Here is a 102189-nt window from a genome sequence, read left to right on the forward strand (position 1 = left end):
TCAGTCAGTAGCTTCTGCTTATGTCGTCTATTCACAGCTCATGGAAGGTGATTTTGAGGATTTCTAACAAGTATCTTTGTTGAAAAACTGAGCAAATCCTAATATTTGCAGGCTTTTCTGAGTTTTACTGACAGAATTGGCTGCCAGTGGCGCCACCAGGGATGGCCACGGCCCCCGCTATAAATTTGTTGGCCACCCCGCTCTTGTTAAATACACACTTTTTGCTTAATATATACTAGAGCTGTCAAAATTATCGCGTTGACGGACGGTAATTAATTTTTTGAATTATTCACGTTAAAATGTTTAACGCATTTAACGCATGCGCGGAACGACCCACTCACCACCAGGACACCAGAGACAAAATTGTAGACTTGCACCAGACTGGGAAGACTGAATCTGCAATAAGTAAAACGCTTGGTGTAAAGGAATCAACTGTGGGAGCAATTATTAGAAAATGGAAGAAATACAAGACCACTGATAATCTCCCTCGATCTGGGGCTCCATGCAAGATCTCACCCCGTGGCGTCAAAATGATAAAAGGAATGGTGAGCAAAAATCCCAGAACCACACGGGGGGACCTAGTGAATGACCTACAGAGAGCTGGGACCACAGTAACAAAGGCTACTATCAGTAACACAATGCGCCGCCAGGGACTCAAATACTGACTGACTTGCCAGACTTGTCCCCCTGTTGAAGCCAGTACACATCCAGGCCCATCTGCGGTTCGCTAGAGAGCATTTGGATGAGCCAGAAGAGGACTGGGAGAATGTGTGATGGTCAGATGAAACCAAAATAGAACATTTTGGTAGAAACACAGGTTCTCGTGTTTGGAGGAGAAAGAATACTGAATTGCATCCGAAGAACACCATACCCACTGTGAAGCATGGGGGTGGAAACATCATGCTTTGGGGCTGTTTTTCTGCAAATGGACCAGGACGACTGATCTGTGTAAAGGAAAGAATGAATGGGGCCATGTATTGCGAGATTGTGAGTGAAAATCCCCTTCTATCAACAAGGGCATTGAAGATGAGACGTAGCTGGGACTTTCAGCATGACAATGATCCCTAACACACAGCCAGGGCAACAAAGGAGTGGCTTCGTAAGAAGGATTTCAAGGTCCTGGAGTGGCCAAGCCAGTCTCTAGATCTCAACCCCATAGAAAATCTGTGGAGGGAGTTGAAAGTCGGTGTTGCCCAACGAGACGACAGCCCCAAAACATCACTGCTCTAGAGGAGATCTGCATGGAGGAATGGGCCAAAATACCAGCAACAGTGTGTGAAAAGCTTGTGAAGAGTTACAGAAAACGTTTGACCTCCGTTATTGCCAACAAAGGGTACACAACAAAGTATTGAGATGAACTTTTGGTATTGACCAAATACTTATTTTCCACCATGATTTGCAAATAAATTCTTTAAAAATCATACAATGTGATTTTCTGTTGTTTTTTTTTTTCACATTCTGTCTCTCATGGTTGATGTTTACCCATGTTGACAATTACAGGCCTCTGTAATATTTTCAAGTGGGAGAACTTGCACAATTAGTGGTTGACTTAATACTTATTTACCCCACTGTATTATTGTGTGTACAAGTATTATGATAAATCATCATGCAACCATAAAATTAGTAATAATTCTTAGGTTAGCAAAGTAGGAATAAAGTGGGGTAACACTGCTATTTGAATTTAGTTGTCGGCATCAGCTGTTACACTGTTTTATGTTGATTATAATTCGCCAAAACTATGTGTCTTCCAATATTACTAAATGTTATTACAAGCCTCCGTGTCAGACTTTGTTCTGGCGTAAATGTTCCTCCTAGAATTTGAGCAAATGAGAGGAAAATCAAATGCAGGTGTTTGAAATCCTGGACCACTTGTTGAGGTTAAAAGTGCCCCTCATCTTGCCATGGTACTGATTTAAAGCCCCTTTGAACTCATTAACTGTGTCTTTAATGGACTGCAAAGGGTCCATCTGTGATCCAGCCAAGCCATGACGGCAACTTTAATGTAGAGCCATGGAACAGGGTCACTGCTAAAACCATCAAAAATATAAATTGTATGGAGAAAGCAGGATGTGTTGTGTATTTCAACCTGTTTTGTGGACCCTTTCATCTATATAGTGACATTATTGACACTGACCATGCTCAGAACGTGCCCTTTTAAGGCACCGCAACTACTGTGCGCTGTAAGGCGCACTGATGAATTTAAGTGGTGGATATGCATGTGTGGATTCAATTGGTGCGGAAAGTTTTTTTTTTCATAAGCAGAAAGATGTATTAGTGGATGTTAAAATTCGTAGAAATGCTCTTAGTGTGTTTTAAAAAAAAAAAAAAGTGGATTTGTTTGAGGCTACAGTGCTGATAGAATATTTGACCGTCAGTGCATATAAGCTTAATTATGCTTTGAAGGTGTACCGAAGTATAAATATGTTCTAAAGTTCTCCAAATAGCCTGACAGTAACTGGGAAATGTTTTTTTAATCCTGTGTGCCAACATCTGGTCCTCATAAGGAGCTAAACTTGGCAGTACATTCTTATGTCAACAATGGAAAACAGGATTTGAATTCTCAGAGAATCACCTTCACGACATTACAGAATTGAAAAGTGGATGTCTGTTTAAGATGATGTTTAACATTTGGAAATAATGGGACGTTTGGATAAAAGGGTTGCTGTTGATCGAGATCTGTAATTCCTCTCTTGACTTGTTAAAATGACTACTGGGTTGATCAAAGCTGTAATAAAACTGTTTGGTTTTTAAATAGTTCGACCTACAAAAGGCCGGAAGCCACAATCAGGTACTGTCATTGTGGTGGTTTCAGGCTCAAAGTCACCTCATTTGAGACGTAGAGTTGTTATGACTTTTTTTTTTTTTTTTGTCAGAGCATGTGCTCTTTGGATGGCCTGGCGGTCTTATCAACGACCGTGCAATTACTCATGTGATAATCATTAATAAACTGCTTTGTCAGGATGCTTACTGAACCAGCACCACTTGGATGTGATAATGCCACTATCAGATCTGGTTTATTCAGCTCCTTAGGAAAGATCTGGAATCCCTTGTGAGATTACATCATTGTTTTGAGAGTCAATCCAAACAAGCAAATCTTGAGTAATGACCAATTACAACACAAAATTTCACTATCCATTCCATTCGAATCAAGTCACTCTTTGTATTTAGGCATTGCTTTTGGGCTCTACTCTGCATAACTCCTCATTTTGCTCATGACCTTCTCATGGAGTGCAAAGTCATCTCAGATTCTTTGTTTCTGGATCACCTCTAAAACAAACTTTACCACAATTTCCCATGCATCTTCACTTCAGATCATTTCTGCACATCACATCTTTTGCCTATATGCATAGAAGCATGTCTTCACAAAGGACACGTGAGGATTCAAACACATGAGACTGCTCACTTGTGCTTGGCTACCCAATCTCAGGCTGCTCTGATGCATCTCAACTGAAGAGGCCAGGGGCAGGAGCTGGGGCTGCCGTGCATGATGCCTGTGATCGACCATGGGAAACGGACCAGGTTGTGAAGCCCCTGTGACCCATGAGTGTGGGAAGCGTACAAGTCATTGGGGGGTTTCACCCTTTGCAGACACATTCAAACTGTCATGAGTGTGAAGGGAGCACATTGAAGAGCAGGTGGTTACAGAAACAGAAACTGGAAGAGACACAGAAAGGCACAGAAGTCTATGCCTTTTGAAACATTATATTCAATCAATATCGTAGTTTAAAAATAACACTTGTTGATAATTTTGCTTTTCAGTTCCTGGTCAGAGTTTAAGGTCAAATGAAGTTCACCTCTAAAGTTTATAAATACAGTAGTGCGTGATACTCCATCTTAATAATAGCAGTGTAAATAACCAATTTCATTATGATACAATATAAATTCTTTTGACAATGATACGATACTTGCCAATATTTCAAAGTCTGCCACGATTTGTTTCTCTTATATTCAAGGACCTCCAATCAATTTCATATGATAATAAGTACACATTTAACACAATCAATAAAATTTCACTTAGCGCAATAATAATACAAAACTATTCAGATGATTTTGATTTTATTGCTGAAACATTCATTTTCAATGAAAACTATTATTTCCACATCAAAACGGCATATCTAGATGACTATATTGAGGGATGTTTTGTGTTATGATTGGTTTGTATTCGATTTTGCTACGTATCGATACAGCTCGATGAATTGTTTCAGACCTAATGTATTACTTATGTTAGTGTTGTTGTCCAGAGGTGTTAACGTGAGGGTGAATGGCTTGTTGTTTGTGTGTTGCAGTTGGGTGGCCATGAGGCCAGAAATTAGAGAGAAATACATAGTATACAGGAAATACACACTTTTATCTGGAGTTGTTCAGATGAGATTTTGGGCCTTTTTGAAAAGTGAGTGTTTTTTAGAACAATTGGAATAAAAACTGTTTTGTTTTTGATAAACATTTAGGCATACAACACTCCTGTACAGTAATGTTGCTCATTCAGTGGTATGAAAAAGTATCTGAACTTTTAGGAATTTCTCACATTTCTGCATAAAATCACCATCAAATGTGATCTGATCTTTGTCAAAATACGGATGGAAAAACAGCGTCTTCTTTAACTAAAACCCCCCAAACATTTATAGGTTTTCATGTTTTAATGAGAATAATATGCAAACAATGACAGAAGAAGAGGAAAATAAGTAAGTGAACCATCATATTTAATATTTTGTGGCCATCCACTTTGGCAGCATTAACTTCAACCAGACGCTTCCTGGAGCTGCAGATCAGTCTGGCACATCGATCAGGACTAATCTTGGCCCATTCTTCTCTACAAAACTGCTGTAGTTCAGTCAGATTCCTGGGATGTCTGGCATGAATCGCTGTCTTTAGGTCATGCCACAGCATCTCAATGTGGTGGAAGTCTGGACGTTGACTTGGCCACTTCAGAACGTGTATTTTGTTCTTCTGAAACCATTCTGGAGTTGATTTACTTCTGTGTTTGTGATCATTGTCTTGTTGCAGCATCAATCCTCTTTTTAGCTTCAACTGTCTGACGGACGGCCTCAGGTTTTCCTGAAAAACATCCTGATGAACCTTTGCATTCATTCTTCCATTAATTATTGCAAGTTGTCCAGGCCCTGAGTTAGCAAAACAGCCCCAAATCATGATTCTCCCTCCACCATGCTCCACGGTGGGGATGAGGTGTTGATGCTGGTGAGCTGTACCATTTTTCCTCCACACATAACGTTGTGTGGTACTCCCAAACAACTCAACTTTGCTTTCATCAGTCCACAAAATATTTTGCCAAAAACTTCTGTGGCGTGTCCAAGGGCCTTTTTGCAATCACTAAACGAGCAACAATATATTTTTTAGACAGCAGTGGCTTCCTCCATGGAGTCCTCCCATTAACACCATTCTTGGCCATAGTTTTAAATATAGTTGATGTGTGCACATAGATATTGGACTGTGCCAGTGATTTTTGTAAGTCTTTAGAAGCCACTCTAGGGTTCTTTTTAATCTCTCTGAGTATTCTGCGCTGATCTCTCGGCGTCATTTTTGGTGGACGGGCACTCCTTGGGAGAGAAGCAACAGTGCAAAACTGTCTCCAATTGTATAGACAAATTCTCTGACTGTCGATTGATGAACATTCAGACATTTACAGATAGTTTTGTATCATGTCCCAGCTTTATACAAATCAACAATCCTTGATCGCAGGTCTTCAGACAGCTCTTTTGACCGAGCCATGATGCATATCAGACAATGCTTCTCATCAAGACAATTCTTATCAGGTGTGTGTTTTATAGTAGGCAGGGCAGCTTTAAACCACTCATCAGGTATTGGGCACACACCTGGTTTAAATTATTTGGTAAAAATTGGTTTCAATTGCTCTTTAAGTCTCCTTAGGCAGAGGGTTCACTTACTTATTTTCCCCCTTCTGTCATTGTTTGCATGCTATACTCATTAAAATATGAAAACCTATAAATATTTGGGTGGTTTTAGTTAAATCAGACACTGTTTTTTTTTTATCAACTGTGTGATTTTGACATAGATCAGATCACATTTGATAGTGATTTAATGCTGAAATGTGAGAAATTCCAAAAAAGGTCATGTACTTTTTCATATCACTGTAATAGTGGTAGTTGGAGAGAAATGTATTCAGGTGGTGTAAAGAGTTTGAGAATCATTCTTCTCTGAAGAAGCAAATAATAGACTACAACTATTTATTTTGGTTTGTGTCCCAACTACAACAATTCTAAAAATGTGCGTTTTGCGTGTTGTGGTTTTCCGTCCCCCCTCGTGCGGCGCGTTCACAAGGTGCAGAGCGTCACGTGACTTCATCTCCATGACAACTGTTGTCGCGTGTAAATTTACCTGACACTGGTAAACTGAGATTTCTGAGGTTGAGTGAGAATTGACGAGGGTGAAATTGGTCTCATCTACACTACGTTGGCTCGTGCTGTCTTCAAAGTTGTAAAGGTCGCATTATAACGACATTTTGAAGTTGATGCATTGCGACATCAGGCTAACTTTTTTTTTTTTTTGCCGGTTTTGGAGAGAACGGATCCCTGATCTCTGCAGGTATGTTTCCATTTTCATATTCCATGCAGCGCCATAACGTACTGACGACGAATATTACATCATCTTACGTTTGGTTGTAGTAGGCTCCACATAATGGCGTTAATTTTAAATGATCCCTATATTTCAATAGATATAATTGTGATTAATTTATTATTTGCATTAAAATACTCGTACATTAAATTTGTCATCTTTTGGCAGTTTAAAGTTATTATATACACTATTTGGCGAGGCTGAATTTGCGAGTGACAAGCACAATAACATGCCCCCCCCCCCCCACCCCATTCTATTATTTGCAATTACCCGAGTAGTGTACTTCTGCATCTCGCGTCCTCTTTTATCTAGTCATAGATTACATCAATGGGTTCATCAAAGATGAACATTTTTCAATTTATTTATGGCTAAATGACGTATTTAGGAGCAACGTTATCAATGACAAAGCGCGTAATGCAAACCATTACGTAATCATCTATGACGTCGACTTGTCCAACCGCTAAATTAAAACATAAAATTAAAAATAAAAAAAAATGGAACTCCGTTTGAGTGGCCAAACAAAGCTGACGCTCTCAATAGGATATAGAAAAAATGTTCAAAAACAAATTAAAAAATATTGAGATAGTCATCTGCTTTTTTTGTTTTGCTAACTGTAGCCATTACCTCACTGAGCTGCCTACGTCAACACAAGTCGTGAACGTCAGCAAACGTTCTGTGTTATTCTGGAAAAACGCCAACATAAGGTATGTCAAAACCTCTCAACTCTACACTTGGACAAAGTAACAAACAATGAAATCATTCATGTTAGAGCGCTGCGTTGCCCTTCTAATGCTATTTTAATATAGCCCTATATATATATATATATATATATATATATAGACAATTTTATAATGCACGTAATCGTTTGGAAATTGCGTGAATAATTGATCTCTTACGTTTCAGGGACAGTGGTCACTGCAGCTGACAGCTAGGTTTTAATTTCATGCCTAGTTATAAAATTACTTGAGAAAAGAATCCTGATTTAGGTTAGCATAATTCATGCATGAAAGGGTCAATGAGATACAAACACACTGTGCATGTGTATTAACCAGAGGTGGGGAGAGTAGCCAAACATTGTACTCAAGAGTAGCGTTACTTCTAAACAATATTTCTCAAGTAGTCATCCAAAAAATGTACTCACGTACAAGTAAAAAAAGTATTTGGTGAAAAGGACACTCAAGTAATGAGTAACATTGTGATTAACTGCTTACAAATGTATTTATTTATTTCTCAGCACAGTTTTCTATATGAACTGTTGTTACAAAGATACTGCACAATAACTAGGGTTGTTCCGATCATGTTTTTTTGCTCCCGATCCGATCCCGATCGTTTTAGTTTGAGTATCTGCCGATCCCGATATTTCCCGATCAGATTGCTTTTTTTTTTTGCTCCCGATTCAATTCCAATCATTCCCAATATTTTTTCCGGATCATATACATTTTGGCAATGCATTAAGAAAAAAATGAATAAAACTCGGACGAATATATACATTCAACATACAGTACATAAGTACTGTATTTGTTTATTATGACAATAAATCCTCAAGATGGCATTTACATAATAACATTCTTTCTGTGAGAGGGATCCACAGATAGAAAGACTTGTAATTCTTAAAGGATAAATGTGACTTTTTATATTGTGACTAAACATTGCCATCTAGTGTATTTGTTGAGCTTTCAGTAAATGATACTGTAGCCATTTAACTTCTGCCCAAATGCATGATGGGAAGTGAAACCATGACTGTGCGTCGTGGTACCAATTGATATATCTTCTCTGCGTTGGAAAATAACATAGGGTGGTAAGAAAAAGATCAACTACTACCTTTCTTCCCCACATTGCTTCCCACGATTATTCTAATCGTTGGGAGAGGGTTTGTAAGGCTTAAGCCATTTAAAAAAGGCTTCAAAGGCTGCCAAAATTCACTCTACTCATTTTTCGCTGCCTTTTAGCTCTATATACTGTATGGGTAAAATGGCGCTATTATAGATTGAACGCGACAATGCGTGAGTCGGTTGTACAGCGCATGCGTTAATTGTGTTAAATATTGTAACGTGATAAATGTAAAAAATATTAATTTTCGCCGTTAACGCGATAAATTTGATAACCCTACCTTAAGCTTAAACTAAAGACTCTGGAAGAGTGTAACACATTATGTCTGTAACGTTAAATACAATTAGAAAATTTTAATTTTAATTAAAAAAAAAAAAAAAAAATATATATATATATATATATATATATATATATATATATATATATATATATATATATATTTAAAAAAGGCACATCCGATATTTTTTTGCCAATTCCGATACTTTGAAAATGACGTGATCGGACCGAATCTATTGATCGGGACATCTCTAACAAAAACCCATGACATAACCACATTAAGCTAAAGGGAAAAAAAAATAATAATAATTGAATTCTGGAGAGCATGAGTGCCCTCTAGTGGAGAAAATAGTTCCTAGTCTGAATGGTGAATAGTTCCTTCATAGTTACTATTATGAAATTAAAAGGATGTTGTAGTGGACCAAACATACACAAAGACACTGGTGTTTCAACCGAGGTGAAAATTCAATTTAATAAAAGTCACAAAAGAAACAGTATAACAAAATATCTTGGGTCCAACATAACAGAGGTCAACATAACAAAAGGCTTCAACCAAACTGACCTCCAGACCCATCTCTGGGGCTGCTTAAATAAGGCCAGACTCTGCTGATGACCACCTGAAGGAGGTATGACAAATTAAGCAAACATGGTCAACTTAATAAAAACAACAGATGGAAAAATTACATTAACTTCAAACAATAATTAACTAATGTGCATTTAAACAAACAGTGAAAACTTTACCGCAAACTGTCATAAAATCAACTTGAATACCTCCCCACCCCACCCTCCCTCCAAAATGGTAGGTGCCAGATTTTACACAGCTGTGGTCGTTACCTCAAATTAGAAAATGAAATCCAGTAAACATTCAGACAAATATTCACTAAAGTGTGTACCCATTAGAAAATACCTGTCCAATTGTCCCCCCAAAAATATCACATAAATAATTAACTACATCTTGAAACCACTAAATTGTGACTAAATTGTGGTGGTAGTGGGAGCCACCACAGATCTGATCTCTGGTTTTCCATTGTCAATCGGTGCAAAATAAAGACTGGGGGTGAGGTTAAAATCTGTGCGTTCGAGTCAGGTTGGGGGCAGCGCTTTATGTCAAATACTTCATTTTTTTATGGTGCTTTAAAGATGCCACGTGATTGAACAGGCTGGAGTCATCATAGAACTGAAAGCTTGCGTCTGACAGGTATAATGGAGCCATGTGATTATTGTTGGGACGTCTCATTGGTGAAACTGGTAGAGCTCCTCTTGGTATTGCCGGCAAAAAAAATCAAATATGAAGAATAAAGAGGAAAAATGTAATGACTCTTTTGTAGTCCGAAGCAAGAGTTTTTTTTCCACAAATCTACTCAAGTAACAGTAAAAACTATGGCTTAGTAAAACTACTCTTGGAAGTACATTTTTCTCTAAAAGTTACTCAAGTAAATGTAACGGAGAACATGTAACGGGTTACTATCGACTTCTGGTATTATTAACTATTGTGCGAATATTATTGAAACACTGATAGTTACATATGCGTATGATATTCATAAGTAGGGATGTTCCATTCCGATCACGTGATTGGAAATCGAGCCAATCGCGCCATTTTTTAGAGGATCGGAAGTGAGTGAAAAGGATTGGGTTTTTAATTTAAAAAAATATTCATGTTTTTCTGCTTCATGCTTGTACATCCTCTCACTCTCCCTCCTGCTGCTTTTTTTGGTCAGCAGTGTAGCTGGAATTTTTCCACTTAAAGTTAACGATGATTGACAGGTTTGTAGTTTTGATCTGGCGAGTAAAGACTCTGTAGCGCTACGATCAAAGGCACAAATGTGTTAATCATCGTTTAATCAATTTTCGTCGTCGAGAGGCTGTTCTCGGCAGCGTGAGCGTCAAAGTGTGAGTGAATTTGAGTGGACTCACTCATATGAATTATATGAATGTTTTGAAGAGTGATTAAAAGTAAGGCATTAAAGGTGATGCAATGAAAAATGGGTACGCGGCGTACGCCTACATTTTGTGCTGGTGCACCTTAAGAAAAAAGTTAGGTGCACCAGTGCAACCAATGCACAAAGTAAGTGAGGACCCTTGGCAATATACTGTATATCACAATTAGTGCTGCAACGATTAATCGCTTAAATCGAGTATTCGATTAGAAAAAAATATTCGAATTAAATTTTTTTGCTTCGAGTATTCGTTTAATTAAAATGGCATTGTAATGGTTTGTTTTGAAAGTGTTTGCATTAGTTTTATTGATTAGTGTGGATACACTGCCCTCTGGTCTGCCTCATTTCACACGGCTGAATCCAACTGCTCCCTGTTAAGACCAACGTGAACTAAGTTTTTGTTTGAGCTGATGTTTTTTAATGCATTCATAATTATTTTATAGGTATACTTAGCTGGTGTGTGGGAATATGTGTCTGAACCATTTGTTAAGAGCATTGCAAAAAAAAAAAACAGAAAAAACCGTTAGCATTTTTTAGCATTTAAGCTAGTGGACTTTTGCTATTTAAGTTAGCCAATTGTTCTTTTGTTGTATTTAGATCATTTATTTACCGTTTTTCATACAGTTTGAGGCTCAGCTCAGGTATTTTAAGTTTTCATGTTCCTTATCCGATTACTCGATTATTCGAACTAACTAGCTCATCGATTAATCGACTACTAAAATAATTGATAGCTGCACCCCTAATCACAATGTTAATTTTTCCAATATCATTCAGGCCCAATATATGTTTTTTTACTTTTTAAGGGCTAAAAAGTAACAAAATAATCCAGAAATACAATGGCATTGCCAAAAGATACAAAAATATATACGTTTTATACTCCGCAACACTCATGGAAACAGCGGAAGAGAAGGTACTGTAAACAGTGCAGTACTGTAACATGTTTGGAACTTTTGTTCAAATAAAAACCATTAAAAAAACAAAAGAAAGCCTTTTTTTCTGGTAACTGAGACTCGGATTCGGGTGCAAAAATATGCGATCAGGACATCCCTATTCAAAAGTTTATACAAAGTAAAATTAAGTCCACCTTGTATTAGGCGTGGGAACCTTTGTGTACCTCATGAGACTAGGTTGTCCCAATAACATATTTATACAAGTGAGTCCAAGTCACTTGATTTTAAGGATCTGCCGATACAGAGTCCCAATCTGATGCCTCAGAAATGTATTGAAGGGGAAAAAAAGCACATTCAAATGGCTTGTTTCCCCCCCAAATTAAACAAAGCTATACCGACATTATAGCCATTAAAGAAAGGTTATAACAGCGGTTTCAACAGGGGGGAAAAAATGACAAACCCCCTATTTAGCAACATAAAACAAGTTTGCAAGCTAATTACATTTAAATATTTTTGATTTACATAAATAAACTACGGTAAATAAGCTGGTGATCATATGTGATCAACTGATCTAATCTTAGTTGTGTTTTTCTTATCTTTCTTTTGGTGGCTCGGTGTTATACCTTTTTTTTTTTTTTTTTTTTTTTTTTTTTAATACAGTAAGTTACTTTAGTTAAGATTGAGATGGAGGGAAAACGGCTGCCTGGTTTTGGGACATTTGGCCCCCATTCATCCCAACCATCTTCGAGAGGCAAGCAGTCAGTCCAAAGTCACAGAAGCACGCTACCTCCTGTCAGGAAAGGTCGCAAGAATAAACAGAGGGGGCTCTACTCTGATGTTTTCACTACTTTAAGGTTTAAGGTAAAAATACCGACAAAATGCAATTGAAAGTGTCGTTTTTCTTGTTTTGTGTAATATTCTTGTGGTGTACATGTTAATTCCTAATTGCTGATTAGACCTCTGCAGAGGAAGAGGACCCCCAGCAGTGCATATTCACATCTGACTTAAGTGATGATGATGACGATTCAGAAGGTAAGAAAGCTTTTTTGTCAATTAACAGTTAATACCAAGGTCCAGAAAAGCAATATGTAAAGCCGAGCATTATATTTTAGTCCTAAATATTTTAGCCAATAATAAGTTTTACCTTTTACTGTATATGTGTGTTATCGCCTACTTGTACTCCTCTAACAAAATTCATGTTGACTTTTCACATGATAGAACTTAAAATTTATTTATTTATTTTTTTAAAATCAAATTAAGAATAAATAGATTCACCGTGTGGTGTCACATGTAAGAATTTCAATCCATGTGATTGTTCTTTGCATTTCCTGTGTCCCATAAAAATCAGAGTAGCTGCACAAGTTAGGAATAAGATAAGCAGAAAAAATGTTTTGCTTTTTGAATCAAAATTGTTTTTTAAAATAATCAAATGGGTCTGTATTGAATGTTCAATGATATGCTGTTTGATTTGATTTGCATGTCTCGTTTGTTTCCTTAGAGTCAAGCTCAAAGTCTCCATTTGCCCATTACAAATTTGATGACAAAGACTATTATGGCCCTTTGTCTAAGCAATTACTTACTTCTTACTTCAACCGTGGTGGGGATACACCCAAAGTCCAGATGCCCTTCAAAACCATTCCTGGTAGAAGCCCCCGTGATTTGACCAAAGAGAGGTACTTTATGTTTTGCTTTGTGTGAGCAAGAACTTTTTATTACTGTTCCTCTCCCATTTGGTAGTATTGCAGCTATTCACATGAAAAAAGTACTAAGGAATGGAACATATTCCGCCTTGGATATCTCCAGTGTTTATAATGAGAATTTACAGCGATCTCTCTTTTTTTTTTTTAGTTTAATGGGGACCAGAACCCGCTGCAATAAGTGAAAAAAGGAATCATTTTTTTAACAAGAATAAAGTAGAAAAATGCTTGTTCTTATTAAATGCTTAATTGAGTGAGTCCACTCAAATCCACTCAAGCTGCTCACTTACACACAATGAGCTGCAACTGCAACTGTTTAACAAGTTAAACGATGATTGACGTATGCGGCGCTTTGAAATTTGAAATTACTTGCATCTCTGTCAATAATCAAACCTTAACGTCTGTCAATCATCGTTAATTTTAATAGGCAACTCCAGTGCACTGCCTGACCAAGAGAAGTGACAGGAGCGAGAGTGAGGCTATGTCTACACTAGGACGGATAATGGCCTTAAACGTATAATTAGTTAGACTATACAGCATGTCGACTACACTAACTCAAACGTAGTGCGGACAGGTATAAAAAATGTCAGCAAAATACCCTGGAGAAAATTATGTGTCTTAGTGTAGAGGTAGCCTGAGAGACTATGTGATCATTTACTTATTTATTTTTTAACTGAAAAAAAATCTGTGATGGACTGAGGGCGCAAAGTTTGAAACGCAAAGTAGTGAGGGATCACTGTACTGTAATTGCAACCTTTTTGTGAAAATATTGCATCTTCTTCAAAGGTGTCGAAGAGAATATTTGAAGATTGATTTTGAAAAGCTCCTGAGAGAGAAAAATATAGACTCGAACCTTATAATGCCACGTTGTTCGGACAATAATGACTATCAACCCATTGTGTCACCCTATCTTCCGCTTGAGGTGAGTCTGGTATTCCAACACTGTGAGTTTCCCTTGTTTTCTTTTCAAACATTTTCCTCATTAGATATTTGACAATGTGGAGTTTGACTGCCGTACTGCAGAAGACTGGCTTGTCCTGGGTACAACTGAAGGATCACCTGACCGAAAACCAATTCCAGCAAAAGCGTTATTGCCTGCAGATGACCAAGTATCATTCGGTGTGAAAGAATAAACATTTGTATACAGATGGATAAAAAGGACTATTTTGTCAAATAATTTAATCTCTCATCAGAAAGTGGACGACCTCCTCCAACATTGGAGTATAGCTGGCATTTAGTTGGAGTTCTTGGCTACAATAGTGAGAAATGTCAATACCTGGTAGAAAAGGTTTTCCCAAACAGCAATCTAAAAGAAGGAGAAAAGAATTCTCCTGGTAATCTTCTTTGCTTTTACACATCCATTGCACAACTAGCCTTGTGTTTTACCGTAGAAACCTGTTTGTATGTTTTATTTACTGTTGTTCAGATGCAAAGTGCCTGCAAACAGGCAACAGACACTGGATTCCTAGAATCAGGCTCTTGTTCAGTGCCGAGGACCCACGTGTCTTTGTCCAGCGGATCCAGTTTGCTATGCGCCTAAGACAGAACTCAGAGGCCCTCATCCTCTATAACTTGACTGTGGACTGTATGCCTATCTGGGATGAAACACCATCTATTGATCCGCAATGTCTCCACCGTATAAAAAGCCGTGCACTCTCAGGCTCTGGCCTCAAATCATATATGTAAGTGAACCTTACTGGTTTCTCAATCTTTCTTGAGTTTATTTAATCGGTAAAGAGATTTTTTTCTCTTTCTGTAGTGTTAAAGAATGTGCAGAGAGACTGGCCAGGGAGGTCAAGTTGGAATATGATCGCACTATGAATCGCTTCATCTTGGACAAAAGTGTAATAAGTCACCCACAGGAGTTTTCACATATCATGGTGCCACTGAAGGAAAAGGAGCACGTGCCCCTTAAAGGTACAAGAGGATTGTGTACATTTTAATTCAGATTTTAGCTGCTGGTCATACTTGAATTTAACCTAACTTTTTCTTGTGCAGGTTGCGTAACACTTCCTCCTTTTGACTACAGGAAGAACAGAGCTGCATTCCTCACTAAGTCCATGCTGACAGAGCCAAAAGTGATCTGTACATTATCGGAAATAAGGTTTGAGTGCAACAAACTAGCAACTATGAAACTGTTCAATGTCTCTTTAACTAAACCGATGCGACTGGATGAGTTTGAAGCTAACCAGACCCAAATGCAAACTCAGGTATTGTAAACTGTCAACGTACCAGCGCAACAAATGCATTTTGTAATTGTTTCAACCATCCTTCAGATTAGCTTGTTTCTTCGAGAGGCATGGTTGCTCACTGTGACTTACAGCCTCCGACACAACCTCCAAACAATTGGCAAAGGCGCGTACAACATGAATGAGACTCAGTGGGATATGCACAACGTGTCTAAGCTGAACAAACTGTTGGCTGTGGTGCACTACAACCTTCAAGACACTCTGCGCAACCTTGTTGAAGACTCATTACTCTGCCTGAGCAAGCTGATTTTGGATGCTTGCTGCAGTGTGCTAACATGCTCTGATGACCTGGTGTGGGGGAATGACTACATCACTAGTCCCTACAAGTAAGGGAGCGTTCTTGCACCTGGTAATCTGAACTGGAATAGGAATGGACATACAGGTAGTCCCCGGGTCATGACGCACCCGAGTTATGTGATTCTAACTTTACGACGCTGGAGTCTTGTCGGCCACTCTGTCACCGGTCGCGTAAACAGTACCTACTCCTTGTCATGTCAGGATTCCCTCCTCCCCTAGAAGGGTCGCCGCCGTTCTGCAGTTCCTGATGGAGTCAGGTCCCACTTCCCTGTTCTCATGCTGCTGCTGCTGCTGCTTCCTCCCACCCCGGACTCCTCTTTCGAGTCCCGATCTGTTTTTTTGAGTTAGGATAGTGGTCTCAAGTTAAGAGAGAAGATGCTGCTGACCTGAGCGGCCATGTTATCTCCCTTCTCTCACCTCCCTATTCTTTCCACAGCGCCCTTTTCGCTCAGCCAGGTGACTCACTCACAAGTAGGGATGGGAATTGAGAATCAGTTCCATTAGAGAACCGGATCCCTGCGTTTCAATTCCATGGAATCATTTGGCAGTTTATCTGACGATTCGCTTATAAATTCCAACCAGCACGTATTACATCACGTGATTTACGTACGTTAGACACACTCGATTCAGCAAGTAAGAGTACATGATTAATCAAAAAGTTATTTTTCATCATGTGTAATCTGGAGCGCTGTCGCCGAGTGATGTTTGCATTGATTTTCACAGGCCAATTCATTATTCATGAAACTACTTAAAGAAATGGTAATATTTCCCAAAAAGTCTATTAATGGGTCTATCGTATTCCTCGTCGAATACTCTATAAGAAAAATATCACATATATGTATCTAAAAAAAATCCTAAACGATGTTATTAATCATTTTAATACTCATTTCGCTCGGTAGTCCACCAGTTTTTTTTTTTTTTTTTTTTTTTTCGGAATAATTTGAATTTGGTGGGTTGTCGGGCCAATCTGACTACTGATTTCACACAAAAGTATATACTGTACCTCCGCATCCGATGGTATTTTTGTGTTGCTACGACTAACGGAAGAGGATGTTCCAAATTACTTCCCGAAATGCACCTGACGACTACAGCCAATCAGAGTATTTTTGCCTGTAATTCAAGATAGGATGGTCCCATGGATCCCAAACCACCTTTATTTTACTCAGTATCAAAAGGCCTTTCCATAGAGTACCCCAACTATGTCTAGGAAGTTAACAAATCCAAGTTAACGTAGGATTGTGCTAAAATTCCTCTAATGTTGTATGAGATCCGACCGTCCTTATTTAATTACACCAACCTAATTATAAACTTGTTAATATTTACAACAAAAGAGATACTCTGTCCCTGCTGTCTGGAGGGCTATAATACATGTTTTTGGACAGTTATTTTGAGATTCAGGAGTTATCTTGGGTACTTAAAGGGTTAATTCCGACTGAAGCGGAAATTTGGGTTATATTGCCAGCCTAGGACTGGAACTCGTTCGTAATGTGGGGACTACCTGTATTTGTCTTTAACAACCTTATAATGTTGCCTAATTTGGAAATACTGAAACCTTTGCATATGAATCAGATCATAGGAGATCATAGTTTTCATTCGTCCCTTAGGACAATATTATTTATTTTTAAGGTGTGAAATGACAGCTTTTAATGGCGTAGTGTGTTATTTACGAGAGTTCAGCACAGGCAGATTCATGTACAGTAAATATCTTTATAAATTGTATGATTATTTTGTACATTTTTGCACAGGCCAAAGAACAAACCTCTGTTCCAGGTGGACTTGGTTTTGAATGAGACAGGTGTATCTTACAGTACACCTCTGGAGAATTTTGAGACCACTATTTCAAACCTGTTCAATGAGGGCATTCTGGTTACACACAATATACCAATGCTTGATAAGGTAAAGTTACACTACAAATTAACTGAAAGGTCAATGAATGAATTTAAAAACTGCTTATGGTAAATGTGTATATTTCTAATAGTGGAGAGATTTTAATGGCAATTATTATTCTGTTTGCTTTTAGAGTAATACACTCCTCAGAGCAAAAGTTTTTTTGTCCTGTGACAGTATATCAGTTTCAGATACACATAAGATAACACCCAGACCTATTTCTGCTTTTTAGCCGCTAGTTAGGACACCAAAAATGTGACATAAGTAATCTTTTCCACAAATCATTTTTTGAACGAGTCAACTTAAACATAGCCACATATACTGTATACTGTATGTTTATCGGTATACTGGGGGAAATATTTACCATTTTCATGAGAAAAACAGAGTAATTGTGTCCTAAGTTTGGCTTCATTAAAATTCCATAACGGGTAGATATGCTTGGTGTCAAATGTCGCTAACTCTTTTATCGATGTCATCAGGCTCGTACAACGAACGATTGAAGCTCCATACTTCTGCTTATTTCATGGAAATAAATCATTTATGTATATTAAAAAAAAAATCATTATCGTGGTGTCTAAAACAAAACATTTATTTATAGTTCATAGGGTGACCAAACATCCTCTTTTGCCCGGACATGTCCACTTTTCACATCCTGTCCGGGGCGTCCGACGGGGTTTTATAAATTTATGAAAATGTCCGGTTTTCATTATTTTTCACGGGACCAATTAGCATGTGTTGGAAATGACTGACGCTTTGCACAGAATACTACGGTACTGTGCTGCCTGTGAGTTCTTCTTAGAGAGCCTGCCCAGTTGTTAAGACTTTTATTAAGATCAATACATATATAATCAAATGCTCACGTAGCCAAAAGAGTAATTAAGACAAAATTACTTTTCTTCTACTTTGGATACAAATTTGTGCATGTGTACGCAGTCACAGAAAGGCTTTAACATGGCGTCAACTGTCAAATCTCATTCACAAACAAACCTTCGTCACAACAGGAGCTCACATGCTATCGGTATGTACACTTGCTAAACTTACTTTTCGGCATCTGTTGACTTTGGTCAGAGCTTTGTACTAGTGTGATCTGTAAAATCCTGTTTGGTGTCGCATCGTTGCGCTGCCGATAATTGTATTATTGTAATTGTTAAATTGTTACGTTACGCAACGTCTATTACGTCGAGTGGCTAACCGTGAGCACTAACACTGGGCATTCAACTCAGCTGTCATCCAACACATTTGCATGACAGCTTTCGGAGATCAGCACAACACTAATTTGTAAGGTAATGTTCATGAGAAATAACTGCACTTTGTGTGCCAAATTGTTGTGGACACCATGCAACATCCGTTACACCTACATAAAACCAGAGCTATGTTGTGATTCAGTTTTCAGAATCTCATCATCAATATGCTATCCTTACTTACGGTGTATGTTTTGTATTACTGTATGAGCTGTGATCTCTGAAAAGTTCTTGCCACTTGGCATTTTGAATCTGACTCCATTTGTAACATTCTTGTGTATCAGTATTGGAAACATGCAAATATATTTTTTAATATACTGTAACCAACTTCTCTCTTTCTCTATTTATTTTTCTAGTTATTAATGAAGAAGCTATTATTTGGTAATGATCCAGTGCTGGATTCCGTGCATCTTTGTGAACCAAAAGTAACGCAGTTGAGAGAAAAAATCTGCTTAGCTCTCAAGAAAGCAATCATCCCCCTCAAGGCTTACGCTGCAGAATACACAAAATTCATTGAGCTGTACAGCTTGGACATAGACAATCACTTCACGTAATTGTGTTTTCCTGTAGAAGAGTTTAACAGCATCCCCACAAGGCTATTAATCAGACCCAGACGTTCACCCTCTCTACAGGTGTGCTACTGATGATGAGAAGACATCCAAGGTAGTGAAGACAGAAGTGGAACAGCATCTCAAAGACAAGGAAGAGCTCAAAAGCTCCCTGCCAGCCTCCATTATTATTGGTGCTTTTATTGTACATGTCGAGGGAGTACGCAAGAATCTCGTCACCAAGAAAACGACATTAGCCATTGCAACACTGGAGCACCATGCTGAAAAGCTGAGGAAGAATATGGAAGATGTAGGTCATTTTGCAGAAATGTATGACACTTAAAGTGTTTTAACATGTTATATGTAGTGCTGCAATGATTAATCAAATAACTCGAGTAATTCGATTAGAAAACAGCTTCGAATCAAATTTAGCTGCTTAGAGTATTTGTTTAATTAGAGTGGCATTGTAACGGTTTTGAAAGTGTTTACATTTAGTTTTATTGTTTTGGGTGGACACACTGCCCTCTAGTGGTGACAGTGAATATAACAACTCATTTAACATGGCTGAATCCAGATGCTTAAGACCAACATAAGGTAAGTTTTTCTTTGAGCTAATATGTTTTTTTAAGCTTTCATAATTCAGTTTATAGGTGTATTTAGCTGTCTTTTGTGGGAATATGTGTTTTAGCGATTTGTTAAGAGCATTGTAAAAAAAAAAAAAAAACATTTTATAGCATTTATGCTAGCGACTAAGAACAGGTATTCTAATTTATTTTAATATGAAAGTGCAATTCTGCATAGTTTGAAGAAACACGTTTTATTTTATGTTCACATTTAATGCTCTTTTGAAAGTGCAATGGTAGCAAGCCTTTGTTTTACATCTCCTAAAATTCATCCTGCAACACATTAAATGTTCCAAATCCATTTACTCGATTATTCGAACTAACAAATTGATAAGTTAATCAACAACTAATATAATCGATAGCTGCAGCCCTAGATATGTATATATAACAATCGTCGCCTCGCCCACCTGGGCGGGATAGTCTCTCCTTTCAAACTCGGGTCCTCTAATAATATATACAGATATACTGTATATGTGTATATATATATGTTTGTGTATATATATATATATATTTATTCATTAGGGCTGTCAAATGATTAAAATTTTTAATCGAGTCAATCACAGCTTAAAAATTAATCGTAATTCATCGCAATTCAAACCATCTATAAAATATGCCACATTTTTCTGTAAATGATTGTTGGAATGGAAAGATAAGGCACAAGATGGATATATACATTCAACAAACGGTACATAAGGACTGTAGTGGGCATTTCACTCTACTGTCATTTAAATCTGTCTATGCTGTCCTCACTCCGAAGCATCTACTTTTTCCAAAGCTAGACAGCTAGTTAACGACGCCTTAATAATCAGACTTCTTCCTTTTTCATGTGATTTATTAATAAAATGGCCTCAAACCATTGTCCTCTTTAGACCGTCGTAAAATTACAAAAAAAAAGTACACAAGCATTGCATTAGCAACAACGTTAGCTTAGCACGCTATACAGGTTCACTAAACATAAACAAAAAGCGTCTCATACCAAAAACATAACATTTCGCTTACTAACGTAATATGTACATTCTTTACAACAACCATACTAATGGACAAATCTTGTCCAAGGATCATATAAGCACAACATTACAACGTAGGCGTCAGCCCGAGACGTCGTGCAGCCATATTGAACTGGCAAGAAAACAATAAACCATGTCGCAAAGCGACCACAAGAGTTCGCTGTTAAACAGCACAAAAAGCCTTGCTGTAAAACTTACCAAAAGGCAGAATACATGTCTGAGCGGGACATGTGTGTTAATTGCGTCAAATATTTTAACGTGATTAATTTAAAAAATTAATTACCGCGCGTTAACGCGATAATTTTGACAGCGTGTGTGTGTGTGTGTTTATATATATATATATATATATATATATATATATATATATATATATATATATATATATATATATATACACACATATACAGTTGTGGTCAAAAGTTTACATACACTTGTGAAGAACATAATGTCATGGCTCTCTTGAGTTTCCAGTTATTTCTACAACTCTGATTTTTCTCTGATAGCGTGATTAGAACAGATACTTCTTTGTCACAAAAAACATTCATGAAGTTTGGTTCTTTTATGACTTTATTATGGGTGAACAGAAAAAAGTGATAAAATCTGCTGGGTCAAAAATATACATACAGCAGCACTAACATTTGGTAACATGTCCCTTGGCCATTTTCACTTCAATTAGGCGCTTTTGGAAGCCATCCACAAGCTTCTGGCAAGCTTCTGGTTGAATCTTTGACCACTCCTCTTGACAGAATTGGTGCAGTTCAGTTAAATTTGATGGCTTTCTGACATGGACTTGTTTCTTCAGCATTGTCCACAAGTTCTCAATGGGGTTTAAGTCAGGACTTTGGGAAGGCCATTCGAAAACCTTGATTCTAGCCTGATTTAGCCATTCCATTACCACTTTTGATGTGTGTTTGGGGTCATTGTCCTGTTGGAACACCCACCTGCGCCCAAGACCCAATCTTCGGGCTGATGACGTTAGGTTATCTTGAAGAATTTGAAGGTAATCCTCCTTCTTCATTATCCCATTTACTCTCTGTAAAGCACCAGTTCCAATGGCAGTAAAATAGCCCCACAGCATAATACTACCACCACCGTGCTTGACGGTAGGCATGGTGTACTTGGGGTTAAAGGCCTCACCTTTTCTCCTCCAAACATATTGCTGGGCATTGTGGCCAAACAGCTCGATTTTTGTTTTGTCTGACCACAGAACTTTCCTCCAAAAGGTCTTATCTTTGTCCATGTAATCAGCAGCAAACTTCAGTCGAGCCTTAAGATGCCGCTTTTGGAGCAAGGGCTTCCTTCTTGCACGGCAGCCTCTCAGTCCATGGAGATAGATGCAAAACACGCTTGACTGTGGACACTGACACCTGTGTTCCAGCAGCTTCTAATTCTTGGCAGATCTGCTTTTTGGTGATTCTCGGTTGAATCTTCACCCTCCTGACCAATTTTCTCTCAGCAGCAGGTGATAGCTTGCATTTTCTTTCTGATCGTGGCAGTGACAAAACAGTGCCATGCACTTTATACTTACAAACAATTGTTTGCACTGTTGCTCTTGGGACCTGCAGTTGCTTTGAAATGGCTCCACTTTTTCTTTAACCCATAATAAAGTCATAAAAGAACCAAACTTCATGAATGTTTTTTGTGACAAAGAAGTATCTGTTCCAATCACTCTATCGGAGAAAAATCAGAGTTGTAGAATTAACTGGAAACTCAAGAGAGCCATGATATTATGTTCTTCACAAGTGTATGTAAACTTTTGACCACAACTGTATATGTATATATATATATATATATATATATATATATATATATATATATATATATATATATATATATATATATATATATATATATATATATATATATATATATATATATATATATGTATATATATATATTAGGGCTGTCAAAATTATCGCGTTAACGGGCGTTAAATAATTTTTAAAATTAATCACGTTAAAATATTTGACGCAATTAACGCACTAGGCCCGCTCAGACAGATTTAAATGTCAGTACAGTGAAAGGCCAACTTGTTAATTGTGTTTTATGGAGTTTTTCCGCCCTCTGCTGGCGCGTGGGTGTGACTTGCATATTTTATGTGGCGTAATGTCGCCCTCTGCTGGCGATTCAGTGCAGCTGATTATTTGGGTTTCGGCGCGCTTTTCTGATGTGATTATATGTCGACGCGAACTCACACTAATAGACAGTGCTATTCAGACCAGCTAACGTCCGCATCCAGTATTCAGTGGCAGTTCTCATAGCCCCATCACACTGTTTGTGTCTAATACGTGCATCGCTTGTGAGTTATATTCCTCCTTTGTTTATATTCATGAGCATGAGATAGTTATTGATGATGTGTATTTGAATTTGTTCACATATATGGTGAAATGCAGTTACATTGTTAGATGCTTGTGAGCTAATTGGCTAGTGCTACTGCTCAAATGGACACGTGTGTGTACATTTTATGTTCTTTTGTGATTTATGCAAGTTATTGACACATTGCTTTGTTATTTTCAGTTTTACAAAAATACAAGAAACGTGCTCCTGTCAAAAAGAGATGACTTCAGTAAAGCCCATGCAACTTTGCCACACCGTCTGATTTCTTTTTGGAACTTATGTTCGCTATCTGTCAATTTGTGTACTCACACACATTGAGGACAGAATAGGGCTACTAGTTTATTTTTTGATTGGAAATTTTACAAATTTTATTAAAACGAAAACATTAAGAGGCGTTTTAATATAACATTTCTATAACTTGTACTAATATTAATCTTTTAAGAACTACAAGTCTTTCTATCCATGGATCACTTTAACAGAATGTTAATAATGTTAATGCCATCTTGTTGATTTATTGTTATAATAAAGAAATACAGTACTTATGTACCGTATGTTGAATGTATATATCCATCTTGTCTTATCTTTCCATTCCAACAATAATTTACAGAAAAATATGGCATATTTTATAGATGGTTTGAATTGCGATTAATTGCGATTAATTGCGATTAATTCCGATTAATTAATTTTTAAGCTGTAATTAACTCGATTAAAAATTTTAATCGTTTGACAGCCCTAATATATATATATATATGTATATATATATATATATATATATATATATATATATATATATATATATATATATATATATATATATATATATATATATATACATACACAGTAAATGTTATATAGTTTAATCAACTTTTTCAACATGATCTTTTTCTGATTTGTCCAGGAATGTAATGAGTTCAGCACAATCGGTCACGCGCTAAGCGACAATCCCCACTGCATTGAAGATCTGACAGAGAAGAGGGACTGGATGAAACAAATTCCTGACCAGCTCAAGAGTATCAAGGTGCTCACTAAACGTGATAGGTTGGCTATTAACAGTATGTCATCCAACTTAAGTGTTACTTCATCCTAATCCTTTCATCCTCAGGACCGCATTTCAAAGATTATAGCGGAGTATGAGATGTTTGACGAATTTCACTTCTCATTATCAAATGAAGACTTTATCAACAAGTATGTATGTCTTTTACACAAGTAATAGAGGACACAATATTTCATACATGCACAACCTATTTACATCCAGTAAGTGGTTTTATTAACAAAATAAAAGAATTGGTGGCCAAAATATTGCTAGGAATGATCATTATAGGTTATTAAAACAAAAACTCCAACTGTGCTGTTGTGTGTTTTTGAAACAATCGTAATTATACTAAACCCATATCAATACACTGCTGGCCAAAAGTATTGGCACTGAAGATACACGATAATATCGGTCACCGATAATTATCGGCCAATAATGGCAATTATGACGTCACACAGATAATCCAGATAATAAAAAAATTCAACAGATAATGCAATCCGATAATTATATACTTGATTTTGCCTCCAAATGTGCTCAACCGAAGAATTCAGCACGCCGCCTCCTCAACCCCTCCCCTCTCTGAAGCCCCTGAGGGAGGAGGGGTTGAGGAGGCGGAGTTACAAGACAAGAAGTAGTTGAATATTATGGCGGCTGTTACTAAAAAAACGACGCTCTCGCCATCTGCGAAACATGTACCCTACAAGTTCCACGAGGCAGAAAGAACGCGTCCTCATTCAAAACCACTAACCCTGCAGCCATTTAAAACTGCATCACAAAGAATTTTGGAACATATACGAGGCTGCTGCTAGCAGGAATGCTAAAGCTATTGTAAACACTAAGCTAAACTACAGGGCTTGTGACGATACAGAGTCGGGCTGTTTGGGAATGGAGCCCAAGGCGGGTGGTAAATTCCGACGGAGCCCGCCGCTTTGGCCAGTCCGGCAGGCCGCCGCGGGGCGGGCCGAGCCCGGTTCCCCGGCCTCTGGACCTCCGGCAAACACCCCGGTTTCTCGAGCGTTCCCCCACGGCGTGCGAGCAGAGCCAGGACCCGAATACGCCGCGGCGAACCGGCCGGGGCGGGCGGGCGGATTATCCGGTACGAATGTAGCTGCCGCCGAGACGAGACACAGGTTTTTTTTTTTACCTTAATGACACGAGAACCAAAGCCCTGGATAAAAGAAATAATGCAGTTTATACGACCACCATTCTTCATGAAAAAGTGATGTCCGGTAAGCAAGCTTATCATGACGGCACAGTGGTTATAAGATAATTTAAACATGGAGAAAACGAAGTCAGCCAGTCAATAATGCATTCAGAATGTGAAATGACGAGCGGTCAGATGACTTTGTAACGCTGCCTTTATTTTCGGCTTAATAAAACTCAGGCACAAAACAACACGCACACGGATGCGAGCGCCAACTCCGTCCAAATAGTACTGCCGTGTAGCAGTTAAGCTGCTGTAACGCAAATGTCGTGAAAGCCGCAAATGTAAACAAAGCGCTGCAGAATGGGTACATGACATCTCGCTCTTTTGAGGTAATCATTTTCACAGTGTGCAACAAAGCATATAACATTAGCAATCACTTTTCAAATTATTTAACTTATTTCTTTGCTCAATTACAGTCACAGTAGATAATCAAATTCTTAAATCAATATTCTGTAGCCACAAATATTATTCAAAATCTTTCCTTCTTCCAGTTTTTTTTTTTTTTTAGGATTAAGTATAATAATGTATTGCTTAAAACAAGGCTGTTAAGATTATTTTCAGCTAGCTATTTTTCTTCCAAGAAATTTGAGAGAAATACACTTGAAGCGATCGCAGATAATTTCACTTATTGCCAATAGATTTACACTTAAAACTGACTAGTTTTAAGGAGGTGTGTTTTGCAGCAGATTAATGTTATATATGTTAGGAATGGCTTACTTTTAAACGCATTTTTGTGCAACTTAGGTATTTACTCTGTAAGTAATTGTTGCCAAAGGTTTACCATTACACAATGTCAGACAATCTGTCATTATTTAGATGTTTGAATTGACGACTTGTTCATACATTGTGTTGAAAAAAAGAGCAATAAATTATATTTTTGCACAGTAATATTTTCTTTTGTGTATACTTTAAAATTTTACATAAATCTTTTAATAGAATTATCGGCTTGACATTATCGGTTATCGGTTGGAATGAGGAGGAAATTATCGGTTATCGGTATCGGTTGAAAAATGCATTATCGTGCATCACTAATTGGCACCCCTGCAATTCTGTCGGACAATGCTCAATTTCTCCCAGAAAATGATTGCAATTACAAACGCCACACGCCGACGTATAGTACGGGTTGACACTGTTGTACACTCGGACTGCAGGACAGCTTGAACTTGTTTGGATGTTAGTCGAGGTTCGTTATCCACCATCCGCACAATACTTCGTTGAAATCTCTCGTCAATTTTTCTTTTCCGTTCACATCTAGGGAGGTTAGCCACAGTGCCATGGGCTTTACAATTATTGATTACACTGCGCACGGTAGACACAGGAACATTCAGGTCTTTGGAGATGGATGTGTAGCCTTGAGATTGCCCATACTTCCTCACAATTTTGCTTCTCAAGTCCTCAGACAGTTATTTGGTCTTCTTTCTTTTCTCCATGCTCAATGTGGTACACACAAGGACACAGGACAAAGGTCGAGTCCATTTTAATCCATTTTAACTGGCTGCAAGTGTGATTTAGTTATTGCCATCACTGTTATGTGGCACAGGTAAGTAACAGGTGCTGTTAATCAATTTTGTGTTTTTTCATTGAAAACAAAATAAATGAAGATATTACTACAAAAGCATTTGTAATTGCAATCATTTTATGGGATAAATTGGGCATTATCTGACAGAATTGCAGGTGTGCCAATATTTTTGGCCAGCAGTGTAGATAAGGACATTTCTTTGTGGAAAAAGCGCTTTTTATATACAGTAGTGCCTACAGTGATTTGTAGTGTGTATTCTTTTTTTCCCAGATGGCGAGCTATTGAGTGGCCCCAAAGGATCCTTAGACAAATCGAAGAAGTTACTGTCCATCTTGTTACAGAAGAAGACCGCTTCCAGAAGATCCAGATAATCGACCAGGACGTCTTTGAGCAGCGCATTGAAACTGTCCAGGTCTGCTAAGTGGTCTGATTTGTTTGATTATCTGAAATATCTTGAAGGGCACCTGTCATTATGTCTAATGATTTTTGTAATTCAAACGTAGATTTTCATCTCTAGGTTGATATTTTGCCTCACATGGAAACACTGATGTTATTGTCAATTTCATTTTTGTAAGGTCATGTTGAGGTTCAAATGACCTTTTCTGTTTTTTACAGAGAATGGTTGAAAAGTTCGTAGGTTTTGCAGATGTTGATCGTGCAACTGAGTTGGCAAACGAGGTTAGACGTGCAAGCAAGGAACTCAAAGAGTGCCAGGGTCTGGCTCAAACCTATAACACTAGAGAACGGTTGTTTGGTACTCCTGTCACAAATGTGAGTAAGGATTTCAAAATGAACTTACTTAACTTCATACATTGTAATAAATCTGTTCTGACTCAGTTTACCATGTTTGTCTCAGTATGACCGTCTGCACAAAATGGCGAAACAATTTCAGCCCTTCTATGACCTTTGGACCACCACATATGATTGGATTAATCGGCATGAGAGCTGGCTCAATGACCCACTAACCTCAATTGACCCGGAGCTGCTTGAGCGCAATGTTACAGGAGCCCAGGATACTATGAATAAATGTATCAAACAGTTCAAAGACAACCCTGGTGGGTCACCTTAATAACTATTTTAAGCTCTTACTTAACTTTTTTTTTTAAATGCATTTTTTTAACATGTTTCCTCTTCTTTAACCCTTTTCGTAGATTGCAAAAGTGTGGCTTCCCATATCCGTGCCAAGATTGAGGAATTCCGTCCTTACGTTCCTCTGGTTCAGGGCCTGAGGAACCCTGGAATGAGAATGCACCACTGGGAGTCTCTTTCAGAAACCATCGAGATAAAAGTTGTGCCCCAAGCTAAACTGACATTGTCCCGTTGCTTGGAACTTGGCCTACAGAACCACATGGATGCAATAGCTAAGGTGGCTGAGACTGCAGGGAAAGAGTACACCATTGAACAGGTAACATGGTTATCTGCTGGGATGCTTTTGAAACTCACATGTTCCGAGAGTAACCACTGTCAATCTGTCCCGACTCAGGCCCTAAACAAAATGAAGGTAGAGTGGTCGACGATTCTCTTTGATTTGATGCCCTACAAGGACACCGGCACTTACATCCTAAAGAGTCCAGATGAAGCGTTACAGCTGCTAGATGACCACATTGTCATGACACAAAGCATGTCGTTCTCCCCTTATAAGAAGGCATTTGAAGCTGACATTAACAAGTGGGAGGGCAAGCTCAGAACAACTCAAGTAAACACATTCATGTTAGGTTAAGTTGCTTGCTCTGTAGTACCGTATATGAATGTTCATGTTGTGCTACTGCCCTCCTCTGATGCTTGTAGGATGTGCTGGAGGAGTGGCTGCTATGCCAGGGCTCTTGGCTCTACTTGGAGCCCATCTTCAGCTCGGATGATATCAACGAACAACTGCCCGTGGAGGGTATGAGGTACCAACAAATGGAAGAAATATGGAAGAGAATCATGAAAGGTGCTTTTGATAACCCAAAGGTTAGTCTTAAATAAAAATGTTACAGGAATAATTCCATACCTCATTTCAAAGCTGAAACATCACTACATTTCTGTTGTTATTCATTTCCAGATAATTGAATTCTGCCCTGGTCCTCACCTGCTAGACAAACTAAAAAAGTGTAACGTTCTTCTAGAACAGGTGCAAAAAGGTCTCAGCGAATACTTGGAGATCAAGCGAAATGCCTTCCCCAGGTAAACCCTCTCAAAATGTGCCAGAATACCAATGAAAATACACTAGGCATTTCATCTGATTTGAGTGATTTAAGAAAATATTCTTAAAAAAATAATTATAATACAGACAAAATAAACCCGCCTGTAATGAATACTGAATGCTTTCCTGAGAATTTCTCCACACATGAATACTGCTCAACATAACATCCACAAAATATTTGTTTGTAGGTTCTACTTTCTGTCGGATGATGAGCTTCTGGAGATTCTGTCTCAGACCAAAGATGCCACTGCTGTCCAGCCACACTTGCGCAAATGCTTTGAGAATATTGCACGGGTTGGTTTTTCAATCATTGTTTTAAATCTATTCTATTGACTGCAAACACAGTTGAAACTGTTATTGTTACCTTCCAGCTTAAATTCCAGCCGGATCTACTTATCACACATATGTACTCTGGAGAGGGTGAGGAAGTGGAGTTGGCCAAGACCGTTATGCCAACTGGGAATGTGGAGGACTGGCTGAGGTTGGTGGAAAAGTCTATGACAGCCACAGTCAGGGACTACATCGAACGCTCACTCAAAGTTTACCCAGAGGTCTGTAACCTTTAAATTTAAAGCGGTTTAATCTATTCCTGTTCAGCATTTTAATGGTGCCCTTTTGGCATATCAGAAACCTCGTGAAGAGTGGGTTTTATCATGGCCTGGGCAAGTGGTGATAGCTGGTTGTCAGGTTTATTGGACTGCAGAGGTTTCAGAAGCTTTGGAGCAAGGGGACTTAGCTGACCGTCTCTTTCCACAACTACAGAAACAGGTACAGAACAGAACTGAAAGATTCTTCAATTTTAGGATACCGCAAGCACCAAAGGGATGTGCTTACATTTTTGTCATTCATCTTTCTGTACAGCTGGGTAACCTGGTGGCCTTGGTGAGAGGAGGTGTATCAAAAATGCAACGAGCTGTGCTGTCCGCTCTAATTGTCATTGAGGTGCATGCTAAAGATGTAGCAGCCAAACTGGTGGACCTGTCGGTGTCAAGCGTCAATGACTTTGAGTGGATTAGTCAGCTCAGGTTTAATTGGCTGTTTACTTCTTGTGCTCATTAACTCTCGTTCTGTTGTCAATATTCTGTCATAATAATACAATTCACACTTTGTTTTTAGGTATTACTGGGCCAGGGAGGACTTGTACATCCGCGCAGTGAATGCAGAGTTTTTGTACGGATATGAGTACCTTGGAAATTCAGGACGACTGGTCATCACTCCACTCACAGACAAGTAAGTTATTCTTATTTTTACAGGGATAAAGCCCAACAATTATTGTTTGGTTGGCTCTTCACATAAAGACCATGACGAATCCCATTGTAATAAGTTTAATGATTTTTTTTCTCTCAGATGCTACCTGACACTGACAGGTGCTCTCCACCTCAAGTTTGGAGGAGCTCCTGCAGGTCCAGCAGGCACAGGAAAGACGGAAACCACCAAAGATCTGGGAAAGGCTCTTGCCATCCAGACAGTTGTTTTCAACTGCTCTGACCAGCTTGATTTCATGGCAATGGGCAAGTTCCTTAAGGGCTTGGCCAGGTAAGTGTCTCCATGTGCCCTTTGTGTCAAAAAAAATTCCAGGGCTGTCCACAAAAGAACTATATTTCAAATGCTGATGACTTGGATGACACAATTGCTGTACGATCTCTTTTGAAAACGAGTAAAAACTTGTACAGGTAGTCCCTGGATTACGAACGAGTTCTATTCCTATGCTGGCGACGTAACCCGAATTTCTGCATAAATCAGAATTAACCCCTTAAATACCCCTAATTACCCCACGAATCTCAAAATAACTATCCAAAACATGTATTATATGTCATTGTACCGTCCTCACCAACACTTTGGAGCGAAGTCCTTGCTAGACAGGTAGCTAAGATCTGAAATGAAGATGACAGACATCTGTGTGGTTTACTGACTTTATTCAGCTGCTCATGACATCAACTCTTGCAGAATGAAACTATAATAAAAATGAAATTAAATCAGTTTCATCTTCAATAACAGCAATTCAAACTTGTGTTTATAACTAGCTGCTGATACAGCAATAACAATCCACACAAACGATTAGCATGTATCAGTTCGCGTCACCTCAAGTATTCGACCACAAATGAAACCGCACAATAAACAGTACAAAATGTGTAATATACAGGTGTTACCTCTGTGGATGCTTCACAACAAGCAACAAATGTACGTGCAGGCTTTCTTTCCCTCTCTCTTTCACTCGGCTACGTGACTTCTTCGTATGTGCAAATACCGTATTGGCAGTATTATAAGACGGTGTTTTTTGCATTGAAATAATACTGAAAAAGTGGGGGTCGTCTTATATTCGCGGTCTAGACATTATACCCATTCACGATGCTAGATGGCGCCAGATATCATTGAAGCGATGTTCTGTCATGACAGATCTCAGCTACTCTCAGGTTTAACCAGTTTGCATTATTTTATTGCAATGTTTTTCCTTATTCAGATTTGTTTCAAGACTACAGTTACAGTTAGACTTCACTTTGATGGTTAATGCAGTTATTGCAATTTTGTTGTTTTATCACAATAGATTGGTTGATTTACATTTCAAAAACCAAAAGCCATTTGTTTACAAATGTGATTTCTCTTTAGTTTACATATTTAAATGAGGCAAAATAACATGCTTTTTCTCTCACATATATTGTTATAATCATGTTTCAGATGTATTGTAATTATTATATTTATAAAAATTAATTTGGTGTTCTTTTTTCAAACTTGAGTCTTGAAAAAGAGGGGGTCAGCTTATAATCAGGGCCGTCTTATATTTCGGGCCAATACGGTACTACTTCTTCATATGCGCTCTTACTCATGTGTGGAAGTACTACCTGCTCTATGCTTACTGCGCAAAAATAAAAGCATGCATCACAAAACAAAAGTCAACATTATTTAAAAAAAAACAACTGGAGACAAAATAGCGGATGACACTCCGGCGTCGTAAAGTCAAAATCACGTAAGTCCGGGATGTCATAACCCGGGGACTAACTGTATTTTGCTTCGTATGTAAAGATGTCTTGTCTTTAAATATTAATTATTGTTATTTGCAGCTCTGGTGCCTGGGCGTGTTTTGATGAGTTTAATCGTATTGATGTGGAGGTGTTGTCTGTGGTGGCACAACAGATCACCACTATACAAAAGGCCCAACAACAAAGGGTAAGGTTCTGCTTCATTTTAAATAAACCAACTTCAAATGCATGTGTACACTGACCGCTGCAATGTTTTTATTAGTATGTATTTTGCTTTTATTAAGACTTTGAAAAAAAAACAAGTTTGTCTTCTTGAGCTATGCCTTTTTGCACCAAGAGCTGGGTTAGGTTTCCTCTTTTTTTTTTTTTTAATCATCGAAGAACTTCCTTAAGCACATTATCTTTCCAACACTTCCATGTCTTCTTTGAATTTTTTCTCTCTGACTGCAGATGCACAGCCTCCCTACCTGAGTGGCCTTCCTCCATCCTCAACACGTCTTTTACTCTTCATTCTTGTCTGTTTCCCAACCTTTGTTATATTTTACGTTTTGTGCTTATACAGTGTTCAGAAAGATATTACTGGTAATTGTTAGTCTTGTGTGTATTTAACTAATTTGTATTTTTTAGGCAGAGAGATTTGTTTTTGAGGGTTCTGAGATCCCGCTTGTCCCCTCATGTGCCGTATTCATCACCATGAATCCTGGTTACGCTGGCCGCACGGAGTTACCTGACAATCTTAAGGTGTGAATTTTCTATGATTACAGTAATGTATGTTAGGAGAAAGAAACTATTTTGAGCAAATGTAATGTTGTCTTCTCGCAGGCCCTATTTCGTCCAGTGGCCATGATGGTCCCCAACTTTGCCATGATTGCAGAGATCTCACTTTACTCATTTGGCTTCAGCGATGCTAAAGTCCTCTCTCAGAAAATCACCAGCACTTTCACACTCTCCTCGGAGCAGCTTAGTTCTCAGGTAAGGGTAAAAGAGAAAAAGCCCTGGATTTATTTAGACTGACTTTTTGCGATTTTGTCTAGGTTTAACAATGGATTTATTTTAGGTATGATAAACAGTGTCTCAAATTTCAGGATCATTATGACTTTGGAATGAGATCTGTGAAGTCTGTCATCTCAGCAGCTGGAAATCTAAAGCGAGAAAATCCTAATATGAATGAGGTTTGTTTTTGTTCTTTGAAGTTTCCATCCCTGTATAACGAAACAATGTGAAATACTTTTCAACAATCCTGCCATCTCACAGGAGTTGATCTGCTTGAGGGCCATCAGAGATGTCAATGTTCCCAAATTTTTACGAGATGACCTCAAGCTCTTCAATGGCATTGTGTCGGACCTTTTCCCAAAGACAAAACAGGAACCGATCGACTATGGCACGCTTGAGGAATCTATGCGTAATATTTGCAATAAGATGTTCCTCAAAGATGTAGATGGTTAGTATGCGGCTTATTTAGATATTGTCATCTGTCCTGGAGTGCGCTGATCGGTATTATCCGTGATTTCAGAATATATTGGAAAATGCATTCAACTGTACGAGACAACTGTGGTGAGACACGGCCTCATGTTAGTAGGACCGTCGGGATCAGGTAAAACCAAGGTAAGTTTTCATTTGAACGATACTGTTCAACCTTTATCAAAGTTTCTGTGTCGTGACATGTACTCTGAGTATAATTATGGCACGTCTTAGTGTTATGAGGTTCTTGGTGCAGCCATAACGGCTCTAAAAGGTCAGCCGTCTGTCAGCGGTGATTTGTATGAGGCAGTTCAGACATATGTCCTCAACCCTAAGTCGATCACCATGGGGCAGCTCTACGGGGAGTATGATTTGCTTACACATGAGTGGTAAGTGATACCGTGCACAACCTAATCTACAAATAACAAGACAGTTGACAAATGATACTTCACCCAATTTTTTTAGGACTGACGGCATCCTCTCTTCTTTAATCCGAATGGGTACATCAGTTATGGACAACGATAAAAAGTGGTACATGTTCGATGGTCCGGTAGATGCTGTCTGGATCGAGAACATGAACACTGTGCTGGATGACAACAAAAAACTTTGCCTGAGCTCTGGAGAAATCATTAAACTCACGGAGGTATGGTAATTAGGGTTGTGACAAAATATTGAAATGGTGATATTGTAAATCGTGGTACTTTGCATCCCAAAAGATTATCGATACGCTCATGCCAATAATCGAGATAACGTTTTAAAAAGGTGTCAATGGTTAAAAATAAAAGAAGAAGAAAAAAAAGAAACAACAACTTGCTACCAAAATCTTCCACCATAATAGTGTCTCAGCCATTGATGGCGCTCAGTGCCCAAACGATTAAGACTGGTAAGGGCGAATGAACGTTCGTTCATATCTTTCCGATTTTCGGAGCATTTACAGGTCACTTTCTGTTCATTTTAGGGCATTTACAGGTCACTTCTTGCTGAGTTTGAGTCACTGCCTATTCATTTGGGATATTCTGGGAGTCACTTCCTGTTAACCCAAAATCAACAGGAAGTGAGCCATAAAATGCCCCCATATCAACAGGAAATGACCCTGAAATGCCCCCAAATCAACAGGTAGTGGCTGAAAATCAACAGGACCTGAAATGAGTGGCTGACAATCAACACGACCTGAAATCGCCCAGAATTACCTCGTTTCCTGGCATTGGCTGCCACTGGCGGCCATAGAAGTGGGAGGGGCCCGTTTGAAGTGGGAGGGGTTCACTTGCTACCACCCTCCCAGTTCAAATGGACTGGACGCCTACTGGTGATAAACTTACAGCAGATGGACGAAGATAGCTTTTTTTCTGTTTACTACCGTATAGTCAAGCGCGGCTTATTTCTTCATTTGTTACGGTTAATGGGTAACACTTTATTTGACAGCAGCATCATAAGACTGCCATAAGACCGTCATAATTTTGACATGACAGTATCATGGGCTTTTATGAATGCGTATGACGGATGTCATTTAGTATCATCCGGCGAATTATGTCACTAACACCATTTACTGTATGTCCAGCTCGAATCTTTTACATCTATACAAAAGTGAAATTATTTGCTGGATGACACAAAGTGACATCTGTCGTAAGTATCAGAGCTCATGGCAGTGTCCTGTCATAATTTTGATGCTCTTATGACAGTCTTATGGCGCTACTGTCAATTACAGTGCTACTAAATAACATAACTAGCAATTAATGAAACAACTGAAACAGTAACTGAAGAAGTAATTATCACAGAACATGCATTTTGATTATTTACATCTGTAGCGGTGCAATGCATGCTAGGAGGCATGTTGGATGGCAACAGTGTTGACAGCAGGTAGCAGCAGAGGTTGACTGTCTCCCCAAGAGAACAGTGATGGCCAAATGATGCTTCTTGACGCAATGAAGCTTTGCAGCCAATTGGTTCAAAGCTTCACGGTGGTTCATTTGGTCTTATGACAGCCTCATGATGCTGCTGTCAAATAAAGTGTTACCGGTTAATATCTTCTGGTGTAAATATTCCATAATACGGTGAGGACATCTGTGGCTTATAGTCCAGTGCGGCTTATCTATGAACAAATGCCGTTTTCGTGTCAAATTTGGTGGGTGGCGGCTTATAGTCAGGTGTGCCTTATAGTGTGAAAATTACGGTAGTTGTTTTGTATAATATCCTAGAATGATTTCCTGACCAATCTATCGATAATCGTTGTATCGCCATATGGTGAGATCATTGTTATCGCGTATCGTATCGTGAGGTGACAAGAGTTTCCCACCTCTAATGGTAAAATAAGTCTCGAGTTTTCATTTCACATAATAACAATGGTATCTTTGCAGTACCAGGGTACTAGGCCTGCACAATATATCTTTTGAACATCGCCATCGCGATATGTGCATGCCCAATAGTCGTATCACAGAACGTGCAAATTGTTTTTTTTTGTTTTTTTTGGACATATTTTTTAACAAGTAAAATTCTGATTTGCTTCATAAACAGTGTTGTAAATAACGGCGTTAGAATATAAAGGCGTTACTAACGGCGTTATTTTTTTTCCAGTAGTGAGTAATCTAATGAATTACTTTTCTCATCTTGGCAGCGCCGTTACCGTTACTGAGGATGGAAAGGCGTGCGTTACTACGCGTTGCTATATTGGTTGAATGACGCGATAAAAGTCTGAGGGAGACAGACTCACTGAGACGACAGAGCAGACCAGTAGTGGGGAGGAGGAAAAAAGTTGTGACGCCGAGTTAACGCGATGCTAGGTGGCTCCAATAATAACTGACTGTAGCCGATAGCCTACAAACTACGCCCACATGATATGGTAGATATCACATATATAAAGAACTTGATGCGAAATGACAGACACGGGGGCGTTAGCAACATGTACAGTATAGGAACTAGATGCGTTAGTAAATAGCCGGCATCTTAAAGTAGTAGACTTAACAATTTTTAACGGTTGATTCAGGGTAAAGGGTAAATTAGCGTAAAGAATTGGGCTAGGGCCAATTGTCCCAAAAACCTTTTACACTTCACATAGTGTGACCTAAGTTTTTTTTTGTTTTGTTTTTTTGTTTTGTTTGTTTTTTGTTGTTTTTTTTTTGGAGGGGGGAAAAAAAAAAACATGAAAATTATCACCAGTTACTTTGCCATGTAACTAATTACTCTCACATTCAGGTAACTGAGTTACTAACGCAATTACTTTTTGGGAGAAGTAATTTGTAACTATAATTAATTACTTTTTTAAAGTACGATTAACAACACTGTTCATAAAGCTAGCAAGTATGAGGAGACATGGCCTTTTAGATCCCTTTATATACATTAACCCTCATAATTCACAGACCCTTAGCCTGGAGTAAACTGTATTATATGAATACAAAGTGGTCATGGTGAGTCAACCGAAGTCTTCCCAAACAAAGCTATTCAAGTCATCTGGTGAAAATTCTTCCAGTTTTAATATTGCAATATTTATCGTGATATATCGCAAACCCTCAAAAAGTCGCAATGTTTTTTCCAATATCGTTCAGCCCTACAGTGTACTGTATTAATATAACCACTAGCTCACTGTAGATTATACTGCATCATTTATCAGCACCACGTATCCTCACCAGGGTCCCAATTTTAATTTTTTTGGTTTTTGTTACAGCTAAATACGTATATCATAAAACCTTTCGGTGGAGTGAAATTAGGTTTGAGTGTACTGTTTTCGTTCGAATTGATATCAAATGCAATTCAGTTAAATTACAACTGTTTCACCATTTTCAGTGCATGACGATGATGTTCGAGGTGCAGGACCTAGCGGTGGCTTCGCCAGCGACGGTGTCTCGATGTGGTATGATCTACTTAGAGCCCAGTATTTTGGGGCTCGTCCCCTTCACAGAGTGTTGGCTTAGGCAAGTCCCCAAATTCATGAGACAGTTTACAGAACAGCTTACTTCCTTGTTTTCACGGTTTCTCCAGGTGAGAGTAAAGACAAAATGACACAAAGAGGCAGCATAGCCTTATGTACACTCAAGGCCTACCTTTTTTTTTTTGTCTTCACAGGACTCTATCGATTTTATTCGCGTATCAGTAAAGGAGGTCATCACATCACTGGACAGCAATCTCACCTGTAGTCTTCTAAAACTTATGGACTGCTTCTTTAGTCCATTCCACTTTAGTGAGGACGAAAAGCCACCTCCACGAAATAAATTAGACCGTGTGAATGAGCTGATTGAGCCGTGGTTCATTTTCTCCCTGGTGTGGAGTGTTGGTGCCACAGGGGATGGACCCAGTGGCCAGCGCTTTAGTGCCTGGCTCAAAGACAAGATGGCAGAGGAAAAGGTCACATCATATAGCTGCTTTTGCATCAGTTATCCTGTATTTAGCAGAATGATAGTGTGAAGAACTTTATTTGGAATTCATTTGAATGCATTTTCCTTTCAGATTAGTTTGTGTTTCCCAGAAGAAGGCCTTGTCTATGACTACAGGCTTGATGATGCAGGAATCACTTGCTGGACAGGAGAAGAGGACGACAAAAAGGACAAAACGGTAACATGTTATCGTGAATATAAAGACTGGAGACATTTCTTACTGTTCAACCATTCATGATCCAACAGGTGCATTGGGTCAACTGGGTGAATGATGCAAAGAATGTTGTGATCACCCCAGAAACAAGTTACTCTGACATTATTGTTCCCACTGCTGACACAGTGAGAATGACTTTCCTCATGGATATGCTTTTGTCCAACATGAAGCCTGTAAGTAAATCCTCTTCAATCACAAATACAAAACCTGCAACATTTACTCAAATTGTCATTGACATTTACAATGTTTCATTTTACTGATATCCCTCAATGTGTGTCTCACATTTGGAAACTAGTTGCTATGTATTGGGCCCACTGGGACAGGAAAAACTCTTGCCTTGTCTGACAAGCTGCTAAAAAACATGCACGCAAAATATGTCACACACTTCCTCATGTTCTCAGCCCGCACCTCAGCCAACCAAACTCAAGATTTTATAGACAGCAAATTGGACAAAAGGTTTGCTTTTGCTAATAACTTGTTCACATACAGTGTTTTTTTGTTTTTACTTGACAACCCTTTGTTTTTTCACAATCTTGTGGTTGTCTGTTAGGCGGAAAGGTGTATTTGCACCTCCGAAAGGCAAGTACTTCATTTTCTTTATTGATGACCTCAACATGCCATTGTTGGAAACCTATGGTGCCCAGCCACCCATTGAACTCCTGCGGCAGTGGATGGACCATGCTGGCTGGTATGACAGGAAGCAGATTGGTGAGTTGACCCTTAGTTTGGATCAACTCTTCACTTTCAGCTCTTTTCAGAACAGCCGAGCAGTGATTACCAGTAATTTCAAGGGCTTTTGTTACAGATTTTTCTAAACTCATAGAATATTGTCCTCTGATTACATACTACCTGAATTAGGCTCTTTCACCAGGAAAGTAGTTTGAGTCTACCTTTCCATTTTTAGTAATCAAATTCCTAAAAGAATTGGTTGGTTTTATACAGATTTTTCCCCCCTTTTCCAAGAAACCGCATATAAACTAAAGCTGCTGAAATGGTGCATTACTGCCATCTGCTGGCTGTTGACCATCAGTAAAATACTTTTCCATGGTGGATATTCATTGTGGATTCGCGTTGGCAGCTCCTCCATAATGTACCATAATTTCTGCATTAAAGAATGCACCTAATTATAAGCTTTTATTATATCATATATATTTTATTATAAAATATATAATTGTAAACTTTTCAAAATTTAAGGGAAAAAATCCATGTTTACACAGCACCTGACTTTAAGCCTCATGTGTCTTAATATGGAATATTCTCATAGGTATACAGAAACATTTGATTGAATATAAAAAATATATTTATTAACCATATTAAAATCAACATGCAGAGTTGTGTCCTACCCTGTTGGGGAGGGCAGACACCACAAGTCCTGCTCATGTTTTTTGAGGCAGTCTCAAACCATACAATACTAAACTTTACAAAACAGGACACCACATTTAAAGAAAATTAAAAATACATTTCACTTTATGCTTGCCGTGCACAAAGTATTTTTAAAAATCCTCACGGTAGGGTATTTGATTAACTCACGGCTATCAACGCTAGCACTAACACAGCAGCTTTGTTGAAGCCACTGTGGCTATCTGTCCGCTTTAAATTAGGCAAAACACCCACGACTAGCCTTAAACTGGTCTTTTGTGTTAGCCTCAACCATTGGAAGGGGACTGGTTGAAGGCTAATCAGCCCAAGCAGAACGTCCTCTCATTTTAGCAAAACAGTGGATATCTTATTCATTCATTCATTCATATTCTGTGCTGTTGATCCTTATGAGAGTCACGGGGATGGAGATGCCTATCCAAGCTAACTGTGGGAAATAGGCAGGGTACACCCTGCCCATATGAAATTTTGCCAGCCAATCGCTGTGCACAGTGGATATCCATCACTTTAAAATCATACTTTCGTAGTGGCACATAGCATCGGAGGGAGCTCTATTCATCTATAAAATCCCCAGAGTTTTTGATGAAGCCTGATGAAGCGGCCGGCAAGCTTTGTCGGCGCTAGTAACGGCAAAGATGTCTAACCATCCATGCTGCCGAGATGTCAAACTGCCATGGTTTGACTTAATGGTTCTTCTGTAATAGCACCAAAGGTCTTCTTTTGACATTTACATGGAACTAAGTTGTTTTTTCACAAAAAGAGTTTGGGGATTTGCGTTGGACCACATTAGAACTCAAGGGTTTTGCCGTAACAATTGAGAAAGTTATTAGCCACTATGAACAAGCAGTGGTGGATGAAATCCTCACTTTTTTACTGGTGCAAAACGAGTATCTAAGAAAGAAAAATACTCAAGTAAAAGCACAAAAGTACTTGCTTTAAATTTACAAGTAAAAATATTTTCTCCCAATGCAAAAATGTAATATACGTATGCATATATATATATATATATATATACAGTAAAGTAATTGACATACATACATAAATACAGAGCTTTGAGTCAATATTGAAAGAAAGAACCAGAAAATTTATTGACTGTTCAGTTTTATTTAAAAATGTGCAAAATGGGGGAAAAAAACAAGCAATAAAATTGACTGCACTGTTAACATAATCTTAACAAGCTCAAAATTGGGATTTTTTTTTTTTTCTCCCAATGCAAAAATGTAATATACGTATGTATATATATGTGTATATATATATATATATATATATATATATATATATATTTATATATATATATATATTTATATATATATTTATATATATATACAGTAAAGTAATTGACATACATACATAAATACAGAGCTTTGAGTCAGTATATTGAAAGAAAGAACCAGAAAATTTATTGACTGTTCAGTTTTATTTAAAAATGTGCAAAATGGGGGGAAAAAAAACAAGCAATAAAATTGACTGCACTGTAAACATAATCTTAACAAGCTCAAAATTAAACTTAATGGCGGCTTGCAGGCAAGTATCAGGTTCATACCGCCACCTACTGTACAAGACTGTGCAGCACACATCTGAAGGCGCCCTCCTACACTGTCGTTTTTTATTGGTTAATTATATCTTGTTCACCTGCCTAATCTTCCTTTTACTCGTGTTGCTGCCTTTCGTCCACAATTACAGTACACTTGCACGGGGCTTATCGATTGCGCCGGAGGCATGAAAACGAAACTATCAATTCACAATGAGAGAAAAAAACAAACAAACGTGACGTGTAACGCAGGTGACAATTTGAAAAGTAGTTGAGTGAAAAGTACAGATACATGCTGTAGAATGTAGTGAAGTAAAAAGTACCACTTCATATTTGTACTCGTGTAAAATACAGATGCACAAAAATGTAGTTAAGTACAGTAACAAAGTACTTTTACGTCGTTGCATTCTACCACTGATGACAAGTGGCAACGTCATCATAATTCACTGGGCCAAGGAGTGATTATAATGTATTTTTTACATTTTTAATGGGAAAACATGAAGCTTGTTTGTCCCACCCAAAATTCCACAAATAAGCCACTTCGTTACTAAAGCCACTGTGTTCGAATGGAGAATAAAAAATCCTCACGGTAGGCTATTTGATTAACTCACTGCTATCAATGCTAGCACTAGCACAGCAGCTTTGTTGAAGCCACTGTAGCCGTGGAGTGAAATTAAAATGTAATTTTTTACACATTTAATGAGAAAAAATGAAGCACGTTTGTCCCACCCAAAATTCCACAAATAAGCCGCTTGGTTACAAAAGCCACTGCGTTTGAATGGAGAATAAAAAATCCTCACGGTAGGCTATTTGATTAACTCACTGCTAAAAAAGTAGCTGTATATACTCTGAAAATTACGGTAACTCACATTCTAGCCCACTCTTGGCGCTGAAAGTTTAAATTCTCATTAGATAAGTTATCTCTTAGCTACAATTAATGTAAACAAATCACTCTTTAATACATTTTTTGTAATTTTATAGTGCTACACAATTCTGAAATGTTCAGTTTTCATGCAGTTATGTCAAATGTCAATAACTTTCATGCTTTTCCATCTTCCATTTTGTGTCTCCACTGTAGGGGCTTTCAGGCAAATAGTGGACATTAATTTTGCTTGTGCCATGGGACCTCCAGGTGGAGGCCGGAACCCTATCACACCGCGCTTCACACGTCACTTCAGTTTTCTATCTTTCACTGAACTGGAAGACGCCAGCATGAGAAAAATATTTTCTACAATTTTAGGCAGCTGGATGGGTGAGTCAGTGTTGTCACAGAGTTACAGATGTGGAGTTGCGTTTGATGGGGTGGCCTATAGTACAATGCACACGTCTGGATTCTGGAGTGCTATTAGATTTGTAGTTTTTTGAAAATAAATTCTCAATGGCTGAACAAAAGGTAGATCATAACAAGCATTCATTGGTTTTTTTTCTTCGCTTGTGATTTGTTCTGCTACAAAATTCTTTTTGTACACTGTAAAAGAAATCCCGTAAATTTTACGGAGAAAAACTGGCAGCTGTGGTTGCCAGAGAAATTCAGTAAAAAATGCAGTTCAACTGTAAATACCATTACAGAAAAATCTGTATAATTAACAGTTATAATCTGTAAAAAAAAAAAAAAAAAAAAGCATTTTTAACCAGTAGATCCAACAGCTTTTTGCTGCTAAATCAGCATGAATGTGCTCCTTTTAAAACAAAAAAGCTCAATAAAATTCGAATATATTTTATATTTTTTTTTACATCAAATCTCATTTAATTTCATTACAAATTATGATTTACTGTAATTCCAGCATTATAAAACTTTATAAAACTATAAAACTAAAAGATTTTTGCTCAGTTTTGAATTATCATTATCATTATCAAGTTTGCGTATCAAGCGATGTGTGGAAGAATATCACACAATTCGCTTTTACTTCATTCATGCTACACTGTGCCTTCAATATTGGTCGACCCCTAAGATATCCACAGTTGAATGAGCCGTACATATAACACGGACAGCCACCACTCACAGTCGTGGTTGCCTTACCTACCCATCATGCATTTCTGTCATTACCGGATCATGAAGGGTGTGTCATAACTACGCGAGAGCAAACGAAACCAGTCTAATATAACAGTCTAACATAGATAGAATAAATATATATATAATATATATATGGCGGAAAACACAGACAAGACTGAAAAAGCAGTTTCCGCTCTTGCACTCCTCTTTGTGCTATATAAATAAATTTGCCTTGCCTTGCCTTGCCTTTAAAAGAAACTGCTGTATTTTAAGCCAAAACAACTGTTGTTTTTAATTTGCCCATTTTACCCTGAAAACCCCCGTTTACAGACGTCGCGCGACCGCTTTTGTTTGAACCCCGCCATAAAACGAAGGTAATTAATTATATTTATTACTCAAAATGTCTGTCATTTTTAGCTTAGAATCATTAATTGATGTCTACTATTTCATTTAAAAAAAAAAACTTTAAAAAATTATTCACTCACATATTTTAAACTTTTAAACAAATGACGTCACAATGAAAAAAATTGTGTCTGTAAAAAAGTCACAGATATTTACCTCATAACTATCGCTTAATTGTATTTTTTTTTGTTTCTGTTGCATTTTTCCGATACGTTAGATGATAAATAATCGATCCAAACAAAGAAAAATTGGAAAAAAACGTTTAAAAAGTTAGCTATATGAAAAAGAAAATCTCGACCACTCCTTGATGTCTGCGATTTCTGTATCACGACCCTTGTTATATTACCATGTTTTACCCATAAAATCCCCAAAAATCCAGCTGTGGCCATTCACAGCTGTATCTTGACACTCAGTGATACATGCTACATACAATTTGGCCAAATTGGCCAAATTTCAAAATTGTCCGATATGCATGTGTGATACATCATTGGAAAGCTTAAAATCTCAATTTTCTGGGGGAAGAAAAATTTTGAACAGGAGGGCATTTTTGAAAAAAAAATTCTTTTAAACAGCAAAACCCTAACTGGAGGCGAGAGCAGAATTAAAGACGCCACGATTTTAACAAGATATTATCGCGTACTTACCTTGTTTCGATCCAAAAACTCCATGTAGCATGTATCACAGAGTGTCAAGACACAGCTGTGAATGGCCACAGCCAGCTTTTTGGGGGATTTTATGGGTGAAACATGGTGATATAACAAGGGTCGCGATGCAGAAATCGCAGACAACATGGAGTGGTTGAGATTTTCTTTTTCATATAGTTACCCTTTTAAACGTTATTTTTCAATTTCAATTTTTTGTTTGGATCGTTATTTATCATCTAACATATCAGGGAAAATGTGACAGTAACAAAAAAAAAATACAATTAAGCGATAGTTATGAGGTAGATATCCGTGACTTTTTACAGAAGCCAAATTTTTCATTGTAAAGTAATTTGTTTAAAATTTTAAAATATGCGAGTGAATAATTTTTTAAAGTCGTTTTCTTTTTTTAAACTAAATATTCGACATCAATTAATGATTCTAAGCTAAAAATGACTGACATTTTGAATTATAAATATAATTACTAACCTTCTTTTTATGGCTAGGGTGAAACAAAAGCGGTTGCGTGACGTCTGTAAATGGGGGTTTTCAGGGTAAAACGGACAAATTAAAAATAGTTCGGGGGCTTCATACGCCATGAATCTGCTATGGCAGCATATAGACATATTGTTCTATCAAACACAACATTTGTTTTGGCTTAAAATACTGCAGTTTCTTTTAAAGAGGAGTGCAAGAGCAGAAACTGCTTTTTCAGTCTTGTCTGTGTTTTCCGCCATATATATATATATCATCTGAAAATTGCAACATATTAATTTATTAAATCTAATACATTGATTGTTTTTTTTTTTCTTTTGGAAAGCCTATTGGAAAAATCTACGCCAAAAAAACATTTTCAGCACCTTTACATTGTAAATTTTACTGTATTGTATTGCTTATTTTATCATGCTTATTTTGCGTATAATTTACAGTCCACTGTACATTATACAAACAAGTGGAGTTATTTTTACATATAAATACCCTTGAATTAACAGTTGTGCCTGGTTCTGTATTTTGCAGAATATAACAAAGTTTGACAATGAAAAACATTTTTCCCATTTACATTGTTTTAATGTCATGAATTCACAGTATTTCCCTGTTAATTCTACGGACATTTTTTACAGTGTAATTTTGACTTTAACCCACTAACTGGTGCTGTCCTACTATTTACAGTTTTGCTTTATGACTATAACCTATGTGAAAAAGATTAAAACACTAAAGGTCACAGTAGACCTTCCCACTCTACATTTTTGTTCTTCTGTACTTGTTGATATGATCTGGCAGTTTCTAATTCAATGCATTTTTTCAGATGGAAAGATGAGTAAGAAGAATCCAGGCAGTAAGTCACTAATGATTTCTTCACATGTAAAGCCTAAAATTGAAAAGATTGTCGGTTTAAAAGATAAAACCTTGAATTGCATCTTTTTCTGTACTTCCCTTTCTTATCAGGATCAGTGCCAGAAATCGTGCCACTAAACAATGCAATCGTCAATGTCACCATCCGCGTGTACAGCACTATCTGCTCTCAGCTTCTCCCAACCCCTACAAAGTCTCACTACACGTTCAACCTTAGAGACCTGTCCAAAATCTTCCAGGGTATCCTCATGGCTGAGACTTGCATGATAGAGGTATTACAATCAGTCACCCAATAATGTGTCAGCAACCCACTTTTGTGTCTGAGCTAGCAGTTTGAGAATCTCTGTTTGAAATCACAATGTACAATATAATCTAAAATTCTGTGAACAATATTTCTGAGTAATTATGTGACTAACATTTACATTAACCACATATGAAGATGTTTCAAAAGAATGGATAAGTGTCAGATGTTAATAGATGACAATATTTTTCTTTGTTTTAGACCAAAGAGATGCTACTTCAGCTTTGGTACCACGAAAACTGCCGGGTTTTCCAGGACCGCTTGGTTTGTGCAGAAGACAGGGAATGGTTCAATTCCCTCCTGAAGACATTTATTGAGGAGTTTGGTTGCGACTTTGATGTGGTTGTGCCATGCCAGCCTATTTTATATGGGGATTTCATGGTTCCTGGGGCATTGCATAAAGTCTACACTTTCATAGACGACCCAGGAAAGGTGACCAGAGCCAATTTATTTGCTACTGTAAAATATATGTGTTTTATTCTCATAGTTTGCTACTTCACCATTATGTTCTATAGTTGGAAGAGGTTATGTTAGAGTACATGGAAGACTACAACCAGAATTGCACTCCCAAGATGAAGCTTGTGCTGTTTATGGACGCTATTGAACACGTTTGTCGAATCAGTCGTGTCCTGCGCCAGCCGCTCGGCAATGCACTACTTCTTGGAGTTGGTGGCAGTGGACGACAGTCCCTCACTAAGCTTGCATCATATATGTAAGAATCCTACATTTTACAAACCTCAGGAAACCTCACTCAGATCGTTCTTTCCTAAAGCAATTACCGTATTTTTCGGAATATAAGTCGCAGTTTTTTTCATAGTTTGGCTGGGGGTGCGACTTATACTCTAGACCAGAGCGACTTATTTGTGAAATTATTAACACATTATTCTATCATTTCACATGTTATTTTGGTGTTTTGGAGTGACACTGATGGTTTGGTAAACTTGTTAGCATGTTGTTTATGCTATAGTTATCTGACTAAAGGCCCAAGTACAATGCATGCGTGATCGTTGCGGTTCCGGTCCGGTTCAGTGTTGCCTGCGTGCCACGCAGTCCGTCAAAAACAGGCAAATCATACCGGCTGCTGCACGGCTGCGGTCCGCCAACCTCGTCGTCCCCCCCGTGAGCTCTCGCGTGATCGCGCGCGATAATGTGCCATTTAAAACAACGAAAAACACACGGAGTCTATACTCATCAGAGAAGCAGAGAGAGAGCACATATTTTCTTTGCATATTGATATTTTAGTTAATCTGGAATTAAGAGACAGACATGACTGCATCATGATGAGATCGGGACAGAAAAACATAATAGGACACCTTGCAGCTTCCTTTTTTATATTGTCCTTATAGAAAGGATCTGCTGCATCATAAATGCTTTTGTGGGTTTCCACCTCCACGATGAAGCGCTCATCATCCATCTTCGCTCGTGTTTAAACCGTGATTAGGCACCTGGGCTGTTACGTCCAGGCCCAGCTCCGCCCATTTTGCCGGATGCGTGTCCGGCAAAAATAGAAAATAGCCTATACCATCCGGCGGGCATGCGGCACGCCGGAGGTGGTTCGCAGTCAAGCCGGAGCACTGACGCGGCCGGTATATGTTGAACAATAGGATATAATGGGAACGGATTGGCTCCGGCGCTATTTTTTACCGGAGTCGGACCGGAAACGCAACGATCACGCATGCGGTGTACTTGGGCCTTAACTCTTAATAGCTATGTTACGTTAACATACCGGCCACGTTCGCATTTCGTTGTTCATGCATCATGTAACATTATCATAATGTACACTTATTCAGCATGTTGTTCTCTATTGTATTTTTATTTTAAATTGCCTTTCAAGATGACATATCTGTTCTATGTGTTGGATTTAACAAATAAATTTCCCCCCAAAAATGCGATTTATACTCCAGTACGACTTATGTTTTTTTCCTCTTTGTTGGGCATTTTATGGCTGGTGCGACTTATACTCAGGTGCGACTTATAGTCCGAAAAATACGGTAGTTATTTTCTAGCATTCACCCATTTGAATGTGTAGAATGTCAGAATCAGGCAATTATTCATGCAGAAAACATGAATTTAATAGGACATCTACATTGCGGTCTCAAAATGCTTTACACTCATCATTTTTACATTTAGATCGGAATACAAGTGTTTCCAGATCGAGCTTTCAAAGAACTATGGTCAGTTGGAGTGGCGGGAAGACATTAAAAGCATTATGATGAAGGCTGGTATTCATAACCAGCAGATCACCTTCCTCTTCGTGGACACGCAGGTTTTCAGCAGTCTCTTTAACCATCTTTGCATGTGCTGATAAGTTGAACTATGACATACAGTGGTACCTCTCCTTCCGAAATTAATTGTTTCTGGAAGTAGTTTCGTAAACTGAAAATTCCGTAAGTAGAACATTTCCCATGGAAATGCCCTAATCTGTTCAAAGGCCTCGAAAATAGACATACTGTAAATCTTTTATAAAGCACAAAAATGCATCAAGACATGTAGCAAATACATGTTACAATTAGATTATTGCACAATAAACATGAAATGAGAGTGTAAAAGTGGAGAGAAGGGTCCGTTGGGAAGTTGAATCTCGGATTCAGGAGGAGCAGTGTGGTTTTAGTACTGGCCGTGGAACAGTAGACCAGCTCTAGACCTTCGGCAGGGTCCTCGAGGGTGCATGGGAGTTCGCCCAACCAGTCTACATGGGTTTTGCAGATCTGGAGAAGGCGTTTGACCGTGTGCTTCGGGGAGTCCTGTGGGGGGTGCTCCGGGAGTACGGGGTACCGAGCCCCTCTGAAAGGGCTGTTCGGTCCTTGTACGACCGGTGTCAGAATTTGGTCCGCATTGCAGGCAGTAAATCGAATTAATTCCCAGTGACGGTTGGCCTCTGCCAAGGTTTCCCTTTGTCACCGATTCTGTTCATAATTTTTATGGACAGAATTTCTAGGCGCAGCCGAAGCGTTGAGGGGGTCCGGTTTGGTGGCTTCAGCATTGCATCTCTGCTTTTTGCAGATGATGTGGTGCTGTTGGCTTCATCAAGCCATGACCTCCAACTCTCACTGGGGCGGTTCGCAGTTGAGTTTGAAGTGGTTAGGATGAAGATCAGCACCCCCAAATCGGAGACCATGGTCCTCAGTCGGAAAAGGGTGGAGTGCCCTCTCCAGGTCGGGAATGAGATCCTGCCCCAAGTGGAAGAGTTCAAGTATCTTGGGGTCTTGTTCACGAGCTAGGGTAGGAGGGAGCAGGAGATCGACAGGCTGATCGGTGCAGCGTCTGCAGTAATGCAGACTCTGCCCCGGTCCATAGTGGTGAAGAAGGAGCTGAGCCGAAAGTCGAAGCTCGCGATTTACCAGTCGGTCTACGTTCCTACCCTCACCTATGGTCACGAGCTGTGGGTCGTGACCAAAAGAACAAGATCCCGGATTCAAGCGGCTGAAATGAGTTTCCTCTGCAGGGTGTCCAGGCCTTCCCCTAGGGAATGGGTGAGAAGTTCGGTCCTCCGGGAGGAACTTGGCGTCGAGCCGCTACTCCTCCGTGTTGAGAGGAACCAGCTGATGTGGCTCGGGCATCTTGTTCAGATGCCTCCTGGATGCCTCCCTGGAGAGTTGTTCCGGGCATGTCCCACCGGTGGGAGGCCCCGGGGACGACCCAGGACACCGAGAGACATGTCTCTCGGCTGTCCTGGGAACGCCTAGGGATCCCGCCGGAGGAGCTGGTTGAAGTGGCTGGGGAGAGAGAAGTCTGGGCTTCCCTGTTAAAGCTGCTACTCCCGCGACCCGACCCCGGAGTAAGGGGTAGATCATGGATGGATGGATGGATGAGAGTATAAAAGACAAAGAATAGAGTAAAGAATAAAAGTTAATACCTCATGTAAAGGTATCGGAACACGAGGAGCGAATGAAAAGGACACTGGGACACATACACATACAGTAGAGGTGCCTCTTCGCCAACTGAATGCCAGGAAGATGCTAGGGCAAGGGAATAGCCAATGGCAGAGCAGCTATGTTTCATTCAGTAAACTCTGGGAGCTGCTAGTAGCAGCCCATACTGTATTTTAGCCTTTAGTATCTTGAAATTAGTTTCGTAACAAGAGGCTATATTTTCCAGTTGAAGTGTGTCGTAACCTGAAATTTCTGTTTGTAGAGATAGTCGTAAGTAGAGGTACCACTGTACTTGTAAATATTAATTTGAGTACTATTATTAAATTGGTCTGAATGCAAAAAAAATTTTTGTTTTCCTTTACCAGATTAAAAGTGAATCATTTCTGGAAGACATCAACAGCATTTTAAATTCTGGCGATGTTCCAAATTTATATGCATCAGATGAGCAGGAGCGCATCCTTGCATCAATGAAGCCAGTTGTGCAAGAGATGTCGCAACAGCCGACCAAGGCAAACCTTATGGCTGCTTACCTTAAAAGAGTCCGGACTAACATTCACACTGTACTCTGCATGAGGTAAAGTATTTTTTTTTTTGAACTGAACTGTTTGTATTCTTCTATTTCATTGAATATCATCCTTCCATCATTCTTTAAAGTCCGATTGGGGAAGTGTTCCGAGCAAGGCTGAGGCAGTTTCCCTCACTTGTAACATGTTGCACAATTGACTGGTTCAGTGCATGGCCGGACGAGGCTCTGCAAGCTGTTGCCACTTCATTTCTTAATGAGCTCCCAGAGCTAGAAGCCAACCCCGAAGTCATGGATGGACTGGTGAGGGTGGTCTGTGTGTGTAGATACGTAGATATACTGTGGGGCAAATAAGTATTTAGTCAACCACTAATTGTGCAAGTTCTCCCACTTGAAAATATTAGAGAGGCCTGTAATTGTCAACATGGTTAAACCTCAACCATGAGAGACAAAATGTGGGAAAAAAAACAAAATCACACTGTTTGATTTTTAAAGAATTTATTTGCAAATAATGGTGGAAAATTAAGTATTTGGTCAATACCAAAAGTTCATCTCAATACTTTGTTATGTACCCTTTGTTGGCAATAACAGAGGCCAAACGTTTTCTGTAACTCTTCACAAGCTTTTCACACACTGTTGCTGGTATTTTGGCCCATTCCTCCATGCAGATCCCCTCTAGAGCAGTGATGTTTTGGGGCTGTCGTTGGGAACACGGACTTTCAACTCCCTCCGCAGATTTTCTATGGGGTTGAGACCTGGAGACTGGCTTGGCCACTCCAGGACCTTGAAATGCTTCTTACGAAGCCACTCCTATGTTGCCCTGGCTGTGTGTTTGGGATCATTGTCATGCTGAAAGACCCAGCCACGTCTCATCTTCAATGCCCTTGCTGATGGAAGGAGATTTTCACTCAAAATCTCTCTTTCCTTTACACAGATCAGTCATCCTGGTCCCTTTGCAGAGAAACAGCCCCAAAGCATGATGTTTCCACCCCCATGCTTCACAGTGGGTATGGTGCAAATCAGTATTCTTTTTCCTCCAAACAAGAGAACCTGTGTTTCTACCAAAAAGTTCTATTTTGGTTTCATCTGACCATAACATATTCTCCCAGTCCTCTTCTGGATTATCCAAATGCTCTCTAGCGAACCACAGACTGCCTGGATGTGTACTTTCTTCAGCAGGGTGACACGTCTGGCAGTGCAGGATTTGAGTCCCTGGCGGCGCATTATGTTACTGATAGTAGCCTTTGTTACTGTGGTCCCAGCTCTCTGTAGGTCATTCACTAGGTCCCCCCGTGTGGTTCTGGGATTTTTGCTCCCTGTTCTTGTTATCATTTTGACGCCACGTGTTGAGGAGGCAGTTGAAAGTCTGTTTTGCCCAACAACAGCCCCAAAACATCACTGCTCTAGAGGAGATCTGCATGGAGGAATGGGCCAAAATACCAGCAACAGTGTGTGAAAAGCTTGTGAAGAGTTACAGAAAACGTTTGGCCTCCATTATTGCCAACAAAGGGTACATAAGAAAGTATTGAGATGAACTTTTGGTATAGACCAAATACTTATTTTCCACCATGATTTGCAAATAAATTCTTTAACAATCGAACAATGTGATTTTCTGTTTTTTTTTTTCACATTCTGTCTCTCATGGTTGAGGTTTAGCCATGTTGACAATTACAGGCCTCTCTAATATTTTTAAGCGGGAGAACTTGCACAATTAGTGGTTGACTAAATACTTATTTGCCCCACTGTACGTAGATTACCGGATGGACATTCGATAGCTTGGTTTCCTTGTGTGCTGTTAACAACTAATTACTGTGTATTTTTCCAGACAGTGATGTGCATGAAGATCCACCAGATTGTAGCCAGAAAGTGTGAACAGTTCCTGGCTGAACTTTCGCGACAAAACTATGTGACACCTAAGAGCTACCTGGAATTGCTTAATATATTCTCAAATTTAATTGGACGTAAGAAGCAAGAGCTGTGCCGTGCTCGTGAACGAATGAGCACTGGTTTGGACAAGGCAAGACGTATAGCAGCACCAATTTTATTCAACGTTAATACTCTTTACTGGGAATCTTTTGGGATTGAATATGTGTTATGATTCTGTAGCTCCTTAGCACAGCAGAGGACGTGAGTAAGATGCAAGAGGAGATGGAGGTTATGAGGCCCCTTTTGGAGGAGGCTGCAAGGGAAACTGAAGTCACAATGGAAACCATCAAAGTGAGGAAGTGTTTAATCTATTGTATAAAATATGCGGTAAACCAAACTGAACATTCTGTTTTACAATGGCAGAAAGACTCTGTGATTGCCGAGGAGACACGAAAGTCAGTGCAAGAAGAAGAAGCCAAAGCTACCGAATCAGCACGTGTAGCAGGGGAAATTGCTGCCGATGCGCAGAGGGATCTAGATGAGGCCCTGCCAGCCCTCGATGCTGCAACCACCAGCCTTAAGTCGCTTAATAAGAATGATGTCACTGAGGTCAGAGATTTGACTCTCCGGTCCCGTTGTATGATGTACAATTAGAATTAATTGGATTCTATTCTATTCTCAGGTGCGAGCTATGCAACGTCCTCCTCAAGGTGTGAAGTTGGTAATTGAGGCTGTGTGCATAATGAGGGATGTCAAACCTAAAAAAGTGCCTGGAGAAAAACCCGGATCTAAGGTTGATGACTACTGGGAACCTGGCAAAGTATTGCTGCAGGATCCTGGCAAGTTTCTTGATAGCCTTTTCAGCTATGATAAGGTATAGTATATGAAGTAGATTACAGTAACTCTCACTGTGTTCTAAATTATAAATACTACAACTAATAATTAGAACTATAATTATTAAGATGTAATTATTAGAGATTTTTGGCCAAAATATGACTAAAAATGTTGTTTCTGTCCAAAACGCTTTTTTCACCCAAATAAAAATGTGATGATGCAGGCAAATAGCTCGGTAGAGTGGACTTCTGTTGCTACTAGAGGCAACACGTAGCTGGTAGTGCATACAGAGAGGCGTCGTGGATCAGTGGTAGAGTTGTCGTCCCCCAACTCGGGTTGTGGGTCCGATTTCCTGGCCCGGTGACCTCGTCTTAGGTCAGGTTCATACTGCAGGTCTTAATGCATAATTCCGTTTTTTTTTTTTCGGCGTGTCCGTTCAGACTGCTTTTGTCCATTGAGCCCATTCAAGTATCACGCATGCGCACTATTTTGCAGTCCGAGATGCGCTGAGCAAGCTGACCCTCATGCGCAAGATCATCAAAACAAATGACTACACATGCTGGTTCAACATCATTCAAGGGTGATTATTTTTTGATTTCCAAAAAGAGGACACAAATAACGGACATTAATAGTCTCCGTTTTAGTCTTGTATTCAAAGTTCATATGGATTGATAGCATGCACGCACTGTGCGTGCATGACACACACACATACGGACAGTCTGCCCCGACTGTCGTCCATGTAAGCATTCTTGAAGTATTGCTCATTTGGAGCACAGAGGGAAAACCGAGCATTCTCAGCCCCCCCCCCCCCCCCCACCGCACCCAGAATTTTATTTTTTTATGACTGTTGTCAAGCCTCTTTACCTCTTCCCTAAAAGGCGCGTTCAAACTAGGTACTAAAGCTTGTTCGCTCCGTAGCGCCCCGTCTCTCTCGCTCTTTGCTGATGTAATTGCAGCATGAATTCCGATTTGGGGTACTTGATAGTTCAGACCGCAGCCGCATTCTGTAAAAATGTGGCCCAGATCGGATTTTAACCACATATGAAAGTGACCTAGATCGGATTTGAAATGGTCCACTTTTATGCGACTTTTCCCGTTCAGGCCATCAAGTTAATGCCTCACTCGAGTTTGAAAAACACGAAAAAATCGGATTCATGAATTAAGACCTACGGTATGAACCTAGCCTTAAGTTTCTTGAAGGTGGAGCAGCACTATACAAGTGTAACTATATTTAATGTGGGACAGCACTCGCTATGTTCACTAGGGATGTCCCGATCCAGGTTTTTGCTCTTCCGATCCGATACAGATATTGTTTTGCACTTCCGATCCGATACCGATACTGGCCAATACCGATACCGACCTATCTGAGCATGTGTTAAAGTTTAAAGTTATTTAGCCTCCTTACTTTGTTGTCAGACTCATGCTGAAAAAGGTTTTAGTACTCTTGACGACAACCAGCCAGCTGAATTAGGTGAGTTTGAAATAAGAGTGTGACAATATCTCGATACAGCGATATATCGCGATATTTTGCAACCCGATGGGTTATCGATATGCTCCCGCCAAGAATCGATACTTTTCTTTAACATATTGGCCATACAATGGAGTATGGATGCTGTAAACTGCTCAATGTTTGTTGAGCAATTCCTTGGCGGTCCACTAGGGGCGCTCGGGAGTGGCGGTGAGGGTAAAGTGCGCACAAGTTGTCTAGAGAAGAAGAGAGGAAGCTCCAAGTGGGTTGAAAAAATAAAAAAGCTCCGTGAGAACGGTGGAGGAAAAAATGAGAAAAATATTGCTACAAATCACACATGGGGACACACTTTAGATTTTACACCAACAAGAAAGGAAGTAAGGTGAACAAGGACTTTGCTGTATGCAAGAATTGTCTAAGAAAAATAAGTTTCACTGGGAGCTGGTGACGTAGTGGATACCGGAGTTTGTGAGCTTCGCTTTCATCACTTGAGGTAAGAAAGTTTTGCAATGTAATTGACTTTTTAATTTACATGCATTATTTTGATGTTGGTTTGGTTGATTTGGTGTTGAATGATATAAAATAAACCAGGACCCTAAACTGGATGAAAATGAATATCGAACAAGCCCACATGAATTTACCGATTTATTTGATATTATTTGAGAACCAATTTCCATCTAGTTTACTACACAAACTGTTATTACTGTCATTTTGATACAATAAGCTATAAAATGGTTTGAATAGGTTCCAAGATATATAAAGTGATGTGCATGATAATTAATGTAGCCTACATATTAAAAATAGGTAATTATTGAATTTTTAATTTCTATACATTCAATTCATATTTTTTTTAATTCAATACTTCTAACACAAAAAAAAGTCAGGATTTCAACTCAAACGCTATGAAGTAGCTAATATTTTTTGTTTTATTTTGTTGTTTTTAAGGTGAGGAAGACTGTGACTGAGCAAGTCTGACATCTTAAAGGCTGAAGCAGATAGCAGAAGTGCTCAAACCAAGCAACAAAGGTCATATACGAAGAAAAGACCCACCAATTTTATCATTGCCCCACTCCAAGCTCAACTGCTGACACCTACGGCACTTTTAATTAATTTATTTTTTTAAAGATTTAAAACTTTAAAGAAATTAAGGGTGCCATTCATCACAATCTCTCCAAGCGATATCAGTGGTCGTGGTTGGTTTCCTCTATATGTGCAGGGGCACAATTTGCAGTAGATTTATATTTTACAGCAATGTTGCACAGAAAAGGTGTCACTGTTTAATAAATGACTTAAACAGTATTTTTTCTATTTTTAAATATCTTTTTTTTAAAAATTTTTTTAGTTTCAACACTTGTATCGTAGAATGTCATGTATCCAATATCTGACCAATATATCGATAATCGCTGTATTGTGATATAATCGTTATCGTGAGCCTTGTATCGCGAATCGTATCGTATCGTGAGGTGCCCTGAGGTTCCCACTCCTAGTTTGAAATACACACAACGGTTGGTAACAAGAAACTGACCTGTTTATTCAGTGACAAACACAAAACATTATAAATAACAAACAGAAATGGCATAGTCAGTCAGTAAAACGTGCAAATAATATTGTAAACTGTCTTAAAAAAGCAAAACACACCAACAGTGTTAGGTTTTGTGTTTGTTTTCTCCTAGTGTGACTTGTCCCTGTGATTGCCCATTGATTTCACCTGATGTGCCTTCTCCTAGTGTATCCTCCTGTGCTCACCTATTCCTTGTTGTCTCATTACCCCTTGTCTGCGTGTGTGTATATAAGCTCCCATTTTCTTTTCACTCCTTTTGCGTCATTGTCAAAGTCTGTCTACGTCCATGTCCACAGTCTGGTCAGCAGTCTCGCGTTTCTCCAAGCCCTCGTGTTCGCCTCAGTAAGTTTTTAATACCCACCCTTTCGTTAGTGACCTGAGTTTCGTTTGCTGTGTTTTTTGGGATCTCCACATTATTTGTTGATACTTTGTTTTTTTGTGTGCCTTAATTGAATCATTTTGCACCGTCTACCTGCCTCGCCTCCATTTCCCAGCAATTGGGTCCACACACCACCTGCCTGCCTGCGTTTTCCCTGACAAACAGCCTCAGTGGGAAATCCCACAAATCCCCCAAGCTATTAGATGCTTTTAATGTTTCGTGCATTAGTTACAAAAATTGTATAAAAAGCCTCTCAGGTTTAAATAAACGACTATTTCAGTATCAAGTTAACATTTTAAACCAGTAAATAAAATACTCAAGTCCCCATTCTGTATCAGCAGCTTTAAACTACATTCAATTCATTTAATTTTGCGAATCAACTGTTAAAGTTGTTAAAATTGCTCCCCTTATTCCATAATTTCCCTTCTGTCTACTTTCGAAATGTGAAAGTTTTAAAACTGTTTTGAAGATAGATTCAAGTCAAGATTTTGCCGATTTCGGAGTATTTTAGATAAAAAGTTAATTAGGTTCGCTTGGAAGGTTCACAACAGCCTACTCGGGAAGTCTTCTGCTTTAAGATAGCGGCTGTTTACTAACGCATCTGGTTTTCAATACTTCAATGTTGCTAACGCAGTTGAGTCTGTCGTTTGCATCTAGTTCTATATGCATATGATATCTATTATCTCCAGTAAAACGACGTTGACGTAGTTTGTAGCGGCTGTCAGCAGCAGTCAGGTATTCTTGTGTTTTTTATCCAGCGGCATGAGTTGAGCTAAAGCCGTGAGTTGAGCATTGGAATTATCCGGGTCTGTGACAAGCATTATGTTTACTTTCGGGACGCAATGCAGTCAGTTTCTCAGTGCATCCCCAAGACCGCACTGTGTAGTAGTTCCGCTTTACTTGACATATTTCAATAATCGGAATTTGGATGTTTGTGAATCATTCTCGAATCTTCCACGACCGAATGGCTCAAGGATGTAATGACGGCTGGGCATGTTGTACCGTGGTTCTAAGTGTTGGATGGTGCGTCTTTACTCACGAGAGATAATGGCTCGTCATCCAGAATGAATTCTTCGGCAATGACTCTTGTTATTCCCTGGGCTTTGGGACTGTGGAGTGCCAGTTTGTCACGCATAGCAAAAGTTTCTGCCAGTGTTCGTTGCGTCGGACCTTTCTTTTTGTCTTCGGTTTTCTTAACATACCCCTCATATTGTTTGTGGTGGTATTTCGCTAAATGCTTGATTAGGTTGGTTGTATTAAAACTTCTTACAGCTTTACAACTATGCTTGACTTTATTGTGGCACATGTTGCCATCGTCCTTGTCGTCCTTTAAGGTGAAATGATCCCACACAGCTGACATTTTTACCGATAAAGTCTCTCGGTAAATTGGGAGACGGTAATGTAAATGTAGTGTGTTGAAGGTGTGCCGTAAAATGCGGACCGGATTTTAGGGACACCGAAACAAATACTGGAATGGATTATGTAAATCGGTGCGCTGGAAACCCCGGACCGGATTAAAAAAAACTGGATTGGAAGTCTGGATCGGAATTTTTTCCGTGTTCCGATCCGATACCGATGCGCATGTTTTTGCCCATATCGGCGTCCGATCTGATCCAAATATCGGATCGCGACATCTCTAATGTTCACTTCGCAAATTTGGATCTTTTCTCTTCTTCCCCTCTTTGAACAGCTAAAATGAGGCTACAAGGTTGCCTTTCCAGCTTTGGAAACCTTTATTTTGCCCTCATTCCGATGTGCAGCCAAGCGCTCTTTTCTTACAGCTTGCACCTGTACAAAGCACAACTACAGAGTGCCTTCAAGAGATGATCTGTTAATACCATCCGGAAACACAAATGAAAACGACAGAGCATCAACATAGAATAAAAATAGTGAAAATAAAGTACAAACAGGATGTTTGTATGTGAACAAATAACAGTTATCTTTATTAGCATTTTGAACATGCTTTTTGCTCTGCAGTCGGTGAAGTTAAACATTAAATTTTGGTTAATCTTTTTTCTATTTTTATGCATTTTTGAAATTTCATTACTCTATAGATATGATAAAAAAATATTTTGATTATTCAAAACATTAGTACTGTGATCCCTCGTTTTTAGATACATATAAGACATGTTTTTTCACTTTTTTTCCCAAAGTATAATTAAAAAAAATGTAATTTAAAAAAAAAAAAAAAAAAAATATATATATATATATATATATATATATATATATATATATATTAATAAATGTTTTTTAAGCACTTCAAATGTAATAATTATGATCAATTTTAAAAATGTTCCTGTCCCACCGAGTTATTTTTAAACAAGAATAAAGTACTGGAGTGCAAAAATGCTTGACTTTATTAAATGCTTCATTGAGTGAGTGCACTCAAACTGCTCTTTTACACACAACGTGTTGCCACAGCAGCTGTTTAACAAGTTAAACGATGATTGACACATGCAGCGCTTTGAAGTCCGCGGCTCAGGCAATATCAAACCCATTTGTCAACATCCTTAACTTTAATAAGCAACGCCAGTGCACGGGTTGACGAACAAAGAGCAGGAAGAGGGAGGGAGATAGGATTCTAGAGTGAGACTACGCAATCAGCATGGGACAGCTAATCTGTATACAGGCCTTTTTTTTTTTTTTTTTTTTTTTTTTTTTTTTTTTTTTTTTGACTGGAAAAAAAATCCACGATGGACTGGGGCAGCAAAGTTTGAAGCGCGAAGTAGCAAGGGATCACTGTAATGAATGTTTTTAAAATTAAAAAGAAATACATGTTAAAAATAATAATCTGAATAATAATTGCCTTAATTGTGTGTTTTATATATATATATATATATATATATATATGTATATAATTTTTTAATCAGAATTGGTTTTCAGCTTCAAATTTATCATATTTGATTTAAAGTTTTGGACAGCAATTTTCACTTCAGTGATCTTTAATAATGATTATATTTTTATTGTACGCTATTTTACTTGTAGGGTTTAATTTTTTTTTTAAAAGGTTGTTTACAAAAGCGTGGCTCCTTTTTCTGTTGTAAAAATTAATAAGTACATTGAGTAAAGTTGAAATTGAAGTTTTAATACAAATCTAGTAAAATACAACAAATTACTCTTTTGGGATAGCTTTAAGCCCATCACATCATTTTTGTCAGTTATCATCATTTCTTAATATTTTATCCTAAAATCTGGTTTATTCAAGGGCTCATTTATGTAACAGCACTAACTACTGAACTTTATTCCAATTGCCAATTATCAACTCAAAAGATGACTATTTATATTTTTTCCATTCACTTTTAACTGTTCAGTATATTGTGAAAACAGCGGCACTATTTTCCCCACTTAACATTATTGCAGGACAACATCCCGGAAAGAGTGATTGCTTTGGTGCAGCCCTACATAGATAATGAAGAATTCCAACCTGCTGCCATTGCCAAGGTTTCCAAAGCCTGTACCTCAATTTGTCAGTGGGTTCGAGCAATGCACCTGTATCACTTTGTGGCTAAGGGTGTGGAGCCAAAAAGGGTAAAACATGGAAACTGTTTAATTACTTGCTATTGTAACAGACTTTATGTTATTACGCTGTAATAGTATAATCTGAACAGTAAAACGGTATATATTTGAATAGCAAGCTCTTAAAGCAGCCCAGGCGGAGTATGAGGAATCTCAGAGAAGTCTGGCAGCTGCTAAAGAAATGCAAGCAGCTGTGGAGAGCGGTATTGCCGCATTGCAGGCCAAGTACCAAACCTGCCTGGCCAAGAAAAATGAACTGGACAACAACTATCAACTTTGTGAGATACGCCTTGTTCGTGCAGACAAGGTGAGAGAATGGATAAGTTACGTTATTTTTTTGTACATAAAATTATTGATGCGATCAGATATCCTATCCGACGGTACTCTCTTGTCCTTCAGCTTATTGCCGGACTGGCAGATGAGAAAACACGCTGGAAAGATACTGTACAGCATCTGGAATACATGGTCAGTAATGTCGCAGGTGACGTGCTGATGTCTGCGGGATATGTATCATACCTGGGGCCCTTCACTGTAAGTCTCACCGCAGAAGAAAATGACAAACCCAAGTCTTCTGGGATAGATTTTAATATTATTCCCTCTGTAGTAGAAAAATGAAAGTGTAATGCAAATCAAATGGGTTTTTTTTCTTGTCTAGGGATCTTACAGGACGGCCATGGGAGAAGAGTGGCTGCGATGTTTCAAAGAGCTAGACATTCCACACACTGATACACCCAATCTTATTGCCACTCTCGGAGATCCTGTGAAGATTCGCTCCTGGCAGGTTAAAAATTACTTTATGGATTTGTCTGACCTTTTAACAACATATGGGACACAATTGTTATCTTTTGATGTAAACAGCTTTCAGGTTTGCCCAAGGATAACCTTTCAGTGGAGAATTCTGTGATTGCCCAATATTCTCTCCGCTGGACTCTTTTCATTGATCCGCAAGGTCAAGCCAACACGTGGATAAAAACTATGGTATGTTGGGCATACACAGTGAATATGGACATTTATTTTTATAGTTTCTGCCCCAAAAGTGTATTATGTACTTTGATTTTTTTTGGGGGGGGCAAATTCCAAGTTTTTAACCTCACTTGTCAACTAGGAGCGGGACAGTGGATTGGAAATCATAAAGCTCAGTGACCGGGATTTCCTTCGCAGTCTTGAAAACGCAATTCGCTTTGGTAAACCCTGCTTACTTGAGAATATAGAAGAGGACCTGGATCCTGCTCTTGAACCTGTACTACTGCAGCAGGTAACTCTCCCTATGCATACTATTGTCTATCAGCTTACTTGTATCAGACAACTCAATAACTACTGTACATGTTCTTAAGGCTGGCAAAAACTGAAGTGTTCTCCATATGCCACTGCTTGGAAATATTTTACATCATTTGACCAATTTAGAAAACAAGCTAATTGGCTTGAATGAGTGATTTTCTTCTTCCGGGGTGGTACTATAAGTTTTTTTCTTTTACTGGAGATCGAATGTTTGAAGTGTCTGATGCTATTTGAGCTGCAATTTAATGTTAACTGTTGATTCAAAATAGACTTCAAATTATCTTCTATGGACTGTCTTATTATTCAGGATATAGCAGTAAAGGAAATGCACTAACTTTGTTTATGCTTGCTGCAGCCTAAAGATCAGCATGTTACCAAAATTGTATTTGACAGACTGTTATATGCTTGGTTCCCATTCTGACCTTTTAGAAATTGCGTATGAGTCACGAGGTTTTGGGGTGTATATGGCAGCTGAAGTCCAAACATAACAAGTTTGTACCATTGTTTCAGTTTAGGTCAGTGGTTGACACATGCATTCAGCCTCCCGTAAAGGGTATGTCATGCCCAGGGAAAATTTTAATATTCCATCATTTATCCATAAACGCATGCCTTTTGTAATCATAGGACACTTCGTGTAATTACACACAAGAAAATGAGAGAAATTTGGCTCGATTGTCAAGCTAAAACGACCGGCGCCCGAGATCTGGCAGATTGTGTGCGTGATGTCACGACAAGTGAAGAGAGTGCCACCGGCCACTAGGGGGGCAGCGCCTGTCTGCATCAATATAATTCCTTCTGGTGAGGGGAGAATTAGGGGTGTTTTGAGCTGTTTATGCTGATGCATTGTTCGTCCTGCACATATTACAGGTTCCCTCATGAAGAAACACCCCTCGCTGTCAATAAAAGAGAATTCAGAATTGACAGTGAGGGGTGTTTCTTCAACAAGAAAAAGGCTCAGTGCTTTAATACTGAATGGCGGCGATGATGGCAGACAATTTGGTTTCTAGTTTCAGCGACGAATCCGACGTAGTAGGACGTAACGAATGTTCATCTAATGGTGACGAGGAGAGTTACGAAGCTTTAATCGGTGTTTTAGGTTACATATTTGAGCCCAAACGAACGCCAATGCAGCGTAATGAAACGGTCATTGAGGGGAGCAATGACACTGATGAAACATCGGCAGCAGATCGTGTGGGAAACACCAATGATTTGTTTTGCATTTCTTTTTGTGAAGCTGATACACCGTGACAGCAAAATAAAGGAATGCATAGAATAATTATCATTTATTGTGCTATCATAGCTTTTCGCTCTGCCAACAGACACAAATATGAATGGGATCGGAGGATTTGTTCTATATATTTTACGAACGATAATTTATACATGTGTCCAGTCCTGTATCCAATGCGTGACATTTTTTAATTATAAAAGAGTACTCACTCTGGCCATTTCGGGCTTGGCTGCTCCCCTCCTTTGCTTAGCCTTAGCCTACTTTGCTAGTCATCGTCCTCTTTCTTGATATCTCGGGACATTTAGGTGGGTGCGCGTGTATGGTCGGCACCGCATCTCCTTTGAGCAGCAATCTTTTAGCAAAATCCGATTTCACTTGTCCATAGTTCGAGAAGCTTTCAGGTGGAAAATGCGCACCACAGAAAAGCGTGCCGGAGGCTGTGTCTAGAAAATTAGCCCTCTTTGCACGGACGAACTTTACCCATTGTCTGCGTAGTCCAGCTTTTTTTTTTCGCGTTCGGGAACTCATGGATACTATATTCCGATAAATAACTATTTGTACACCACATAGCACAGCAGTTTTGAACCATTTTTGTGATGTTTTGGTCAAACAAACCCCAACGCTACTCTCTCGTCGTTAAAAAACAATGGCACCTGGCTCCGCCTCGACTGTCAATCACTTGTCGTGACGTCCCCGCCCCATTCGGCTGTTTCCGGAACACTTTCGGGAATGTTCGTCATTTTCGATCTATTTTCGATAATTGCTCATTAATGTGATTGATTTTTTTGTTAACTTTATCAATATATGTTATCTTGGGACATAACGGTTCTATTGATGTCTCACACCCCCTTTGCGGCTACATACCCTTTAAGTGCCCTGTCTATGGTGTTCTCATTGGCGTGGGAAGTGTGGTGCTGAGGGTGCTGCAGCACCCTCTGGTGTTGAGGAAAAAAGTGTTTTGGTAATTTTTTTTTGTTGTTGTTAAAAATAAATTAATAAAACATATTAAAACAAAAGCATATTTAACTTTGGGATTGAATATATATGTTGAATTTTTTTTTTTTTTTTTGTGTTAATAACACTACCTGAAAGCTTGCTTGCTACCAGGTCACTTTGAATAGACCCAACTCACCAACGTCATACAATGACGTGTCGCTGTATTGTGCCGCCATATTGTCCGTCATTGTGTGTCCGTATTCTCAATGGTCTCAATTTATCGTGCAATTTATAGTGCAATTCATGGAAGCCCCGGTGCTTTCAGACGCTGTAAACTCATTGGATGTGTTGCATAAAAGGCGTTATGTGGAAAAGCTTCGGTCGACCCATTCGCCAGATCCATATTTGATGCCTAAATCGATATTTTTCGACCCGCTGTCTTCGCCGTCTCTGCCTGACATCTGCTACCCTGATATCTACAACTATCTTGTCCACAGAAACTCAGCCTATTCTCACGAAACTTTAAAAAACTTTAAGAGCAGCACTCTAAGCAACATTTCCCCGTGTGACCCTTTACTTCCAATTTTCTAAAATGGCGACAATCAATTAAAAAAAAAACTGACTGCGATGGCCGACTCTTCAAGGATAGGTGGATATTGGACTATTTCTTCAATAAAATACGCAACAACTGTGTCTGCCTCATTTGCAAAGAGACAGTCGCTGTTTTCAAAGAGTTCGATGTGACGCGATATAACCAAGCAAGACACGCTGACACGTACGACAACATTACAGGGAAGATACGCAGCGAGAAATGAAAGCAACTTGAAGCTAGTTTAATTTCACAGCAGCAGTATTTCGCAAGAGCCCGAGTGTCGAAAGAGAACGCCACAAAGGCGAGATTGTTGAAATTATGAATTTAAAAAAATAATCATAAAGCAAATGTAACACACAGAAGGGCTTGCTAAAATTTGTTTGAATATATTGTTCTACGTAAATCAGCCAAAGGTAGCCCCCCACATTTTTACCACACCAAATCTGGCCCCCTTTGCAAAAAGTTTGGACACCCCTGTTTAACTGATGATCCGTAGACGAGGCCATCTTCTTTCACTTGTTACCAGCTAAATATTATTCAAAAAATAATGATGGTGGAAGAAATAAGCATCTTGAATTTGAAACTGTATGTTGTCGGCGATTAGCCTCGCAATGATCTTAATTGTGGTTGTCAGCCCAAAACCCTCTAAATATATATTAAATGCATCTTACCAGATATAAAATGACTACTACATAATCTGTGGTGATCGTTTGGAGCCCAGTTTTCTCGTCGAATTGCAGCAGTCCATCTCGCTCTCCTCTCCGGGTCTCTCGGAATACGGTAGAACTTCAAGTCTCTCCGTCTATCTTCTCTGTTACTGCAACCAACTGCCGCACAGGCCCTCACCATTTTGATTATTAATGTTAACGAGCAGAAAACACGCCATAATAGGAGGAATTTACGTAGCGGTAATGCGTAAACACGACGAGCTGACGGACAATATGGCGCGGAGGCGTGGTTGTGACGTCATGTGAGTGGGGTCTATAGGGCGCTATTGGAACGGAAAAGTAAACTGTTGACAGAGGAGGCGTTAAAATGACACAAAAACGAATTGCCGATTTTTTTCTTTTCAAAAGCAGCGACATTTTCTGAAATTCAATTTGAGGTCGAAAATGAAGAGGATTGTCCTTTGTTGTCTTCAAATAAGTAAGACGTACTTGCATTGAAGCGACATTATTGTTTGTTGTTGCTGTTGAGCTGCTGCCGTGCAGAGCGCTGTTGGATATTGGTGTGCAATTTATTTTAGTGTTGTAAAAAAGGGGTGTTAAACCGAGGCTTATTGGCCCTTCTAGTTTTCAAATGTGTTCGTGTGTCATTGTGCCGTCTAGTTGCGGGGATTTGCATTATAAAACATGGGCGCTTTTATTTCCAGTGCAAAAACTCCAACACATACTATAGGTGAAATTGAACGCTGTCTTTGTAGTAGCCTACTAGTTCAACGTAAACTATCCAGCATGCGTGTGTACTGCCCTTGTGCACGCCTTGTATGGAGAAAATACGCGAGCATGAAAAATTTGGACCGAAACAGCTGTTTTTGGATGGGCTGTGAGTGACTTCCAGAGCCTCTGGTTGTTCTTAATATCTGCTGCATAACATTACACAACTGAACACACCTGTTTGGTTTATAGACATTTAAGGAGCAAGGCAGCTTGAAACTGAAGCTAGGTGATTCTACCATCCCATACCACGAGAGTTTCAAGTTTTACATTACCACCAAGTTGCCAAACCCGCACTACTCTCCAGAGGTTTCCACAAAGGTCACGCTCATCAACTTCACACTGTCACCGAGGTAACACTCATTATATTTAGTTACATTCTGTTTTTGTTCATAATGCAGATCTAACTTTCCTGCTGAACGCATAATGAACTATTGCTAAAAACACATTTGAACAAAACATCGATGGCATCCAAAATGCATTTTGTACATTTTCTGAATGAAATAACTAAAATACAGTGGTATGAAGAAGTATCTGAAACTTTTGGAATTTCTAACATTTCTGCATAAAATCATCAAATGTGATCTGAGCTTTGTCAAAATCACACAGATGAAAAAAGTGTCTGCTTTAACTAAAACCACCCAAACAGTTATAAGTTTTCATATTTTAATGATAGCATGCAAACAATCACGGGGTGGGAAGACAATAAGTAAGTGAACCCTCTGTCTAAGAAGATTTAAAGAGCAATTGAAACCAATTTTTACCAAACAATTTAAGTCAGGTGTGGGCCCAATTACTGATGGGTGGTTTAAAGCTCCCCTGCCCACTATAAAACACACACCTGGTAAGAATTGTCCTGATGAGAAGCATTGTCTGATGTGCATCATGGCTCGGTCAAAAGAGTTGTCTGAAGACCTGCGATCAAGGATTGTTGATTTGTATAAAGCTGGGAAAGGATACAAAACCATCTCTAAAAGTCTGGATGTTCATCAATCGACAGTCAGAGAAGTTGTCCACAAATGGAGAGATTTTGGAGAGTTTGGAACGTTTGCTTCTCTCCCAAGGAGTGGCTGTCCACCAAAGATGAAGTAAAGAGATCAGCGTAGAATACACAGAGAGGTTAAAAAGAACCCTAGAGTGTCTGCTAAAGACTTACAGAAATCACTGGCACAATCCAAAGTCTCTGTGCACACATCAACTAAATGTAAAACTATGGCCATATATGAAACCAAAGTTGAATTGTTTGGGAGTAACACATAGTGTCATGTGTGGAGGAAAAATGGAACAGCTCACCAACATCAACACCTCATCCTTACCGTGAAGTATCGTGGAGGGAGCATCATGATTTGGGGCTGTTTCGTTGCCTCATGGCCTGGACAACTTGCAATCATTAATGGAAGAATGAATTCAAAGGTTTATCAGGATGTTTTGCAGGAATACCTGAGGCCGCCTATCAGACAGTTGAAGCTAAAAAGAGGATGGATCCTGCAACAAAACATTGATCCAAAACACAGAAGTAAATCAACTTTGAAACGGTTTCAGAACAAACAAAATACACGTTCAGGAATGGCCAAGTCAAAATCCAGACTTGAACCCCATTTAGACGCTGTGGCATGACCTAAAGACAGGGATTCATGCCAGGCATGCCAGGAATCTGACTGAACAACAGCAGTTTTGTAGAGAAGAATGGGCCAAGATTAGTCCTGATCGATGTGCCAGATTGATATGCAGCTACAGGAAGCATCTGGTTGAAGTTATTGCTTTCGAAGGGGGGGCCACAAAACATTAAATGTGATGGTTCACTTTAGTGCTGCAACGATTAATCGATTAACTCGAGTATTCGATTAGAAAAAAAGATTCGAGTTAAATTTTGCTGCTTCGAGTATTCGTTTAATTAAAGTGCTGTTGTAATGGTTTATTTTGAAAGTGTTTGCATTCAGTTTTATTGATTTGGGTGGATACACTGCCCTCTAGTCTGCCTCATTTCACATGGCTGAATCCAACTGCTCCATGTTAAGACCAACATAAGCCAAGTTTTTGTTTGCGCTGTTTTTTTTGTTGTTTTTTTTTTCATGCATTTGTAATTTAGTTATAGGTATAAGTATAGTCAGCCATTTTTTTGTTGGAATATGTGTCTGAACCATTTGATAAGAGATTTGTAAAAAAAAAAAAAAAAAAAAAAAAGTTAGCGTTTTATAGCATTTAAGCTAGCGGACGTTTGCTATGTAATTTAGCCGATTGTTCTTTTGTTGTTCATTGAGGCTCAGCTCAGGTATTTAAATTTTTGTGTTCCTCATCCGATTACTCGATTATTCGAACGAACTAGTTCATCGATTAATCCACTACTTAAATAATCAATAGCTGCAGCCATAATTCACTTACTTATGTACTTTTCCCCCATCTGTCATCGTTTGCATGCTGTCCTCATTAAAATATGAAAACCTATAAATGTTTGGGTGGTTTTAGTTAAAGCAGACACTGTTTTTTCTTGTGTGTGATTTTGACAAAGAGCAGATCACATTTGATGGTGATTTTATGCAGATATGTGAGGAATTCCAAAAGGTTCAGATACTTTTTCATACCACTGTAGATATAAATAAGTGTATATTTTGTGTGTATTCAGTGGTTTGGAAGACCAGCTGCTAGCCCAGGTGGTGGCAGCAGAACGTCCAGAACTTGAAACGGCTAAGAACCAGTTGATCATCAGCAATGCTAAAATGAAGCAGGAACTGAAAGATATAGAGGATGAGATCCTGTTCCGTCTGAGCTCCTCAGAAGGAAACCCGGTGGACAATGAAGAGCTTATTCAAGTCTTGGAAGCTTCAAAAGTCAAGGCTGGTGAGATCCAGGTCAGACACTTCATATTTTTATAAAAACCATATCAATGAAGCATTCTCAAAAATTTTCTCATGAGGATGTCTTTTGTTTTTTTTTTTCAGGCCAAAGTAATTGTGGCAGAGGAGACAGAGAAGGACATTGACGCCACCAGGCTGACATATGTACCTGTGGCGGTGCGCACACAGATTCTTTTCTTTTGTGTATCAGACTTGTCCAACGTTGATCCTATGTATCAATACTCTCTCGAGTGGTTCCTTGGCATCTTCATGGTTGGCATCTTAAACGCTAAAAGAGCAGGTACAAAGACCATGCAATGTAAATGCAGTGGACTGTTAAAAACAGAATCGACTGTTACTATTACTTTATACTTACAGACACGGTCGAAGAACGGATTGAGAACATCAATGAATATTTCACCTTCAGTCTGTACTGCAATGTGTGTCGCAGCTTGTTTGAGAAGCACAAACTTATGTTTGCCTTTCTCCTTTGTGCTCGCATCTTAATGAACGACGGCGAAATTAACATGGTGAGAAAATAAGACACTAAACACTTGCTCGTTGGGAGTGGGGGAAATCGTTCGGTTTTTGTTGTTCCATCAGGCTGAGTGGCGTAACCTATTATCTGGAGGAATGCCCAGCCAGGAACTTCCCAATCCGGCTATGAGCTGGTTATCAGACCGTGCCTGGAAGGACATCCTGGGCCTCAGCAGTCTGGAGACCTACAAAGACCTCGCATCGACTTTTGACCAACACTTGCCGGGTTTCAAGAACATTTTTGACAGCAACATTCCTCACAGGCAAACATGCACAGAGGACAATGATGCAATGTCACTCATGTTGAACTTGGAGAAGGTGTAAATGTGTAACAATTTATTTTTTTATTTTTTTGCATTTAGAGAGGCTCTTCCCGGAGAGTGGGAGACAAACCTGGACCGCTTTCAAAAGCTGTTAGTCCTGCGCTGTCTGAGGGCTGACTGTCTTGTTCAGGGCATACAGGACTTTGTCTCTGTTAAGCTGGGGCAGCGCTTCATAGAACCTCAGGTAATATTCTTCTTTTTGTCCCTTGTGACTTCAAGTAACCTTTATTATTGTTAACAAAATTGATTGAAATAACTAGAACAAAATGACCCCCCCAAAAAAAAAGAAATTTAATGACTTGAATGTTTGGTAACATTTTACAATAAGGGTCCCTTAAATAACATTAGTTAATGCATTTTTAGACAATAACCAGTGTTGTCACAGATTACTTGAAAAAGTAATTTAATTACTGATTACTGATTACGCCTAAAAAAAGAAATCTACCGTAGTTATTTTACTGATTACTTCATTATCAAAGTAACTAAGTAACTTTAAAAGTAATCTATCAGTTACTTTTTACCCATTTTTCTCCCTTTGATGCCTCAACATAAGAATGACAACAGAAAAATGTCATCACATGTAATTGACTTTCCGATGATTGAATTCAAAGGGGAATATCAGAATTTCGCGCGAGCTTAGCCACTCTGGAGCCCTGAAACTAACAAATATCTGACAAACTGCTTGGAATTTGTTGAAATCAACTCTACCGACCAATTAAGCCCTGCTTACTCTAAGATTAAGCCTTATGTCAAAACTTCTGAATTTTGGGTTATGGTTAACAGCATATCAGTGCCAATGTAAAACAATGCAAACTGACGGCACAATAATCAACAACACACAAGTGGATTGTACAGTGCAATAAACACAAAGATGGTGGCGGGCGCGAATGCGCGTGCTCCTCTCAAGTACTCCTCTCAACACACACGCGGTCAATTGGCCACAAAACGTGGCGGCTACTAAGCACTTTACACTCAGTTGGACTTACAACACATCCCACAGATGCTAAACAAACACATCACCTCACAGCATGAATGTGCAACACGCATATGATGTAAATAAAGCTTGCCAACTTGCCCGTCGTTGCTACGGCAAAGCTACGAAATGGCCGCGCATGTAGGGGTCCAACCTTTTGCTGATACCCTCCAGAATGAAGGAAAAATACTCACCTTCATTCATGGATATCCACAGATCAACATTCCCTCGCAACGTCTCAATACTCGGCGCGAATGTCCACCCGCCTCAGTCCCACAACACGTGACGCAAGACCAAAACAGGAAATAGCTAAGAGGTTGTCATGGAAACACAAACCGGGAACCTTTTATTTTAGCATTTTCTATTCAAAATGCTCTTCGTACATGACTACAATATTCTTCATTCGACATACGTTATGAGGCAATGAAAAAATAGTAACGCAGAGAAACTAAGGAAACTAACTTTAATCAGATTACTGGTGTAGAAAAGTGAACGCGTTAGATTACTCGTTACTGAAAAAAGTAATCAGATTACAGTAACACGTTACTAACGCGTTACTGACAACACTGACAATAACTCATGTTTAAGTAACATGACAATAATTCATTTAATCACTTATCTAACATTTATTAATATATCAATTAACATGAGTTAATCCTTTAAGTTAATGCATTAATAAATGCATTTTAAGACAATAACTAATGTTTAAGTGACATTACAATAATTCATATAATCCCTTATTTAACATTTAGTAATATATTAAATAACATTAGTTAATGCGTAACTAGACAGTAACTAAAAGTTTGTTAAAATTAAAAATACATATAGGCCTATATACAGTGCCTTGCAAAAGTATTCGGCCCCCTTGAATCTTGCAACCTTTCACCACATTTCAGGCTTCAAACATAAAGATATGAAATTTAATTTTTTTGTCAAGAGTCAACAACAAGTGGGACACAATCGTGAAGTGGAACAACATTTATTGGATAATTTAAACTTTTTTAACAAATAAAAAACTGAAAAGTGGGGCGTGCAATATTATTCGGCCCCTTTACTTTCAGTGCAGCAAACTCACTCCAGAAGTTCAGTGAGGATCTCTGAATGATCCAATGTTGTCCTAAATGACCGATGATGATAAATAGAATCCAAATGTGTGTAATCAAGTCTCTGTATAAATGCACCTGTTCTGTGATAGTCTCAGGGTTCTGTTTAAAGTGCAGAGAGCATTATGAAAACCAAGGAACACACCAGGCAGGTCCGAGATACTGTTGTTGAGAAGTTTAAAGCCGGATTTGGATACAAAAAGATTTCCCAAGCTTTAAACATCTCAAGGAGCACTGTGCAAGCCATCATATTGAAATGGAAGGAGCATCAGACCACTGCAAATCTACCAAGACCCGGCCGTCCTTCCAAACTTTCTTCTCAAACAAGGAGAAAACTGATCAGAGATGCAGCCAAGAGGCCCATGATCACTCTGGATGAACTGCAGAGATCTACAGCTGAGGTGGGAGAGTCTGTCCATAGGACAACAATCAGTCGTACACTGCACATATCTGGCCTTTATGGAAGAATGGCAAGAAGAAAGCCATTTCTCAAAGATATCCATATAAAGTCTCGTTTAAAGTTTGCCACAAGCCACCTGGGAGACACACCAAACATGTGGAAGAAGGTGCTCTGGTCAGATGAAACCAAAATTGGAACTTTTTGGCCACAATGCAAAACGATATGTTTGGCGTAAAAGCAACACAGCTCATCACCCTGAACACACCATCCCCACTGTCAAACATGGTGGTGGCAGCATCATGGTTTGGGCCTGCTTTTCTTCAGCAGGGACAGGGAAGATGGTTAAAATTGACGGGAAGATGGATGCAGCCGAATACAGGAACATTCTGGAAGAAAACCTGTTGGTATCTGCACAAGACCTGAGACTGGGACGGAGAGTTATCTTCCAACAGGACAATGATCCAAAACATAAAGCCAAATCTACAATAGAATGGTTCAAAAATAAACGTATCGAGGTGTTAGAATGGCCAAGTCAAAGTCCAGACCTGAATCCAATCAAGAATCTGCAGAAAGAGCTGAAGACTGCTGTTCACAAACACTCTCCATCCAACCTCACTGAGCTCGAGCTGTTTTGCAAGGAAGAATGGGCAAGAATGTCAGTCTCTCGATGTGCAAAACTGATAGAAACATACCCCAAGCGACTTGCAGCTGTAATTGGAGCAAAAGGTGGCGCTACAAAGTATTAACGCAAGGGGGCTGAATATTATTGCACGTCCCACTTTTCAGTTTTTTATTTGTTAAAAAAGTTTAAATTATCCAATAAATTTTGTTCCACTTCACGATTGTGTCCCACTTGTTGTTGATTCTTGACAAAAAATAAAAATTTTATATCTTTATGTTTGAAGCCTGAAATGTGGTGAAAGGTTGCAAGGTTCAAGGGGGCCGAATACTTTTGCAAGGCATTGTAGGTTTAGGGTTAGGGTTTGTTAACTTAAGCATTTATAATTTCTTAGTTAAGTGACACATGTGCTACACTTTACAATAAGGGTCGAAAACGCATTCAGTAATGGTTAATAAAGGTGGGGGGGTTTACTTAAGCATTTATAATTTCTTAGTTAAGGGACACAAACAGTTTGCTGAAGACATGTCAACAAAGCACATGGATTACTGGAACCATGTCCTATGGTCTGATGAGACGGGAGGGCTTTCTTGTGTACCGTCTTCAGAACAGGCTTCCTCCTGGGGTGACAGCCATGCACACCAATTTGATGTGCGGCGTATGGTCTGAGCACTAACAGGCTGACCCGCCACCTCTTCAATCTCTGCAGCAATGCTGTCAGCACTCCTGTAACGAGTCACATGACATTTTGGAGGGAAAATGACAAGCAGTACTCATTTGGACATTTAGGGATGTACGTAGTTTCTAAGGGGTGTACTCACTTTTGTTGCCAGGAGTTTAGATATTAATGGCTATATTTTGAGGGGAAATAAATTTAAAAAAAAAAAATTAACTCTATCATACAAGCTGCACACAGACTACTTTTCATTGTGTCAAAGTGTCATTTTGTCAGTGTTGTCCCATGAAAAGATATACTTAAATATCTGCAGAAATGCAAGGGCTGACTAAAACTAATTTAAAAAATATTAAAACGAAAGGCTTTGGAAAAATTACATATCTCACACAAACAAAACCTAACAGAATTTCAAAACAAAAAACAAACCCAACAAAAATTCAAAATTACAATAAAAAATCGATAACTATTAGAAACCTTCAAGTGCAAATAATTATCCATTTAAAAAAAGAAGTCATGTTTAAACAGCACAGTACTTTGACTACAGTGATGTGTTTTGTTATGTGACAGTACTTTTCCACATCTCTTTTCCAGACATCGGACTTAGCGGTGGTCTTCAAAGAGTCCTCCCCCTCCTCTCCTCTCATATTTGTTTTGTCTCAGGGTACTGACCCAGCTTCTGACCTTTACAAGTTTGCTGATGCCATGCATTTCTCCAAGAAAATGACAGCCATTTCTCTGGGTCAAGGCCAGGTTGAAACCTTTCTTGCATGCAACAAACACATTATCACTTCAATTTGAACACAATGTGAAATGGCAATGCCTTCCTCTGCTCTCTGCGGGATGCAGGGTCCATTGGCTGAAGCCCTGATGCGAACTGCCATGGAAAGAGGTCAATGGGTCTTCTTTCAGAATTGTCACTTGGCACCCAGCTGGATGCCATCATTAGAGAGCCTTATTGAGAACATTGACCTAAAGGTATCTTCCTGATGATTTTTTTTTCCGATTGAATTGGTCTCTTAGGATAATTTATTTGGCTGTGTCACAGGTGCACAAAGATTTTCGTTTGTGGCTAACAAGTCTTCCCAGCAACAAGTTCCCTGTGTCCATTCTTCAAAATGGGACAAAGATGACCATTGAGCTTCCCAAAGGCATCAAAGCTAACCTACAGAAAAACTACCTGAAGCTAACAAACGATTTTATTAATACCTCCAACAAGGTGCTTTTTGAGTCCTCCCTCAAGAATAAGACTATTAATTTTGATTAAAAAACACTTAGTGTCTGTTTTGCTTTCTCCAGGTATCACACTTGAAGTCGTTGCTCTTGTCTCTATGCTTGTTCCATGGAATCGCTCTCGAGCGAAGGAAGTTTGGCCCACTGGGCTTCAATATTCCCTACGAGTTCACCGATGGTGATCTGAACATTTGCATCAGCCAACTCAAAATGTTTCTGGACGAGTACACTAACGTTCCTTACAAGGTGACATTTGTCTTGTTTTCTTGTGACAGAGATTTTTTATCGTCATTAGTTTCCCTCTTCATTTATTTATTTATTTTTTAACAATTTCCCATCTGCAGTTTTTTCTATGTACTAGGCATGTGCCGGTATGATATTCTGACGGTTTGATAACCTTAAGCTAAAAAAAATCAAGGTTTCACGGTATCACGGTCTTGCAATTAAAGCTCTAAAATGTGTTACTTTGAGATATCTGGGTTTTAAAGAAAAAAAAAAAATCCCATTAAACAGGATTTTTATTTTTTAAAACATATGAGCAAATTGGATCATAACATTATCATCAGAACAAAAATAATTCAATTATTTTCCATAAAAAGCATGTGTGTATGACTCGTATCATGTTTACATTATACACACACACACACACACCCTCTTTCTTAACACACAGTTGCCAGAGTGAAAAAAAACACATGTATTACCATCGCTAGAGACACTAAACACTCTGGAGTTAACTCTAGGGCTGTCCCAAACGACTAATTTTCTCCCGATTAGTCAGCCGAGTATTTTTACGATTAGTCGACTAATCTAATAATTTTTTATTTTTTTTTAAATATTTTTTTTTGCTAATTTAGCAATTAAATTTTTGTTGACGCTTATCAATTCACAAAAATATATTGGAACACTTAAATTATTTATTAACGTACAAATAAACACGTAAATAACAATAATAAATCACAAATAAACAATGAGTTCAAATGCTGATAGAATTAACTAGTGCAAAAGAATGGAATGTAAAGAGATTCAGAACACTGACTTCGCCTTTCCAACATGATTCAAAACAATTCTTAAAAAAACGCCTTGCATTAATATTATAGTATAGTACTATACTGTATATAATAGTTTTATAATAATTATAATAATTATTCATTGCCAATCAGATTTTTCATGAAGGGTGTCATTTTAAAGGTATTCTTAGTGTAGAATCTGAATTCTGAAGTTTGTGGGATTAACTCCAAAAATCGCTATTTTATATGACAAACATGACATTCTTTTATTTTGAAATGTTCACCGGAAGTACGTTCGCTAAACCGCTAACTTCAGCTTTACACTCCGCAAAAAAAGCATGTTTTGTCATTGCATGTAGTGTCAGTAATAGATTTTTTTGGTCATTTTTTTTTTCATTTGCAAATGCTGTTAATCAGCGATTTTTCATGTTTGACGTGTCACCTTTTAACCGCAAGTTTGCTTTCACGAGACGACTGCCAATGTTTTATAGCAGGCTAAAGTAGGTTTTCCCCCATTCACCTCAGTGTAGCAGTGCTAAAGTTAGTGTTTAATATAGATGTGTTTTCTTATTTTTTATGTCTGAACTTTAATTCTACAGCGTGTTGATAAGAGAAAGGAACTGGAGTCTCATATGCCATCAGCACGCACGCACCAATGTATGCACGCACGCGCGCAGCGATAAAAGGCAGCCATGAAAATTACCGCCCTCATTTTTATTTGCCGTGTGATAAATGCATATTGCAACAGGCTTAGCAACATCAATAAAACCTGTTGTTAGTTAGTTAAATGGACTTACAAACTGGGTGACGGCGCTTGAGGTGTTTATTCACGGCCGACGTCCAGCCAAGCTTGGCATTGAAGAGACAGGACACAAGAGTGTACCCTCCTTTGTTTCTTTGAAATAAGTCAATGTTTTGGACACTCTGGTGCGCTTTTTTTGGCTTTGTGCCGCTTTCCCCACTTGCATACAGAACGCCCGACATTCTGAACTTTCCACGCATATATTTTTTTAACCCTTCATTAATCGTCGATGGGATGTTGTGCTCGTCGACGGATTTACGTTATCGATGACGTCGACTATGTCGACTAGTCGGGACAGCTCTAGTTAACTCTCGTAGCTGGTGGGACGGAAACAGTCATGACAGTGTTTACTAACCTTTAATTTTGTGTAGATGTGAAATCATATTGGAGGTATTGCCTCCTCGGCATCCACCCTCCACAAACATGTTTTACATGTCGGTTGGCCCTCCTTCTCTAAGCCGCGGCCGTCTGCAACTTTTCTATAGCCGAAGTATTCCCATACCAGTGATTTCATTTTCTTCGATGGGGGGAAAAATTTCCGGAGTTTTACCTCTTCCAGCCATTGTGTAGCACAGCTGACTCACTGATACTGAGCAACAATCGATAGTCGGTGGTTGAGCTTTACAGCTGCAAGCAAGGGATTTCTCCATGCATTTTTGGAACATAAAAAAATAGCTAATACATTAGAGTCGGTATGACAGAAATTTATTGCGGTTGTGAAACCTTGACGTTTTCATACCACGGTACACCTTGAAATCGGTAATCGGCACATGTCTACTATGTACTGTACAAAATGTGCGTTCCAAAGGGAGTTGTATTTGGCGCCAATAGATTGTATTAAATGTATTTGGATTTGAATAAATTGAACAAGAACATTTTACTTAAACTTATTCACACATGTTCACAGTTTCTTTCATTGGCGCTTCTTGTGTCCAGGTGCTGAAATACACTGCAGGGGAGATCAATTATGGGGGCCGTGTGACAGATGAGTGGGACAGACGCTGTCTCCTCAGTGTGCTGGAAGATTTCTATTGTCCTGCTGTTCTTCAAGAGGACCATATTTACTCTGAATCTGGAGTTTACCGGCAGGTTGAGACAAGTCTGGATATCAAGGTTAGTTGGGTTTGCTGCAGGGGTAGCCAACATCGGTCCTCGAGGGCCCCTATCCAGCTTGTTTTCCATGTCTCCCTCCTCCAACACACCTGACTCAAATAATCAGGATCGTTATCAGGCTCCTGCAGAGCTTACTGACGAGCTGATCATTTGATTCAGGTGTTTTAAATGAGGGAGACATGGAAAACAAGCTGGATTGAGCCCTCGAGGACCGGAGTTGGCTACCCCAGGTTTGCGGTGTCTGTCAATGTGCAAGATATTAGTCTACATTTCCAAAGCTGTGTTCTAGTTTATTTTTTAAATCTCTACTTGGAACTTACAATTCAAATTAATGCCTGTCTGTCCTTTCTGACATTAGGGTTACTTGGCATACGTGCAAAGTCTGCCCATCAATGATACACCTGAGATCTTTGGCCTTCATGACAACGCTAACATAAGCTTTGCCCAGAATGAGACATTCGCTCTGCTGGGTGCTGTGCTGCGCCTCCAGCCTCGAACCGCATCTGCAGGAGGCAAGACCCTGGAGGAGGTATTCATTCCTGTCACCTGCATCACTGCTGTTACAACAGCCACTGTCAACTCCCAGTGGGGTTTACTGCCTTTTATTCAATGGAAAAGACATGTAATTGTTGACCAGCCTCTTCCTTTTACTACAGATAGTGGAGGAGATAGTCGCAGGCATTGTAGTAAAAATTCCAAAGCCTTTTGATACTCAGGAGGTGATGGAAAAGTACCCTGTTCTCTATGAAGAATCCATGAACACAGTGCTCATCCAGGAGGTCATCAGGTAACATCACCATTGCTTTGCTTCATCTGTACAGTATACATATGTATCCACTGTCTCTTTAGGATCTTAAAGGGGAAATTTCACAGCAAAACTAACACCCAGATATGAAAAATATTCAATAAAATCTTCCATAATCTAAACCTGTTTTGAAATAATACAGCAGGATAGTTTTAGATAGACTTTTTTTTTAATCAGTCTCACGGGTCGTCAGCGATAAATGAAAATTCAAATGGCCCGATCGGGTACTTTCGGTAAATTTTGGAGATGACGTCAACTAGGGGAGACGACAGTTGAAAGTCTGCAATTTACCATAGGCATCAATGTAGAAACTGTCCGCCACAAAATGCCGAACTATTGCGTCGTCGGTGGATTTAGAGATATCAATGTATTGTTTTTTTCTAATAAAGGATGCACTCAGATGAGAATGGGTGATATTTGTGCAGTTGACGTGGAGCAATTTTCGTGAACCTGAACCGGTGGATGTGGTGTAGCTAGACGAGGAGGAACGCAGGCGAACAAAGCATTTTTCTTATTGATAACCATATCTTGAATATTAAGAGTTTTTAGGAGATACTAAACAGTTTTCCAGAACAGTGTTGGTTTTGGCAGCCCTTTTAATTTTCGTCTTTGTCTTTTGGACAAAAATACTTATTAGTCTTAGTCATATTTTAGTCGTTTCAAACTCTGTTTGTCTTCGTCTAGTTTTAGTCAACGAAAACCCAGAAAAATTTCGTCTACTGTAGTTTTAGTCAACAATTACTCAAAATGTTTTCCTCTGTAAACTTTAAAAGTTTTAGTCCATGAATAAATATATACAGTAAGGAGCAGAAGTATTTGCATCCCTTGTGATTTTGCAAGTTCACCCACTTAGAAAATAGGTAGAGATTTGAAATTTCAATCATAGATGCATTTCCACTTGTTGGGACATAATCAAAAAAAAAAAAAAAATCCGGGAATCACATTGTATGATTTTTCAATAATTTATTTTTAATTTACTGGGGTTCATAAGTATTTGCACCCCTGAAAATCAGCAATAATTATGACACTCAAAGAGTTTTCAGTCTACCTTAAAAAAAAAAGGGCCACCTTTAGCCCATAAGTAACCACCCACCCACCACCCATTTGAGCTCTTTATTGTCACCTGTGCACCCCACAGTCAGTCATAATCCAACTGCTACCATGGGGAAGACCACAAAGCTTTAGAAAGACACCAGAGAAAAAATTGTCGAGCCCCACAAAGCTGGAAAAGACTATGGGACAATTTGAAAGGAGCTTGGTGAGAATAAATCAACAGTTGCAGCAATTGCTAGAAAATGTAAAAGGCTAAACATGACTGATAATCTACCTCGCTGGATTCACAGTTTCAAAGGCTACTATCAGTAGAACACTACGGTGCAATGGTTTAAAATCATACATTGTTCAGGAGGTTCCCCTATTGAAGCCAGTACATGGGAAGGCCCATCCGAAGTTTGCCAGGGACCATCTGAATGATGCAGAGGGGTCATGGGAGAAAGTCATGTGGTCAGATGAGACCAAAATAGAACTTTTTGGGGCAAACTTTACTCGTCGTGTGCGGAGGAAAAAGAAGGAAGAGTACAATCACAAGAACACCATCCCCACTGTGATGTATGGGGTGGAAACATCATGCTTTGGGGCTGCTTTTTGGCAAAGGAGACAGGATGACTGTACTGTATAAAGCAGAGGATGAATGGTGAAATGTATCGTAAGATTTTGAGCCACAACCTCCTTCCTTCAGTCAGATACTTGAAGATAAAGTCGTGGCTGGATCTTCCAACATGACAATGATCTGAAGCACACAGCCAAGCTGACCAAGCAGTGGCTGCGTAATAAGCATATCAAGGGTTCTGGAGTGGCTTAGCCAGTCCCCAGTGCTCAATCGAATAGAAAATCTTTGGATGGAGCTGAAACTTCGTGTTTCTCAACAACAGCCCCGAAACCTGACAGATTTGTGTGGAAGAATGGGCCAAAATCCTTGTTTCCATATGTGAAAACCTGGTGAAGAACTAAATAAAGCGTCTGACCTCTGTAATTGCAAACAAAGGCTTCTGGACTAAATATTAGCACTGATTTTCTCAGGGGTACAAATACTTTTAAACTCCAGTAAATTACATATAAATTATTGAAAAATCATACAATGTGAGTTCCGGATTTAAAAAAAAAAATTATGTCTCTATAAGTGAAAATGCATCATGCATTGATATTTCAGACCTCTACCTATTTTTTAAGAGGGTGAAAAGGCAAAATCACAAGGGGTGCAAATATTTCTGCTCCTCACTGTAAAGTTTCCAACAATTTTGAATGAACATTGACAGACGAGCATGTAATTGTAGAGTCTACAAGGACATAACCATCTTCGTGATGATAATACACATTCAGCAGGAAGACAGTACATTATTTCCATTATTAAAAACTCCGCGAGACGCCACGAACTCTAAGTAAAAAGTTTTCCAAGAGTTTAAGACGACACTGACCACGTTAAACTGTAATGCTAACGCGAACACAATGCTAATGCTAAAAGTTACATTTAGTGTGTGATGATCACTCAGCACAGACCTTTAAAGGCTAAAGCAACATGGCATATTCAGCCAAGATAAGTAAAAAAAAAACTGACCGAGCAGCACCTGAAATGTTTTACAAAAGGCCAGTCTGGAGCCTGGAGAGACACCGGTGAGCAAGTGTGTATGTGGGGCGGGGGGGCGCAACATGTCACATGAGTGACAGGACCAAACACTGCTACGATGCATGCTAACTACACGTATGATAAGAAAATGTCACACATTGTGAACATACGACAGAAACTGTAGTGAATTTTCATCTCGTTCTCGTCAGACAAAGACTCGCATTCGTTTCATTCTGTTTTAGTTTCCCAAGGTACGGTTTTAGCACGTCATTGTCATGAAAAAATTGTTCGTCAACGAAATATTTAATCATCGTTGACGAAAACAACATGTTCCTGAATGTTGATGGTTATTTCTTCAACTTTTCTCTCATCAAAGTCAGTGATAGTGTCATCTGCCTCTGGCTCATAATATTATCGGGAAGAACCATCTTTCGTGAAAACGAAAACATTTTCATCTGATTTAATGTCTGAATCGTTTAAAAGAGACGAGTTGTCTGACGATTGCGCCATATTAAGTACCATATTTTCCACAATATAAGGCACATCTGAGTAAAGGCGGCGCTTCAGTTAATGAGGCGCACCGCATTATAAGGCGCAGTTCTTGTAGTAGTAGTAGTAGTCATAGTTGGAGTGCGTTATGCATCCACTAGATGGAGCTGCACTGAAGAGAATGTCATGTCATGATTAACCAATTTTAATCCATATATAAAGCACATCGGATTATAAGGCGCACTGTTGGCTTTTGAGAAAATTGGAAGCTTTTAGGTGCGCCTTATTGTGTGGAAAATATGGTACTAGTATTAAATTAATAGTTTTATATAGAGCTGAAACGAATACTCGAGCAACTCGAGTAACTCGAGTTTAAAAACTGATCCGAGTAATTTTATTCATCTCGAGTAATCGTTTCATTTCGACAGCTCTAAGCATCACGTTTTGCCCGGACTACTTTCAATGCCATACTTTTAATGACAACGCGCTGATGTCACGTGCATAGAGGAAGAAGCAATTTAAGAAAAAAACAACAACAAAAACTTACTGCAGCCAACAGCCACTACAAACGATGCCGACGTTACTAAAAACTAGCCCGCATGATGCTACGGTGGTAGCAGGTAGGGTCTGATGCGTCTCATAGAGATCACATGTATGTTGAACTAGATACGAAGTGACAGAGTCAGCGGCGTTAGTAAACAGCCGCCATCTTAAAGCAGTAGACCTCTAAGCACTAATAAATAAGATTAACGTTACTGTCACTCGCTCACGTAACGTTAGCCCTGCAAAGGGCTAGGTTTCTATTAATTATGACCACTGTCGATGCGTGGCTAACGTGTCTTACATACAGGCTTTATTTACTCTGTGAAAACATAGCGCTGTAGAGTGATGAGGGTGTAAAATAAAAACTTAATAATGTTAACTGTCAATTTTAGCTCAGTAGTCATTGCTGGATAAAACACCAAGTAGCACTTGTCCCTAATGTGCTCCAATACAGCAGGTATCATACATTTATTTTGAACACTGCAAAACTCAAAATCCTACCAGGACTTACAGTTTAGACTAACTTAAAACTTAACTAGAACTTAAAAATAGCTGGACACAAATGGAAATTCAATTGAAACACGTGGGAAAAATACCTAACTTTTTAAGTGATGTGTGTTATCAAGCGTAATGGTATTTTTAGGTAAGAAATATATATATATATATATATATATATATATATATATATATATATTTTTTTTTTTTTTTTTTTTTTTTTTTAATAAAATCCAAGTTTTTTGAGTGAAAGCAGTGAATGTCTTTTTTTTTTTTTTTTTTTTATTCTATTTACATTTGAGATGCAATTGTTGGCTGTTTTCAACAATTTACATCGAAAATAGACATTGATTGACTGAAAATGGTTCAATATGAGATGAAATGCCTTGTTTTCTCATGTATATTTATAATTGCTCTTCACCTAAGAATATATGTTTTATACAATAACTCGAATAATCGATAGAATTTTCAGTCGATTACTCGATTATTAAAATATTCGATAGCTGCAGCCCTAGTTTTATATTCATGTATTGTGAGGACCCCCTTTGAAATCGAAATTATTTTCCTGAACTTAACTTTTCGCTCTTAAAATACAGTATTTTTCAAGTAATAACCTGCACAGCAATAACTCCACTAGTCTGTTAAAGCCTTGTCATAGACAGATATGAACAGTCCTTGTGCTTTATCTCTCTTTCAGATACAACAGTTTGCTGGAGGTCATCGCACAGTCTCTCATTGATATTGTGAAGGCTCTGAAAGGTTTAGTGGTGATGTCATCAGAATTGGAGCTAATGGCTAATAGCCTGTTTAACAATGGTGTGCCAGATATGTGGAAGGCCAAGGCAAGGCACACATACGAACACACAAACATCGATATGAGCTACGGAGGTCACATTGTGATTGTTGCATAACTTGTTTGATAGACTGGTGATGAAATATGTGTTGTTTTGGGGGAATCCATTTTGCAAGAAAAGGAGGAGAAGGGCCACACATAGTACACTGAAGTTTGTTGCTTATAGTCGTTACAAGAATGGATGTCAAACTTTATGGTAAATTTTGAAACAACGCAAGTAATTCCCACAACAAAAAATGAATCACAAAACCTTGATTGTCTCCAAACAAAAACTTCAAGTTACACTACATGCAGCTTGGTTTGGTGCCTTGCTGAATGGCATCTTGGCAGTGTACAGGAAATGATTCATCAGGTTGCTCTCATTTCCTCTTTCCGTGTATTTCTGTGTATTTCTTCATGTGTTCACTGCAACATGTCAAATGGGACATCTTTTTGACTTTTGCGTAACCATTTCGATGGTGGTGATGTCACAGTGCTCCCTTTCACTTCTCCAACTGGAGTTTGAACTCATGTTGTCATTCTGGCAGTCAGGTGTGCTGATTACTGAGCCAATCGCACACTCTAGCTTCACATGCACTCTTTTAAGCATCCAGGGAGTCATGTTTCTATTAAACCTCTACATCAGTGGTTCTTAACCTTGCTAAAGGTACCGAACCCCTCAAGTTTCACATTTGGATTCACCGAACACTTCGGAATTACAAAATAAAGCATTTTTTCTGTATCTAAGCTAGCAAGCTAATTTAGCAAATTCCCGTTCAAAATTCTTCTCATTTTGACAACATGTTTTTAAAAACATGTCAAAATTTGAGACTACGATGCCCATTGGTCTGTTGTATTCCCTCATACCAAGTGCAAGTCAACCTAGCAAACTAGTTCCTCCTCCCATCAGATTAACCCTATAAACTGGGAGCAAACCAGTCCAAAACCTGGTCTAAAAAGCCACTTTGCTTAGATTTACTCAGCGTACGAAAATAGGGCTCTGCGTTTCTTTATCTTCACCAAACCCCTTAGATTTAATCACAGAACCCCTGGGTTTCGATCGACCCCAGGTTAAGAACCACTGCTCTACATGCACAACGCTTCTTCCACTGTAGCTGTAGCTCAGTAGTTAGCACGTTTGACTGCCAAGGTTGCAACGTGGCTCCAAATCCAGAATGGAGAATGACAATGAGGTATGATGCAACATAATGTCACTCCCATTAAGAATCCATATTTGCAGAATGAAAAGTAGTGTTATTGTTTTATTACCATGATTTTCATTTTTTTTTTTAATCCCAAAATATCTAACGTAAAATTTACTGTTACTGAAGCACTATAACGTTTTTACGTGTTTTTACGGTTTTCCCGGCGGTTATCTTTTATAAGAGTAAAATTCTGCTTTTTTTGGTTTTTGTTTGTTGTTCGCGAAGGGCTACCGGTTTGATATTCACATTTGAGATTAATTCATTCATTAGTCAAATGACCTTTTTTGAAGTTTGAATTAATAATTAATGATAATCTATGTGAAGACACTGATCAAGTTTGAAGATTTGACGTTTTATTACAATGAATCCTTGCCAGTCTTTATTTTCAAATGATCAGCTGTACAATATTCCTTGGAAATCACAATGTCCAATCACTGGTGAGCTTGAACAGGCCCGTAGTCTACTGTAGCAAAAATGTTCATGCACAAATATGCTTAAAGTAAGATATACAGTGATCCTTCGCTACTTCGCACTTCAAACTTTGCACCCTCAGTCCATCGCGGATTTTTCTTCAATTTAAAAAAAAAAAAAAATAATAATAATACAGATGAGCTGTCCCGAGCTGATCGCATAGTCTCGCTCTCGCTCCCTCCCTCCCTCTCCCTGCTCTTTGTTCGTCAGGCACATCACTGGAGTTGCTTATTAAAGTTAACAATGTTGACAGATTTTTGATCTTGCCAGAGTCACGGACTTCAAAAGCGTTGCATGTGCCACTCATCGTTTAACTTGTTAAACAGTTGCTGTGGCAACTCATTGTGTGTAAATGACCAGCTTGAGCGGATTTGAGTGGACTCACTATGAAGCATTTAGTAAAGCCAAGCATTTTACTACTTTATTCTTGTTTAAAAATAATTCAGTGGGACAATAACACGTTTGAAACTTATCCTAATTATTACATTTGAAGTGCTTAAAAAACATTTATTAAAATCTATATGTACAGTGGGGAGAACAAGTATTTGATACACTGCCAATGGGAAAACCCATTACATAAAAGTGTTTTTTAAATCATGCTTTGGGTGAAAACATGTCTTATATGTATCTCTTTCCAACACACTTTTTTTTTTTTTTTTTTTTTTTTTTTTTTAATTGGGAGTGCGCTACTTCGCTATTTTTCACTTATCGCGGAAATTTTTTAAAAACATTTTTTTTAATGGGAGGTGCGCTACTCAGTTTTTCCACTTGTCGCGGCCGGTTCTGGTCCCCATTAACTTCGAAAGACGAGGGGTCACTGTAATGTCAATTCAGGTGTCAAACATTTTCATTTTATTGCCAATAAAATACGAGCTCACAAAAACCAAACATCACATATTTTTTAGGATTTTAAATCTTTAAATGCTGTTTTTATAATTTGAATTGTGAATTATATTATAAAAGAAAAGCACAAAGAAAAAAAAAATAGGTGGATACAAATTTTTATAAATCCGTTTTCTATGATGTTAGCATTTAACCTATAAAAGAAGCAGTGCTAGTTGACATCGACAGGTTTATGTTACGCCAGTGGATACAGATTTTTACAAATCCCTCAGCATTTAATTTATGAAAGAAGCAGTGCGAGTTGACATCTACAGTTTGATGTTAAGCCAGATTCATTTTCGCCTTGTAGCCAGCCCATAAATCTTAAAATGGTACATTTCCCTGACCGGGAATCGAACCCGGGCCGCGGCGGTGAGAGCGCCGAATCCTAGCCACTAGACCACCAGGGAATGTTGATGACCTTCTCTTCCCATATAGGCTTATCCCTCACTGAAGCCTCTGGCCTCCTGGGTATCTGACCTGCTGCAGAGGATCCATTTCCTGCAAGAATGGATCTCCAATGGTATTCCACCTGTCTTTTGGATTAGCGGCTTCTACTTCCCTCAAGCTTTTCTCACCGGCACCCTGCAGAATTATGCCCGTCGCTTTGGCATCTCCATCGACACCATTGGATTTGACTTTCAGGTTTGACATTAGCTGTTTGTTCGTTTACTGGACTGTATACAAATCCTGTCTAGCCATGGCCCTGTTTATCCTCAGGTTGTGTTAAAAGCCGTGTGCGACATACATGAAAAGCCAGACACAGGCTGCTATATCAATGGGTTATTCATCGAGGGTGCTCGCTGGGATAATAACACCGCTCAGCTAATAGAGTCCAGACCGAAGGAGCTCTATACAGAAATGGCAGCCATCTGGTTCATCCCAACACAAAACCGCAAACCTCCGACCTCTGGGATCTACATCTGCCCCATTTACAAGACCCTCACACGAGCTGGTTAGTATAAAGTATTAACATGTTCTTCTTTGTGTATTCAATTTGGGTTAAACAAGCGTGAGTACAGCTTGGGTTTTATCTCCTTGTGGTGTGGTTCAGCCAAAAATAGACTGACGTCAGACAGTGTCATGTTTCATGACCTAGAAAGTACAGCTCTGTATTTTCCATCCACACCGCACCGCTGTCACCTTTCTGGTACGCTGGACTGTGCGGACACTGATGTGTTCATGTGCTTTTTCAGGGACGCTGTCTACTACTGGGCATTCTACCAACTATGTGATTGCAGTAGAGCTGCCTACGGATCTCACACCAGGACACTGGATCAAACGCGGAGTGGCCCTCATTTGTGCTTTGGACTATTAAACCCGATCCGAGATGTAACCTACAGTTTAGTACTGTACTGAACATCTTGGGTCACCACTTACTTTTTTGACCTTATTCAGAGCAATCAAACATACAAAAAAGAAAGATAAGATGCTGTATTACACAACACTAAAAAGTATCTTTTTTTTAGGATAGCAGATGGTACAGATTTGAGTAACTGGTATCGAGGGAACTGCATTTATGAGAACTGTAGTGACATTTCCTTTCTTTTTGTCCTTTGAGAGACACATGTCATACACGGTCATTATGAAGTTGTTAAATGGATTTTTCCGTGTAAACAGTAGTATCTTGACTTAAAAGTGCCCCAATTTACAATTTTTTGGAGTTACAAAAAACTGGTTAACTTTCGAACCCCAGGAGTAAGTCTAAGGGGTTTAGCGAAGGTAAAGAAACACACAGCCCTATTTTCATACGCTGATTAAATCTAGGCAAAGTAAATGGTAAATACTTATATAGCGCATTTATCTACATGGTTACTAGGAGTGCAACGGTTTGCGGTTCAAAGCCGAACCGTACGGTTCAATACGCCTTTATGAACCACGCCTTTTCGGTTTTGCAATTAATTTATTCTGAACGCTTGTGGAATGAATTGGTCGAGCTCTGTGTGCGACGTGAAGCACAGCTGTGGAGAAATTCCCGCCCCGCCGCAAGTAAATGTCCGATCGCTGTCAAGCACCTGTGTAATAGAAGCCGAGTAACGGCCTCTCTCGCTTACGAGCGAAGTGAAAGTGAAACAAGAAAGAAAACAAAAAGCTATGGCGAGCGGAGGAGTGGAGAGACCGAATTTTGAGGAAGCACTGGCTTCTTTCAAATCTGCGGTGTGGCAACATTTCGGTTTCCCCGTGGACTACAATGCGGTGGAAGAGAAAATAGGAGGAAGAGAAAATATTGAAAAAAAAACAAACAATTGCAAGCATTGCTCAGCGCTTGTTCCCTATGCTAATGGCAACACTTATAACATGACTCCGGCACCTCAGCCGGCATCACCCACAGATATCACTTTCTCAGAGCAGGACAACCCTGGAGATGACACCAATGAAAACACATGGCGGGCTCCGTTAATTTATTTGCAACGCTTGACGCGCGTAATTTGTACAAGTGAGCACTGATTTTTAAATGTGTATGTGTGTGTATGTGTATGTTTTTCGTGCGTTACGTTTTTTTTCCTCCGTTAATACTAGAGGTGGGAATCTTTAGGCATCTAACGATTCGATTCGATTAGATTATAAATCAATTATTGATGATACCCCCATCCCCCGCTATTAGCTGCTTTTAATGTTTTGTACATTAGTTACAAAAACTGTAAAAAAAATAATAATAATAATAAATAAAAAGCCTCGCAGGCTTAAATAAACGACTATTTCAGTATCAAGTTAACAGTTAAAAACAATAAATCATATACTCAAATCCCCATTCTGTATCAGCAGCTTTAAACTAGATTCAATTAATTTAATGTTGTGAATCAACCGTTAAAGTTGTTATAATTGCTCCCGTTATTCTATAATTTCCCTTTTGTCTACTTTCGACATATGACAGTTTTAAAACTATTTTAAAGATTCAAGTCAATATTTTACCGATTTAGGAGTATTTTAGATAAAAAGTTAATTAGGTTCGCTTGGAAGGTTCGCTACAACGGCCTTGCAGGGAAGTCTACTGCTTTAAGATGGCGGCTGTTTACTAACACCCGCATCTAGCTTTCTGTACATTGCATCTAGTCCTATATAAATATGATATCTACCGTGCCAGTATGTGGACGTACTTTGTAGCAGCTGTCGGCAGCAGTCAGGTATGTTATTGTTTTTTTATCTCGCGGCATGAGTTGAGCTAGAGCCGTGAGTTGAGCATTGGCATTACCCGAGGGGCCGGGTAATGACAAGCATGATGTTTAGCTACTCTCGCTCCGTTCCTCATTGCGTTCCGAAGACCGCGCGGCGCGCTGAGTGTGTTTTACTTTCGCTTTACTTGACATATTTCAATAATCGGAATTTGGATGTTTGTGAATTGTTCTCGAATCTTGCACGGCCGAATCGCGAATAATCTAAGAATCGGAAATTTCGCACACCTCTAGTTAATACATTGGTTGAATGATGCGAGAAAAGTCAGAGGCACGGAGAGGGAAGAGTGTTTGTTGTGACGCTGTAGCAAACGCGATGCTAGGCTAGGTGGCTCCAATATGTCCTAACTGTAGCCGACAGCCTACAACCTACGCCTAGATAACTCATGCATATAGAAGAACATGCGAAATGACAGACTCGGTAGCGTTAGTAAACAGCGGCCATTTTAGAGCAGTAAACTTCTCAGAAAGGCTCTGTTGTAGTGAACCTTCCTAGTGAACCGAAGTAACTTTTATTTAAAATACTCCTAAATCGGCAAAATCTTGACTTGAGTCTATCTTTAAATGATGAAACAGTTTTAAAATTTTCACACGTCAAAAGTAGACAGAAGGGAACTAATGCAAAAACGGGAGCAATTTTATCAACTTTAACGGTTGATTCAGAACATTAAATGACCTTCAAACATAGCAAAGGTTACTGTTTTTTATGGGGGGGGCAAACAAACATGAAAGGTAACACCAGTTACTTTGCCAAATAACTTTGTTACTACTGTGTGTGTATTTCAGTAGTCAGTCACTAAACTAGCCAAAGAGCTAAGAGGCATTTTAACAGTCAAACATGTTTACATTTCAAGTGTTTATTTCATTTTCTTAAAAGCAAAATAAAGGCAGTTTAAAAAAAAAAAAAAATGCGAAAAGCAAACCGAAACCGTGATCCTAAAACCGAGGTTCAAACCGAACCGTGGGCTAACTGAACCGTTGCACCCCTAATGGTTACCATGCCCAAAGCGCTTTACATTAGCACACATTTACCCGTTCACGCACACATTCACACAACAAATGGTGCTGCTGCCATGCAAGGCGCTGCCAACCGATTGGGGGCAAATTAGGGTTCAGTGCCTTGCCTAAGGGCACTTCGACAGTGGGCAGTCGTAGCCGGGAATTGAACCACTGACCATTCGGTCCATGGACAACTCCGGCTACCAACTCTGCCACGACCGCCCAAAGTGGCTTTTTAGACCATGTTTTGTACTGTTTTGCTCCCAATTGCATGCTTAATCCATTTCTTTTAACTGCTAGTCCTCGATCCGATGGGAGGAGGAACTGGTTTGCTCAGTGGAAGGTTGATTCTCACTTAGTATGAGGGAATACACCAGACCAATTGGCAGCATGGTCTCAAATTTTGACCTGTTTATAAAACATGCTGTCAAATGAGAACAAACTTAAACTGGAATTTGCCAAATTATTAGCTTGCTAGCTTAGATATGTTGGTGTGGAATATTAAAAAAAAAATTTAAAATTTAAAAAAAAGCTTTATTATCTAATTCCGAAGGGTTCGGTGAATCCACATGTGAAACTTGTGGGGTTCGGTACCTTTAGCAAGGTTAAGAACCACTGCTTTATGGCTTCTTGTTTAAAGCCCAAATTAAACTCAAACTGCTGCTTCAGTGAAATGAAACTGTCAATGCACTTTCAGTTATTTGAATTGGGACAGTCACAAACAAATGCAAAATGAAAGGTGCATGGAAATGTTAACACGATATTAAAGTGATAATAGCCCAACCTTACTTACTGCAGCTTCTGACTTAATCCCCAGGCCCCTAAAAGGCAGAACAACACATATTCTAAGTTATTTGCTGCGATTGTCGGCAGGAGACTTCCGTTCCATTTAATGTGGGAGGGACTGGAATTGCAAAAAAGTTGCAATACTGTTATTTTATGTATAAAAGTAACAAAATCGTTATTATGGTGAGACACTAGACCGGGGGTCAGCAACACGTGGCACTTTAGCGCTGCCCTAGTGGCTCCCTGGAGCTTTTTAAAAAATATTAGAAAATGGCAAAATATGGGGTGGGCGGGGGTATATTTTGAGTTTTAATATGGTTTATGTAGGAGGGCAAACATGACACAAACATTCTTCTAATTCGTTAATATTGTAATGAAGTTAAACTTGAGGCGGCATCATCCAACTGAATAGTCACTTGGTGTGTCATTCTCTGTAGGATGCACTGCAGAGAAAATTAACATATATTCATTTTCGGACTATAAGGCACACCTGACTATAAGCCACCACCCACCAAATTTGACACAAAAACGACATTTGTTCATAGGTAAGCCGCACTAGACTATAAGCCGCAGCTGTCCTCATTGTATTATGGGATATTTACACCAAAATATATTAACCGGTAACACTTTATTTGACAGTGGCCTCAGAAGACTGTCATAAGACCAAATGAACCACCATGAAGCTTTGAACTAATTGGCTGCAGAGCTTCATTGTTTCAAAAGGCTTCATATGGCCAACACTGATCCCTTGGGGGAGACAGTCAAACTCCTGCTGCCATCTGCTGTCAACACTGTTGTCGTCCAACATGCCTCCCAACATGCGTTGCAGCGCTACAGATGTAAATAACAATCAAAATCCATGTTCTGTGCAAATTATTTCTTCAGTTACTGTTCCAGTGGTTTCATTAATTGCTAGTTATGGTATTTGGTAAGACTTTATTTGACAGTGGCACAATAAGACTGTCATAAGACAATCATAATTAAGACATGACACTGTCATGAGCATTAATTAATGCTTATAACAAATGTCATTTAGTGTCATCCGGCAAATTATCTCACTTTTGAATGGATATAAAAGATGGAGTGAGTGACATAATTTGCCGGATGACACCTCATGACATCTATCATAGGCATTCAGTAAGTCAAATGATAGTGTCATGTCATAATTATGATGGTCTTATGACGCCACTGTCAAATAAATGTTGACTAATTAACCCAAATAAATCAACAAATAAGCCGCACTGGACTATAGGCTCCAGGATTCAAAATGATGGAAAATAGTAGTGTCATATAGTTTGAAAATTAGGGTATGTATTTTCCGCACTACAAGGCGCATTAAAGTATAAGGCGCACCTTCAATGAATGGCCTATTTTAAAACCACTTTCATGTATAGGGCGCACTGCATTATAAGGCGCAGTAATAGTGGTTGGCATTGCGTAATGCATCCACAAGATGGAGCTGAGCTAAATGGAATGTCATGCCATGATATACCAATTTTGATCCATATCTAAAGAACATCGGATTATCAGCCGCACTGTCGGCTTTTGGCAAAATTGAAGGCTTTTAGGTGCGCCCTATGGGGAAAATACAGTAATCATGAAGACTCATTTTGTATTTGTAGCCAACTTAGTCATTTTGATCATGGTAAGCTAATATACAAACAGTACATACAGCATACAGTATGTTGCCTTCATTATAAGGCTTATAAAAGACTTCCAATTTTTTGTGGCTCCAGACATTTTTGTTTTTTCCGCTTCAATATAGCTCTTTCAATATTTTGGGTTGCCGACCCCTGCAATAGACAGTCATGGATAAATTGCTGTTCAGTTAATTTCATGGTGAACATAGATTCCATACACTATGTGAATGACAATAACTTGTGAGTTGAGGTACCACTACTGTATAGCAGTGTTTTTCAACCAGTGTGCCACGGCACACTAGTGTGCCATGAAAGATTGTCAGGTGTGCCGCTAGAAATTATCCAATATTGCATTTTTTTTTTTTTTTACGTCGTCGTTGCAGAAGGAAGGAAGGAAGGACTAGGTAGAAGGTTTTGGTTGTGTGCAAATGAGAGAGGTATTGCTCATGTCGCATTCAAGAACTGCTCGAATTTGTAGCCACCTTGCTCTCCGCGACAATGTGGACCCCAGCACGTCTACTTTACATTATTGGATTAGACTCGTCAAGTGTCGATATACACGAAAGTGCCCTTTCCATATGTGACGACCCTCAATCCTCCCCGTGTTTTATTCCAACACATTCTCGAGGACAGCAAGGTGGCTGATGGCTAGAAAGCCGAGCAGTTCTTGAATGCGACACAAGCAACTCTCCAACAGCACCATGGTGCCAAGCAAGCTTACATGTCATCTCCAAACGAAACATCCGTCGCTTCAAAACAAGTCGCTGGACTATTTTGTTTGCCTTCGTGAAAACAGAGAAACGGGCAACTTTTTTGAGAAAAACTACAAAGGTAAATGAGAAAGTCATCAAATTCCGTTACCTTGTTGCTGAACTTGTTGCTAAATTCAAAAAGTCCCACACGGTGGCAGAGAACTTAATGCTACTTGGCTGCAAAGTACCGTATTGGCCCGAATATAAAATGGTGTTTTGGCATTGAAATAAGACTGAAAAAGAGGGGGTCGTCCTATATTCGGGGTCTAGACATTATACCCATTCACGATTCACCATTGAAGCAATGTTCTGTCATGACAGAGCTGAGCTACTCAAGTTTAACCAGTTTGCATTATTTTATTGCAATGTTTTTCCTTGTTCAGATTTGTTTCAAGACTACAATTACAGTTAGACTTCACTTTGATGGTTAATGCAGTTATTGCAATTTTGTTGTTTTATCATAATAGATTGGTTTATTTACATTCAGGGGTGAAAGTTGGCCACAACAATCAGGAACGCAGTTCCGGTATAAGATTCAGGGCAGGAACGCAGTTCCGGTATAAGATTCAGAGCCGGAATGGTGTTCCTGTACACGGTGCTTCGATTCCAAAAATATGACCGCAACTGTCAAAACGTTATGTAAAAAAAAAATAAAAAAATAAAATGCTGAGCTGCCTCACATGCATTTCATCTCCAAAAAAACAGTCTACCAACATCAGATTTAAATGCACAAGTGTTAATAACAAGCATAATAAAGTGCTTGTGTAGCGTAATCCGTTTCCACCGATATTTATTTCCCTAGCTGCTGCAGTTATAAGAGTCTGACGATGATGAGTCACGTCAATGTGCAAATGCACGTGGCAAAGCAAAACGCCTGGACTCATTTATCCGTTCAATTGGCTGACATATTGACATGTGATCAGCAGAGATAGTTAGCTAGCTAGTGCATGTTTTCTGGAACAGCAACAACAACAAAAAGTTTTTTGAATTGATGCGACAAAAAAAGGGCGATGCAACAGAAAATGGATCAAATCTTTAAGAGCAAGGAAAGAGTTGAGGAGGCTTATTTATCATATTTAGTTGTATTTGCTCTGATGGGGAGGTTCAGAACATCTTAGCTGTCAATGTGCACTTTGGACTTATATTTGTTCATTTATGTTAGGCTGCTTATTCATTTCCTTATGATTTAAAAAAGTCAATGCTTGCACGATCTTCAAAATATACTGTATTCCATTTCACTCTGCAAAATATGAGTCATTTGTACTTATTTTTCTGAATGTATATTTCTTATGTCTTTATTATATAAAAAAAAAAGTAAATGTTTACATTAACTTCAATTTTAATGTGCATCCTATCTTCTTAAGTAGTTAAAATTGAGATTTGGCATTTAAATAGACGGAAAATAAAAATTTGGTTGGGATTATTCCTGTTTTTGTTAACTTTTATTTTGCAAATCATTGAAAAAAATACAATTTTGAATGAAAATCAGTTTTTGTATGAGTTATAGAAATAATTGTGCCAAAACAGTTTTCTTTGCATTTCAGTAGTTTTAGGAGGTTTGCCCCCCCGCCCAAAATAGATAAATAAGTAAACAAAATTTCTGGCTCAGTGACGGGGAGTTCCTGCAAGAAATTCTTGCCACTTTCACCCCGTTTACATTTCAAAAACCAGAAGCCATTCATTTACGAATGTGATTGCACTTTAGTTTACATATTTAAATGTTTAGATATTAAGATTTGAATGAGGCAAAATAACATGCTTTTTCTCTCAAATATGTTGTTATAATCATTTGAGATTTACTGTAATTATTTTCTGTACAAAAATTAATTTGGTGTTCAAAAAAATGTTTTCAAACTTGAGTCTTGAAAAAGAGGGGGTTGTCTTATATTCAGGGCCGTCTTATATTCGGGCCAAAATGGTAATTCACTTAACAATGGAAGGGTCAATTCTATTCTTACAACATAAGTGAAGACACTATAAATTTTTATCATTAATATTTATTATCAATTATAATCATTATATAATTCAAATAAGGTTGCTTAAAAGTTGGTGGGGACAATTTGAGCATCCTGAAAGTTGGCAGTGTTATATCCCTACCAGGGGTCGCGTTAACCGAATATTTTCCGTCGTTGACCGTTTTTTTAAAACGGTGACGGAAAAAACTGAAGTCCATCCGTCATTTTGACAGGTTGCAATTCACACCCCAGACCACAGGGTGGCGAGTGAGCATATTAATTAGCTATTGTCTCTCTTGATGCATGACGTCGTTGGCCTTACTCGGAAAAATGTCAAGGCAACTGAGTGTTTGCCTGGCATGGCCAGACTGTTCTCCCTGTATTTTTCAAACACTGAGAGAAAAGTCTGGGACACAGCCTCTCGAGTAGGTACAAAATCAATCGACAAATCAGATTTGTTTATTTGCGTGACGTGTTCTTCACGAGCAACGTCACTCTTGCGCGCCGAAAGTCGTCTCTACAACAACACGGATGGCGGGAGAGCCGAGAATATGTTCCAATCCGCGGTAAATTCAGTTTTAAATTAGCTAAAACATATCGACACGAGACATTGACAACAGTCTGTCTCGCGCCAGCCATGTTGAATAAACTCCATTCTCCTCGTATGTTTACTTCCGCGCGCAAGTCCCTCGTCCTGCCCTCGTCGCTTTGCTAACGGCACGTCTGCCCGTCGCTGATTGGTGCACTCCGCTGTCTGTCTGCCTCTTGTTAAGCTTGTTCGGACAGAATATTAATTAAAAATGAATGAAAACTAAATACTATTGAATATGTCATTATTATCATTTTAAACATTTAAGTGACGGGTAAAAATAGATTATGACCGGATTTTTATGACTCTGTCAGTCAAAATGACAGACAACGAAAAAGTCAAGCGCAACCTCTGATCCCTACTGTCCCTATGCAAACCTACGCCCTTGATGCCATACACTATGTGAATGACAATAACTTGTAAGTTGAGATACCATTACTCTATAGCAGGGGGGCCGACCTTGGCTGACGTCCTTTACGTAGAACAATATATTTAAGCAAAATTTAGCAAGCCATTCAGTGTGTTACATCTGCTTCATTAATTTTTTTAATGAATAATTTCAACAATCTCGCAACTAGCCTTTGCGGCGTTCTCTTTCGACTCTCGGGCTCTTGCGAAATATTGCTGTGAAATTAAACTAGCTTCAAGTTGCTTCAATTTCTCGCTGCGTATCTTCCCTGTAATCCTCTCGTACATGTCAACGTGTCTTGTTTGGTAATATCGCCTCACATTGAAATCTTTTAAAACAGCGACTGTCTCTGCAAATGAGGCGGACACAGTTGTTGCGTATTTTAGTGAAGAAATAGTCCAATTTCCACCTATCCTTGAAGCGTCGGCCATCACAGTCAATTTTATTTTTTTTTGTTGATTGTCGCCATTTTAGAAAATTGAAGTAATGGGTCACACGGAGTAATGTTGCTTACCCCTTAAATACCTGCAACATGAAGCAATTATCAGAGAATCCCAAATTTTGAAAAATAAGGTCCTAATTAAACCTTTTTTTCAAATTTGTGAAAAAATTCCAAATGAATATGTGTAATAAGTGCTCTAATATCTATAACCCATGCTAAATCATGTTTTTTTCTCATGAAACCTGCAGATGCATGTGTTGACTTGCATCCATCTTTTTTTTTTTTTTTTTTCAAAAAGAAATGTCAAAATTCTAAATTAGTCTCAAAATCACGAAAATTTAAGTGTATCAAACGTGATACTAAGCCTGTCGCAATATGCAATAATTCCATTTATCGCGCGATAAATAAAAATGAAGGCGGTAACTTTTCCGCTGCGATTTATCGCCTCGCGTGCACGTGTGTGTGCGCGTGCGGCAGACGTGCTGTTAAAAGTTCGTTACCAACTGCGCAAAATGCATCTTCGTTCCAGGTCCGCCAAAAACTAGCCCCGGAGCCAATTGTTCCCATTATATCCTATTGTTCAACGTATACCGGCCGCGTCAGTGCTCCGGAGTGACTGTGGACCATCTATGGCGCGCCGGTGTTGTTGACGTGTGGGCGCTCCCGTCAGGAGTGACATTTCACGCGGGGCGGCTATTTTTCGGCACAACGCTGGATATTTACAACGAAGTCCGCCAAAACATTGTTACGGACTTGGCTGCTACGAATAACCTCACTTTGACAACGAACAGCTGAATGAAATTAAGAGCGCTGTGCTTCAAACTCGTCCTCTATATGAAAGCCCTCATATGCTGGTGTTGTGTAGTAATGAGCAGACGTGACTTCAGCGGCGCTTGCTTTTTTAATGCGTGGTTGCGCGCACACACTAGATATCATGAAATGGCAAACTAGATATCATGAAATGGCAAACTAGATGTGCTACTTCCCATGCCATTGGCTACGTGAGCCCAGAGTGATTATGGGACATGTAGTCCATATACTACATCGATGAATTCTAAACTGTCATTTGTCACATGAGATTAAGAAGGCCAAATCAATCCATACCAGTGACTATAGATAATGTTGCAAATATTGTTAATTCAGTACGTGACACAAATGGATTCGGACCATAAATAGGATGTCTTGCTCATGTAGTAAACCTAGCTACTAAGAGAGCTGTAGCAATCAACGGTGTGCCCTGCCTCACTTTACAAACAGTAAAGATTGTTCTCAGCACTTTTATACAATTTTTTTTCATATCAGTAAGAAGTAAAGCACATAAATATTATATGCACTAAAATGCATGTTTATATGATGGCAATTTAATTTTTGCTCGTTAGCATAAAAAAATAATAATTTTTTTAAAAATACAATTGTTTTTTTTGTTTTTTTTACAGAGCATTAAATGTATTGAATCGGATCGAAAATCGTGTCCCTCGTATCGAAATTCGTACCGAACCATGACTTAACTGTATCATTGCATCCCTGTGGAACACCATTGCAGAAGCTATGACGGGAAAAGTTTTCATTTTTCTAAATGCTGAAGTTGTTAAGTGCAATTTTTTTTTTTTTTTTTTTAACACATTTTATTTATTCTGTGTTTCTGTGCGGTATCAATATTGTTGTTTTTTACTTAAGAGGTATGGTCTATTGTTTTTAGTTGTGATTTCTTAAAAAGTATATTTGAATTTAAGAGTAAATATCGCGTTTAAATGGGTGTAGTTCATCTATTAATATATACTGTATTCGCACTGTGTTATTGTAAATTGGTTTAAAAAATTGGAGGGGGGGGGCACAATAATATCGCATATCGCAATAATTTATGAGAATAATTATCGCACACTAAAATTTGTTATCGCGACAGGCCTACGTGATACATTTCGCGATCAAGGATTAAAGTGCTCCTGCCTTTTCAATTCAATTTCAATTTATTCACACACATTCATATTTACAAATTGTACATCATATCATAGTGCTGAGCCAAGATTATGCGTGAGTCAGGTCTCCTTAAGAAGCTACTAAAAGCGTATAGTCAGGAGCCTGCGTACATCAAGGCAATCAAGAAAGAAAATGATCAGATGAGCAGAAGGGTGAGTTGTCGTATTTTTCAGTGTTCTCATTCAGAAACATACTACTGGACAAAAACAAACTCCGTACACACACACACCCACACACATACAGAATTTTTTTTTTTTTTTAAATAAAAATAAATGAAAAGAAATACTTCCCTAGAAAAGAATTTATAACCTACGTATGTTGGAGTTGTTGTATTTACTGATCAGAATGCTTTTTAGCATCATTTTAAAGGTGGAGATGGATTTCAACACTTTCTATTTTAAATTATATACACTTTTAGATTTTCGTCAAGCTCATTCCAAATCTGAGGACCTCTAGTTGCAATGTTCAGGCTGGTGCTAACAAGTCTTCTCTTTTTTCCACTGATGAGGTCTTTGTTTCTGGTGTTATGAGTATGGAGAGGAGTCCCGACTGGAATGAGCTCAGAGAGCTTGCTATTCATATTATTTACAATTTGGAACAATATACCTGCGTTATGAAATGTGTTCAACTCAGTGAGTCGAAGAAGGCGTAAACTATAAAACAAGGAGTTGGTGGGGGCTTTAAACTAGCCCAGGACATGGCCCGTACCATCTTCTTTTGCAGAGTTTGCAATTTTTTTAGGTGGCTGGAGAACGTGTTGCACCATATGATGTTACAGTAGTTGATATGGGGCTCAAATAAGGTTTTGTACAAAGTGAGAAGTGCGGTTAAAGGGAGATGGTGTCTTATTTTGAAGAAATAACCAACATATTTGGATAGTGTTGATATAAGATGTTCTATATGGCATTTGAAATTGAGAGACTTATCAATGAAGACCCCCAGGAACTTTGTGGAATCGACTTGTGATAAATTGTCGTTGTTTACTTTCAGACAAATCCTGTTTGTGTCAGTTGCTTTCTTATTTGATCTAAATACTATGTAATTGGTTTTGTTGATGTTGAGGGATAGTTTGTTGCATCTGAGCCAGCTATCTGTTTTAATTAACTCTGCGTTTAAAATGTGCTGTAGGTCTAATGGGTTTTTATGTGAAACAAACAAATTGGTGTCATCAGCAAACAAAATCATGTGTAGTATGTCAGAAGAATTAACAAGGTCATTAATGTAGATAAGAAAAAGCAATGGGCCCAAAATTGAACCCTGGGGGACTCCATATTTTATTTCCTTTTTTTGTGAAACATGATTTTTAATACCAACATATTGTTGTCGCCTGAATAAGTAACTTCTGAACCAGTTGTATGCTACTCCTCTAATACCATAGTGATGCATTTTCTCCAGTAAAATATTATGGTCAATGGTGTCAAAAGCCTTAGATAAGTCAAAAAAAATGCCCACTCCGCACTTGCCCTGCTCAAAGGCATCATTAAATTTTTTCAACAAGATCTAGAATGGCCATGCATGTTGAATTCTTCTTCCTGAAGCCATATTGCGAACTGGTTATGATATGAAACTTGTCGAGGTATTCGCTTAGTCTATTGTGCACAACTCTTTCTTGTACCTTAGAAAGCGTTGGTAGAACGGCAATTGGGCGATAATTATTCATGTTATTTTTATCTCCGGATTTGTAGACTGGAATGATTCTGGCAATTTTGGTCTGTTTTGGCACTACGCCATGAAGTAGGGATAAATTAATGCAGTGTGCAATTGGTTTTGCAATTATATGGGCAATAGGAATGAGAATCCTACTGCTTATTTCATCTGCTGCTGCTGAATGGGAACTTCTCAGGTTTTTGATAATTGTACAGACTTCAGTAACGTCTGTAGGTCTAAGGAAAAATTAGTTTAAATAATTGCCTGAAAGATAGTGTTTGTAAAATGAACCTATAGACCCTACTCACCTACGTCACAAAATGACGTGTCGCTGTATCCGGCCGCCATATTGTCCATCATTTTTTAGCCCTATTCTCAATGGTTTCAATTAGTCGTGCAATTTATAGAGCAATTCATGGAAGCCCCGGTGTTATCTGACGCTGTAAACTCATTGGATGTGTTGCATAAAAGGCGTTGTGTGGAAAAGCTTCAGTTTATCCATTCGCCAGATCCATATTTGATGCCTAAATCGATGTTTTTCGACCCGCTGTCTCCGCCGTCTCTGCCTGACATCTGCTACCCTGATATTTACAACTATCTTGTCCACACAAAATCAGCCTATTCTCACGAAAGTTTGAAAAATTTTAAGAGCTTGGAGGCTTATAAATACTTCGTTGCTGGTTGCTGGTTGCTAAACAGGTCCTCATCCACGAAAATTCGGCAGGAATCTATCTTGTGCTCGGGAAGGTGAGTTACGAAATTTTCAACTCAAAATCTTTTGTTCTTGCTAACACCCACTGTCAAGTCTAATGTATTTCATGTCATTTGTCAATGGAGCTAGGGCTTTTAATGTTTATATGGTTTAGCGATAGCACTCTCACTACATACATTTATAATATGTAATAAATATGAAGTGCGATAGCACTACTCCAGATTGTCCCTAGTTGAATTTGTTTTTTGGCTTTTGACCTCAATAGTGAAATTGTAAATTAATTGTATGACAACTCTCTTATTATCCCCTTATAATTATATATTTTCAGGTAGTTCATTCACAACATCTGAGTGTATGTTGTCGGCGATTAGCCTAGCAATGATCTTAATTGTGGTTGTCAGCCCATAACCCTCTAAATATATATTAAATGCATTTTACCAGATATAAAATGACTACTACATAATCTGTGGTAATCGTTTGGAGCCCAGTTTTCTCGTCGAATTGCAGCAGCCCATCTCGCTCTCCTCTCCGGGTCTCTCGGAATCCGATAGAACTTCAAGTCTCTCCGTCTATCTTCTCTGTTATTGCAACCAACCGCCACACACGCCTTCACCATTTTGATTATTAATGTTAACGAGCAGAAAAACACGCCATAATAGGAGGAATTTACGTAGCGGTAATGCATCAACAGTGACGAGTTGACGGACAATATGGCGCGGGGGCGTGGTTGTGACGTCATGTGAGTAGGGTCTATAGACCCTACTCACCTACGTCACAAAATGGGCGTGTCGCTGTTTCCGGCCGCCATATTGTACCTCTTTTTCAGACCTATTCTCATTGTTTTCAATTAGTCGAGCAAGTTATAGAGCAATTCATGGAAGCCCCGGTGTTATCTGACGCTGTAAACTCATTGGATCCGTTGCATAAAAGGCGTTACGTGGAAAAGCTTCAGTTTATCCATTCGCCAGATCCGTATTTGATGCCTAAATCGATGTTTTTCGACCCGCTGGCTTCGCCTGTCATCTGATATCCTGATATTTACAACTATCTTGTCCACACAAAATCAGCCTATTCTCACGAAAGTTTGAAAAACTTTAAGAGCTTGGAGGCTTATAAATGCTACGTTGCTGGTTGGGTGAAACAGGTCCTCGTACACGAAAATTCGGCAGGAATCTTGTGCTCGGAAGGTGAGTTACGAAATTTTCTATTCAAAATCTTTTGTTCTTGCTAACATCCACTGTCAAGTCTAATGTATTTCATGTCATTTGTCAATGGAGCTAGGGCTTTTAATGTTTATATGGTTTAGCGATATCACTCACTACATACATACGTGTATGTTGTCGGCGATTAGCCTAGCAATGAGCTTAATTGTGGTTGTCAGCCCAAAACCCTCTAAATATATATTAAATGCATCTTACCAGATATAAAATGACTACTACATAATCTGTGGTAGTCGTTTGGAGCCCAGTTTTCTCGTCGAATTGCAGCAGTCAATCGCGGTCTCCTCTTCGGGTCTCTCGGAATACGGTAAAAATTCAAGTCTCTCCGTCTATCTTCTCTGTTTTTGCAACCGACCGCCACACACGACTTCACCATTTTGATTATTAATGTTAACGAGCAGAAAAACACGCCATAGTAGGAGGAATTTACGAAGCGCTAATGCATTAACATGACTAGTATCCGGACAA

At 38.9% G+C, this 102189-nt stretch overlaps 1 protein-coding gene and 1 non-coding gene across 6 annotated transcripts; one reads left to right on the plus strand and one right to left on the minus strand.

The window, feature by feature from the left end:
• The first annotated feature begins 6503 nt into the window (after positions 1–6503).
• On the plus strand, positions 6504–89137 carry dnah1 (dynein, axonemal, heavy chain 1). Of its 5 annotated transcripts, XM_057845897.1 has the most exons (79): positions 6505–6561; positions 7209–7295; positions 12185–12385; positions 12481–12556; positions 13023–13197; positions 14008–14143; positions 14208–14340; positions 14415–14555; positions 14648–14903; positions 14981–15138; positions 15220–15431; positions 15498–15796; positions 17513–17663; positions 19252–19445; positions 19528–19753; positions 24309–24428; positions 24513–24595; positions 27440–27581; positions 27785–27940; positions 28026–28224; positions 28321–28574; positions 28653–28865; positions 28958–29122; positions 29214–29335; positions 29543–29648; positions 29726–29905; positions 29982–30122; positions 30216–30379; positions 30471–30584; positions 30702–30890; positions 32414–32519; positions 32960–33073; positions 33155–33304; positions 33418–33504; positions 33587–33773; positions 33846–33937; positions 34028–34182; positions 34259–34436; positions 37571–37765; positions 37850–38128; positions 38231–38335; positions 38404–38544; positions 38667–38827; positions 38922–39079; positions 42358–42531; positions 45622–45651; positions 45762–45940; positions 46171–46401; positions 46485–46681; positions 48100–48235; positions 50207–50415; positions 50496–50667; positions 52190–52381; positions 52471–52581; positions 52654–52839; positions 52913–53104; positions 59833–60000; positions 60104–60295; positions 60388–60519; positions 60644–60769; positions 60847–60966; positions 61094–61243; positions 65651–65811; positions 68082–68307; positions 68398–68593; positions 68671–68822; positions 68896–69092; positions 69192–69336; positions 73515–73673; positions 73770–73898; positions 73969–74139; positions 74220–74399; positions 76899–77075; positions 77434–77604; positions 77732–77862; positions 82728–82872; positions 85859–86065; positions 86141–86375; positions 86617–89137. In XM_057845897.1, the coding sequence occupies exons 3-79, from the start codon at positions 12209–12211 to the stop codon at positions 86736–86738; spliced, it is 12591 nt and encodes a 4196-aa protein (XP_057701880.1). In that variant the 5' UTR covers positions 6505–6561; positions 7209–7295; positions 12185–12208; the 3' UTR covers positions 86739–89137. The 5 variants fall into 5 exon arrangements, 4 of the variants coding, with proteins under 4 accessions (XP_057701880.1, XP_057701882.1, XP_057701881.1 ...); XM_057845899.1 differs by lacking the exon at positions 24513–24595 and having other exon boundaries at positions 24309–24448; XM_057845898.1 differs by lacking the exon at positions 7209–7295 and having other exon boundaries at positions 6534–6561.
• Positions 85759–85830, minus strand: trnae-cuc (transfer RNA glutamic acid (anticodon CUC)). The gene has a single exon. It is a non-coding gene; the product is annotated as a tRNA-Glu (tRNA).
• Positions 89138–102189: the final 13052 nt, after the last annotated feature.

The sequence above is a fragment of the Corythoichthys intestinalis genome, chromosome 9 (genome assembly GCF_030265065.1).
Source record: "Corythoichthys intestinalis isolate RoL2023-P3 chromosome 9, ASM3026506v1, whole genome shotgun sequence".
Taxonomy (NCBI): domain Eukaryota; kingdom Metazoa; phylum Chordata; class Actinopteri; order Syngnathiformes; family Syngnathidae; genus Corythoichthys; species Corythoichthys intestinalis.

Excerpts from the sequence above, each read along its gene's own strand:
- dnah1 (XM_057845897.1), top strand. The coding sequence starts at position 12,209 with ATGGAGGGAAAACGGCTGCCTGGTTTTGGGACATTTGGCCCCCATTCA. Across the intron at positions 29,906-29,981 it reads CACTCAAAGTTTACCCAGAG|AAACCTCGTGAAGAGTGGGT; the intron begins GTCTGTAACCTT and ends TTGGCATATCAG. Across the intron at positions 73,899-73,968 it reads TTGAGAACATTGACCTAAAG|GTGCACAAAGATTTTCGTTT; the intron begins GTATCTTCCTGA and ends GCTGTGTCACAG.